We start from the raw sequence: 116,507 nt of genomic DNA, 5'->3' as shown, positions 1-116,507 counted from the left end.
ACTAGCGTTTTGATTAACATGAAGAACAGTTGACGTGGAAAGATTAGCCTAAAGAACAACAAACGTGGAAAGATTAGCATGAAGAACAGTAGACGTGGAAAGATTAGCATGAAGAAAAATAGACGTGGAAAGATTTGCATATTCCTTCACACTTTCTTCAGGTGAGTGGGTTATAGGAGCGTGAAGGTGAGGTGTGAAGGTGTATGGCAGGTAGGAGGATTGCTAGGTCTTAGGGAACGGGTTATCTAGTCTATGCCCAGAGATACACACACACACACACACACACACACACACACACACACAAGCATGCACACAATAATAATAATAATAGTTTTAGTAGTAGTGGTGGTGGTAGCAGGATCCACTGACCACATTCCCATCAAAGCCTCATTAGTCGGCTCCCCCAGACCTCCCCGTTCTGAACCTGTCAGGGTGACTCTATAGCACTTTGATAGGGCAGACTAGGATGGATTCAGAAATTGTATTGCTGACATTCCATGGCAGTCTTTCTTCTCTAGTGACATTAATTCTACCCAGTGCCATATTACCGACTTAATACAAACTGGTGTGAAATTGTTCATACCAAGTCAACCGTTCACTACAAGATCGGACTCCAGAAAATGTTTGATAGCAATTGTGCCAGAACAACGGCACGAAAATCATTAGCATATAACTCTTAAAATCAAAAACATCTGAATCCCTCATTCAATTTAAAATTGCTAGAAACCATGAAGCAGTAATTAATCTCGCTAAATTAAACTTTCTTCATAACCAAGCATCCAAACTACTAAACAGTCCAAATAACAATAGAATATTCTGGTCAATTCTCAATTCTTTCAATAATAACTTTAACAAGTCATCCCCCATTCCACTACTAAAAATCTTCAAACGGTAATATCAATTGCCCCGTGTGGTAAAGCGAATATCTTTGCCAGTACACTGGCCAGAATTCTACGTTATACGAAGTCAGCCAGAACGTCCCAGTACTAGAACTGACTCTCCCGAAATTGCTTCACTTAAAATGCAGACTATATACGTAAAATCCATCCTAGACAATTTACCTACCAACAAAGCTCCAGGCCTATATGGAATTCCTCCAATTGTTTAGAAAAGGTGCTCTTCGGAACTTGCTTCTTTTCTAGCTAAATTATTCAGGCTATGCAGACGTACTTCTTCATTCCCTAATTCTTAAAAAGAGGTCAATATCCATCCACTTCCGAAGAAAGGAAGTTCCTCTGACCCCTCTGATTACAGACCAATAGCTATCACGTCTTCTCTTGGTAAAGTATTTGAAATTGTAATGATGAATAAGCACATAGTTAAAGATCTTGAATCCAACAACTTAATTAATGACAGACAGTATGGTTTTTGTCACGAATGATCCACAATTGATGTACTCAGTATCCTGACTCACACCATCCATCAATCGATTGACCAATATGGAGAAACTCATGCAGTAGCCCTTGATATTTCTGAAGCTTCTGACAGAGTGTGGCACCGTTCCCTGCTATCCAGATTCCCTTGCTATGGACTAACGTCTTTTGTTCCTCTGATTTCCTCATATCTCAGCGATAGAAAGATAAAAGTAGATGACGTATATTCCATTTTCAACTCAATTAATGCCGGCGTGCCACAAGGATCAGTTCTGACTCCGACCCAATTCCAAAGTCATATTAATGATCTCTTATCTGTCACCCATAATCCCATCAATTCATATGCAGATGCTCAGCACTTCACAGTTCATTCACACTTAAACACCCATTCACAGAGTTTTATCATCTCCAACTCACAACTCATTACAGCCACCATCATAACTCAAGACTTATCCAGGATCACTGAATTGGGACAAAATCATTATTAACTTTGTCTCATTTAATGCTAGTAAAACTAAATATATAGGCCTACAATTTACTAATAGATATATACTGCCAGATTCCTATATTACCTTCAATGCTACTAATTCCCATCTCCAAAAGTACTGAAATTCTCGGTGTTTCACTTAACAATGCCCTCAGCTGGACCTCTCCTGTCAGATCACTTGCTAAAACCGTCCCAAAGAAACTTGTATTATTGTACTGAATTCGTAGCTTCTTCACTGATGAGCAGTTAGCTATGATTTGTAAGAGTCATGTGCGTTCTCAGCTGGAATATTGTTCATCCTTGTGGAATGGATGTGGAGAGGCTGCACTAAAACAACTAAACAAAATTCAGAACAAAGCTGTTAGAATTATCAATAACCCTGCTATTTCAAATATACTACCTCCCCTACAGGTATGTAGGAATGTTGCCTCCCCTGCATTATCGCACAGATACTTTTATGGCAAATAGCTCAGACGAAGTTGCATCCATTGCGCCACGTCTCCATGCCTTCCCCTGTGCTACATGGGCATCTGGTAGCGCTCATGACTGGACTGACACACTGCCATATTGCAGAACTTTCGCCTATCAGAAATCTTATTCCTCGAGCTGTATCTCTTTGGAACTCGCTTCCCCAGAGTTGTTTCCCCCCAAACTTCAACCTACAGTTGTTCAGGTCCAACTGTTACAGATTTTTATGAATGGAGGACACCAGTAATGTGGTGTATGGATTTTTTTATTCATTTGTTTTTCCTTCCTTTGTTCTGTTATTTGAAAAAAAAAAAAAAAAGTAGTAGCAGCAGCAGTACTAGTCGCAGTGGTAGTAGTAGTAGCAGCAGCAGCAGCAGTAAAATGCTAATGCTCCAAATTATGAGGTAACTTATAACAGGGTCTCAGATGTTTCCTTGATATATTATACTGTTATATTCAAAGAGGCAGCTCCATAAGACTCTGTGAACTCTCTCAGACTCCTATGACTCATAACTGGGACGCAATAATGATAAATAATGCTGTTGCAATCATGACGGTTATCTTCATGCATACAAATCTAACTCTTCAGATACTTTAGTCGGTAATCTTTTGAAATTTCGTCCAAGTTTTAAAAGAAGAATAAGCGAAGATTTAGTTTTACGAGAGTCACTTTAAAAATACTTATAGGCATAGGAAAAAGCCAGAGTACATTCGATTGTGCAGTTACCATTAGCACTACTCTACTGCTGCTGCTACTATTACAACTATAATTTTCACTATTATACGCTCTTTCTCTTCTGTCTGTTCTTTTCCCTCCTTCATTCCCCCTGCCTCTACTCCCTTAACCCTTCTTGAGCCTCCCTCCTCTATGCTCTCTCCTCGTCTTTGCTCCTCCTCCTCCTCCTCCTCCTTCTCCTCCTCCTCCTTTCATCCGTGCTCCCCAACCATAGAGGTAGGAGTAGGTAGAGGCGGCATATGGGATTAACCAAGGGTAGGTCAGAGTGAGGCCGACAGACCTACTCGACCAACATGGCGGCGACCTCTTTGACCGCTGTCTGACTTGGTTCCGCTGACCAGGCGGGAGTGTTTTCTTAGTTGCAAACAGAAAAAAAATGTTTTATCTGTATTTATTTATTCATCTATTTTTGCATACTAACCTACAAACTATAATTCACTCTAAAGATACTCACCAGTGAAATGTAATGGATGGGTCAGATTTCTCATCTCCTCTTTCATTACACCCAAATGCGGCACAGGTGGTGCGCATTTTTGGAGACTTCGGTTATTTGATGGTGAGATACAACTTAGGACAGAACGTCTCACACCCACAGCTGAACTACAACTAAAATCAGAGGTAGAATGAAGTCTACTTTGTTTCTGACATTCTCCCTGAGGAATACCAGGTGGATACACAGCTGAAGGTATTAAAGGCTTAATAATCTCATGGCCACACCCACGGAGATAGGATTAGGACTCTTACCTCTATGGGCACAGCCATAGAGGTAGGAGTGCACAGCAATCTTCTTCAAGTCAGGTAGGTGTTGCCGTGACCTATTGACTTGACCAATATGGCCGTTTGACAGTTCTCTGGCTTCACCGGAGCCTTCTCACGCCGACTCTACCCTATTCCTACCTCTATGTCCCCAACCCTTTCCCGTCTCTGACCTATCTCTTCATCCTGCTCCCCCCCCCTTTCATCTCCTTATCTTAAATCCCTTTCTCCCCGACACTCCCCTATCTTTCCTTCCCCTTCTTCTTTTACCTCTACTGGCTCCCTTCATTAATCTCCCATTCTTCCCTCCCCTTTCTCCTCCACGTCCCTCTCCCCTCTGTCTCCTTCCTCTTCTCTCTCCTTCTGCCTCCCTTCCCTCACCTCCCATTCTCCTGTCCCTCTCCTTCCTCCTCGATTATCAGTCCCCTGTTTTATAGTGCTAACAAAGAAATCAAACTCCTTTACATAAAATAAATATGGACGGGGTCTGTTTATATGTAACAGCTCCCATTCTTTCCACTACAGGATCAGACATAATGGAATTTTAAAAGGCAGCACATAGTAAAAAAAAAAGAAGAAGAAGAAAAAAAAAAGAAACTTTGTACCGTAGCCTACGTTATAGGCTACGACTGACAGCACGACTGACATTATGCTAGAGCATGAGGCAGTAAAAAAAAGTGTCAGTTTTAGCTCTGTTATTTATCGACTTCAATTCAATGAGTTGTTGACCAAGAGTAGTACAGTAGTAGTAGTAGTAGTAGTAGTAGTAGTAGCAGCAGCAGCAGCACTAGTAGTAGTAGTAGTAGTAGTAGCAGTAGCAGCAGCAGCAGTAGTAGTAGTAGTAGCAGAAGTAGCTACGTGATTAGATTAGAACTGTTTAGTATTGAAAAGTAACCCTAACAACTATGAAAGGATATATGTGTAGGTGATCAGACTTCTGTTTTATGAAAAATTGACCCAGACAATGATGCCAGACTCATGACTCGTCTTTTTGGCTGAGGAGGCTTGGTAATGTTAACACCTCATCCTCAGTGAGTTATTTCGACATTTTTCACTTCAGTATCCTCTTGTATGCTGTTCATGTAATTATATTATGGACATGTATAGCCATAATAACGGAGTATAATATGTATGCGCCTGATACAAATAAGCTATTAATAAAATCTCTCTCTCTCTCTCTCTCTCTCTCTCTCTCTCTCCTGACACTGGAATAATTCATGGCCTAATGAACTAATCTCAATCACTTTTTCACTAGGACACCACCAGTGGAGTGGCAATATCCAATTTGAAATTCGCGGTTTTCCGTGAAAGCCTAAAAAAAAATAATAATAATAATAATTCGCCGCTATTTACAGTGAATGAATAATATAAATCATTTACAGAAAACAGATATTATTAAACTCTGACAAAAACGACACCATCTTTGAATCTCCGAGTTTGAAAGTTTTTAAAAGCCCAAAACATGCGAGCATTGTTTGGGTCACGGCTAGCAGTGTTGTCAAGTTAGCGGTTTTCCTGCCAAATCTGGAGGTTTTGTTTGTAATCTAGCCTGTAAAATATTGATTCTGACGGTTTGCTAGAGGGATGGAAAGGATATATTTGTAATGCAATTTCACAGATTCAACCAATACAGTTAATAAACTTGTCATCAGCCTGCCTCCCACTCGTAACTGTGCTTGTTACACTAATGGTTACGTTCAGTTCACGTTCATTAGTTTGATGCTCACGTCTATTTCCTGTCAGTTCGTTCATACTGAGCGTCGGCGTGTAGGCTTACTGCCCCCCAGTGAGTCAGTTTACAGTTTTAATTATGACCGATGTACTGTTGCTTTCAATATTCCTAGCACACATCTTCATTTATCGAGGTCTGGAAATCACATGCATTCCTTTTTTAAATGCATTGATGACTAAGTACAGCACGAGATAATTAATAAAATTCCTATGTTTAATTTTTCCATCCATCCATCCGTCCATCCATCATCCAATCCTACATTGCCCCATGAGGAGCGAAGGAGCCCGGGGCTAGGCAGTTGTCCCGACATTTCAGATAAGAGACCAGCCTCACTCATCCCTGAGTGGCATTACATGAGCAATCAACCCCAACCATCCCTTGGATTTAATTTTTCCATTCAAATGAAATACCTGTTGTAGAGCCAGATCTTGATACAGCCCACAACGAAGGCATTATTACTTTTAATCCTTTTTTTTTGTCCTTGCTGTAATCAATTGTAATCGAATTGTGAAACATTTAACTTTTCATTAGTTTCTCAAACTGTGTGAATTATAGTCTTCTTGGTATTTTTTACAGAAGAAACATTTTAAAATCTAGCGGGCTTTTGCCCAAATCTAGCGGTTTGAGGGGTCCAGTCTAGCGCGTTTTGAAATTCGTATTTGGCAATGCTGACGGCGAGTCGGCGATGGGGGAGAGGCGACCAATGGTATTGGAACGTGGTACTGTTGAAAACGTGTTACTGGCGGAATTTCGGCATATTTTGCATCAGTAGACACCATATCTTGTTGCCAAGTACGTATATAGAGATAGAGGCAGTTACATAGTAAGTTGTGGCCAATTGTAAATAGCAGATCGAGAAATATTTAGATGACTAAAATCGCTGCTGTCGGCATGTCGGTGGGAGGGAAGGTTGGTGCTGAATAGGCAAGGTTTACTTTAGGTAGCGCCATTTCTCACCAGTTTTATTTTGCCATTTAATTACTACATGGTTGTAATCGGTCAGCTTGTCAGCAGTCATCTATAGCCAGGTTTATAAGTTGCAGGTACTGTAGATCGGTACCGGTATTGGTGTCCCGCCATTTAACCTTCGAGAAATTAATGTTCCCATTATTTGTTCTGACAGGTTTTCAGTGTTTTTTTTTTTTTTTTTTTCACGTCTTCCAGGGATGCTTCCAGTGTAACTTCCATTTATTTTGAAGTCTCAACAATTTACCCCTGATATTGTCCAAAGATAGGTATAAATTATGTGGCATCATTGGAGTGAACATGGTAGACAGGTAACCAGATTTTGTTTTTGTTATTGACGTATTTACCGTAACTTTTAAAGTTTATTCCTCCATGTTATGGTTGTGTATATTTCATTTCAGGATGCCAGGGTATTACGATAGACTGCCATACGACAGATCGGGACAGGAGAGCTACAGGTAACAATGAAAGCTTTAACATGCATTTACAGTTCAGTTAAAAGCATTAGTACACTATGATAGATAATAAGACAGTGAACATTGCCCTTCCACACCAAGTAGCATATGCAGTCATCATGCTTTCAGCTCCATCCAGTCCCAAAGTCTGTACTGTCCTAGCCTAAGTACTGCAGTCAGCGCTCGCATAACATAGGAATTGTCCCAGGAAGGTCCCATTTTATGAGAAATCCTCATTAGGTGTATAGGGTCATGTGTTTACATGTTAAAGGGTTTAATGGTACCTAAGCCAGTCTCAGGTTCAGCTTTTGGGGCTTTTTTTTTTTTTTTTTTTTTTTTTTTTTTTTTTAAGGACATTTACCAACCTAATAAAGACATCATTACATACTAACATTGGAGGATTCCTCCCCTTGAATGGAAGAGGTTGTGGGATTGCTGGGGGGAGGTGGAGTGGGGTTATGAGGCAAGGTTGGACTCCTCCTGGTCCCCAGCATGGTCCTCTTGCTGTGCTGATTCCATTGAGTCCTGATTCCTCTGTTGCCACTCTTCTGCCTCCTGCACAGACCTCAAAGTCAATACTAGAAACCTCAGACATTACGTAAATCTGTTCCTTAGTATAGCCTCCCTTGCTGATGATGCTCCTCAGGACAGACACGAACGTCTCTGCTGCTCTGGCATCAGCTGAAGCTCAGTCTCCAGTAGCTTTCACCTTCCTAAGTGCCTTCTTCTTAAATTTGGCAAACCAGCCACTCGATGCCTTAAATATTCCTTCGGGTCTTAAGAGCTTACAGCAGGCGAGAGCATAAAGATGGCAGGCCGTCCTCCTTATTATTTAATGAGTCAGTTGGCATTCCCTCCCTCTCCTTCCTGTTGCAGTAGCTACATCAGCAGAAACCTTTCCATCATTACGAGAGCAGGGTAAGACACTCGTATCCTTCTGTCCATCGGTGAGGCTTCATATTCCCAAGCTGTCTTCAGAATGGCTTCCTTCTTGCCGAGAATCGTACAAATTGTGGATTCGTTAACTTGGTAAAGCTTCGCGATGTCACAGTTATGCTGTCCTCTCTCCTTCCTCTTGCTGACATCCACCTTCTGCTCTTGAATCAGAGATTTCCAGTATTTGGCAGGATCACGGTGGAGCAGCATGGTCGGGCTGGCTTAGGTGGCACACACACACACACACACACACACACACACACACACACAAAAGCAAAGATCACACAGCACATGCACAGAGAGGTTAGCAGAACTGGGGCAGAAATGCTCAGTGGACTGTGACGCCATCCTGCGCAGATACGTGACAGCAACGTCGTAGGCTGATGCAATCCAAGCTCTTTGTATCACTTGGCACGTCCTTTGAATTTTCAAACTGAAATTTTATACCTCAAGCCACGTTCTGTCTATCATTGGCCACGTAGGATGACTTTGAAACTGAAATTGAGGCCTCCCACCACATTATGTCTATCATCTCCGTGGAGTTTAGTCCTGAAAAAAAATTATTAGCTTCCTGGCACTGCATTTTATTAATTTTTCCAGCGTTGACATTTTTTGGACACAAAATGGAACCTTCCATGTTATGAGGGGTTCGTGCATTATGCGAGCACTGACCCTGTAACCTAACTGCTACTACCGTATAGGTAATCGTCAAGGAAACATAGGGCCACCTCTTAAATATTAAAAAAGAATTTTACACACCTTGATTCATTGACATGGTGTACAGAAGTGAATTTTAGAGTATGGAAAAGATCCATCAAGAAACATGGAAAATATGATTTGTATGAGAGAGGGTTGGTTTGGATAAGTGTGAGGTACTGTACTTAACATAATGTAGGTTAGGTTGGGTTAAGTTTTGAAAATTTGGGTTAGGTTTGGATAAATCAACAATGGTAGGGTAATTTTGTGCCAAAAATGACATTCTGAGATGATTTGTGTGTGTTTTAAGCACATGTGAGATAACATCTGTCAGTCTTTTGCACCATGGGGGATTGTAAAATAATGCTTTTTTAAATGCTTTTCATGATATATGAAAAGCAATGAAACTTGAAGACATACTGAGAATCCTGTGAAATGCTTTGGTAAAGAAAAAACAAGAGAACTGCAAAATTAGGTGGTCCTATTCTCCTTGAAGATTGCACTACCCTAACCTAACTACTGTACTACTTAGCCAAACTACTTACCAACCCTAATCTAGCCAAACATAATCTAATGTTATCTGATATAACTGATATAACTTAGTGTAACTAACAACCTTACGTAACTTGAATGATGTTGAGAACAGATGGGTTTGGGGGGACCTGTTACCATCAGGATCCCAGCAGTATTGTGTAAAAGTACCCTAATTATTTAACTAAATATTTGAGGAACATGTACATACAGCCTGTGCTGGTATTATCACCTGCATTTTTTAGTTATACAGTACTTTTGATTGCCTGGTTAAGGTTGATGTCACAGTATAGTTAATCCGCATTTTTAAATTATTTCACTTAAGGTCGTGAATTAGCATGTGTTATTCACTTGGAGTTCCATGTTCATTTTAAAACCGTTTTAAAATAAGTAATGGAAGCATTTTTTGTGTGTTGAGTTTATTACAGTTCCAGTAAGAGTGTCTAATGTCATGATTGAGAATAACGAGGATAGTATTTTTTATTATAGACCACAAGAATGTTTTTGGTTTAAAAATTCCATCGTCCAAACCTACATTGCCCCAGGAGGAGCGTAAGAGCCCGGGGCTAGGCAGTTGGTCCTGACATTTAAGATCAGAGTGACCAGCCTTACTCATCCCTGAGTGGCATTATGTGAACAATAAACCTCAACCACCCGTTAGATATAAACCTTCACCGGCTCAATCCGATTGGAGCACAATAATTACCCACTAAACCACCAGGCGCCAAAATTTGGTTATATGGTTACCACCAAGCGTAGTAAATGGTTTCCTGGTGTACAGGAAACCATTTGGCTTGTCACTCAGTATAGGGTCACCCACAGGCAGAAGGAAGGGGAAAGACAGAAGAGGGATATATTAATGGAATGGCCTTGGTCCCAAACCATTTTGTAGAAGCAGTACTTTACTGTAGTTATATTTGTGTATTTATGTCTTGCAAAATTTTTAAGTGTGATAAGTACTATACTTTTCAGAACAAGTGGCAGTCTTGATAGGGATAGCCTTGGTTATAGCAGCAGTGCCAATGGAGGCAGGTTCAGGAGTACAGAAGGTTACACAAGCAACACTGGCAGTTATGGCATGGGCAGCAGCAGCAGCGGTTACCAGAGCAGGCCTTCATACTCGACTGGTTCTGGATACAGCACAGGTCAAGGATACAACAGCAGCCAAGGATACAGTACTAGTCAAGGATCGGCTGGCTACTTCTCGGGTTCTTCATCAATGGGTAGTTCATCCTCATACGGTGGTGTCGGATCAAGATATGACAGTGGATCTGGTGGCTATGGTAGTTCCTCATCCTATAATGCACCATCAAGTCATGGAGGTGCTGGATATCGTAGGTAAGTTGTTTACCTAATGCTCTGTGTATAGTGGAAGAAGTCCAACAAATGGTAGTGAAGTAAGAGCAGATGGAAAGTCTACAGTATTTTGAAAGGCTGATGGATGGAGCTGATAGAGCAGAGGGTAGTGGTGCTGTATAGTTTTGAAAGGTTTTATATACCAGAAAATTTAAGTAGTATTGAGAGGAAGCTTACAGCAGCAGGATTGTTGAAGCTGGAGAACCTATATATATACAGGTAACTCGCATGGAACACGTGGGTTTCGTTCCTACCGTGCCATGTTCCGTGCGAAATCGCGTATATTTAAACTACTCTGTATTTTGCTCCCTAGACCCCCCAAATGTGTTGTTTTGCTGTTATCTGTCACTGGTAATCACTAGAAAGCACTTTAAGTGGTTAGAAGGTTTATTTAATGTTATAACTCACAAATACAGTACTCCAGAGCAAAACTCCAACACACAAATACTGTACGTAAACACAAGGAAACATTCCGACACCGATCATAGGTAATCTTATAAATCAGGTTAACTGGTACCAGTGCTTTAACTTACAAGTACATACCAGAACAGTACATATTTAACTTAGAAGTGCAGTACTGTGATATCGAATGATTTCAGTACATAATCTGTTAGGAATGGCTGAAAAAAAAAAAAAATGTTATGAATACATTTTCACCTTTTAGATATATATTTATGGTAGTTTCGAGTTATTTTTTTACGTTATCGTTGTGCCCATGCTTGGAAAAGGGAGCGAAAGAGTTGAATTTTCAGTCCTAAATGAGAAAACTGCACGTCTTCCAAGGCTAGACTCTGCCACGGGAGAATAAAGTGGAGGGTCAGTCCGATTAGCAATAAGGAAGTTGTGTCACAACTTCCAGCTCCCACACCACGAGAATGGCTAAAAATAGAATCGTAATGCAGTTTCAGAACTAACAATAAGTCTAATTATTACGAATACAGATACAAAGCAGAAATAAATACATTTACAGACGGGGAAAACGTACTTCTTCCGTCATAACATGTTCATCTTTCTCTATCATTTTACTTTCATCTTTATCATTTTACCTTGTTATTTTCGCAATATATATTGCTGTCTCGTAAACAGGGTGGTTGTTTGTGTTTTGCAATGTGAGGAAAAAGATTGTATTTTCTGTCTGGGTCGAGATTATGGGTGTACCTATGTGTGGTTAGGCATGGCCATGAGCGAAAAAATCGTACATCCACTCATCACGATAGCAGGTGGTGAACTGACAGATGATACATGAGAGGATGAAGTCAAGGTCAGTCTCATGTCCCAGATTTTCGTTCACTTCCCGAAAGTTTATTCACAATTTTCTACAAGTTGCATTGCATCAAATGATCCAAACCATTACAGCAAACCTGAGCAAATAGTTAAAGATACCAAGACAAAAATTATTTTTCTTTTATTATAAGTCTTTAACGAACAAACAAAAAAGGCAGTATTCCGACCCCGATCATGGGTAATCATATAAATCAGGTTAACTGGCTACAAGGCTTTATTTAATGCTTTAATTGCTTACAAGTACATACCAGAACAGTAAATATTTAACTTACAAATACAGTACTGTAGAAAAGCAGTACAGTAAGAGTTTAACGAACAAACAAAAAAGGCAATATTCCGACGCCGATCATGGGTAATCATATAATTCGGGTTAACTGGTTACAAGGCTTTATTTAATGATTTAACTTTATTTAAGTGCTTCCAAGTACAGTACATACGAGAACAGTAAATATTTAACTTACAAATACTGTACAGTATTGTGGAAAAAACGAACAAATAAAAAAGGCAATATTCAGACCCCTATCAGGTAAACTGGTTATAAGACTTTATTTCTTGCTTTAACGTTATTTAATAGTACTTTAAGTTGCACATAAACTTACCAGAACAGTGCAGTACTGTAAATATTTAACTTACAAATACTGTGTTACTGTACTCGGGAATGTCTCACTCACTAATTTCCCGCCTAGATCGTCACGTAATCAAAACAAACCGCGCGCTGCGGTGACGTTCGAGGATTTGATCTTTCAAAGGCCTCTCCTGCGTTAATTTGTAGTTTTCATAATGGTTTTTTAATCTTACTTTGTCTTATATGTATCCCAGCCCTTACCGTGTATAATTGCGAGCGTGTTCCGTGAGATCGTGTTCCGTGCGAGTTACCTGTATATATATATACACAGTATACAGTCATTACTCGTTTTACAATGTTTCGGCTTACAGTATTTCGCTACAACGATAATAGAAAAGTTCCACCCCAAAATCCGATTTATGATAAATTTCCCGCTATACCGGTAATGATTTGTCATCGGGAAGCGCCAGGCACATGCAAGGTGACCGTCGCTCGTCTCAGGCAAGATGGCAACCCTGGTGTGCAGCGCATTGTTATGGTTCAGGTCCCGCCAACCCCTTCAAAACCCTGTTTTTTCAACTTGTTCATGTGTGCCCCCCTGTTATCGTCACCTCTCAGCCAAACATCATACTGCAGTAGACATCGTGTAGCACCAGGCCAACTTTACGCAAGTGTGATTACTGTACTGTATTGTGTTGTTGCAATGATTTACTGTACATGAGTAACTCTGCCTGTACTGGTGTGATAGTGTTTCTTTTGGTGAATTCCTGTACAGTACTGTGGATCTGTGTGCCCAGTGGTAAGGTCAGTGCCAGTGTAGGCCCCAGTGTCATGGTTGGTGCAGGTATGGGCCGGATTCCCCTCCCCTTAATGTGTTCCTGTCTAACTCAGAGGCTGACCACTATACTTAATTTTTATTATCGAGGCGAAGATGCACTTGACATGCTGGCAATGATTGGCTGATTGCACCATGTCCGAATAACATCTTTGTATTTGGGTTAGTAAATAACTTTCAATTCACATTACCGGGAGTTATTTGAAATACTGTACAACGATGTTATTCGGACATGTTGCATTCAGCCAATCATCACCGACCTGTCAAGTGCATCTTCGCCTCGATAAAAAAAACTGAGTATAGTGCCTGTAAGCACAGGCTGTCCCCCAGCCTCAGGGGGGACAAACTTGGAGACGACTGGGACCAGCACAGGAAGGAATGAAGGTGGGTTGTCATTTATGGTTCAGTGTTGGTTAGGTGACCTGGGGAAGTTGAGTTGACGTAACCCCCCTTTTATAATGGGTTTCAGTGTACCGATTTACAAGAAGGTATGACCTGACGTAACCCCATTGTAACACAAGTACAGTAATATATATATATATATATATATATATATATATATATATATTGGTTTTAAATGTATGTATACATTATATATATTATATATATATATATATATATATATATATATTTTGGACTGTACATCAGCTTACTGCAGTTTAAATCATAAAGGTGTTTTAGTTCAGTACAGTACAGGTACTAGTCCAAGGGCATCATTTCTGAGGTGATTCACATATAGCTGGTCTATACAGTACAGTATTTGTATGTATCAGTATTGTCCATTCATTTTATTGCCTCATACCACAGTGAAGTGCTTGAAAGGGTACAACAAGGAAGAAATGTTGCTGGTTCTTTGAAAGCATTGATAAGGAACAGGGAAGTGAGCATGGAGGTAAAAAAAAGTCACTGCATGACAGTATTGCGATAGCAGCTTTGACATGTGGAAGTGAAGCTTGGACCTTTTTGGAAGGACACAAGTCAACGGTGAGAGCAGTGGAAATGAGTTATTGGAGAGGAGTATGTGGAGTTACCTGTACATGGAGAGAGAGATTGACTAATGTGGAAGTGAAGGAGCACTGTGTTGTGGATGTGATAGAAAGCATTAGGAGAAATACATTGAGGTGGTTTGGCCATGCGGAGAGGATGGAGAGCGAGAAACTATCGAGGAGTCTATGTGAGTGAGGTGGACGGGGGGAGAGGGAGAGGGAGGCTGAGAATGAGGTGAAGGGATGGAGTGGAGAGTTATTTGAGAGTGGGGGGGGGGGTGAGCTGGGACCAGCAGTGAAGTGGCATTGGACAGGGCAGTCTGGAGGCAATTTGTTTGTGGCCACCCCGTACAGGATTGAGGCGTCTGGCAATAGATACATCACAATAATAGCAGCATACTGTATTGTCATGCAGTAGATATCAGTGGAAAGGTGCTGTAAATACAGATTTAATTCATTCAGAGAGTTTGAGGGAGAGAGTGAAAACCAGTATTGCAACATATGTATTTATTTACTCTTGTTTTCTTGATCCTGCCTCACCCCTTTCGTGTGTTGAAAATACCTTGATTATGATGTTAAGTTGACGGTCGCTCTACCTTCAGTAACTTCGAAGATTTCAGAAGTTAAGTGGCACCTACCTGACTCGATTCAACCGACTTTCTGGCGTTGGTGATAATTTTTATTAGTGCCAGGGATCTTATATTGATGTATTAAGCACATTTAGCCAGGGGAAAAAAAAGATCCAAAATTGATTGGCATTTAGGGGTATCTCCCTGCCCCCAGGGGGGGGGAGATACCCCTAAATGCCAGGGCAGAGGAGCTGTTAACAGTAGTTGCATCTGGTGGCAGGCAGCTTCACAAGTACCCCATTGGCAAGGAAGAGATTTTTCAAACTGTAGGGGTTGGTTTCAGCCTTTATCCCCTTGAATACATTAGAGACTTAACAAAGTTGAACAAAATTGTTCAGTAGTGGTCTCAGTAATATAATTTATACCTCATAATACTGAGGGGGTTAATGCAATTTCAGTGGAGTAAGCCCATGGCAGGGGGGCATGTCAGCCCCAGCATCAGGAGTCAGTGGTGGCCGAAACGTCCAGGAAGGCATGCTGCCCACCCCACGCAGTTCAAACATGGGCAGCTATATGCAAGGAAGTGGAGGGCGATCCGATAATGTAGACATCGCTGGAGCTGTCACTCAACTTCAGCAGATGGGCAACCCAGAGTCAAAGCTGGCACTCAATATTCTTAGTGCTGTGCTGGTATGTTTGAAGTTTTGTGCTTGTATGTGTAGTGTTTAGATTGTCTTAGCTAAAATCTGTAGTTGCTCAGAATAAAAGCTGCCACTTAGTATTCGTAGTGCTGTGTTTGTAAGTTTTATGCTAGTGTTTTAAATGCTTAGTTAAGCCGTCAGTCAAGTTTAAATTCTTCAGTAAATTTTTTTTTCAGATCTCTTGATACCAGTAGGTAGAGTATTTAGTACAAGAATACTGGTCCTTAGCTTGTCTTCAAGGAGTACTTGGTACCGTAATGCCAAAGACATACATGACACAGGATTGAATTAGTGTGGTTGTTGAATCTCGTATGTATGGTACTGCTTATGTTTTACTTTCTATATTTTTAATGCTGACGATTTCTCAGGATCTACCCCTTAATGGATCTCTCATTTACACCTTGAAGGTGGTTAATTGAGTAGGGCTTGTATGTTTAATAATCAGTTTTTTTTTTTTTTTTCCCATCCATCCATCCATCATCCAATCCTATGTCGCCCCATGAGGACCATAGGAGCCGAGGACTAGGTAAGGTGTTCCTGACATTTAAGATGAGAGTGACCAACCTCACCCATCCCTGAGTGGCATTACATGTGCAGTAAACCCCAACCACCCCATGGATATAAACCTACGCAGGCTCAAGCTGATTGGAGTGCACATTAATAAATTTTAGTACGGGGCTAGGCAAGTTAGTCTTGACATTTAAGATGAGAGTGACCAGCCTCACTCATCCCTCAGTGGCATTAAATAAGCAGTAAACCCTAACCATCCCTTGGATATAAACCTTCACAGGCTCAGTCCAATAGGAGCACACATTAATAAATATTAGTACACGAATGCAGGACCTTGGTATGTTTTCAAACAATTGATTCCCAAAGACATGTGTGGCACATACCAGGTAGTTATTTATGTGCGTAATATTGATTACATTACTCACAATGCTAATACTGATGATTTCACAGGGAAAGGCTGATGAAAGCACTGGAGGAGACTGGAGTGGTGCACCACCTAGCAAGATGAGGCGCATGGATTGGGTAAGATTTGTTACTGCGCAGAGTAGACTTTTGTCATGTTGGTTAGTGTATCCAAATTGATAGCTGGTGTTTATTGGTTAGAGGTGTCAGTTTATCACTGTGTTTTGTGTTGAAGAGAACATACTATGGTCTTGTGGAGAGAATAGATAACAAGAGTGGTGTTAAAAGTATATCTGAGCGAATTTGTAGGAGGGAGGAGGCGAGGTAGATCAAGGAGAAGGTGTAGGGATATGGCGGATGATTGTGGGGAGGAGAAGTATGGAAATCGCTGAGGCTAGAGGACTGACAAGAGATCGAGCTGGCTGGATGAATGTTGTGAGAAATGCATGATCAAGGATTTGGCATCCCTTTTTAATGTGACAGCGTCCAGATTGACCCTGTCGGATACATTTATATGAAGCTACAGAATGTGGTGAATGTTTTTTGGCGTATCAGATAGAGCCAGGATTCTGGAGGCTTGGATGATGAGTGAATGGAAGCATGGCCCGTTGGATTGGGCAGACTTGGGCTGTCTCGACGTTGCTACTTCTCATCCTGCCCTAGGATGGGAAAGGAGGTCTGGATGATGAAGATGAATGATGTCATATATATATATATATATATATATATATATATATATATGTATGTATATTTCTTAAAGTTTTCACAGGTCGAGGGTGCTTAGGTATTGACTGTCATCATCATCATCTGGCCCTCCTTTCCTACCCTAGGGTAGGGTGAGGAGTAGCAATGTCCAGACAACCCAAATTTGCATGATCCAATGGGCCACACTTCCATTCAATCATCATTCAAGCCCCCTGAATCCTGGCTCCACCAGATACGCCAAAAACGTTCACCACATTCTGTAACTTCACATAAATGTATCCGATAGAGTCAATCCGAACACTGGCACTATTTGGAGAAAAGAATTTTTCAGATTTTTTCTGAATATTGCAGATTATTTTATTTGTTGTGAAAAGTGTTTTGTAAAAGGTGATGACAGGAAAAGAAAAAAATTGCAATTTGTCTTTTTGGTGCTAAATAATGATGCATTTTCTCATATCACACAACCTGACAAGACTATTAAGCTATTGTAGCATACCTGGATATTTCTGGGTGTACTGTTTTATACTGTATTCTGCATTCATTATTACTCCTAGTTTTTTACTTACAGTAAGCAACATGGGAATAGCCAGATATGGAAACCCCAAATGAAAACTTATATGCATTGTGTGTGTGTGTGTGTGTGTGTGTGTGTGTGTGTGTGTGTGTGTGTGTGTGTGTACACACTTGCACACTTTTTTCACATTTTCCATTTCAGTTGTCACTAATATTTAATGAAAATCAAGTCTGCAGTGAAGATGTTTATGAATGGAAACAGAGCTATGCAGTATTAAAATAAGTAAAGGAACATATTTTATTAAACAGGCTGTCTCATCATGACTTGATGAATTCCACTACTTTTCTTTTTTTTCCTATTCTTTTTCAGTTATTACCATGGTCTTTTTGTAATTGGTAGTGTGAATGGTTTCTGAAACATAGAGGAGCTAACATTTTTTTTTTTTTAATTTATAAATGTTAAATTCAGAAATTTTACCGCCAGTCAGTGTTCAGTTTCTGCAGGTCTGAATAATGTTGTGTGACTACTTTAAAAGCACTGAAAATGAGAAATAGCCAAAGTTAGCTTCCATGTGTATCACAAGCCATTTTACTAACCATGTTGAATGCTATTCATCAGTCACTCAAAACAGTGTCCTTCAAGGAAATTCCGACCTATGGTTAGGTGCATGGATATATAACAGTTGGTCATGGGGATTATCATAGGTCTGCTATATTCCCGAACTGCCGAAAGGATAGGGAATAGTGTAAAATACAATTTAGTGATATGTGGAGATGATAAGACCTGTGAGGTCGAGCTACGATGTCTGAGGCTTGAATGACTGAATGCATGTCATTGCATTCTTGGTAGTGCTCCCATTTTCCTACTCCCTCTCAACCTATTTTCTGAATCGTACCTCACTTAGTCCATAGGTAGAAAAAAAGATCTTGATGATGAGAGTTAGGTCATAAAAAGTGCTGTAAAAATATCAGATGAATACTGTATAGGATGGAGAAGAAATGAAAAGTTAACATAAATTACAGTCCTTGTTTAGTATTTATTGAAAGGTGGGGTAATATTTCATATTTGGTATGTGTATTAGATAATACTCTGCTGCGGCAGTATGGTGACAGGTAAGTCTTTCAGTAATTTGTCGCTTAGTAGTCAAGGGTATGGTTAGGTATAGGTCTGATTTTAATGTTATTGTTCCTTTTAATATTGTATTTAAAACCAGAGCTTGGTTTCTCAGAACAATTCATTTGTTATATAAGTTAAGAATTCCTAGGATGGTTTGTATCGGGATTTTAATTGTTAAATGGTATTAAGATTATGGAACAGGATTTTTGGAAGTGTTTTTTCATGTACTTGTCTACAGGAAGTCAACTTATTTTTATTGCAGTAGCATAAGGTGACCTGTTCAGTGGCATCTAGCAGCTGGTGTGTCTTTAGGCTGCATCCACACTAAATGTTGGCAGTGGTGTGTGGGAATTCTCCATCACTGAAACCCATGGAAGTTCCCATCCACACCAACCTGTCACCAGTAGGGCCACATGTATGGGTTACTTTTATGCAAATCTCTTGGCCGTACCAGCAAACATTTGATGTTGATGCTGCCTTATTTGTTTCTACATGAAGGGCTGCCAACTACAACAAATTTACTGATTTTTTTGTAAAGCAGGTGGTACAGAACATCTGACTGATGAGCTGTTTCAACAGTGTTGCACCTTACTCGTCTCGCAAGGGATTTTAGGGAAGCATGATAGCTGCACCTAACTTGACTTGCCTTTGCCTGATGTATGAATTTGCTGTGAAACTGAATGATATGCAGTATTCAGTTTTTGTGTCTAATAAATCCTTGGATTTCTCAAGTTGCAAGTTATTGGCTTGCAGGTCCTTGGCAGCAGTGGGTATCTGTGACCCAGGAGGAGGATTTTCAGTTAATTTCTCCTCCGTAAGGGTAACAGTGATGGGTTGTGATGAATTCTTGGTTGCTAATTCTTTGCTTGTCGTTCTTGTCTAGCCCTGTAATGGCCAAAATTGCCATTTGGGGGAAGTGAGGTTACCTGGCAGTGGTGCCAGTGAGGCCAAGCTGGGGGCTGAGAGTGTGCCATTGAGCGGCAAGTGTCTCCTACAGGATGAGGGTCATGGTATGAGGCGTGGGCAGGCACTTTCTTCTGCGATGCAAGCACCGCCCATGCGCAAGTATCCTCAGCGTGATGAGTACCAGGCTCACCGGGTTTGGGACTCGGAGCCACCTCAGCTGGCCATGGCGAGCCGCCCACTTTCCTCAGCTGGACCACCAAAGATGGGGAATGATCTGAATAGGAGAATGGCAAGGGGCAGGCGGGGGGGTAGAAATATTAATGAGCCTAAGTCCCCTGCCAAGGACCAGTCAAGGGGGAGGAGAGAGGCAACAGGAGCAGACAGGACATCAGATGGCCAGAGGGGCAAAGTATCTGAGGGTGGTCCCTCAGCTACAGCTGGCCCAAAACAGAGGTAAGCCTTCATCTCAGTGTGATACAGACCTTGCTTGTCATGTCATGCTTGACAAGACGAGGTTGGATTTTCTATCTGGAGTGTTCTCAGCAGGTGGCTGAGTGTAATGGACATACTGTAGAGCATGAGGAGTGATTGGAATGTGTGTGGGGTGGGTGTGGTCCTGTTGCACACCCGTAGCCTCACTTCCAGCTCCACACCCTCTCATACAACCTAGCCATTAGTCTTACCCAGCAGTATGTTCTGAAGCTGTGTATTATTGATAGTATCACCCATTGTCATTGACTGACCTGGGTCACCCTACAACCTCTTAGCATGCTGAAGCACAGATAGCTCAAGCAGAAATTATTTAAAGGCATAAAACCTTGAAATAAATTTAAGGTTCATGCCTTTAAAAAATAACCATGAAAAGGTGGTGGCAGTAATGCAGGGACTACCTTTAGTTTTAATGATTGTCGGGGCAGTATGTCCCTGGACATTAATCGAGAGCAGTAACCATCAGCTTACATTATACTGCAGGAGTTTGTTTTTAATGGTCATTTGTATACTGTGCTAACATTTTACCAAACTGGAAAATGTTACAGTATAATGTTCCATAAATTATTGGGATTCTGCAACTGCAAAGACTGCAGGACCTGTATTGCCTCCCCTCCTCTCACAAATTTACTTTCCCTTCCTTGGATGGAAGTTGTCACGTTCTTTGTAGCCTTGTGGCATGGCAAGTAAAATGCTTAGGCGGATTTTGTGTGTAACCCTTTACTTCAGTATATTTTCTGAAATTTGAACCATGCTGAATGTTAGGTGAGAACCATTTGTGTGTCAGATGTGATCTTTTGGGGGGGATTTGTTAGAAATTGAGCATAACCATTATGAGATGGTGGAAATGAATAGAATGCTAATATATTTGAACCAAAGGAATTTGAGCATGAAAAGTGATCAGCTGCACAGTAGATTCAAGTATATGCTAAAGATGATGAATCGGTGGACCCTAGTTATAAATTCTAAAGTTTTGGTTGTGAATATGATTGTTTTTGTTTATTGTACATTTGTCTTCACTTATGCAGCTACCAGATGTTTCATGATCAGATTGAGAGTGAATATTTAAATGACAAAACAGCTATGAAGCCTAAAATGATGTGATAATACCTGTCATAGAAACATATGTATTGTAAAAATTGGATAGGAACTATGACCCAGGCAAATTTGAGTGAATATTAAAGTGACCGAATACAAAGAGCAGAAAGATTTAATAATAGTTAACCTCTATGGAGATTTAGCAAAAGAATTGGTAGTTAACCGTTATAGAGACTTAGTATGAAAATTGGTTAGAATCTTTACTACCAGTGAACTTCAGTGGTGCATGCATGATGAAGTCACCTCTTTGAACTGGGCTAATGTCAGTGTGTGTTTGCAACAGTGGCCCAGGAGCAGACAAACCCAAGACAGTTGGGAGTGGACCTGCTGCTGGTAGTGCTCCCAGAACCCCACATCAGGTGAGTTCATTCATCTTATTATGGTAATAGTAGTAGTAGCTAGTAGTGCAACCCTCATTTCATCAGAAAGTAAACCTAAAGGATTGCATGCAGAAGTCACCCTCCTCTTGCAGTCCGCCATCACCTTGCCAGGGGATAGGGAGGGATGTTTGTATAGCCAGGCGGTGGAACTAACCATTTATTGAGTGCCACCATATGAAGGTGCCCCACTCCACTACTATGACCCACCATCAGTCCAGTAACATAATTTTAAAATTACTGTTGACACTTTCAAGCAGTTTCATGCGACTATGGAGAGACTTTATAAATTGAAGGCTTTAGATATAGTCTTCATTAGCCCTATCACTACAAGAGGTTTCCCAAATTTTGGGTAAAATTGTGTGGACGTACCCAAATTAATCAGTAAGCCACATTTCTGGATCGAGAGGATTAACATGGCATGGGATGGTGGTAGGTGGTGGTGACCTTCATCCACTCACTTGATGCATTACTCTCTACCTCTTCCTTCAGCTTTATCATTCTGTTTCTGTGTCTGCCCTCATTTTCCTGTTTATTCCATCCTGTGTGTAACTTTTTATTACTCTTTATTCTTCTATTCCCCCTGTACAAACTCAGGTCCCTTCAGATATGAAATGTACTGTATAATTTTCTTTGGTTGACTTTATGGCATGGTGTTATGAAGAGGTTAAGAGAGCAGTGGAGGAAAAGAGGGAGAAGTGGCTAGAGTGGTTACAGAACATGGCTTCTGTGGAAATAAGAACCAATGATACTGAGAGCAAGAAGCACGTAAAGAGACTAGTAAAGAGGAAAAAGACGGAGGTAAATGGTGTTCTTGGAAGAAAAATGAATGCATACTACTCTGAAAATAGGAAATTATTCTGGAAAGAGGTGCGGAAATGTAGAAGTGACGGTGGAAGGAAATGTGAAAGTGTGAAGGATGTAGGTGATATATTATTAACCCATGGGGATAAAGTAAGGACCAGATGGAAAGAATATTTTGAAAGCCTGATGAATGGGAAGAGAGAGAGCAGAGCAGCTGTATAACATGAATGGTTTTGGTGGTGTGCAGAGAAGGAATGCAGTGCCAGGAAACATGACACTCGCACAGGTGAAGAGCGCTGTGAAGCGGCTGAAATATGGGAATGCAGCTGGTGTTGATGATGTATATGCTGAGATGATTGAGTGTAGTGGAGAGAGTGGAATGAAGTGCTTGTTGGAGATACGTTAGAAGGCATGGATGAGTAAAACTGTGCCAGCAGAGTGGAAAAAGACTGTGATTGTACCCCTGTACAAAAATAAAGGTGAGCGAAGTGAATGCAAGAAATATCGTGGCATAAGTTTATGGAGTGTGGTAGGGAAGTTATATTGAAGAATTATTATAAAGTAAGAGAGAGATTGGAAGTTCTAGTGAATGATGAACAGGGTGGCCTTAGGAGTGGCAGAGGATATGTGGATTAAATATTTCCAGTAAGAGAGATAGTGGAGAAGGTTTGTGAGAAGGACTGTAAGGTGATTATGGCCTTCATGGATATGGAAAAAGCATACGACAAAGTAGACAGAGAGGGATTGTGGAAGTTTTTGCGCCTGTACGGTGTAGATGGTTAGGTACTGGGTGCTGACGAGAGTTTTTATGATACTTTCCTCTTGTCTTTCCTTCATTCTTTCCTCTTTCTTCTGCCTATGGGTAACCTTACACTGAGTGGCAAGCCAAATGGTTTCCTGTACACCAGCATTTACTATGCTGGATGGTAACCATGTAACCCAATTAAGGCATCTGATGGTTTAGTGAGTAATTAAGGCGCTCCAGTTGGATTGAGTCGGAGCGGGTTTATATCCAAGGGGTGGCTGGGACTTATTGCTCATGTAATGCCACTCAGGAATGAGTGAGGCTGGTCACTCTCATCTTAAATGTCAGGACCAACTTTCCTAGCCCCGGGCCTCTATACTCCTTATGGGGCAACATAGGATTGGATGATGGATGGATGAATGAACAGTCATCACCACTTATGGTATTACAATTAAATATTTGGATCTTTTGTGTATATATATATATACTGTATATATATATATATATATATGAGGCGTCTAGAACCAAAGGGGCATCGGCGCCAAAATGTACTTTTGAGTTATGACGCTTTAAAGTTGTGTTTATGGTAACGTCATAGCCAGAAGGCAATAAACAAACCTTTTATGCATCAAAATGATCATCAGCGACTATGCTCTACATGTAAAGCCAAAAAAACAAAACAATAATAACCGTAACCACAAAATAGGCAGTAAACCAAACCCCCAATTTATAAGTGGGCATAATAACATATTGTAGGGACTTAAAAACATAGCAGAAAAAACATCAACGAATGTATTAATGTACAAAACTTTATTAACTGAAGATTCCAGTTCACTTAATATTAATAAACGAATAAATATTACTGTAATTTCACGTTTTTGACAACTAAAACTGAAATCAATGCAGTTATTATTTTTCCTCTACCATAATATATTGAAATAATAACACTAAAAGAAAAAAAGTAGTGTAGTGCTTAAGTAAATTGAGAAGGGATAGTGGGGGGTTAAATGGTGGGGTCGTCATCTAGGAGATCGACATCCAACTCTGCCTCCTCGGTGCCACGCCCCCTCCCGCTGTCTCCCCTCACCATTCTCTTTTCCTCTTCCTTTCTACCTTTTTCCACTTCTCCACACACTTCTGACACTTACGAGAGGTTATTGGCACCACCTCCTCACCGTAACTATGTGATTAACTCATTTTGTCACCCCTCCTTCAACCCCAATAACAACAACTCATCTTGTCACCAATAATCCACGATAAATGGGGTAAAAATCCAATACGTAATAATTAGACACCTCAGTGAACACGATAAGGAAGCCTCATCGTCACACCGGGCGGGCCACAAGCTTGCTGATTGGCTGCTCTGGGGGAGTGGCACAGAGTGATAATGCTGATTGGTTTGGGCTGTGTGGCTTAGATGCCTGCCTGCTCTGATTTGTTCGCCCGGCAGCATGGACAAACCCACGTGACTTTGAGCACCTCTACCACTGTCCAGAAGGCCGAATCTTGTATGGCAACCAGTGCTGTCACTGAGAAGAGGATTAAGCCTGTTGTCTCCCCTACCTAACTCAAAACCAGTATATTGGTGGGGATGCCCCTTTGGCTCTAGACGCCTCATATATATATATATATATATATATATATCTATCTATCTATCTATTGCCAGATGCCTCAATCCCGTTTGGGGTGGCCACAAACAAATCGCCTCCAAGTCGCCCTGTCCCCCGCCATTTCACTGCCCTGCTCCCAATTCACACCCCCCTCTCTCATATACCTCTCCACCCCATCCCTCCATCTCATCCTCGGCCTCCCCCTCCCTCTTCCCCCCTCCACCTCACTCACATACACTCTCTTCGTCAGTCTTTCACCCTCCATCCTCTCCACATGGCCAAACCACCTCAGTGTGTTCCTCATAACGCTTCCTATCACATCCACATCCACACCACAACGCTCCTTTATATCCTCATTCGTCAGCCTGTCTCTCCACGTGACTCCACAGGCTCCTCTTAAATAACTCGTCTCCACTGCTCTCACTCTTGACTTGTGTCCTTCCAACAATGTCCAAGCTTCACTTCCGTACGTTAGAGTTGGTATCACAATACTGTCATGTAGTAACTTTTTCACTTCCATGCTCACTTCCCTGTTTCTTATCACTACTTTCAAAGAACCAGCAACCTTTCTTCCCTGCTGCACCCTTTCAAGCACTTCACCCTCCAAACCTCCATCCTTACTCATCACACTACCCAAGTACTTAAATGTACTCACATTTTCCAATTCCTCACCATCCAACCTCGCTGTACATTCACTAACTTCACCTCTCTCAAAGACCATCACTTTACTCTTCCCTACATTCACCTTTAGATTCCGTTTCTTACACACTCTCTCAAACTCATCCACCAAGCCCTGCAGCTCCCCTTCGTCTTCACTCAACAACACAGTATCATCTGCAAACAACAGTACAGGGAGTTTCCAAACACTGTCCTCTCTCACCAGGGCCACTCCAACATCCACTACCTTACCTTGTACCTCTTTTATTACCCCATCCATGTACAGATTGAACAACCATGGAGACATGACACATCCCTGTTTCAAACCAACTTTCAAAGAGAAAAATTCACTTAGTTCACCATCCACACGCACTGCAGCCTTCGCACCATCGTACATACTCTTCACAGCATTCAACAACTTCCCATCTACTCCATATATTCTTAACACTTTCCACAGTCCTTGTCTATCCACCCTGTCATATGCTTTCTCCAAATCCATGAAAGCCGCATACAACTTCTTTCGCTTCTCTAGAAACTTTTCCACTAAAGATCTAAGAACGAATATCTGATCTACACAACCTCTTCCCTTCCTAAAGCCTCCCTGTTCTTCTCCAACTAATTTCTCTGTTCTTTCTCTAACTCTGTCTATAAGTATCTTACCATACACTTTTCCTATTATACTAAGAAGACAAATGCCCCTATGATTACCACACACTTCTTTTTCCCCTTTTCCTTTGTACAAGGGAATAATTATACCTGACTTCCAATCCTCCGGGACTCTGCCTTCCTCCCAGGCCAACCTGCACATCTTCCACATCCATTCTACTACTATCTCTCCCCCATGCTTCAGCATTTCACCACACACTCCATCAATTCCTGGGGCTTTCCCCGATTTAACTTTCTTCATTGCTTCCACAACTTCTATCCTACTGATTTCTTTCTGTCTTCTCACCTCCCTCCTTCTCCCAGCCATTCCCCAGCCTCTTATACTCGCATTACTTCCATCCTCTACGTTCAACAATTCCTTAAAGTGTTCTCTCCATCTGCTCACTTTTTCTCCCTTCTCCACTAGTAATCTACCATTTTTATCTTTCACTCCCCTGCTAACTTCACTTCCACCCTGTCTTACTCTTTTCACTTCTCTCCAGAACATTTTCTTACAGTCCCTCCACTTTACACTCAAATTCCTTCCAAATTCCTCATCCACTCTCTTCTTACTCTCTCTTACTAATCTTTTCACCTCTCTCTTTCTTTCCACATATAACTCTCTCTTCCGCCTCTCAACTTCTTCCACGCCCCTATTTCTCATCCATTCATTGTATGCTTTCTTCTTTTGTGCCACAGCCTGCTTCACCTCTTCAGTCCACCACGCTGTTCCTTGCACCCCCCTCCGTCTTCTCTTCCTTCCACACACCACATCACATGCTGCACATATTTCTTCTGTAAATATCTTACACACACCTTCCACGTCTCCCATCTGCTCCAATTCATATTTGCCCAATCGTTCCTCCATTTCTCTCTTATATTCTGCCTTTTTCTCATCCTCTTGTAACCTTTCCACTCTCCTTGCAACTACTCCTTCCTCTCGTCTTTCCCTTCTTCTATTCCTCCATCTTACTTGCATTCTAATTCTGGCCACCACCAAGTAGTGGTCAGAAAGTCCACTCCCCCAACCTCTATACACTCTTGCATCCTTTACACATCTTCGCATCCTTTCATCCACACACACATAATCAATCATTGCCTTCCTTTCATTCAGTTCACCACCCACCCTTCTCATCACTCGCCATGTATACCTGTGGATCATTTTATGCCCGATGAGGGCATTGGCTATCACCAACCCCCTCCCAGCACAAATGTCCACTAACGCACTCCCATTCTCATCTATCTCAGCAGGCACACCCCACTCACCAACTATTCCATCCACCTTCACATTCCCAACTTTACCATTCATATCACCAATCAAAAACACTCTCTCATTCCTTCCAAACTTTTCCATGCACACTTCCACATTTGTCCAGAACTCTTCTCTCACTCTTCTAGCACGATCTTGCGTTGGTGCATACACACACAGAATCGCCCACATTTGTATTTCAACTTTCAACTTTACCCACACAATCCTTGACCCAACTGATCCATACTGTCTTATGCTCTTCTTCCATCTTTTACTCACAGCTATACATACTCCTTCCTTTGCCCTCTCATTCTCACCTACTCCTGCACATATACCCCATCCATACTTCCATTCTCTCTCTCTCTCTCTCTCTCTCTCTATATATATAATACAGTCATACCCTGGTTTAACGATGCTGTTGGTTAGGTATAAACCTATCATTAGATGGAGTATCGTATATCGGGGTAGATTTAACAAAGTAATGGGATGCGTTTTTCAGCCTTGGGTTTCCCCCCCTGCCAAGTCCAAAACCTACCCAAATGAGCCCAAAAACAAGTTTCAAGCCAATCTAAATGGCGTAATAGCTGTAAAAGAAGGTAACCTAAGCGTAATGCCTGTAAATAACTTACTAAAACCAACAAATAAAATTATAAATCTTCAAATATCAGTCTGGAGAAAATCAAGCTTGGTAAACTGTACCCCAAAATGACAGTGTTCACCCCACCTTTGGCTAAAACATTAATCTATGTCTAAAAACAGTTTATAAAGCAACCTAAACACAATTTTAGCATAAAATATCATCAAAATTGGTAAAAAAATAAAAACCCATCGTTAAACCAGGGTTTGGCAATCCTTAAGCGAGGTATGATGGCATTTCTACCCCCATCATTAAGCTGGGAATATCGCATCTAGGGGTATCGTATATCGAGGTATACCTGTATACAGGTATGCCTCGATACCTGTATACAGGTATGCCTCGATACACGATCAGAGAAAGGTGACTGGTGAGTGGCTCCAGGCTGGTCTAGATGCAAGGCATCATCTTCACTACATAACATCACAATTCAGCAAGGTACTTCGGTTCACCAAACTTAAGAACCTTGAATGTAATAAGACAGCTTAAATTCAGTTCAAGCTTTTACTGGTAACAAATGCAACTCAGTTAGGAATCGGGTAGTTGAGGTTCTTGGGGGAGAGGCCAAAGATAAGCCTAGCTGCCCTGTTCAACACAGACTGAACTTTTGTTTGTATATTATTTGAAGGACCAATCCACAGTGAATTACAATATTCGACACGAGACAAGACCGCTGCATGAACCAGTGTTATGAGGCATCATCTATATAGGAATTTTCTCACAGAGTACAGATTTCTTATATGAAAGTTACACCCTCTAACAGTATGATTAATATGTTCTTTGTAACTTAAATTTGAATTCAAATTAACACCCAGATTTCGAACAGAACTGACTGGATGAAGCTGACATGCACCAATGTTCAAAGTCAGGGCATTATCAGCGTCATCTCTTCTCTTTCCGCAGATGATAATGATATCAGTTTTATCATCATTCAGCTAAAATTTCCTCCTTGCCATCTAGATATTAATATCAGACATCACAGAGTCAAGCATAGTCTTGGTATCATTAATATCTAACATCTTAACATAGAGCTGAGCATCATCAGCAGAAAAATGATAGGACACATTGTGAGCATCAGATAAAGACAATAAACTACTGGTATAGATTGTAAATAGAATTGGACCCAGAACTTATCCTTGAGGGATTCCGAACTGGAGGGGAGCATGCATTGAATGTTTGCAGACACGATGTCAACACCCTGTATTGCATGAAAAATATTTTGAGAAGTGGAGGCTTTTGGAAATTGGATGTTCAGATTTGGGAAGTTTTAGTAGAAAGTATAACTTTCTGAATTTTAGAGTGCATGTTTTATAATCTGTGTCTATATATATCTGTTGCCAGATGCCTTAATCCAGGGGTGACCACAGGCAAATTACCTTCCTGTTGCCCTGTTCCCTGCCATTTCACTGCTCTCTCCTCAGCTCACACCCCTCTCTCAGATAAACCTCTCCACTCCATCCCTCTTTCTCATCCTCAGCCTCCTTCTCCCTCTCCCCTCCCTCCATTTCAGCACACACTCTCGTCATTAGTCTCACGTTCCATCCTTTCCACATGGTAATATGTATATTTTTTTTTCTTTCCCCAGGATATTCCAAAAGAAGCTTTGGTTTGTCACATGTGCAAGTTGAGTGAATTCAACTCTGTTGGTGTAAGTATAAGGTTACGGCATCTCTTGATTAAGGTACAGTTAGGGACAAAAACTTTCTCCAGATTTTGTCGCTTTTACTGTTACTTTTCTCAGGTGGCTGATATTCCCAAGCTGGGAGAGATTTGCTTTGTTTCTCTGCCTGCAGATAATTCTCTGATAGGATGTCAGGAAGGAAAGTGGTAGACATTTCTTAATTGTGAAGTAGAAGCAGTGCAGTATAAGAACTGATATCCCTTACTGTTCATTTGACAAGGCAACTAACTTCCTTGTTCAGTGTGAATAAATAAGGTTACAGACCTGAGGAAGCATAAAGAAACCCTAAGTCCTACAACTTATTCATATTAACTCTTATACAAAAAAATTATAGCTCCTTATCATCCTGTACTTTTTGATAGTACAATCTATAGTGTGTTAACCAGTCTTTGTTGTAGTGAATAATGTCTGACTGGTTTCCCACTTGACAGTCATAGGGGATGTGATGTATATGAGAGTACTGCTGTATTTAATAATAGCACTGATAATATAATTGGAAGGGAAGAAAGAGCAGATGTCTTTACTCATCAGGTTTTATATTTTTGGTACTTAATTTTATACCTTGGGATCAAACTCAGAATGTCTGCTATTGGACCCCCAATGGTTGCATGTGTAGTTTTGTTTAAAATATATGTCAGAGTTTGTAGTTTTGTTACATACATGCATTCATACAAACAGACCCAATGTCATTAATTTACTAGATTGTCCCATTGCTGATCAACTGATACTCATTCATGAGTTGCTATACAGCATTTTTTCTAATCTCACAAATATCTTAATACTTCTTCATTTCACTTGATTGTCATATGTAGTCAGCCTGGAGGGTTTGTTTTGACAAGTAGGCAGGGAGCTTCATTCCTGCCCCATAACTAAAGGCCCATCAAATTTCATGCAATCATGTCATAGTATTCAGGTTGTAGGGGTTGGCCAATGCCATCAGTTGAAAGCAGATTGACTTTAAGTGATTGAACAATTTTGCAGGGGTACATCCGCCACTTGCAGACACGGGAGCACATCGATAGTGCCACAGCTTACCATAACCAGAGTGCTGCCATCCTGCAACTCCTTAGAAGTGAAGCCAAGGTGAGTGTTCATGAGTTGACTAGGACCAATGCAAGCATTGTAATGATGAGCTCAGAAAATTGCAATACAGCGCTATGCTTTCAGATGCTACAAATGGAAAGTTTGATAGGCATAGAGACCCATCTTTATTGTCTTTGTCTTATTTTATGGTCCTTTCGCAGCAAGAAGTCCGTTCAGAGTGTGGCAGAAGTTGGAATTCCCCCGAGTGCGACGTTGCCAATTTGACCACCAATTATCGGATTATCACTCTGTCTCCTTACCTACCCCCATCACACCTCTCTCTCTCTCTCTCTCTCTCTCTATCATGTATGTATATATATATATATACATATATATGAGTACATGGAATGTAAGAGGAGCGAATGATGAGGTGAAAGAGAGAGATTGTCCAGGTGCTTGAGGGTGCAAAAGTGGATGTATGTGGAATAACTGAAACAAAATGGAGAGGAGAAAGTGTGAGAGAATGGGAGTATGGATGGGGTATATGTGCAGGAGTAGATGAGAATGAGAGGGCAAAGGAAGGAGTATCTATAGTTGTGAGTAAAAGATGGAAGAAGAGCATAAGACAGTATGGATCAGTTGGGTCAAGGATTGTGTGGGTAAAGTTGAAAGTTGGAATACAAATGTGGGCGATTGTGTGTGTGTATGCGCCAACGCAAGATCGTGCTAGAAGAGTGAGAGAAGAGTTCTGGACAAATGTGGAAGTGTGCATGGAAAAGTTTGGAAGGAATGAGAGTGTGTTTTTGATTGGTGATATGAATAGTAAAGTTGGTAATGTGAAGGTGGATGGAATAGTTGGTGAGTGGGGTGTGCCTGCTGAGATAGATGAGAATGGGAGTGCGTTAGTGGACATTTGTGCTGGGAGGGGGTTGGTGATAGCCAATACCCTCTTCAGGCATAAAATGATCCACAGGTATACATGGCGAGTGATGAGAAGAGTGGGTGGTGAACTGAATGAAAGGAAGGCAATGATTGATTATGTGTGTGTGGATGAAAGGATGCGAAGATGTGTAAAGGATGCAAGAGTGTATAGAGGTTGGGGGAGTGGACTTTCTGACCACTACTTGGTGGTGGCCAGAATTAGAATGCAAGTAAGATGGAGGAATAGAAGAAGGGAAAGACGAGAGGAAGGAGTAGTTGCAAGGAGAGTGGAGAGGTTACAAGAGGATGAGAAAAAGGCAGAGTATAAGAGAGAAGTGGAGGAACGATTGGGCAAATATGAATTGGAGCAGATGGGAGACGTGGAAGGTGTGTGTGTGTAAGATATTTACAGAAGAAATATGTGCAGCATGTGATGTGGTGTGTGGAAGGAAGAGAAGACGGAGGGGGGTGCAAGGAACAGCGTGGTGGACTGAAGAGGTGAAACAGGCTGTGGCACAAAAGAAGAAAGCATACAATGAATGGATGAGAAATAGGGGCGTGGAAGAAGTTGAGAGGCGGAAGAGAGAGTTATATGTGGAAAGAAAGAGAGAGGTGAAAAGGTTAGTAAGAGAGAGTAAGAAGAGAGTGGATGAGGAATTTGGAAGGAATTTGAGTGTAAAGTGGAGGGACTGTAAGAAAATGTTCTGGAAAGAAGTGAAAAGAGTAAGACAGGGTGGAAGTGAAGTTAGCAGGGGAGTGAAAGATAAAAATGGTAGATTACTAGTGGAGAAGGGAGAAAAAGTGAGCAGATGGAGAGAACACTTTAAGGAATTGTTGAACGTAGAGGATGGAAGTAATGCGAGTATAAGAGGCTGGGGAATGGCTGGGAGAAGGAGGGAGGTGAGAAGACAGGAAGAAATCAGTAAGATAGAAGTTGTTGAAGCAATGAAGAAAGTTAAATCGGGGAAAGCCCCAGGAATTGATGGAGTGTGTGGTGAAATGCTGAAGCATGGGAGAGAGATAGTAGTAGAGTGGATGTGGAAGATGTGCAGATTGGCCTGGGAGGAAGGTAGAGTCCCGGAGGATTGGAAGTCGGGTATAATTATTCCCTTGTACAAAGGAAAAGGGGAAAAAGAAGTGTGTGGTAATCATAGGGGCATTTGTCTTCTTAGTATAATAGGAAGAGTGAATGGTAGGATTCTTATAGACAGAGTTAGAGAAAGAACAGAGAAATTAGTTGGAGAAGAACAGGGAGGCTTTAGGAAGGGAAGAGGTTGTGTAGATCAGATATTCATTCTTAGATCTTTAGTGGAAAAGTTTCTAGAGAAGGGAAAGAAGTTGTATGCAGCTTTCATGGATTTGGAGAGAGCATATGACAGGGTGGATAAACAAGGATTGTGGAAAGTGTTAAGAATATATGGAGTAGATGGGAAGTTGTTGAATGTTGTGAATAGTATGTACGATGGTGCGAAGGCTGCAGTGCGTGTGGATGGTGAACTAAGTGAATTTTTCTCTTTGAAAGTTGGTTTGAAACAGGGATGTGTCATGTCTCCATGGTTGTTCAATCTGTACATGGATGGGGTAATAAAAGAGGTACAAGGTAGGGTAGTGGATGTTGGAGTGGCCCTGGTGAGAGAGGATAATGTTTGGAAACTCCCTGTACTGTTGTTTGCAGATGATACTGTGTTGTTGAGTGAAGACGAAGGGGAGCTGCAAGGCTTGGTAGATGAGTTTGAGAGTGTGTGTAAGAAACGGAACCTAAAGGTGAATGTAGGGAAGAGTAAAGTGATGGTCTTTGAGAGAGGTGAAGTTAGTGAATGTACAGCGAGGTTGGATGGTGAGGAATTGGAAAATGTGAGTACGTTTAAGTATTTGGGTACCAGTGTGATGAGTAAGGATGGAGGTTTGGAGGGTGAAGTGCTTGAAAGGGTACAGCAGGGAAGAAAGGTTGCTGGTTCCTTGAAAGCATTGATAAGAAACAGGGAAGTGAGCATGGAAGTGAAAAAGTTACTACATGACAGTATTGTGATACCAACTCTAACGTACGGAAGTGAAGCTTGGACATTGTTGGAAGGACACAAGTCAAGAGTGAGAGCAGTGGAAATGAGTTATTTAAGAGGAGCCTGTTGAGTCACGTGGAGAGACAGGCTGACGAATGAGGATATAAAGGAGCGTTGTGGTGTGGATGTGGATGTGATAGGAAGCGTTATGAGGAACACACTGAGGTGGTTTGGCCATGTGGGGAGGATGGAGGGTGAAAGACTGACGAAGAGAGTGTATGTGAGTGAGGTGGAGGGGGGAAGAGGGAGGGGGAGGCCGAGGATGAGATGGAGGGATTGGGTGGAGAGGTATATGAGAGAGAGGGGTGTGAGCTGGGAGCAGGGCAGTGAAATGGCGGGGGACAGGGCGACTTGGAGGCGATTTGTTTGTGGCCACCCCAAACGGGATAGAGGCGTCTGGCAATAGATAGATAGATAGAATTTTTTTTCCACACACTTATGAGGTAAAAGTCTAGACGCGTTTTATTTTTAAGAGGTTTCCCCTGTAGGCCTAATCCTCTCTCTGATCTTTAATCATAATCTTCTTCGTCATCAGAACTTTCTGTTAGAGAGAGAGAGAAACAGGTGGGATGGGGATAAGTAGGGAGAGAGTGATAATCCGATAATTGGTGGTCAAATTGGCAACTCTACGGCGTGGCAACATGGGAAAAAAGCTCTGCCACGTGTCATAGAATTCATTCAAATCGTTGTTATAATTCTAAAAAGTGATACTCAGTGTACTATATAGCTTCCTTTACTATATACAGAATATAAAAAACAATTTCAAATAGCACATAAATGGGAAATAAGAGAGAGAGAGGCATGTACTACGGTTGATTTGGCAGCATCGCTAGAGGTGATTCACCAGGTGGGCCCCACCCTGAACGGACTTCTTGCGGTGAAAGGACCATAGTAACCCTGTAATCTAATCACTCGCCTACAAGAACCAGCTTGTAATTTGGCCATGTACAGGGATGGTAGGTGGGGGTGCCCATCATTCACTTACTTGATGTATTGCTGCCCACTTCTTCATTTGTCTTATTCTTTTTTTGTTTCTCCTTTCTTCCTCTTCCTTCCATTGTTCAAGTCGCATGGTTTACTCTTCTTTCCTCCTCAGGCAGCTCTCTGCAGAGTGACAAGCCAAATGATTTCCTGCAATGCCAAAAAAAACATTCACAAGTATGCTGGGTGGTAACCAAATAACAGGGTGACATGGAGCTTACTATGGTGCCCCTGTTAACTGGATAAACACAAATGCAGTACGGTATACACATAGGAACCAAACTTTCCCACAGATGCACATGCCTGTTGCCTGGATAAACACACAATTTCAGTATCCATTGAGGAACGAAACCTTCCCATTAATCCCCACACTTTGCTGTTACAAGGTGCTATCAGCTTGATCAGCCACAACAGTAATAAATAGTCATTATTGACTTGGTGTCACGCAGTATTCACAGTGACACAAAATATAGGTTTAGAAGTGAATTGTATCATTGTTTTGTGTCATGATTTCTTTTTAAGGATATTCAATTTGGTCCTCCTTTTAGTAGCAATTTAAAAATATTCGTTTTGCTGTTATGTCCTTGGTAAATTAAAGAAAAATGGCTATTAAAGCTATTGATATGCCAGTTTTTTCTAGTTTACATTGGCAGTTAAATGTGAAAAATTGTGATAGAACTCATCCCTTAACTACAACAAGGTTTGCCTGTAGTTTGGATTGAGATGAAGCTATGTGCAGAATGTTTTTTGACTTATCAAGTGGAGCCAGGTTTCCAGGGGCTTGAATGGTAGGTGAATGGGAGTGTGGTTCATTCAGAACAAACATTGGTTAGTATCTCATTTCTGTCAGGTTACATCTGACTTTCTGGACCGTACCTCTCCCCATCTTGGGATGGAAAAGGTTGTGGTGTTGATGGTGATGATAAAGCTGTGCAGTGAAGACAAACATGGCCAGATATATGTTGCATTGTTGTCCAAGTGTGTGTGTGTGTGTGTGTGTGTCCATGTGTGTGTTTTTTAATGAAGATCCTTCCATGCTTTATAACAGCTGGCAGTGCGACGCGCAATCGTAAAGACCAAGAAAGGAGGAAAAGATCAAAAGCTGTTTTACTGTGCAAAGTGTCAATGCCGAGTGCCGGGTAAACTGGATGAGCACTATAAATCCATTGAGCACATTCTTGTCAACCAGTATCTGAAGGTCAGGTGCTGTGGGAAACTGTTCAACGTTCGTGGAGAGCTGGAGATGCATCGTCTTGGTCTGGATCATCTCAAGGTATTTGTTTATCTTTTGAAACTACATGTAGAATGTTTTTTTTTTTTTTTACTTATGGGGTGGAGCTAGGATTGCAGGAGCTATAACCCTGCTGAGCTGCTTCTTTGTAAGGTACTGTACCTCCTTTGAGTCATAGTTTTATGACCAGTGTAGGACATTTGTGCTGGGAGGGGGTTGGTGATAGCCAATACCCTCTTCAGGCATAAAATGATCCACAGGTATACATGGTGAGTGATGAGAAGGGTGGGTGGTGAACTGAATGAAAGGAAGGCAATGATTGATTATGTGTGTGTGAATGAAAGGATGCGAAGATGTGTAAAGGATGCAAGAGTATGTAGAGGTTGGGGGAGTGGACTTTCTGACCACTACTTGGTGGTGGCCAGAATTAGGATGCAAGTGAGATGGAGGAATAGAAGAGGGGAAAGACGAGAGGAAGGAGTAGTTGCAAGGAGAGTGGAAAGGTTACAAGAGGATGAGAAAAAGGCAGAGTATAAGAGAGAAGTGGAGGAACGATTGGGCAAATATGAATTGGAGCAGATGGAAGACTTGGAAGGTGTGTGTAAGATATTTACAGAAGAAATATGTGCAGCATGTGATGTGGTGTGTGGAAGGAAGAGAAGGCGGAGGGGGGTGCAAGGAACAGCGTGGTGGACTGAAGAGGTGAAACAGGCTGTGGCACAAAAGAAGAAAGCATACAATGAATGGGTGAGAAATAGGGGCGTGGAAGAAGTTGAGAGGCGGAAGAGAGAGTTATATGTGGAAAGGAAGAGAGAGGTGAAAAGATTAGTAAGAGAGAGTAAGAAGAGTGGAAGAGGAATTTGGAAGGAATTTGAGTGTAAAGTGGAGGGACTGTAAGAAAATGTTCTGGAGAGAAGTGAAAAGAGTAAGACAGGGTGGAAGTGAAGTTAGCAGGGGAGTGAAAGATAAAAATGGTAGATTACTAGTGGAGAAGGGAGAAAAAGTGAGCAGATGGAGAGAACACTTTAAGGAATTGTTGAACGTAGAGGATGGAAGTAATGCGAGTATAAGTGGCTGGGGAATGGCTGGGAGAAGGAGGGAGGTGAGAAGACAGGAAGAAATCAGTAGGATAGAAGTTGTGGAAGCAATGAAGAAAGTTAAATCGGGGAAAGCCCCAGGAATTGATGGAGTGTGTGGTGAAATGCTGAAGCATGGGGGAGAGATAGTAGTAGAATGGATGTGGAAGATGTGCAGATTGGCCTGGGAGGAAGGTAGAGTACCGAAGGATTGGAAGTCAGGTATACTTATTCCCTTGTACAAAGGAAAAGGGGAAAAAGAAGTGTGTGGTAATCATAGGGGCATTTGTCTTCTTAGTATAATAGGAAAAGTGTATGGTAGGATACTTATAGACAGAGTTAGAGAAAGAACAGAGAAATTAGTTGGAGAAGAACAGGGAGGCTGTAGGAAGGGAAGAGGTTGTGTAGATCAGATATTCATTCTTAGATCTTTAGTGGAAAAGTTTCTAGAGAAGGGAAAGAAGTTGTATGCGGCTTTCATGGATTTGGAGAAAGCATATGACAGGGTGGATAGACAAGGATTTTGGAAAGTGTTAAGAATATATGGAGTAGATGGGAAGTTGTTGAATGCTGTGAAGAGTATGTACGATGGTGCGAAGGCTGCAGTGCGTGTGGATGGTGAACTAAGTGAATTTTTCTCTTTGAAAGTTGGTTTGAAACAGGGATGTGTCATGTCTCCATGGTTGTTCAATCTGTACATGGATGGGGTAATAAAAGAGGTACAAGGTAGGGTAGTGGATGTTGGAGTGGCTCTGGTGAGAGAGGACAGTGTTTGGAAACTCCCTGTACTGTTGTTTGCAGATGATACTGTGTTGCTGAGTGAAGACAAAGGGGAGCTGCAAGGCTTGGTGGATGAGTTTGAGAGAGTGTGTATGAAACGGAACCTAAAGGTGAATGTAGGGAAGAGTAAAGTGATGGTCTTTGAGAGAGGTGAAGTTAGTGAATGTACAGTGAGGTTAGATGGTGAGGAATTGGAAAATGTGAGTACGTTTAAGTATTTGGGTAGTGTGATGAGTAAGGATGGAGGTTTAGAGGGTGAAGTGCTTGAAAGGGTACAGCAGGGAAGAAGGGTTGCTGGTTCCTTAAAAGCAGTGATAAGAAACAGGGAAGTGAGCATGGAAGTGAAAAATTTACTACACGACAGTATTGTGATACCAACTCTAACGTACGGAAGTGAAGCTTGGACATTGTTGGAAGGACACAAGTCAAGAGTGAGAGCAGTGGAAATGAGTTATTTAAGAGGAGCCTGTGGAGTCACGTGGAGAGACAGGCTGACGAATGAGGATATAAAGGAGCGTTGTGGTGTGGATGTGATAGGAAGCGTTATGAGGAACACACTGAGATGGTTTGGCCATGTGGGGAGGATGGAGGGTGAAAGACTGACGAAGAGAGTGTACAGTGCTCGTCAGAAGTATGGGGCGCCCTGCGTCCCTCCTGAGAAACAAACCTTTCAACATTGAAAAAACATATAAATAATGCATTTTATTTACCTTTAGTGCTTTGTAGGGTAGCCTTTACGTTTCTTCACGGACCTGAGACGTCTTGGAAGTGAAAGGGCGAGGCTCCTGAGGTGCTGGAGGGGTATTTTGTCCCAGGAGTCACGAATGGCGGCTTCCAGCTTAGGCAGAGAGCTCACGTCCTTCCCTTGGAGACTCTTCTTTACGAGGTACCAGAGGTTTTCAATCGGGTTGAGGTCTGGGCTATTTCCTGGCCAGTCTGTCATGAATGATACCTCGCAGTCACGAAGCCAATTGGTGACCGATTTGGCCTTGTGAGCAGGTGCACCATCCTGCTGAAACACTCGTGCACCTGTTAGCTCGAAGGAGTCTGGTAAATGATCACACAGAAGCTCCAGGTAAACATCCTGATTCACTCTGAGGTTCTTGGGAAGTACAACAAGCTTCCCCAAACCCTTCCCTGAAAAACAACCCCATACCATGAGTGAATCAGGATGTTTAACTGTGCTTTCTACATACCGTGGGTCAAGTGGGTCACTACCTTTGCATGCTCCTCTGTTACAGGTAACACTAAACGTTGCCTCATCAGACCACAACACTGAAAACCATTGCTCCTCACCCCAATTTAGATATTTATTAGCAAAGGCAAGCCTACGAATTCTCTGGCTGCTAGAGAGAAGAGGCTTTTTCACAGGCCTGTGACTTGTGTAACCAAGCTCATGCACCCTACGAGACACTGTTCTCACTGACACCTCACCAAACACTTCTGGGTTGCTCTCCTTAATTTTCCTTGCACTCACACAAGGATTAAACTCCACTGCACGTTTTAAAACATTAACAGACCTTGGGGAAGTTTTCCTAGGCCTACCAGACCTCGGTTTCTTTGTGGGAACTTCACCACTGTTTTCCTCCCGAAACCGCGCACACCAACGACGCACTGTCGATCGTCCCACACCAACCAATTCACTAATTTCCTTTGTCTGGTGGCCTGCCTCCTTTAGAGCAATGATCTGGGATATGATTTCACTCGATAGTTCACGGATAGGTGCCATAACAAAGTTTTGAAGGCCAAAACACTGCGGGACACTCGGTAAAAAATGGCGCAATTTGAGAGGGACACTCGGCGGAGTTCCTCTCTCTCAGGCAGCCCGTGGGCAACTGAGGCGGGAACCAACCAGCGCGTCAGAAGGCCTCAGGCTACCGTGACGTCATGCTCGGAGCTCAAACTTGTGGCTCAATTCTTACCCCCAAAAATGGGGTGATTCTTTTTGGGCCATAAGTATTGCGCGCCCGGCGGACATCGCTGAATACTTCTGACGAGCACTGTATGTGAGTGAGGTGGAGGGGGGAAGAGGGAGGGGGAGGCCGAGGATGAGATGGAGGGATGGGGTGGAGAGGTATATGAGAGAGGGGGGTGTGAGTTGGGAGCAGGGCAGTGAAATGGCGGGGGATAGGGCGACTTGGAGGCGATTTGTTTGTGGCCACCCCAAACGGGATTGAGGCGTCTGGCAATAGATAGATAGATAGATAGTGAATTGGATCTCAGGCATACAGCTTTGCCCATGGAGACCTTCATTGTGCCTCATAATTATGATGTCTAGCTTGGTGAGGGTTAATGGTGAGTGAATGGGAGTGTGGCATATTCATTTGGGCAAATTTTGGTGTGTGTATGTGTATGTATATATATATATATATATATATGTGTGTGTGTGTGTGTGTGTGTGTGTTTATATACACATTCATATACAGTACAATGTTAAGATATGTAGCACAAGCCTCCCCCGATATTCGGGGGGGGATTGGGGGACACAGACCCCCGCAAATGAAGGGGATCTGCAAATTTTGGATGCTTCCCCCAGAAAATGCCCATAGAGTATCGAATTACCTCTTTAATCCCCTAAAAACCATTTTAGGGACCTGAAACCAGCATAAAACATCACAATCATATACTGTACTAATGCATACAATACTTTAATAATAAAGGAGTACTCCAGGAAACCATTTACTATGCTAGGTGGTACCCATAGAACCAAATTTTGGTGCCTGGTGGTTTAGTGGGTAATTACAGCGCTCCAGTCAGATTTAGCCAGTGAAGGTTTATATGCAAGGGGTGGTTGGGGCTTATTGCTCATATAAGGCCACTCAGGGATGAGTGAGGCTGGTCACTCTCATCTTAAATGTCAGGACCAGTTTGCCTAGCCCTGGGCTCCTACACTTCTCATGGGGCAATGTAAGATTGGATGATGGATGGATGATCACTGATTACAAGTACTGGTATTATTGGGTTCAAAACTACCGGTACATGTATTTATAAAAATTGAATGTGGAACAACCATTTTTTTATTTCCCCCATTATGACCACTAATTACAGTGCCTTGCATACTAGGTTCAGTATGAGTTGAAAAAGGCAAGGGAGGAAGAGCCAAAGAAGATTGAGGAAGCAGAAGTTGGGACAGAGGGGGTGACTGAGGAGGAGGCCTTGGAGATGTTCAAAACTGCAGCAGAGGAGCACAAGGGCCGAAATGGGAAGGAAGTGTTCACTCCAGACACCCTCCTACCATATGACCCCAGTCAGCCTGTTGGTAAGTGACCTGTAAATTATAGGTAGCGGCTGTTATTAACCCTTCCGCGCATGGTAAGTTCCGGTAAGGTTTCTGGATCGCAATTTTATGCCACCCACCATCTCCACCTGCCCCCCCGCACACCTATGAGAACATGTATGCTTGCCTTATTTTGGCCACCAACACACACACACACACACACACACACACACACATATATATATATATATATATATATATATATAGTGCCGTGTTGTGGTAGGTGGGGGCGCTTACCATCCACTCACTCGATGTAGTGCTGCTCTCGGGTGTCTGCCCTTTCCTCTCCTCCATCCCTCGTTCCTTCCATCCTCTTCTGTCTTCCTTTTGTTCATTCTTTCCTTGTCCTCCTGCCTGTGGGCAACTTTACACTCCCTCTTCTGTCTTTCTTTCCTTCATTCTTTTCTCTTCCTTCTGCCTGTGGGTGACTCTACACTGAGTGACAAGCCAAATGGTTTCCTGTACACTAGGAAACCATTTACTATGCAGGGTGGTAACCATATAACCAAATTTTGGTACCTGGTGGTTTAGTGGGTAATTATTGTGCTCCAGTTGGATTGAGCCGGTGAAGGTTTATATCCAGTGGATGGTTGGGGTTTATTGCTCATGTAATGCCACTCAGGGATGAGTGAGGCTGGTCACTCTCATCTTAAATGTTGGGACCAACTGCCTAGCCCCGGGCTCCTACGCTCCTTATGGAGCAATGTAGGATTGGATGATAGATATATATATATATATTTGTGGTAGGCGGGGACGCTCACCATCCACTCGCTCGATGTAGTGCTGCTTTCGGGTGTCTGCCCTTTCCTCTCTTCCATCCTTCTTTCCTTCCATCCTCTTGTCTTTCCTTCATTCTTTCCTTGTCCCTCTGCCTACGGGTGACTTTACGCTCCCTCTTCTGTCTTTATTTCCTTCATTCTTTCCTTGTCCTTCTGCCTGTGGGTGACTCTACACTGAGTGACAAGCGAAATGGTTTCTTGTACACCAGGAAACCATTTACTATGCTGGGTGGTAACCATATAGCCAAATTTTGGCACTTGGTGGTTTAGTGGGTAATTATTGCGCTCCAGTTGGATTGAGCCGGTGAAGGTTTATATCCAAGGGGTGATTGGAGTTGATTGCTCATGTAATGCCACTCAGGGATGGGTGGCATTACATGAGCAACTGCCTAGCCCTGGGCTCCTACGCTCTTCATGGGGCAATGTAGGATTGGATGATGGATGATATATATATATATATATATATATATATATATATATATATATATAATCATCATCATCATCCAATCCTATGTCGCCCCACAGAGGAGCATAGGAACCTGGGGCTAGGTTAGTTGGTCCTGACATTTAAGATGAGAGTGACCAGCCTCACTCATCCCTGAGTGGCATTACATGAGCAATCAACCCCAACCATCCCTTGGATATAAACCTTCACCGGCTCAATCCAATTGGAGTGCAATAATTACCCACTAAACCACCAGGTGCCAAAATTTGGTTATATGGTTACCACCCAGCGTAGTAAATGGTTTCCTGCCGTGCTATATATATATATATATATATATACCGGTATATATATTTTGCCATAAAAACTACATCATCTTATTTGCCGATGTTTGTTCTAGCTGATAGGCAAAAAAAAAAAAAAAAAGTACGAATAGAAGAACATTAGGCCAGTGTGAATAAACATTCTGGAACGTCAATCTCATTTCCAAACATCATAGTTTGAATGTTTTCCCTCATACCTTTAAATTATTATATGTTAAGAAAGAGAATTTCATCAGCTTTCTAAAAGTCCTGATGGCTTCTTGATACGGTTTTTAGTTTCTGAGAAAATAGCCAAAAATTAAAGTACTTACCTACAGGTAAGTGTTTTTTTGTTCATGGCGCTCTAGCAAAGAAGCTTTCTTGCAGATGTTATATTTTTATTTCAGCAGTTTATGTAGAATTTCATGGGCTTTCTCATGGTGTTTTCAGATTTTTCATGCGCCTCATAGTTTCCGAGTAAATAGCATAAAACATTCGCTCACGCAACACCTTTTATCAAGACTTGCTCTGTACAAATGATTCAGTATATATCTCTACAAACATTCACTACACTATATACGTACATTTCACACAAAACCATACGTAATCTATCACTGAGAAGGGTGCAATACATTTCATTCAGGATATGTGGCTGTGTGGCATATTGACACTCTCATCCTTCCGCATGGTAGCGCTGACTCAGGCAGTGCACACAATATATTTGTCTACGAACACTTGCAGCACTGTGTACGCATATTTCACACAAAATCATACATAATCTATCACTGGGTGAGAACAGTGCAATACATTTCATTCAAGTATGTGCCTGTGTGGTGTATTTGACGCCTCTCATTCATCCACTATGTTTAGGTAACTCAGGCAATGCACACAATATACAGAGATAGCCCGATTATCCGGGCTATATGGTGTTAAGGGGTGCCCGCTTAGTCCGAAAGCACGATTAATCCGGCGGAAACACAAGTACTGTACTGTTAGACTGATTTATTTACCGGTAAATGTACACTTTAAGTACCAGAAAGACCTTTCCAGTTCAATGTATATTCCTCCAGCTTGTTTCAGTATTTTTCAGACTATATTCAGTTCGGTAAATCACGTTTTCTTACTGAAGGATTTCCTCCCTGTTAGTATCGTCTCGTTCTAAAGCTGTACCTACGATTGTTTCCAGCACAATGGACGAAACTCATTGTACTCAAATGTGGACTTCGTTTCCCAACTTCCCAACTGAAGATTAGGTTAGGTTACATTATTAGGGGCAGTTAAGCTAGGTTAGGCCAGGTTTAAACACTTAGATTAAAACAGTGTCTTCTGCCATTACGTTAACGAATCAAAGAGTCGTCACACCAGAACAGCTAAAAACAGCGGGGAAAGATTTAACAAGAAATGTTTATTTACCAACCCAGAAATAATCAGAAAAATATAACAGACTATCAGGATGAACTGATTTGGTAAGGTGCTTTTACTGCTTACAGCAAAGCGTATGTTTACCCCCCTCAAATCCTCAATGTTCGTGAGTTCAGAAATTTGTGTGCTCCCGTGGCAGACCTTGAAACCATTTTTTCAAAGTTACAAAGTCAGTTTCTTTTTCTTACAGATTTGAAAAGACTCGTCTGGTACACCTGGCTTTTTCCCCTCCTCCCTAAACCCATCTTGTGATTTGCTATGATTCATGAAAGAAAATTATGGGGCATGTTACATTAGAATTTAAACATAAAGTTAGGGTGCATGTTACTTAGCATTTAAACATTGGCGAAAACATCTGGGATGAAAGGACCGCCGAGCTGTTTGGGATGGTAGAGTATGTTCGTGTACACATACCAGTGACCGTTCCCTTCCCATAGTTGTTCGCAGTTTTTATGGCTCTCCCTAACTTAACGTTACTGACACCGGTACAGTAAAGCATTGTTCAAGGCTAGCAGCCATAAGGGGTTAATGGAATACATTATTGTTTGTATCAATACTCTTTCTTTCACACATACACGAACGAACAAAAGCATGTGCAATAAGTGTGCACTTAACTGTAAGGAGCAGAAATAACTGTATGCTCTGTCGGTCCGAAATGTGTTGGGAAATGATATCGAACAAAGAATGTGGAACTGAATGCCACCTTACGAGAACACTTGAGATGAAAGTATGTTTTCTTATTAGTAAACATAATTGTTCCATTTCGTCCCCTATAATTGTGAAACTCGTAAATTTTCGTCGAAGCATACACCCTAATAACCTTACCAATTCAATTCATATTCTCTAGTTTGTTTTCTGTATTTTTCTAGTTTGTTTTCTTATAATCATAACGTTCCTTAAGCCTTACCTACGATTGTTTCTGGCATAATGGAAGAAACTTACTCATAATTAGGGTGCATGTTACATTAGCATTTAAACATATCGGCGAAAACATCTAAGATGAAGTGGCAGGCCGCCTGACTGAGATGGTAGAGGAGGGTCGTGAAAACATACCAGTGACCTTCGTTCCCTTCTCATAATTGTTTGCATTTTTTTATAGCTCTCCCTAACCCAACATCCCTGACACCGGTACAGTAAATCATTGTTCGAGGCTGACAGCTATGATGGGGTTAATGGAATGCATTATTGTTTGTATTAATACTCTCTTTCATACATACAGTACAGTAATCCCGCATATTTCGCGGTAGTTACGTTCTTGTAACCCCCGCGAAAAGTCAATTCCGCGAATACTCTATTAACAATTGAAAACTTGCACTTGTGTCCACCATGCTGCCCATAACACAGTCCATGTCCATACTGATTGCGAGACAATTCGCCGTCAAACAATTCCCCGTCAAAACATGGACGATTCCCCTTCAGAACAATTCGCACCCTGGACGATTCCCCGCCATTCTATAAATATACTAATCAATACTTTCATCAATATACTTATTATTAATTAATCAATACTTTGATAACTATATTTCAGGGGGATCCAGCAGTCTATGTTCAGTAGCGTAGGTTCTGGATATTATTTATTAGTTGCACCTTTAGTCAATAATTAACTTGTTTCTTCCTCGCTGTAGTCGCCTTTGAATTATATTCTAGCGTCACCCATAGCTATCTTCATTAATGAAGGCGAATTGTTTTGTGTTTGTTGTGACTGCGAATTGTCCCGAAACCTCCATACTCATCCCGAAATACCTTCTTACAAGATTGAAAGCACATACTCCATTATGAAGGAAAAACGTAAACACCGTACTGTAATACACAATTATCTACACATTTATTAACAAAACAGTACAAAATAAAAAGATGCATTAACTGGTGATAGCAAACACTCCCACGGTCGTTTCTTAGCTTGTCCAGTAACACAATTTTCTCTGCTAAGGTCATAACTTGATCGTTTTGTTACTTTGGAGTTCTTACTAATTGTATTATTAGCCCTTGGTGAGGCTGGCTTACGTCCTGGGGCCATGTGGAAAGCAAGTGGGAGGCAAGAGGCTCATATCATAGTGTGGTTACAACCACAACAGCCACCTAAGGCAGTCAGGCGTGGACTGAAGAATGCGGGACAGAGAGCAGTGTTGCCATATCCAAACAACGAAATTATGCTAGGGCAATGAAAAAATTATGCTAGATTGAGCATATTTGTTCCAAGTAAAAAATGAATTATACTAACTTGAAGCTAAATGATAAAATTCTATACATATTCGTGCAACATATTAATTATGTGTTGTTTACTATGAAAATATTAAAATGAACCTACATACAGTAAGAGGATAAATATCGGTATCTACCCATACTGCTTTTTCCCACGAAACTTACGTTTTTCTGATGGATTTTGATGTGATTCGTTCGATTTTGAGCATCGTTTCCGTCGGAAATAACGAGATTTTGAGTTATGACCCCCCCCCATCCCCCTGAAATAATGAGGGATCTTTGGGGAATCGGGGGTTATAGGGAGGGGGGAAAACACAGAAAATGGTCATTTCCGACTGAAATGAAGCTGAAAATCGAATGAATCATACCAAAATCCATCGGAAAAACCTAGGTTTCATGGGTAAAGTACAAAGCTCAAACTTATCCTAACCTAACCTAACCGAACCTAACCTAAAACCTAACCTAACCTAACCTAATCCAACCTAACCTAACCTAACCTAACCTAATCCAACCCAACCAAGCCCAAACTGAAAGTAACCAATTATTCAAACATCTTCTTACCTTGGTCCTCTCTCTCTCTCTCTCTGTCTCTCTCTCTCTGATTTGTAGCTTTTATAAAATTATTCTAAAAATATTCCATTCCATTCAAAATTATGCTAGAATGATTCTAAAACTTCTAATATGTTAAAAAATATTCCAGACTCGAAAATTTGATCAAAATTATGCTAAAAGAATAAAATTATGCTAGATATGGTAACACTGGCAGAGGGGCCACGGGAAAGGGACAGAGGGTGGCGTGAGTTTACCGCGCTACAATTGGAAACTGCGGGAATTTCTTTTTTTTTTTTTTTTTTCTGTATATTCAAGGATATTTTTGTTGAACTTATTAATGCTAAGAAAATCCGCGAGAGGGCAAAACCGTAGACAAAAAATCCGCAAAAAATGCGGGATTACTGTACACTTAAGAACGAACAAAAGAGTGAACAGTAAATGTAAGAGGAAGAAATAACAATGCTCTGTCGGTCCGAAATGTGTTGGGAGGCGCAATACCTAACGAAGAATGCAGAACTGAATGCTAACTTACGAGAACACATGAGATGAGTATTTTTTTTTTTTTTTTCCTGATTAGCAGACATTCTTGTTTCATTTCGTTCCCTAAAACTAGGAAACCCATTACTTTTCGTCTAAGCATACAGCCTAAAGACTTCACCAATTCACTTCATATTCCTCCAGTTTGTTTTCTGTGTTTTTCTGTTTTGAGGGTAGTAAATTACCTTCTCTTGCTGAAAGATTTTCTCTTTATCACGTTCTTTAAGCCGTACCTACGATTGCTTCGGGCATAAAGGAAGAAACTCATCGTACACAAAAGTGGATTTAGTTTCCCAGTTTCCCAACTGGAGCCCAGGTAAGGTCAGGTTAGGTTAAATTAAGTTAAATTATTAAGTAGTTAAGCAAGGTTAGGCTACGTCAGGAGTATCAATTGCCTCACCAAACTTCACCCTACCACCCTTGTGATAGAGTTGTGAGCAGGAGGTGTGGGTGGGGGCAGGGTGAGCAAGACCCTCTCTGGTTTATCCATGCCCCTCTCCCTGGCAACTGGATGCTTCCTGTTTAAACCGGAGCATTCGTACGGATAATTCTATGAATTACTGTACCACTGAACCATTGGGTCATGGCCCGGATATACCGAAAGCTGGATAATCCGAGCCTGGATAATCGAGCTTCCACTGTACTGTATTTCTCTGTGAATGTATATTTCACACTAAACCATAAGCTATATATTACTACCACAGTGATTCCAGGCAGTATATCTATCACACAATATAAAAACTTGCTTCACCATATAGGTAAAATACTCTCATCATTTGGGGCAGGGTGGTGCATTGTAGCAAACCCAGATGTTGCAAACACGACTCCTGCCAAGGCCTGACGGCTGATAACGGGTCCCAATGCTTTACAAACAATATAAATATGTTCCATAGGTTCAGTCACTTCACAATAGATTTACAAGCACCATACAATAACGATATTTCAATTGTGGTTTCTGCTTTGGGTGGGACGGGGAAAATGGAGGAAGTTTAAAGGGATGAGGGACGGAGCGCAACCCTTCCACCCAGTTGGTGGTGAAAGACTGTGGAATACCGATTCATTCTGCCCCATGCCAGGACCACCAGGGTTCCTAAGTGCTTACTTTGGAAGCTAGACTAGCCCGTTAGGGCGCACTAAAATTTGATGTGAATCGGCTGAAAGTTTTTTTTTTTTTTTTTTTTTTTTTTTTTTTTTTTTAAGAACACGATTCTTGTCTTTGTGTTTTGACCAGGATAAACCCAAAGACCGCTAATCGTGTCTTCGTGTGCTGAAGGGTTAAAACACCTGGTGGCTTGTTGGTAGATGTTTCTTGGGTCAGAAAGCACTGTGGTTTGAGTCCCACCGGTGACCTGATATCCTGTCAACATATTGTGCTACCAGGGACATAAGTCAATCTCCTTTCCTTACTTTTTCTGGACTACAGTAACCTAGCCTTGTTCACATATGCTCTCAGAAGGGCTATATGGGATTAGCAGGCGTTACTTGCTTCAGTTTCATATGCCTTTGTAATGTAAAGAAAAATTGTCTGTTAAAGTTGCATAGATGCCTGTGAATTTGGGTTGCTGGTTTCTCCCAATTTACAGTAGGAGTTGCATATAAAAAGTTACAGTAGTTTATAACTCATCCCTTACAACGAGGTTTACCTGTGTGTACAGTTCTCGGTGAAAGTCCTATTGCCTCATCTGTTTTCTTACCCTCCTTGTGGGGCAGCATAGGAAAGGATATGGATAGATGGATGGATTATAATTATGTAGTGCATTTTTTTCATAAGTTGTTGTATATATTGTTAATAAGGTTCTCCATAATGTTATGAAGATGACCTTATATGTTTAGTCATAGAAAAAAGTTTGCCTTCAGTTGCACATTGTCTTCTGCACACAGGTTTATAGCCACCACTTTGCTGGCTGACACACAGTATCAGAGAGGATCATCTGTGGGCAGAGAAACGTATCAGGCATCTCTCATCTTGGTACAGAGCAGTATTGATGATATAAAGTTAGGTTCCTTCAACTTTGCTCATGAACTGAACACTCATACAACAAAGTATGTACTGGTAACATGTGGGAAAAATAGGGTTCTCTTCCTATTTAACACAGTTGACACCAGTTGTAAAGAAGAGAAAAGGTTATTTACACAAAAAACATCCTGCCTATACAGTGAAAATCTACTGCAAAATTGGTAAACATACGCTGTACTTGAGGCAGTAGAAGCACCTTACCAAATCAGCTCCTCTTCCTGATACTATAGTTTGTTATATTTTTCTGATTATTTCTGGGGTGGTAAATAAACGTTTTTTTTGTTATATCTGCTTCTACGTTGTTTTTAACTATGTTCCACTGTCAGCTCATTCGATTTGTCAGGGTAATAGCAGAAGGGACTGTTGTAAGCTAAGTGTTTAACTAAACCTAACCTAACCTTGCTTAACTGTACCTAATGATTTAACCAAACCTAACCTAACTTACCTTCCAGCTGGGAAATTGGGTAATAAAATCCATCTTTGAGTACATAGATAGTGGAGGAATGTGAATTGAATTGATAAGGTCTTTCTGCTGCCTCAAGTAAAACGTACATTTACCGTAGAATCTTTCTGTTGCCTCAAGTGAAACATATTTACCGCACAGTTAAAGAGAAAATTGCATATGAATATGTACAGTACACTTACTTGGTCCAGCCATTGTCTCGTAAGTTCACCACCATCTAGGCTGGCATGTTTTCTCTCTCCAAGTCATGATAGACAATGGTGGTGGTGCAGAGGCGACTAAAGTGGAGCCGCCTCCACCTCTTCACTTGCCTAAAAGGCAAGATCCTCGAAGATCGGAGATGTAGGGAAGTCCTCCAAGGCTAGAGAGGCAGGGAGAGGATCATCAGGGTCGTCACTCTTGGAGACTGAAGGAGAATGGGTGACTGTGACTGGAAGAGACTGATTGCCCTTAGAGATGGGAAGGACCTCCCCTTGGAGACAGGAAAACAGAAACAAACCACCTCTGCTTGTGGACGGCCGTGATTTTGAAGGTGTAATGGAAGGCATGGGTGTGAAAGAACGATGGAGTGTTGTCTGTATAGCCTTTGCTATCCTTTGCCAGTTCAGTATATCTTAGATAAAGTAGCGACCAATGTAAAGTACAATATGACATTCTATGCTGATATGCCTAATATTCAGTCACGAGTATGAACGTTGCCTCCTCTTGGCTTATACCCACTGTTACAGAGCTCAGTTCGTACACCCCTTTTCGTTCATTTCCTGAGATCTTGGTACAAAACCAGTGAATATCAAATAGATGAACTTGATCTTCTGTCAGTCTGTCTGTCTGTCTCTCTCTCTCTCGTGGAGAAATAGTAAAATTATCGTACAAAATATACAATACTGTAATGAGATCTATCATACATTGCACCGAACATGAAATTACAGTAATCCCCCATATATCTGGATGTCCATTATCTGTACAATCCATAACCTGAACACTGTGATCGGGCTGTATTAAACCATTATAAGTACATTTTTCCATTTTATCCGGAGAAAATGCTTGCGTCTAGGTGGAAATTATTGCCATGCGTACGTTTTCGCCCGCCCAGGTGGGAATATCCCAGTGGTACTGCACTGTCTGGCTCGGTAGTTCACACACAGCGTCTGCCAGAGACCCCCTCGGCCATTCCCAGTTCCTGCGTATCAATTATGTAGTGAGCACCTCCTCTCGTATAGTTGTTGTGGTGGCGCACGTGGTGGCTTTTGTGGTTGTTCCCTACTCGCTTCAGGCCTTGCTATTCTTTGCATGCCCCTTTCTAGGGTGTGTGATGATGGCCCTTCCACCACAGAATAGGAAGAGGGTAGTGATGACTCTGGAGAAGCGAGAGATCCTTGGTAAGATTGATGTGGGATGATCAGTTTCCCGCATCTTACAGGGGTATGACCTGGCCCGGTCAACCCTTAATGATATTGTAATTGCCTGGCTGTGGTTTATAGGTCTGCTTGTCCAGATAGAGTGGTGTAAAATGACAGGAACAAGTGTTGTACTATGTAGTGTAGTGGCCTGTTACAATGGCTTTCAAAGTTAAGTTATGTACGAAGAGGGGCCAGGGGAGAAGTCCATTATCCTGGCAGATTCACTTTCCGGACATGCCTTTGCTCTGTTACATGAGAGAAAAGGGGGATTACTGTATTGTATATATATGATAATTACTGCACACATGACAACACCGTGAGAGCGTGGGATGGAAGAGAGGGGTATCGAGAGGAGATGGAGGGTTGTGTGGGATCCCAGGATGGCTCACAAACTCATCTCTGCACACCTACGTTATGCCACATGACAGCTGCCACGCAGCTAGTGGCACTTTTTGAATTTCCTCATGCTGTCCTGTATTGATTCTTGTAACATTTAACTTTTGTAGCAGGAAACTTCCTGTAAATGCTAAGCTTGTAACCGATTCCTCATGTTGCGAATGCCCATATAATGTGACCTGCCTGTAATCTCAGAGAGCAGAGGTGATGTTTTGTCCCTAACATAACTTATATTATCTCTAAATTCAGGTCTACACTTGCTGGGTATCCGGTCTCACTACCGATGCAAAGTGTGTCCAAATAAGGTGAGACTGGAGACAGAACATCAGGTACTGAAGCACTTCCGCAGCATTGACCACTACCACAGCTTGTTCGATTTCATCGTTAACCAGCAGGTCAGTTTTGCAGGTTATTAGTAGCTGTGTATGGTAACTAGGTCATTCCTTAACTCCTTAAATCCATATAACATCCATTTTAGTTTATTCTTAGTGATACCAGATGATTTTATTTAATTTAGGAAAGGCATCTCCCTCCTTTTCTTCCTTCCTCTTCTCTCTTTCTTTACTTCATTCTTTCCTCGTCCTTCTGCCTGCGGATGACTTTACATTCCCTCTTTTGTCTTTCGTTCCTTCATTCTTTTCTCTTCTGCCAGTGGGTCACTTTACACTGAGTGACAAGTCAAATGGTTTCCCGTACACCAGGAAACCATTTACTATGCTGGGTGGTAACCATATAGCCAAATTATGGCACCTGGTGGTTTAGTGGGTAATTGCAGAACTCCAGTTGGATTGAGCTGGTGAAGGTTTATATCCAAGGGGTGGTTGGGGTTATTGCTCAGGGATGAGTGAAGGCTGGTCACTTTCATCTTAAATGTCAGGATCAACGTGCCTAGTCCTGGGCTCTTACGCTTCCCATGGGGCAAGGTAAGATTGAATGATAGCTGGATGGATATTTCATTTTAGGAATTTATTAAGGCTGTGCAGTATCTAACACCTGTTCAAAGAGTCTACCCTCAGGTGAGTAAAATTGTTAGAAGGAGATGCCAAGAATGAAATCAAGTTGATATCCCTTGACTCAGTGGATTAAACATTGGTAGTAGAGGTGTTGGTGAGCCCCCAGTTTTTTACAGCCATTTGTTTTGTTTCATTTCATTTTGAAGGCACCAGCATGCTTGAATGCGTTGGCCTTGGTCACCTAATAGTGGCTCTCCATGCTGCACAATCTCTGGCAGCTTCCCTATCCAGTCTCTAACACTTCTCACTTTCAGGACCCAGTTATCATCCTCCATCCTCTCCACATGCCCAAACCATCTCAGTGTACCTCCTTATCACAACACCAATACACTCCAGTCCCATCCTTCCCCTCAACTCTTCTATCGTAAACCTAGTCATCCTGGGCTTCACACTCAGGGATGCACTTCACATCCACCTAATCATTGACATTTCTGTATGTTCAAGCCAGCAAATTCTTCTTTACTCCCCAGGCCTCACTGCCATACAGCATTACACTTCTATCACATGCAGCATACAAAGATCCCTTAGCATGGAGGAAGAGCCGTCTCAGTGTCAGGAGAGGCAACAGTTCCCTGAACTTCCAGCCACAGAGCACATAACATGTCTCCCAGATAACAAAACTTTCACACACTTGAGAGACTCACCAGCAAGTTCAGCCAATCTCCACCTGCTCTCCCTGACACACTGAACACTGGAAATCAGCATTACCTCAGTCTACCTCTAATATCATTATATCTCTTAGGCACCCACTTATCACAGACACCGCACAAGATGGAGTTACTTCCCACGCCCTTGTGGCAAATTGCACATGGCCACTCTCCCTCTTCTTTGACACCAGCCCTGGATACCATCACTTTTGTTCTGTCTGCATTTACTCCTAAGCCCTTGTGCCCCATACCATATCTTCATTTCCTAAATCACTCCTCCCTTCCATTCTCTTCAATCAACACCAAATCATCAGAATACATTTCCCACAGAAGTCCATTTCTGAAGTCACGTGAGAAGGCTTCAAGTACCATGATAAACAACAAGGGACTCAAAACTTACCTCTGATACACACCAACATTCACAGAAAACTCATCACTCAAATCTCCATTTACCCTTAATGGGGTGTGAGTACCCACATACATGGCCATAACCACCCTAATCAGCCACTCCTCAGTCCCAAGCATTCTCATTGCCCATTTCACCACCTCTCTAGGGACTCTGTCAAAGGCCTTTTCCAGATCAACAAAAACAAAGTACAGTCCTCTTTTCTTTCCTATATATTTTTACTGAAGCTGTGGAACAATGAATGTGGCATCAGTGGTCCTTTGCCTGGCATAAACCCAAACTGCATCTCATTAATATTCACTCTTTCTCTAATAATACCATTTAGAACTCTCTCCATTACTTTCATTATCTGGTCTAAAAGTTTGATGCCTCAGTAATTTCCTCCTTCCAGGGCATCACCCTTGTACACATTTACAGTTACACTCTTCAGCCAATCATCTGGGACATCTCTCTCATATATAATCGTATTTATCAGGTCAGTGACTAACCTGTTATCTCCTGAGACTTTCAGCATTTCAGCAGTTAACCCAGACACACCTGCTGTCTTCCCCACTTACATCCTACCTATTTCACCATTCACAATAGCGGGTCAATCAAAGGCCAAGGGCCAAACACTGGCTTCAAACTTTGCCTGTCCTAGTTAAACTCCTCATTCAGCTGCTGGCTGTAATGCTTTCTCCATGCATCTTTGATATCACCAAGATGTTTTTGTGTAACTGTTCTTTGGACACTTGGTCTCATCCAAGCAAAAGATAATAATAAGGGAGGGGGAGGCCAAGCATGAGATGGAGGGATGGAGTGGAGAGGTATATGAGAGAGGGGGGTGTGGTGGGGGACAGGGTGACATGGAGGCAGTTTGTTTGTGGCCATCCCTTACAGGACTAAGGTGTATAGATAGATAAACTTTGTATCTCAGTTGCTGTAAAGACTTGTATGATGGCATTTGGCAACCAAAGCCACTTGTCAGCTGTCACATGAATTACCCTGCCAGCTGTCACGAGAACAGGAAGTTGTACATACAATGTGCAAGGCAACTATGTTTATCTTAGCAGTTTTTCAGTAGTGACAAACAAAAATTTGGGAATTGCATGCACCATTCCTTTTTTGGGTTTTAGCATATGGCTAAAGGCATTAGGGTCTTTGCATTCGGGAGCAGAACCTGAGTTGAGAAGTTTGTCTATGAAGTGCATGACAGGGAAGGTGTAGCTAGTATAACATGTATTAAATAGGATGTGACTGAAGAGAATACACCGTAGTGAGAATGAACTTTTCATTCTTGTATTTTCTTTTCCACAGATAGAGAAGAGGAAGAAAAAGATGGAAAGGACTCTGGAGAAAGCCACAGAATTAATAAACAAAAGCAAAGATGAAACTGAACCAAAGGAGGAGGAGGAGGAGGGGGAGGAGAAAAAAGCTGCTGACACCACTGACAAGAGTGAGGAAGATGTAGGTACCAGGTGTTCTTGTTGTAGTTGTTGTCTCATCATGTGCTTCAGATATAGTGAACTTTATTTCCTGTTCACATTGTCAGTGTTAATGATATGACCCATAATGTTCCAGTGAGAACTACTGCATGGTATTATATTTATATTACAGGCTGACAAACCAAAAGAGGAAGCTGATGCATCAAAAGAAGGGGCAGAAACATCAAAAGAGAGGACTGATACATCAAAAGAGGAAGCTGATACATCAAAAGAGGAGGCTGATATATCAAAAGAGGAGGCTGATATATCAAAAGAGGATGCCGATAAGTCAAAAGATGAGGAGGAGGAGGAAGACGAGGAGGAGGAGGAGGAGGAGGCTGATCTTGAAGCCATAGGAGAGGATATTGCTGTGGACATCGGGGAAGATATAGAGTTACTAGAGGATCCAACTCTAGAGCAGGAGGAAGAACATGCTAGTGATGCAGAAGCAAATGAGGGTGCTGCAAAGGAAGAGGAAGAGGACAAGGAGGAAGCTGATGATGATGATGAAGTAGATGCAGAGGACAAGGAGGCAGTAGGTGCAGATGAGGAGGAGGAAGAGGAGGAGGAGGAGGAAGAGGAGGAGGCCATGGAGACAGAGGAGCATGGTGATGATGAAAAAGAAGCTGGCGATGCAGATAATAAGGATGAGACCAGGGATCCAGATGAGGAATTGGATTATGAGGGTTTTGAGGAAGAACCCACCTTAGATGAAGCTGGAGAGGATGATGATGAAGAGGAGGAGCAGGAGCAGGAACAAGAGGGGCAGGAGGAGGAGGACTATCAGGAGGAGGAGGAGGAGGAGGAGCAGGAAGAAGAATATGGTGATGGGGAGGAGGAAGAAGAGGAGGAGGATTGTTAATATCAGAGTAAGTTAACATTTTCTACATAAGCTGTTTGATTTGTTGATTGCTTTCAGGCCTGATTAGTGGGTTACCCAATAGCACGGAAGAGGATCGCTGTATGATGGTTGCCAGCAGCCAATTTTAATTATTTTAGTACCCATTGCATTTATAATTCTCATGAATTTGGAACCTTCAGTAGCTAAATGGTACTGCCAAAGTTGTCTAGGAAAATGTTACTGGACCCCTTTTTTTGTTATTGGTGTAAAGAAAAGGTTAAATGTGATATAAGGTAGGGTCACTAGGTTCCAAGGTGCAGATAATTTTTTTTCAGGAAGTTAAAGCATTGGTTTTATATCATGGGTTAATGCATAGATTTATTTATTTTATTTAATTATTTATTTATTTGTATGTTGGTGAGAATGCTACATACAATAACATCCACCAGAGTACTTCCGCACCTACATATCAGCACTTCTTCCATCCCTGTATCTCAGTTCCTCCCCACTGTCCAAGTAAATGGTCACTTAACACCTGCACTATGCTGTGATATTGGATTCAACAAAAATGACAGAGCCTTATAAATTTTTGTTATTTGTTGTTTTTTTGTATCAGGGTATTTTTTGAGTGCTTAAAACTTCTGTTAGAGGGCTGGAAATGGATTGAGGGTGGATGGTATTAGAGCTTGCTTACCTGTAGTATTTTTGCCATAAGTTTTTAACACCCATATCTTCAGTTTAGGATATTTGCACTCTCTTGCTCATTGTACCTTCATGTCCACAAATCCAATCTACCCTCACAGTAATGCCTCCTTCATACCAGAACACACTTGCCTCATACACCCCATTGACATAACTCATGTTCATCATAACCACAACAAAAAATCTCAGAGAGTGCCCAGCTAGATTCCTGCATTCCGTTGGGTTCACATTCAGATGAGCTTGGGGTTACTGTACTTTTATATATATATGTATATAGATGTATATACAGTCGGCGCAATGGAAGTCTGGACCCTCTAATTCGCACCATATATTTGGTATGGTCCTAGAAATATTGTAGGAAAATTCCTGTAGTTGGTGGATTTTTTTCTGGTGGTTTCTAGCGACCTTACAGGCTTACCAGCACGTGCTGTGAGTATATGAGCTCAGTGCCTGCCTGACTGTGGGTGGGAAAGCACGTCAGATTTTCTTGTCCTGCCTGGCCTTTGTTAATTTCAAAGCTCTCGTTTTCACACCCTCCTCTGCCTTAGTGAATCATTGGATATAGGTCCCAAGACACTAACTGATGTAGAAAAAGCCTGAACTTTAACTATGATAGAGAAAAATGTAAAAATTAAGGAGAGGCTTCAGTGCAGCAGTATGGCCGGGGATCTTGAAGTCTGTATGAAGTCGATGTTGTATGGTTCTTTCAGACACATCTTTCAGCAATTGTGGGTACATATCTTTCAGTTGTCTAGCAGTCAATCGTGGGTTTTTTATCACAGCTTGCTTCAGTAACCTGTCTGTAGTTGGTGATGTCTTCCTTTTAGGTCCTAGCCTGTCTTTATGGTGGGGGATTGTGTTTTTTAGCAGGTGGCGGGCAGCAGCAAGGAGTGACATAACGGTAGATTTTCCTCACTCAATTCGAATACAATTATCCTTAATTTTTACATTTTCCTCTCTCATAGTTAAAATTTGGGCTTTTTCTACATCAGTTAGTGGCTTGGGACCTATCTCCAATGATTCACTAAGGCAGAGGAGGGTGTGAAAACGAGAGCCTTGAAATTAACAAAGGCCAGGCAGGACAAGAAAATCTGACATGCTTTCCCATCCAAAGTCAGGCAGGCACTGAGCCCATAAACTCACAGCACGTGCTGGTAAGCCTGTAAAGTCGCTAGAAACCACCAGAAAAAAATCCACCAACTACAGGAAGTTTCCTACAATATTTCTTGGACCGTACCAAATATATGGTGCGAATTAGAGGGTCCAGACTTCCATTGTGCCGACTGTGTATATATATATATATATATATATATATATATATATATATATAAGTGGGGGCACTCACCAGCCACTCACTCGATGTAGTGCTGCTCTCGGGTGTCTGCCCTTTCCTCTCCATCCTTCTTTCCTTCCATTCTCTTCTGTCTTTCTTTCCTTCATTCTTTCCCAGTCCTCCGGCCTATGGGTGACTTTACATTCCCACTTCTGTCTTTCTTTTCTTCATTCTTTCCGTTTCCTTCAGCCTGTGGGTGTCTGTACACTGAGTGACAAGCCAAATGGTTTCCTGTGCACCAGGAAGCCATTTACTATGTTGGGTGGTAACCATATAACCAAATATTGGCACCTGGTGGTTTAGTGGGTAATTTTTGCACTCCAGTCGGATTGAGCCGGTGAAGGTTTATATCCAAGGGATGGTCGGGGTTGATTGCTCATGTAATGCCACTCAGGGATGAGTGAGGCTGGTCACTCTCATCTTAAATGTTGGGACCAACTGCCTAGCCCCGGGCTCCTATGTTCCTCATGGGGCAGTGTAGGATTGGATGACGGATGGATGGATATATATATATATATATATATATATATATATATATATGCTTCTCATGGGACAATGTAGGATTGGATGATGGATGGATGGATATATATATATATATATATATATATATATATGTAATAGTAATGGTCAGATAGAGCCAGGATTCCGGGCGCTTGAATGATGAGTGAATGGAAGCGTGGCCCATTGGATTGGGCAAACTTGGGCTGTCTGGGCGTTGCTACACCTCACCCTGTCCTAGGGTGGGAAAGGAGGTCTGGATGATGATGATGAATAATGATCACTACACACGTACTTAAAATTTTTGCATTATGTTATTCTCAGCAAACGCTTGTATCCTCAGCCCAGCCTAATGGAGAGGAGGAAGGAGGTTGTTATGAAGACAGACACACAATCAAGAAATTGGCATTGCTACAGTGTGGTAGAAGATGGTCTGCTCCTTGCACAGCACTTGTGTACACTGCAGTCAGGATCTGCATGAACATGTGTATAGTATAACTTGTCCTTTTTTTCCTGTCAAGATTATACCTTTTTTTCTGTTGAGGTTGTACCTCTTTTTCTGTCTCCGTATCATTGATTATGATTGTAAAATGCAGAAACTGTGTATTTTAGGATACTAAAAGTTAGGGAACCAAAGCTCAGTGATATTGTAAGTCAGGAGAGGCTGGATAAGCAGATAATGCGTATATTACATGTGAAGAAATTGTTGGTACATCAAGACTGAAGGAATAATTTGGGAAGAAAGGTTAGTTTGGGCGGATAGACTTCCAGTAATTAAGGAAGTAAAGATTTTGTTTGAGAGAGTTTCAGGAATTAAGAAGTAAAGATTTAGTTTCAGAGTGTTGCAGGAATTAAGTAAAAAAAAAATTTTTGTTTTAGGTCATTAATATTGGCACAATATTATTTCCAGATGAAATGTAATACCGTATGATCCCTTTACAGTAAGACCTCACTATAACGGACTAATTGGGGCCCACACCATTCCGAAAAATGTGAAATTCTGATAAAAGCAACATCCAGACTTTCCCCTGCTAATACGGACTTTTTCCGAAATATCAGACATTAATCCGGATTGCATGAACTGTTTTTAAACTGTTTTGGCTACCATTGCGGTACTTTACTGTGTAATAACTTCACTACATTAATCAAACGGTATAATAATACTGTACTGTACACTGATAAACGTGTCTTTTATTTACCTTATTGTGGTGAACATAGCTGAAGTGGTCAGGCAGTCTGGACTGCTTCTGGCTTTATCAGACTTTTTCTGATATACTGCATAGGAATTTAGTCTGATAGCTCCAAGAGTCCGATAAAAGTGAATTCCAGACTATTGAAGTCCGTTATATCGAGGTTTTACTGTACTTGTATGTGTGTGTTGTTTTATCGTAAAGTATGAATATTGACTTAAATAGTTATCAGTTCCATGAGTTGTTTTCCTCTTTCTGGACATAGTTTTCTGAAAATCATGCAAATTGAGCATAGTTTGTCTTATTTTTGCAGACGTAGTAAGCATTTACATTATTTAGATAAATCAGATGATACAGTAAGTTTAGTATCATTAATAGGATTGAAACCTGGAACATCTAAGTGTTCCATATAAATGTCATTCCTGTAAAGAGAACCTTATACTCTTAAGATATATAGCTGTCATTCTTGTAAAAGAAAACAATGTTACTTTGTTCTGAAATATTCTTCCTTATAGTTCTTTGATGTATGGCCTTGCTGACTGAGAGAATATGATAATGAATCTTATGCATGTATGTTGCCGTTATATGTAGCCTGACATATATCTGGTATCAAACCAATGTAAAAGAATATACCTGTAGCTAAGTGTCCTTTACTGAGCAGAGGATAACAATACCAAATATACATATTCCTTATATTTTATGCTGTAGCACTTTTATCACAAAAAGCTATTGTAGTTATAATATGGAGCAAATAATTACCAGGTATGTTACTAAGGAATTCAGTTTTTACTGTTTGTATTTATCATTGCACAAGCAATCTGCTGAGATGGCTTAACCAAGCTGTAAGCTGAGGAAATGTAGCTACGTGTAATGGAAACAGATTATGAGTACAGTACCTAGTTTTGCTGTCATTAGCCCTATTGTATGTAGAGAATGGATCATAATGTTTATGTTAAAACTTATAATGCAGTTCATATGAACTATTTTCAACACAGAGTAAATTGATTTTTTTAGTTCCTTTACAATCCAAGGTATTTTTATTACTTGACCCTTTTTTTCCATGTACAAGTACTGTAACAGAAAATAACTGCTCAGAAATGATTATGTAGTAATATTGTGTTCTCTATGGGCATTGGGTGTTTATTTGTAATCCAGCATGCATGTGTTTTTGCCTTGGTAACAATTCTGTAACATCAGATGTAACATAAGGAAATTGTTAGTACAGTATCTTTTTTAACTTTGAAAGCATCAGTTTTTCCCCTACATTAAAAGCAGTGACTAAATCCTCATTTATTTCCCATTTTACATTGATATGCAGGTATGGAATGTATAGATGATGAGCAGAAAAGAGTAGGTTAGTAGTTGCATATAGATGAATGGCTGAAGATAGATGTTTTAGTTAAAAAGAACAGTTTGTCATGAATGTTGTTAATGAGTGATTAGGTTAATTGTTACATATAGATGAATGGCTGCAGGTAAACACTTTAGTTAAAAAAAACAGTTCGTCATGAATACTAGTAATGAGTGATTAGCTTAGTATTATTGCCAAATGAAGTGGATAAGAATGCATTAATCATCGTCATCAAATCCCATACTGCACCTTATAAACAGGAGCCTAGGGGCCCCGGAGTAGATCTAAAGTTTCAAAAATAAAGCTGTAGATTGTTGTTATGTAAAAGTATGTTTGAGGAAGTTTATGTAATTTTCTAGAGGGTTTAGTACTCTTGCCAAAGGAAAATGCAATGGGAAAGGGTGAAAGTAATGTTTCAAAAGTTACGGTTGCTGAATACTGTACTTACATGGGTAATGATAATGTTTGAGCAAATGCTGGGAATTTTCAGAGTATGTGAAGCATATGAATTGGCATTTGATGAGAGAAGACAGGCAGGCAAGGGATGTTTTAGGCTAATGATAACAGTTAATCTGATAGGCTTTTTTAGGCATAGGAGGCTCAGAGGTTAGTCTACCAAGGTTTGAATTTTTGCAGTCATGTACTCTGTAGTATGCTATGTCCATCTGTCCATGCCTTTAAGCCCCGTCCACACGAGCGGGCAATGCCGGCGGGCACAAGCGAGCAGTTTGCCTGTTGACGGGCTCACCGCTTGTGCCCGCGGGCAAATGCGTAAATGCCCGTGGCAATTTACGCATTTGCCCGCGGGCACAAGCGGTGAGCCTGTCAACAGGCAAACTGCTCGCTTGTGCCCGCGGGCATTGCTCGATCGTCTGGACGGGCCTTTAGTACCCTGGAGTGTGAGGCTCAGTGATTATTTTTTTAATTTAATTTAGTTTTATTTTTATCTTTTTCCTCCAAATATTTATGGTGAGTGACCAGTTGCTAATCTCTGAGTGGTATAATGTGAGGTGTGAACCCCAAACCTCCCAGATGTAAACCCTCATGGGCCACCTGTGGTTGGAGCATGTAACTCACTAAACCACCTTGCCTATATATGGTTGTATGGTTACCAATCTGCATAGTACTGTAGTTGGTTTCCTGTTGTGCAAAAAAACAGTTGTGCTGTCGCCGAGTTTAGGGCCATGTGACAGTAGCACTACATGAAGTGGACAGGGGTGCCCCCATCTACCACTTGGAGTTCCATAATGTACATAACAGAAGCCTCCTGTCATCTTTTGCATTTAAACCCTAGTGCAGTCATGACTTGAAGAGAAGCCAGTGTGAAAAAGGGGGTAGGAGGGGGCTTAAGTAACGTTACCTTTCGTGGGGGTAACTTGTGCATCAGGAATAAAAAATGCACGATTTGCTAATAAAGGCTTGGGCAATGTAAAAGAAAAAAGTGAAATGAATATTGGAGATTATGAATGGGCAGTGTGACTGGATTATCATCACTGTGACCACTTTCTCACCAAAGAATAGGGTGAAGTAGGGTCCAGGAAGGTGAACGATGATCAACTTCCTAAGTGAAAGGGAAAAACTCACTCATAAAGCCTCCCTGAAAACTTGGTTTAATTTTTTTTTTTTTTTTTTTTTTTTTTTTTTCTGCAGATCCTACTACTATACTTGATAGTCAGTCCATCAACTGTGTGTCAGTCTATTGCCAGCCTTATCTTAAGAAGTGGCCACAAACAAATCACCTCCATGTCACCCGGTCCCTTGCCATTTCACTCCCCTGCTTCCAGCTCGCACACCCCTCTCACGTACCTCAGCTTTCCATCCCTCAATCTCATCCTGGCCTCCCCCTCCCTCTCCCCCCCTCAACCCCACTCACACTTCTCACTAGTTTCCTGCTCTCCATCCTCTCCACATGGCCAAACCACCTCAGTGTATTTCTCCTAATGCTTTATATCACATCCATATCCACACCACAACGCTCCTTCACTTCCTCATTTGTCTGTCTCCATGTAACTCCACATGCTCCCCTGTGCTCTCACTCTTGAATTGTGTCCTTCCAACGAGGTCGAAGCTTCACATATTTTACGTTAGAGTTGGTATCGGCGACTTTTTTTACTTCCATGCTCATTTCCCTGTTTCTTATCACTGCTTTAAAAAAACCAACAACCTTTCTTCCTTGTACCCCTTCAAGCATTTCACCCTCCAAACTTCCATCCTTACTCATCACACTACCGAAGTACTTAAATGCACCTACATTTTTCATTTCCTCAGGAAAAAAAAAAAAAAAACTTGCCATGTGCTTCTTTTACTTATTCATCATCTCCATCCCCTGTCATGTTAATGGCCTCGTAAGTATTTTACTAATGGAAATGTATTGGTCGTGTAATGAGAAAGGGTAGATGAAGTGGGCATATAGAGAGGGTGGGGATGTAAACGTTGTGGGTTGAGTTGTGAGAGGCTGAAATGTGACCGTAAGAATGAGGGTCTTACAGCGTGGAGAGCTGCCATTGAGTGATTGAGGCTAATGCATGCAAGCATGTTGGAGCGTTTGTAAATGAATGAATGAATGAACGAACAGTATTACAGTACAGCAACTTTTGGTACGGAGGGTTGAGTACATGCGAGTATCTGTTCGAGTAATGGGCTGGTCATGGTATTAGTAGTCGTATTAACCATGATTCAGAGTGTGTTACTTATTCGTGTGGTATGAAATTTGAGACATACCATAAGTTAAAAAAATGCACTTCCATATTGAGATGACCCTGCAATTCCGGACGGATTTTAGTAAGACAAAGACGAAACGAAATCCTCGTGTGAAGTTAGATGCCAAATACTCTTCCTTACCCAAGTGACAGCCAACTGAAGTGTTAACGTTTGTGTTCTTTCCTGGCTAAGGTAATTTGTAGCATAACGTCAGCAGAATGTTTTGACAGATTTTTTTGACGCAATATCATAATTGTCTAGGATCATCGGTAAGGTGGTAGCTGTGTCCTAGCCCTGCCTTATCCAAAGTTACATGGTAATTCACAGGCAAAATGCTCAGAATTTTGCTTGGTAGCTCCTCAGAATGTAACCTCTGATTCTTTAGTAACAAGCGAGTTTGGTAAAATTTGGAAGCCCTAAACAACTGCAATCGGGGGAAAGAATGACGTAGATCTACTGAAGCCCCCATGCAAGCAATTACAAGGTCTAGCTTGGGGAATTCATTTCACCATTTTCCACCTTCTGCTATGGTGTTTTCACTCGTCAGCTAATTGGGGTTTTTGTTTACATTGGTCAGTCTAAGGCTAGAGAGAGTTTATGCAGGCCATTTTGTCTTACGCCAAAGAACGAAGCCAGGCTTGAGTCTCAGGTCTCACAAAAATGCGCCTTTACTTTTGAAATGAGTCAAAGACTTCATAAAGGTGTAGTGTTACAGAAGCTTGTTAAAAAAAAAAAAAAAAAAAAAAAAAAAATCAGTCAAAAACAGAATCCTGAGATTTTGATCCAATTTTTCAGTACTGTATTTCAAGCATTCTAAGACATGTCTTTTATGGCATTTTTGCTGCAAATTATTTTTACTTTACTCTTGAAGATAACCAAACCTATCCTTTAAGAATATAATAAAAATAATGTGTTACAAAAATGCCATAGAAGAAAAGTGTCTTAGAATTGTCTAAAATACCAAAGAAATAGATCAAAATCTCATAATTCTGTTTTTGGCTGAAACTTTAATAATAAAAAAAATTATACAAGGGTTAGGTTAGGTGAGGTTATGATCAGTTTGGTTAGGTTAGCAGTTACTGTACTTTGGTTCGGTAGGTTAGATAAGTTTAGATAAATTTGGTTGTTATGAAAATTTAGGTTAGGTTTGGATAAATCAGCACTAATAAGGGTAATTTTGTGCCAAAAATGGCATTGTAAGAACCATCAGTCTTAAGCACACAAGATGATGTCCGTAAGTCTTCAGAGCACAGTATGGCATCCATCCGTGTTTGGTGCCATTGGGGACTGTAAACAGAAACCGCTTTTGGGACACTATGAATCACTCATAAAAAGAAATAAAGCATCAAAAGTTGCAAACACAATCAGAAATACTGAAAGAACCATGCCATATGAAAGGCTTTGTTAAAAAAAAGAAAAGAAAAAAAAAGCAAACAGCAAAATAAGATGGTCCCATATCTCTCTGAAGATTATCACAGTGCAGTAAATCCATGCATAATCAGTTTAGTAAGCTAGCTGCTTGGTAAATTGTTCATAATTTTCAGATTATTATAGGCCATGAATCTGGAAATGTTGATTCTGGATGTTGCTACTCCTCACCCTGCCCTAGGGTGGAAAAAGTCTGGATGATGATGATGATGTGCTGTACTGTAGTGGCCTTGTACGGTAAAGTAACACTAGGTGAGATATTTTGCTAAGATTATTCTTTATAGGCATCTCCAGAAAGAACTTTCTGATTGTATGTATTTTACTTCCAGATTGCTTCTATTTTCCTCATTCTCCAGTCTTCTGTAATGATTGTTTGTGTTGATAACATATTCCTGTCATACCATATATATTTTCACAAATCATGCATCTGATGAAGGAACTTGCTGAAACATGTCCAGGAAGCTGTACCAGTACCATATTTACCAATTAAGCTAGGCTAGGTTAGGTTGGGTTTCTGCTTGGTTAGTCTTATATACTGTACTGTACAATAACACTCAAAAACAATCCTTGAGAGATGGGAGAGATTAGATGAATGTTTTTGGTGATGTGTGTAAGTTATTGCTTTACCAATATTTCAACAGATGCAGGGTAAAACAAAAGGCTTGAAGAAGGAAAGGAAAGGACAGGTTGGAATGAAGAAAGGGAATAAGGGACAAGATGGAATAAAGGAGGAGAGATGGGATCGTATGAAGAAGGGCAAGAAGAGACGTGATGGTGCAGACATGAAGAAAGACATGGACTTAATTCTCTCTGACCCACGCTTTGCACATGTGACGTCAGACCTTCGGCTGCGACACATACCCAAGGAAGAGCGCAGAGTCAAGCTTGACAGTCGATTTCACTCTGTCCTCACAGTAAGTGTAATCCATCCATCCATCATCCAGTCCTACATTGCCCCACAAGGAGCATAGGAGCCCTGGGCTAGGTAGTTGATCTCAACATTTAAGATGAGAGTGACCAGCCTCACTTATCCCTGAGTGGCATTACATGAGCAGTCAACCCCAACCATCCCTTGGATATAAACCTTCACCAGCTCAATCCGACTGGAGCGCAATAATTACCCACTAAACCACCAGGTGCCAAAATTTGGTTATATGGTTACCACCCAGCGTAGTAAATGGTTTCCTGGTGTACAGGAAACCATTTGGCTTGTCACTCAGTGTAGAGTCACCCACAGGCAGAAGGAAAAGGAAAGAAAGACAGAAGAGGGAGTGTAAGTATAATAGTGTACATAAGTCTTGTGCCTGTTTATGTCTCCTACCTTGTTAAACTGACTACCATATTATTATGTCCTTTTTCAGGACCAGTTTATTCAAGAGTGGGGGAAGTCATTACGTCAGAGGGTTCTATGAAGATTATAATCAGGTTCAACGAAAATTAGATAATTAAAATGTTCTCTCTCCGAGTCTAGGACTGAACTTGCATCTTTTCAGACAGCAAACTACTTCTGTAGGCTCAACTATTTGATTTTACAGAATCCTGTAGGCTCAAATATTTGATTTTACAGAATCCTGTAGGCTCAGCTATTTGATTTTACAGAATCAATTACAGCCTGTACTTTAGGTGTGGTTAGTACTTGGATGGGTGACCGCCTGGGAACACCAGATGCTGTTGGCATAACGTTCTCCCTACGTGTCAAGTGGGGTTGGTGGAGGATTAGTGCCCCTCCCTGTAAAACAATTAACTCTAAGCCTTGGCCACCCCGTTTGGGATACATGGCGTCTGGCAATGAATGAATGAAACTTTAAGAAATAGCTTAGTTTTACGAGAATAGTATTGCATGCTCCATATCTCATGTCTGACAATTTTAGCTTCATAGCACAGTATTGTATTCACCTAAAGTATTTATTTGTTTGTGATATGTTGTGCTTGTAGAAGTGAAAATTTTGTATATTTTTTATTTTTCATTATGTTTTGCTGATGATTATACATTATTTGCTTCTGTTGCTAGATCCTAACAATTTAATTTGGTACTAGGAAACATGAAATGTTTATGATTATACAGTTGTCTCTCATTATATTTCAGGGATATATTCCAAAGTCAAATATATATCACAAATTGTTCCTTACATTTTGTGCTGTAAATTGAGAGATCTTGCAGATTATCTTTGTATGTATCAGTGAATTTTAAGTGACAATCATCATCATCATCATCATCATCCAAACCTCCCTTCCCACTCCAAGGTGGGGTGAGACAGCATTCAGAGAGAGAGAGAGAATATGAAATACTAACCAGAGTTTACCCAGTTGTATGAACTACACTCCCATTCACCCACCATTCATGTGGCAGTAATTCTGTTATTTAACCTGCCGCGTGCCAGCTATTTTTAGCCCTCTGGGTCACCCCTGTGCCGTTTTTTTTTTCTAAAATGATAAATTTTGATGTGGAAACATTGAATTTTGTCATTAAAATGCTCACCGAGGCCTGGAAATCAGTTTTATTGAGTCTTGCGTTCTTGTGTACAGGTATATTATGCTGGGAAAGTATAGCAATGTTCAGTACCGGTACACTTTTCTGATCACTTATTACTTCAGCATCTATCACAATTTGCATGGTTTTCTCACAGTGAATGGATTATCTTACACTTACTTGAAGATAGGTACAACCTGACTTCATTACGTACACTCCTGGCACTTACAAGAAGGTATTTACAACTTGACTTCACTATATAGTCCTTACACTTACAAGAAAATATTTACAACTTACACTTACATGAAAATATTTACAAAATGCCTTCACTATTTACAGTACAGCACTGGGTGAGGCACACAGGCAGAGTGAGGCAAAGCGAGCGTGAGGGGGGGAGCGAGTGAGTGTATGGCCTTGACAGCCTGGGGGATGGTAGAGGAACAGTTACCTTACATGCCTCCCAATTTTTACCTGTGAATCTTTAAAAATGCGGTCACAGTGAAATTTTTTATTTTAGACCGTTTTATAACGGCATTGGCACTTGCCGCAGCATTATGTCAGACCAATTTAAAATGGCACTGGCACGTGGCGGGTTAATTAGGTAACATTAAAAAGAAACAAAAAAATAAATAAATAAATGGGAATGTTTAATGAGTACTTGTAGTAACTATATTCTTGGCTGCCAACAGGATGACAAGTTTTATGAGAAATCTACCATGGACCCTCGAGGCAGGAAGGGAAATTACTCCACCAAAGAAGATCTGCTGAAGTTTTATCAGTTATCATCTGAAGAAGACTCTGATGAGGAGGAAGATGAGGATAAGGAGGAAGATAGGGAAGAAGAGGAGGAGGATAGAGAGGAAGGGGAAGATGGGGAAGAGGGAGACGCCAAGAGTGTCAGTGATGAAGATGGAGAGGATGGAGATCACTTGGAAAAAGCAGTTGAGGGAGGGATTGATGAGGTTAAAAGTAACCAGAATGAAGCTAATACAACAAGACATGAAAAGCTAAAGCCAGTACATAGTGAAGTGAAAGGTAAGGCACGTATAACAAAGATGTTCTTCTTTCTTTTAGCAGCATTTAGTCATTTATCACACAGGTAAACAAACAAAACTTTAGTAAAGCAAATATACTGTATTGATATTCAGAATGTTTTATAGTAAAATATGATCTTACTTTACTACCATATTTGCATGGTATGTATTTATAGATAAAGTTTCATTAATCATGTAAAATATTACCATAATATACTGGTAATTTTTATCAGCTACCACATTACTTTTCAGGTAGAGTGGATGTAAGTGAGGAAGTATTGAGGCGAGTGGAGGACATGAACCAGGATTATGCACGTGGGGAGGTTCTCTTCTCAGATGACTCGTCAGATGATGACTCTTCCACTGATGATGAAAGTGAAGAGAATTTACCTGAGTTTGAGTGGGGAGAGCTGGACCAAGATGCTGTTTGGGACACTGAACAGGATGTGGAGGTAAAGTAATTCTCCATTACTAGATCTTTCCCTCTTGTGTGTATAACTTTGCCTTTTTTTCTTTTTTTCTCTACTTGTTTATATTGGCTATGGTAGGTGAGGGTGCCCACTACTATATCTTCTTACGTGATGAAATTCTGCCTTCAGGTGACTTCTCACTGAGTGAAACACCAAATAGTTTCCTGTAACTTAGGAAACCATTTGCAACCCTGAAAGGTGACCTTATAACTAAATGAATGCCTGGTGGGCTTCTTGTTAAAAGGACTAGATTTGGCCCATAAGGTTTTACATCCAGGAGGTGGTTAGGGTTTGTTGCTTGTAATGCCAGTCAGGGTAAAGCTATGTAGCCATGCTCCAGGTTACAAAAAGCATTTTAACTACAGTGCTATTATATGTTTGGATAAAAACAGGAAAAGGTTCATTCTGGAATTCATTCTTCAGGAGACGTCTCGCTTTGCTGTGTGCAACTTGGACTGGGATCGTATCAATGCAGCTGATATAATGATCCTGTTTACCTCATTCTGCCCTCGTGGTGGGAGTGTGACGCAAGTGACCATCTACCTCTCGGAGTATGGGAAGCAGCGCATGGCTGAGGAGGAAGTGAATGGGCCACAGGAGCTGAGGAGAACAGGCAAAAATGACGCTGATCTTGCCTTGGTGGACTTGGAAAAGCTTGAAAAAGGTGAGTTTTGTTATTGTTGTTGTTATGCCCCGAGGATCATCCAAACATCTATCTATCTATCTATCTATTGCCAGACGCCTCAATCCCGTTTGGGGTGGCCACAAACAAATCGCCTCCAAGTCGCCCTGTCCCCCGCCATTTCACTGCCCTGCTCCCAACTCACACCCCCCTCTCTCATATACCTCTCCACCCCATCTCTCCATCTCATCCTCGGCCTCCCCCTCCCTCTTTCCCCCTCCACCTCACTCACATACACTCTCTTCGTCAGTCTTTCACCCTCCATCCTCTCCACATGGCCAAACCACCTCAGTGTGTTCCTCATAACACTTCCTATCACATCCACATCAACACCACAACGCTCCTTTATATCCTCATTCGTCAGCCTGTCTCTCCATGTGACTCCACAGGCTCCTCTTAAATAACTCATTTCCACGGCTCTCACTCTTGACTTGTGTCCTTCCAACAACGTCCAAGCTTCACTTCCGTACGTTAGAGTTGGTATCACAATACTGTCATGTAGTAACTTTTTTCACTTCCATGCTCACTTCCCTGTTTCTTATCACTGCTTTCAAGGAACCAGCAACCTTTCTTCCCTGCTGTACCCTTTCAAGCACTTCACCCTCCAAACCTCCATCCTTACTCATCACACTACCCAAGTACTTAAACGTACTCACATTTTCCAATTCCTCACCATCCAACCTCGCTGTACATTCACTGACTTCACCTCTCTCAAAGACCATCACTTTACTCTTCCCTACATTCACCTTTAGATTCCGTTTCTTACATACTCTCTCAAACTCATCCACCAAGCCTTGCAGCTCCCCTTCGTCTTCACTCAACAACACGGTATCATCTGCAAACAACAGTACAGGGAGTTTCCAAACACTATCCTCTCTCACCAGGGCCACTCCAACATCCACTACCCTACCTTGTACCTCTTTTATTACCCCATCCATGTACAGATTGAACAACCATGGAGACATGACACATCCCTGTTTCAACCCAACTTTCAAAGAGAAAAATTCACTTAGTTCACCATCCACACGCACTGCAGCCTTCGCACCATCGTACATACTCTTCACAGCATTCAACAACTTCCCATCTATTCCATATATTCTTAACACTTTCCACAATCCTAGTCTATCCACCCTGTCATATGCTTTCTCCAAATCCATGAAAGCCGCATACAACTTCTTTCCCTTCTCTAGAAACTTTTCCACTAAAGATCTGAGAATGAATATCTGATCTACACAACCTCTTCCCTTCCTAAAACCTCCCTGTTCTTCTCCAACTAATTTCTCTGTTCTTTCTCTAACTCTGTCAATAAGTATCCTACCATATACTTTTCCTATTATACTAAGAAGACAAATGCCCCTATGATTACCACACACTTCTTTTTCCCCCTTTTCCTTTGTACAAGGGAATAATTATACCTGACTTCCAATCCTCCGGGACTTTACCTTCCTCCCAGGCCAATCTGCACATCTTCCACATCCATTCTACTACTATCTCTCCCCCATGCTTCAGCATTTCACCACACACTCCATCAATTCCTGGGGCTTTCCCTGATTTAACTTTCTTCATTGCTTCCACAACTTCTATCCTACTGATTTCTTCCTGTCTTCTCACCTCCCTCCTTCTTCCAGCCATTCCCCAGCCACTTATACTCGCATTACTTCCATCCTCCACGTTCAACAATTCCTTAAAGTGTTCTCTCCATCTGCTCACTTTTTCTCCCTTCTCCACTAGTAATCTACCATTTTTATCTTTCACTCCCCTGCTAACTCCACTTCCACCCTGTCTTACTCTTTTCACCTCTTTCCAGAACATTTTCTTACAGTCCCTCCACTTTACACTCAAATTCCTTCCAAATTCCTCATCCACTCTCTTCTTACTCTCTCTTACTAATCTTTTCACCTCTCTCTTTCTTTCTACATATAACTCTCTCTTCCGCCTCTCAACTTCTTCCACGCCCCTATTTCTCATCCATTCATTGTATGCTTTCTTCTTTTGTGCCACAGCCCGTTTCACCTCTTCAGTCCACCACGCTGTTCCTTGCACCCCCCTCCGTCTTCTCTTCCTTCCACACACCACATCACATGCTGCACATATTTCTTCTGTAAATATTCTACACACACCTTCCACGTCCCCATCTGCTCCAACTCATATTTGCCCAATCGTTCCTCCACTTCTCTCTTATACTCTGCCTTTTTCTCATCCTCTTGTAACCTTTCCACTCTCCTTGCAACTACTCCTTCCTCTCGTCTTTCCCTTCTTCTATTCCTCCATCTTACTTGAACTTTAACTCTGGCCACCACCAAGTAGTGGTCAGAAAGTCCACTCCCCCAACCTCTATAAACTCTTGCATCCAATATACATCTTCGCATCCTTTCATCCACACACACATAATCAATCATTGCCTTCCTTTCACTCAATTCACCACCCACCCTTCTCATCACTCGCCATGTATACCTGTGGATCATTTTATGCCTGAAGAGGGTATTGGCTATCACCAACCCCCTCCCAGCACAAATGTCCACTAACGCACTCCCATTCTCATCTATCTCAGCAGGCACACCCCACTCACCAACTATTCCATCCACCTTCACATTCCCAACTTCACCATTCATATCACCAATCAAAAACACTCTATCATTCCTTCCAAACTTTTCCATGCACACTTCTACATTTGTCCAGAACTCTTCTCTCACTCTTCTAGCACGATCTTGCGTTGGCGCATACACACACACAATCGCCCACATTTGTATTCCAACTTTCAACTTTACCCACACAATCCTTGATCCAACTGATCCATACTGTCTTATGCTCCTCTTCCATCTTTTACTCACAACTATACATACTCCTTCCTTTGCCCTCTCATTCTCACCTACTCCTGCACATATACCCCATCCATACTCCCATTCTCTCACACTTTCTCCTCTCCATTTTGTTTCAGTTATTCCACATACATCCACTTTCGCATCCTCAAGCACCTGGACAATCTCTCTCTCTTTCACCTCATCATTTGCTCCCCTTACATTCCACGTTCCAATTGCAATATCCTTTGTCCGGTCCTTGGTCGTCAACGTTTGGTCAGTCCTTGTCCGAGGCTTATTGTTTGTTTTTTTAGTTAGTTGTTTTCCGGGGAGGGGCACTAACCCTCCGCCAACCCTTTTAGTCGCCTTTTACGACAAGCAGGGATACTGGGGGAGTATTCTTGACAAACCCCCCTACCCCCAGGGGTAGGGGATCATCCAAACATGAACTTGGTTAATTGCAAGCTGAAGTTGCCCTTCGACCTCAGTCCACCATCTGCCTTTTGGGGAATAAAGAGGGACTCAAGAAATGAATGTATAACCAGGTGGAGGAGCCCCCGGGTTATATTGGTGCCACCACATAAAGGCATCCCTTTTCAGCACCAAGGTAAATGATGCAGTTATATATCAACGAGTGAGTATTTGATGAGCCTTAAATCTCTCCACAGTTGTTGTTGCCTTTCACATACATCCACAGTACTCTAGACCAGTTTGCAAATAATGTACTTAGTTTTCATCTCATTGTGTCTTCATTAAATCATCACAACTTACAAATTACGATCTCCATATCCTTTTTTATGGCTACCATATGTTGTATATATTGACATTCCTGTATTTATTGATTTATTTATATTTATTATTTTTTTTATTTTCATTATTATTTTTTTTAATGTGCAACTCAGCCTGTATCCTGGTACCCAGCAGTCCACCTACATACTGCACACTTTCATATGTTACCACTTTATCAGTGCTGTTAGTACCCACCATCCAAATTGAAAATAATCTGGGGTTGTTTCATCCCAGACTGGTGTAATGCTATGGTATTAGCAGGGTTGTTTTTATAACCTGTCAGTGGGTCTTGTTGAAGATCAGGAAAGTCTGTTTTAACAAAATTCAGATTATCAAACTTCCATTCCCTGTCGTATGATTGAGCATGTTTCTAAAAAACAGTTTGCTACTAATTACTTAACCATCCCCTTCCCAGTGCAGCATACATATCTTCCTCAGTCATCCAGCTGTCTTCAGGTTAATTGGACCAGAGTGTAGGTGCAGATGATTCCTCTAACCATGTGACCACTACCTTTCGTATAATAACATTTCCCTCTGCCATTTGGTTGTCATTAGGTAAACTGGATCAGAGTGCCGGTGCCACAAAGGGGGACTATGAAGCCTTGAGACGTTACCAGCGGAACCGACTGCGCTACTATTATGCCGTGGTGGAATGTGACTCTGTGGACACTGCACGTGCTATCTACAACGAGTGTGACCGCAAGCCATATGAGGGAGCAGGTTTTCTCTTGGACCTCAGATACATACCGTCAGACATGACTTTTGATGAGGTTTGTTTGAGCAACTGGCATCTTGATAATGTTGTTTGTCATTGTCTGTTTGTTTTTAACTCCTTCAAGGCAAGGACATATTTTAAATTTTCTTCTTAACACTGCTGTACTAGATAATGTACCAGTAGTATTCATTTACAGGAGCCCCCTGTTAATGATGACATATTTACTATTACTTTACCTACCATAATAGCACATTTTTCATGGACTTCTTAGTTTACCTTTTATATCCAGACACCCCACGACATCTGCCAGAAGATTCCTGAATCATACGAGGTTAAAAGTTTCACCACGACGGCCCTGCATGACACTCGACCTGTGCTGACCTGGGATGAGACTGACCCAGAGAGGCAGAAGGCCCTTTCCTCTGCCATGACCCAGGCTATGAAAGGCAGCCAGATAGAGGATGATTGCCTCAGGGTAAGCTGAAGTAAACAAAGGCTGTAAGTGGAATTGTAACCCCTTCAGTCAAATTTCCTACAACTTCAACAATCTGGAAAAGTATTTATAAAGATTTTTAAAATCATGCATAATGAATTGTGGGTAACGTTAACTGTAAGTGGTTGGTGGAGGTGCTCGCCATCCACTCACTTGATGGAGTGCTGCTTTTGGGTGCCTGCCCTTGCTTTTCTTCCTTCCTTTCATCCTTCCTCTGTCTTTCTTTCCTTCATTTTTTTTTTTCCTTCTGTCTATGGGTGACTTTGCAGTGAATGACAAGCCAAATGGTTTCCTGTACACCAGGAAACCATGTACTATGCTGGATGGTAACCATATAACCAAATAATGGCACCTTCTGGTTTAGTGGGTAATTAAGGTGCTCCAGTTGGATTGGGCCGGTGCAAGTTTATATCAAAGGGGTGGTTGGGGTTTATTGCACACGTAATGCCACTCATGGCTGAGTATGGCTGGTCACTCTCGTCTTAAAAATCAGGACCAACTTGCCTAGCCCCAGGCTCCTACGCTTCTCATGGGGCAACGTAGGATTGGATAATGGTTGGATGGAATAACCCCTAAGCTACACAGTTTTCACTCAGCATATATTGCACCAGTATATACTAGGATGCAAACAGATATAATGTCCATCAGTATAATGTAAATTAAAACTTACTGTAGGTAATACAGCTGCACCATTAGCTGTTTCCATTTCAGAAAGATATCTCATCCTTACTAAACTATGTTATTCCAGAACTTCATTGCATCCTCAAGTGAAGAAGAAGGTGAAGATAGCTCTGTAAATGGTGAAGGGAATGAGAGTGAGAGTGATGACGACGTAACCAAGGCATCACGCATTGCCAAGTTTCGTGCATTGATCAGTGAAATTGATGAGAAGGAGAAGAGGAAGCAGGAAAGAGAGAAGGACCTAGAGGCAGCATTTGATTTAGGAGAAGAGGAGAGTGAAATGGAAAGTGATGAGGAAGAGGAAGAAGAGGACATGGGGAAAACAGTTGAACCAAAAGATGATAAAACTCCCTTTGAGAAGTACCTAGATAAGAGGAAGGCCAAGAGGAAAGCAAGAATAGAAAGAAAAAAAATGGAAAAGAAAAAAGCACAAGATGGTAGTAGTGAGGATAGTGATAACAATAGTGATGATCAGTTAATATCAGATGATGAACTACCAGAGGATGCTGGTGAAATCTATAATGATCCATTCTTTGCTGAGGAGCTGAAGAAAGTGAAGGATGGTACAAGAAAGGAGAACAAGAAGTCTAAAACTAAATCAAGTGTACAGAAGGATGGTAATGATGATGATGATGCCAAAGACCAGGTGAGTTTTTTTTTTTTTTTTTTTTTTTTTTTTTTTTTTTTTTTGTGGTAGGTGGGGGCACCCATCATCCACTCACTCAGTGTAAAGGTGCCATATGATCTCTACACTGAGTGACAAGCCAAGTGGTTTCCTGTACCCAGGAAACCATTTACTATGCTGGGTGGTAACCATATAACCTGGGTTTCTGGCAGGGTTAAGTGTCCCCCGGATTCCCCTATCCAAAATCACTTAATCATGGCAGTCTTTTCAGAGAGCCTCAGAGGGCCCAATACCTGACCAGGGCCCCAACCAAATGGGCAGACTCACGTGGCCATGTGGAATGTGAGAGGTGTGAATGAGGAGAGCAAGAGGGTGGAAGTGATGAATGTGTTCAAGAGTGCAAGATATGCCGTGATGGCATTGTGTGAAACGAAGATGAAAGGATGCGAAGCAGAGGAGTGGGAGGGTGTGAAATGTGTAAGATCGGGAATGAATGGGCAAGGAAGATGCAAGGAAGGAGTTGCTTTGTTAATGAATGAGGTGTGGCGGAGTGGAATGAGAGACTACAAATGTGTCAGCTCGAGGTGTATGTATGTCAGGTTCAATTTTGAGAAGGTGAAAGTGGCAGTGATTGTAGCATATGCACCGTGTGAGGACAGGAGTTAGAGAGAGAAAGACAGGTTTTGGGATGAAATGGGTGAAGTAGTGGGAGAAATACCTAGGAGCTATAAAGTGATTGTGATGGGGGATATGAATGGAAGAATTGGCACTGGTCCTGAGGATGATATAATGGGTTGTTATGGAGTACCAGGAGAAAATGATAATGGGAAGAAACTAAAGGATATGTGTCAGGAGAGGAGTTTGTGCATTTGTAACTCGTATTTCAAACACAGAGATGCACATAAATATACATGGTATAGAGGGAACAGGGATCGTGTTGAAAGAAGCCTGATTGATTACGTGCTCGTAGAGAGGTCGATGATGGAAATGGTTGCTGACACGAGGGCTGTGAGAGGACGATGTGGAGGTCTGTCAGATCATATGATCGTGGTATGCAAGATGAAGTTGAGAGGAGTGAGGTGGATCAAGAGAGAGAGGAGCAGTCAGGGAGAAAGACTGAAAGTTAAAAGCTGAGGATCAAAGAAATGGCAGATGAATACAGGACCAAAGTAAAAGACATGTTAGAATTACTGAATTGGAATGAAATGGATCTGGGCAGACTGTGGAATGCATTATAGGGATTGCTTAATTTAAGAATGCTAAAGTGGTGTGTGGTGTGGCAAGACTAACAACAAAGAAGAGAGGTACGGCATGGTGGGATGAGAAGGTAAAGAGAGTGGTGGAGGAAAAGAGGAAGTAGTGGCTAAAGTGGTTACAGGATAGGGGTTCAGTTGAAATAAGAACTGAATATGTGGAGAGCAAGAAGCATGTAAAGAGACTAGTGAAGAGGGAAAAGGAGGTAAATGAGGATCTGGGAAGATAAATGAATGCAAACTACTCTGAAAACAGAAAGTTATTCTGGAAAGAGGTGCGGAAATGTAGAAATGAAAGCGGAAAGAAATGGGATGGTGTGAAGGATGCAGGTGGTAGATTATTAACCCATGGAGATGAAGTAAGGACCAGATGGAAAGAATATTTTGAGATCCTGATGAATGGGAATAAAGAGAGCAGAGCAGCTGTAAACATGATTGGTTTTAGAGGTGTGCAGAGAAGGAATGCAGTGCCAGGAGACGTGGCATTCGCACAGGTGAAGAGTGCTGTGAAGCGGCTGAAAAATGGGAAAGCAGCTTGGGTTGATGTGGTGTATGCAGAGATGCTTAAGTGTAGTGGAGGAAATGGAATGAAGTGCTTGTTGGAGATCTGTAAGAAGGCATGGATGAGTGAAACTGTGCCTGCAGAGTGGAAAAAGGCTGTGATTGTACCCCTGTACAAAAATAAAGGTGAGCGAAGTGAATCCAAGAATTATCGTGGCATAAGCTTACTGAGTGTGGTAGGGAAGGTATATGGAAGAATTAGTATAGAGAAAGTAAGAGAGATATCAGAAGTCCTAGTGAGTGATGAACAGGGTGGCCTTAGGAGTGGCAGAGGATGTGTGGACCAAATATTTGCAGTGAGACAGATAGTAGAAAAGGCTTGTGAGAAGGACCATAAGGTGTTTATGGCATTCATGGATCTGGAAAAAGCATATTACAAAGTGGACAGAGAAAGATCGTGGAAAGTTTTGCGCATGTACAGTGTAGAGGGTAAGCTGCTAGGTGCCGTCAAGAGTTTTTATGATGGTAATGAAGCATGTGTAAGGGTTAATGGGCATCTAAGTGAATGGTTCACGATCAGTGTGGGCATGCGACAAGGTTGTGTGATGTCCCCATGGTTGTTGAATATATACCATATATGGATGGGGTGATGAGAAAAGTAAAAACACGAGTAATGGAGAGAGGGATGGCATTGGTAATGAATGGTGATGGATGGAATATCTCAAATTTGTTGTATGCTGATGATGCATTACTGCTTGCAAATACCGGACAAGAACTTGGTAGGCTAGTGCAGAGTTTTGCTGATGTCAGTAAGCGTCGTTCCCTGAAAGTAAATGTAGAAAAGAGTAAAGTGATGGTTATTGAGAGAGAAGGTGACTCCCTGTGCAATGTAACAGTGAATGGAGAGAGACTGGAATTGGTGATAGAGTTCAAATACCTGAGTACAGTGAAAGAAAAGAGAGGTAAATGTGCAAAAGAAGTTGAAAGTAGAGTGACACAAGGAAGAAAAGTAGCTGGTGCAATGAAGGCCTTGATAAGAAACAGAGGCTTGAGTGTTGCACCTGCACGAGGCTTACATGAAGGAGTGTTAGTGCCAGCTTTAACATATGGTTGTGAGACTGTGGTGTGGCATGAAAATGAAAAGTTAAGAGTAAAAGCAGTGGAGATGGGACTGCTGAGGAATGTATGTGGAGTACACAAAGTAGATAGGATATGAAATAATGTGATTTGTGAAAGATGCACAGTGAGGAAGTCGGTGGACACCAGAATTGAAGAGAGTGTGCTGAGATGGTAAGGTCATGTGGAGAGAATGGATAACAATAGAGTGGTGAAAAAGGTATATCTGAGCTAATTCAAAGGAGGGAGGAGGTGAGGTAGGCCAAAGAGAAGGTGGAGAGATATGGTGGATGAATGTGTGAGGAAGAGAGGTTTGGAAGACGGTGAGGCTAGGGAACTGACAGGAGATCGACCTGGCTGGATGAATTTTGTGAGAAGTGCATGATCAGGGATTTTTGGCACCTCTTTTTAACATGGCAGTGTCTGGATTGACTCCATTAGATATGATTATGTGAAGCTACAGAACGTGGTGAATGTTTTTGGCATATCCGATAGAGCCAGGATTCCAGGGGCTTTGAATGATGAGTAAATGGAAGCGTGGCCCATTGGATTGGGCAATTTTGGGTTGTCTGGACATTGCTATTCCTCACTCTGCCCTAGGGTGGGAAAGCAGGTCTGGATGATGATGATGATGATTTTTTTTTTTTTTTTTTTAATGGTATGACCAGATCCTATGCAGAATACGAAGATCCTTGTTTTCTGAAAGGGTTAATAGAGGCTGTATTTAACTCCTTGAGTTTGATCTGTCTTTAAGTATTAAACATCATGTGAAGGAAATGTGAATTAACTAAAAACAAGTCACTGGGTTCACAGGTGTAAAGTTCATAGTATTGTACTGTAAATTATAGAAAATTACCCATTAAAATTTCCACTGATTCACTTCCCTTAGTTTACAGAACCAGTTGTATGAAGAAAGTTGTCATTTTTTGAACATTCAGAACTGATGAGAACTGACTGTACAGTTTAGAACAAATGTTTTCCTAATATTTCGCCTCATCACCTTACTTCCTCCTGTTGGCTAATATTACGACTTATGGATGATTCCCTTTGATGTGAAGACCAGAGAGGAAAGTGATATTTTTCCCTAATTTAAGATGAAAGTTTTCCTGATATTTCGCTTCTGCTTCTCACCTCTTTCTGTTGGCAGATACGGGTACCCTATTACTAAGGTGAAGGGCTTGGTATGTTTTGCTACTCAGAACTCTTTGATGTATTGGGTCAGAGAGGAAAGGGATGTTTTATATTTGCTTATTCATCCATGTTTCAGAGGAACCTGGAGCTACTGCTCATGGATGAAGATGCTGAGGACAAGAAGCACTTTAGTATGAGGGAAATCATTGAGACAAACAAGGAAAAGAAGAAGAAGAGTAGAAAAAAGAAGCTAAAGAAGAAGGAACAAAAACTGCCACAAAAACAAGAGAGCAAGACTGATGACTTTAGGGTAAGGAGATCTTAGGATGATGGTGTTCTGAGGATCCCTGTTAGAATGATGTTATTTAAGTTTTTTTTATTTTTTTTAAGGAAGCTGTTTATGTGATAATTTTAAGGTCAGAAGGATGCTAGAATGATAATTTGAAGGTATGAGAAATATAATACAATGAGCTATGCAGTATTGAAATGATTCTATTGTAAGACTGTTTGATAGAATTTCTGGTATGTTGGTTTATGTACCGTACAAGAAATCACAAGATAATACATGCTTATGAGTAAAAGTATGAATATCAACATAATAATGCTAGGTTTATTTATTTTTATTTATAACCCGCATTTACTCAGTATGTCTGGTTCAAATGAGTTTTCATATTCGCTAAAAGGGATCAAGTTAACATAAGTAATAACTGTATGGGCTGTGGTACCAGTGTATGCCATTTTCTAGCATGATGTTATTGTTTCATCAGTGTATTCGGATAATTTGTAGTAGAACATGAAAGATTTGTCCAAGGAACTTCACGTGTAAGAAAAAAATTGTTTATTGTGCTTCTGTGCATTTAGTCAACACTCATTACTTCGCACTTTCTTTCTGATTGAGAAGATTTGCCGACTATTTCAGTTTAATCTCTCAGTTAAGAAGAGGGTTTAAGGCAATGATTTCTTTAATGTTACAGGAGAAGTATTTATGTTTTGAACATTGTCCCTGATCATGCTGTTGTTTAGTTCTCATTCTCTTTTCCTTACCTCAACTTTGGGTGGAAAAAAAGGTCATGACGATGATGATGTTAATGTTCATTCATCATCATCGTCATCCAGACCTCCATGCCCAACCTAGGGCAGGTGTTAATGATATAATTTTTTATCTGATGCAGGTAAGTATCAGTGACCCAAGATTCTCGGCACTGCTGACCTCTGGAGACTACAACATCGACCCTTCGCATCCCCAGTTTAAGCACACCCAGGCCATGGACTCACTTATTAATGAGATGCAAAAGAAGAGGGTGGCAGAATCCTCTGAGGAAGTGGTCAGTATTTATGTTCTGTGTATATGTTTATTTATAAGCTGAGTTATTGGTTTAGGTTTCAGTCTATAGATAACATTGGCAGTACCATGACCAACCTCGATATGAGGATTCTTTTGTAGAAAGCAAGGCATCATTTGTTTTTATTTGATTGCGTTGAATTTTTTTAGGTTATGTTGGAATAATATTTCCTGTGGTTGAAGGCTAATATCCTTGAATAATATAAATTACATGAAAAACCCTACTTTGTTAGTATATATTTTTGTTTTATCATAAAGGACAATATCTCTTTGGTTTATAGTTGCATCGGTATTTAATGACTGTAAAGGACAATCCCACATAATCTGACTGGTGTTTAATATTGGGTGGATTTCTCTCTCTCTCACCCAAATCAGTGACTTTCCAAAGTAATGGGGTTTCAGGACCCTCCTTTCTCTCAGCTATTTAAGTAACATAATATTTTAGAGTGTGGTTGGTGGGGGCACTTACCGTCCACTCTTTCAATGAAGTGCTGCTTTCAGGTGCCTGCCCTTTCCTCTCTTCATTCCTTCTTTCCATCCTTCCTCTTCTGTCTTTTTTTCCTTCATTTTTTCCCCTTCCTTCTGTGTGCAGGTGACTCTACACTGAGTGACAAGCCAAATGGTTTCCTGTGCACCAGGAAACCATTTACTGTGCTGGGTGGTAACCATATAACCAAATTATGGCACCTGGTGGTTAGTGGGCGATTAATGTGCTCCAATCGGATTGAACCTGTCCAGGTTTATATCCAAGGGGTGGTTGGGGTTTATTGCTCACATAATACCACTCATGGCTGAGTGAGGCTGGTCACTCTCATCTTAAATGTCAGGACCAACTTGCCTAGCCCCGGACTCCTACGTTTCTCATGGAGCAACACTGGATTAGATGATGGATGGATGGATGAATTATACTACTGAACAGAAAATGAGAAACAGTAAGCATGAACATGAAACCAATTGTGTCAAACAAGGACAGGTTGTAACATATTTATGCAGGAGAATAAACATTACAGCCAGGAAAAGGTGCAGTCTATCTAAGTAGAAAATGATGCTACTACTCGTACAGTAGGTGCTAGCAAGGGATGCCTTTGCATGGTGGCACCAGTATAACTCTGTGGATCCATTGCCTGGTTATATAAATGTCCTTCAACTACTTCCCTGTATCCTGAACAGCAAGGGAAGGACAGCTTAAGCCTGCCGTCCCCTGGGTTCACATTTCAGATGAGTCTGGGATCACAACAGCAACAGTAGAAGCATAGTACCTTCTGTGATGATCCAGGGTGTTCCTTGGGCAGCTTTGGCAACACCCCTGAATCCACCCATGATCATTTACAAATATATGATTCCTTCTTTCCAGCCTGACAGTAAGAGGAGCCGGCAAGAGGGAAGGAGCAGCTTTGAATTATCAGCACTGGTTAAAAAGGTGAAGAATAAAACCAAGAAGCCCAGTGTAAGGCAGTGATGTGCATAGATTAAATGAAAATGCATCATCAAAAATAAATATTGTTGTTGACATTTTATTATGATATTTTTCTCTCTAATACGGAGACATGATTTTAGCAGTCATAAGAAGCTGTGCATATGCAATACTGTGCTGAATTGGACAGGAAAGGGATTAGAGCACCAAACATGGGTTGTCCTGTGGAATGTGCACCAATCTCCATGAGGTTAATCTTCAACTGATTGAGTATAAAATGCTCTGCAAACATGGATCCAGGCCTCAACCATTACAGAGCTACAATTATAGGAGACCTCATGAGCAAATATCATGTCCCTCATAATTCATCCATAAGATCATCAATTATTGTAGCTCTGTAATGATTGGGAATTTAGCCTGTGCATTATTCATTACACAAAATCAGTCCATTCATCATCCTCGTCATCATCATCATCATCACCATCATCATTGTTAGCATCATCATAATCATCACAGCCATCATCATTGTCACTGTAAGCATCACCATCATCATCATCATCATCATCATCATCATCATTTTACATTAGTACTGCACAGTAAGTCCATCTGCTTCTAACAGCTCTTATGTGGTATGAAAGAACCGGATGGAGCAGTACAGTGGTGAGGGAACAGGATGAAGAGGACGAAGAGTATTAGAGATAGCGAGAGATTTATGCACAAGAATAGAGTACCCTGGAGGCAGTTTTTTTTTAAGGCCATAGTTAGTCAGGGGTTCCTAGGAAGAAGCAAGGCATTGGATAGGATGATGATGGTGTTGAGAAGTAAGTCCTTGTATGTTATTTTTTATGGTCTAAATGCTGTCATTAACACAGTAAGCTACAGAATAATTACCTGTTAAAACTCCATTGCTAACAGTAAGGCTTAATTTCATCTTCCCATGATTCACAGTATAGGATGTTCAAAAGCAGGTGTGATATTATATAACACTGTCCTTGACTTGTAATGTGGACTGACTGTACATGGGAAGGTTACAAATATGTAGGATTGTAATAGAAGCAGTTGATAATGGCTATGTAAGAGACTGAAGAGAAAAAAAAAAATTGTTGAGTATGTGAGTCTTGTAATGCTGACACCACATCTCCTTTATAGCGCCATCGGGAGCATCATGGTCTGGGACTAGACTACCTAACCCCAGCATGTAAGGCAAGGGTCACTGTTGTTTATTCACCTCAACATTGTGCAGATTTTTGTTTGTTTGTAGCTTTTTACCCACACCTTAATGGCAGAATACGACTGCTACAGCATTACATTCTTTCTGTAATACTTCTTGCTGATTGGCACCATAGTCTAGTGTTAATCTCTTGTTACAGGTCAGCATTCAAGATGAAGAGATGGCAAATGTAAGGTTTTCTTTGTTAATTCAGTGTGCTGTAGTTGCTTGGTCCGAAAGTGGCATTTTGTGAGGAATAAACTCCAACTATCTTTCCAACATGACCCAGTAAGGGCTACATACAGTTGAAGCACCTTGATCCTCTTGATCACCAGGTATCCATACGTTAGTTATATGGTTATCACCCAGCATACTCTTCTACAGTACAGTAAATGGTTTCCTGGGTTACAAGAAACCATCCATTCATCCATCATCCAAACCTACGTTGCCCCATGAGGAGCGCAGGAGCCCAGGGCTAGGCAGCTGGTCCCGACATTTAAGATGTGAGTGACCAGCCTCACTCATCTTTGAGTGGCATTATGTGAGCAATAAACCCCAACCACCCCTTGGATATAAACCTTCACCGGCTCAATCCGATTGGAGCCAATAATTACCCACTAAACCACCAGGCGCCAAAATTTGGTTATATGGTTACCACCCAGCATAGTAAATGGTTTCCTGGTGTACAGGAAACCATTTGACTTGTCACTCAGTGTAGAGTCACCCACGGGCAGAAGGAAGAGGAAAGAATGAAGGACAGAAGAGGGAGTGTAAAGTCACCCGCAGGCAGAAAGACGAGGAAAGAATGAAGGAAAGACAGAAGAAGATGGAAGGAAAGAAGGATGGAGGAGAGGACAGGGCAGACACGCGAAAGCAGCACTACATTGAGTGAGTGGATGGTGGGTGCCCCCACCTACCACAAAGCCCATTTGGCTTATTGCCGCGTGTAGTCACCTGAAAGTAGCATTACAGTGTTTATAAAGCCAAGGCAAAATGAGGAAGTAATAAGGGCTGGGAAATACTTTTATTTTTGGATGGTCGATTGTGACGATGCATTAAGATTTGGTGACAAAAATTTAGGGAGACCAACTAGTTAACTTATCAACCCTGGGAGTCTCCAGTTGTTAGGTTGGGGGGGAGTCTACATTTGTTAGCTTTTGGTTGCAGTATAGACTGTTGTTATCTAGGCTCTTTTAACCCATTCATCTTGAGCATTTCTTGCTTATTTTATCTCACCATAGACACTGCTAAATTGTTGATCTTCAGGGACTGTGTTGGTTTATACAGTATTTAAGCCTTTTTTTTATTTTTTTAACCCACTCGGCCCAAGTATGTCTTGTTTATTTTATTCTTTCTTTAGACTCCACCCAGCTGTTGATCATGAGAGTTGGCATTTGTTAGATACTGTATATTTTTTTAATGCACTAGACTCCTCTGACCCACTAATCTTGATCAGCATTAGTTAGCTCCAGGTTCATGGCATGGTATCTAAGTGCCACCATTTTGGAAGAACCTAGCATAGACCAGGAGCGCCTCAAATGTCTCCTCACCGGTGGGGATGATCTGTTCTGGTGGGAGGAGGAACCCATATGAACCAGTGTCACGGAGTTCAACGGTGTAGGAGTACTTGACACCACCCACTCCCTTAGCCCAGTCATCAGAGCCTCCTGCTGCCACATCTGTTAGGTTGAGAGGAAACAGAATTATAGTTTGTTTAACTTGACCGGAATCCCTAACTTCTTTCAGCTTGGTTGTAGGTCAGTTGTTGTCAGACTGGAGAGCTGATTAAACAGTTTACTAAGGGGACTTATTTGTGACTCAAATAAGGTTGTCGAATTTCTTGCTGTCAAAGGCTTAGTATTTTACATTAGAGAATGGGACAGAAAAGGGATGCGTGCAACTAGACAAGTGCAGTGTGAGGTTCATCATGATGGAGGATGCAAGCAAAAATGTCAAAAGAGCAGTAACCAGAACAGTTAGGTGAGAGCAGAGGAAGGCAATTTTGTGCCAAAGAGAAAGCTTAAAAGGATTTGGTGAAAGGAGGAGAACTGATGAGATGAAAAATGTTTAACTCCATCCAGTTTTACAAAGCTGTATGTTTTGAGCCCCCCACACATAAGAGAGGAACCACACATAGGTGGGTTAAGGCACTACAAAGTCAGCATTTGTGTATGGCTGAAAATGTATGGAGTTGATTCATTTCGCATAACCTTTATGATGCTGCTTTTGCATGGGAAGTAATGTGATCTTTCCATGGCAGACAAGGGAAGGAAATACCAATAGTACTGTATTAAAAAGAGATGGACTTAATTTTTTGTTGGTGAAGGGACGATGTAAGGAAACACCAAAGACAGAATTGTGTATTGGCGAAGGTCCAACTTACAAATGGTGTTAGCAGAGGATCCAATCTCATAAATCGTGCCATGGACAGCAGTCAGAGCAGTCACAGCATCCTGAGCAAGAGCATCCTGAGGGACACAATGACCAGATTAGGTTGATGTTTAGTTATGTTAGGTTGGGTTGGATTAGATTAGGTTAGGTTGGGTTTAAACGAGTTATGTTGCATTAGGGTTGGTTTGGGTAAATTAGGTTTTGTTGTTAGGTTGGATTAGATTAGGTTAGGTAAGATTTGGTTCGGTTAGTTAGGGGCAAAGGGTTCAGTTAAGTAGCTAAAATAGACATGACTGTCAGATGCACAAGGGCCTTCAAGGCAGATAACCAGTATGAATTTGTAATTTGAAAAGGGGAAGTTATGGAGCTTAGGCCTCTCCCCTGGGGTTGGGAGAAGTGGTGGGGGGGGATGAGGGAGGGATCAAGGTGAGAGGAAAGGATCAAGCATGGAGGAGAGGTGATGGACATGAGGGAAGAGTGATGGGGGAGGTAAGGCTGGGGTCAAGAAGGGCGAAGTGGTGATGGAGGGATCAAGGACGGAGTGGTGGGGGAAGTGGAGGAGTGGTTGGGGTAGTAAGGGACAGGTCAAGGAAACAGAAATGAGGGGAAGGAAGTTAGTTGCATGGACACAGACCACACAAATCTTAGTCCTTTCTAGGTGATCAAGCCTTAAAGAAAAATGCAGCAGAAGTTTAAGGACTATCGAAGAGTAACCCCTGTACCCCAAGGAAGTCTCCTGATACGAATAAATTCATGTGGCATTGACTAGAGGAAAATTAAACACAATACATAATATGCTGTAGGGTTCTCATAGAAGTTGAATATCCTTAAATATATTGCGAAGTATGCCCTTAGGTGGAAGGTGTTAAGAAAGGAATAGGTGAACAGAAGGAAGAGGACAAGGGAATGGTGAGAAGAGGAATTGTTAGTGAGGAGGGATGGTATGGGAGGTGAGGTGAGCGTGGTGAGGATGTATACACGATTTGGGTTATGGTGGATTCTGTCTATTAAGCCATCCATTTTTCTATTTAGTCAGCAAGCCACATGTATGTGTGTGTGATTTTTTTTTTTTTTTTTCCATAAGCATGTTTACCAGTATATGCTTGTAAAAATCCTTTTGGCCATCAGTCCACGCACATCAACCAATCCACCTTTGCACTAAGTTCTGTACTCTCAGGATCAGGCCAGTCCATCCATCCGTCCATCCATGTAATTATCCATCTATCCATCCATCAACCAGCGCACCAATCCACGTATCCCTGTAATCACCAGGTCCCTCCCTCCCTCTATCCATATAATTATCAGTCTCATTCATCCACATATACGCCAATCCACCTATCACAGTACTTATCAGGTCCGCCCCTCCCTCCTTCAGTCAATCCATTCATCCATGTAATTTTATGTTATTTCATCCATCCATATATTCACCAATTCATCTGTGACCTTACTCACCAAGTCCCTTCCTCCCACCATCCATCCATCCATCCATGTAATTACCTATCTATTTATCCACCCATCTATGCACCAATCCACCTATCACCGTACGCACTAGGTCCCTCCCTCCCTCCATCCATCCATGTAATTATCTGTATTTTCATCCACTCAACTATCCACCAGTCCACATATCCCTTTACTCAGGTCTCTCGAGTTCATCCATGTGATTATCTATCTTAACATCCATCCACCTATATCCCTCTACTCACCAGGTCCTCCCAGTCGTCAGGAAGGTCATAACCATAGCCCCAGGGATACATCCAAAGCTGGGAGTAGGAATGGAAAGTGAGATAGGCACTGACGGCGCTACCTAGACGAGTTATCTGATCCCTCACTACCCTCATCTCCACCTCTGAGAATGGCTCGGGGCCGCAGTAGATGTCGGAGCATGGGCTGTCGGACGTACCACCTTCTGCAGGAGGGAAGGGGAGAAACAGTGTCGGTAAGTGATGATTTTTTGGGGTTCTAACGTCTGTAGGAGGGAAAGGGGGGAAATTTAAGTCCCAGCTTTATAGAACAATGTTGGTTAAGGTGTGCCTCTCTAGTAACTTAAGAAGGGAAGAGGAGAGGCAGCCTTGGTAAGTGATGAAGTTTGAGGTTCTGATTTCTGTCGGGGGGGAAATTTAACTCCTTGTATTATGCAATGGGGAGGAGATATTAAGAGATGGAGGAATGAAAAACGTATAAGGAACGACACAATTCTCAGTAAGTTTTTGCTTTCTTGGTGAACTTTTGCGTGGGATAAAGTAGGTATGTTTTCACCTGGCAAAGATCTCTGACCTCGTTCAGGTCAGTTGATTGCCAACTGTGTATAGATTGGAGGCTTGATTTTGATTAGTAACCAAGGAGACGTCATAACTATGGGTTACCGAATTTCATGCAACCACAACTCAATATTCAAGTATAAGATTAATCCAGTTCTGTCAGATGAAAACAAACCGACTCCTATCACCACCACCACGACTATGCCTTACCTCCCCAGTGGAAGCCCCAGTTCCTGTTGGGGTCCACACCAACGCAGATAACACCATCCTGGTGGGAGCGGGTTTTGCGCCACAGACGCTCCTACGAGGGGGTGAGGGGAGAGAGATTAGTTAGTTCGTTAGACAGATAGATGATTAGTTAGTTAGACAGATAGATAGCTTGTTTGTTAGAGACAGATAGACAAGTAGGTAGGTAGGTAGATAATTTTTGCTAGGTAAATAGGTAGTTCGTGGGTTAGATCGATAGATGGATAAATAGATAGATAGGTGGACAGACATGGTTAGATAGTTTAATAGATAGATAACCCTTTCAGTGTAATATATTTATTTTACATCTTCTCTACTCTTTGTACTCTTGGCCTAAAAGTGCCATCTCCATCTTGAATTCTGAGTTGTAACAAAAGGTAAAGAGTATGATGCTAGTCACGAAGAAGCGCAATTAAAAAAGGATGTAGTTTTTTTTTTTTTTTTTTTTTTGAGCTACTTGAAGCAAGCGGCGAAACGGCCAAAATCTGGGCCTAAATTTAAGATTCGAAGTGTTTGACAGTGGAATATGATGCAAGTCACGAAGAAATGCTAATGAAAAAAGCTGTAGAGCTGTATTACTTTTTTTTTTTTTTTTTTTTTTTTTTCCCCTGGGATTGCTACAGCACATGAAAATAAGCTGCAGAAGGACCAGCATCTGACCAGGTTAAGATGAGAACACTTTATACACGGGATTTATTCGCCCATGTATCGAGTACAACTCATGTGTGGGGAGGCTTCCCACACACAGCTCTTCTCAACAGGGTGGAGTCAAAGGCTTTTCGTCTCATTAACTCTCCTCCCCTTACTGGCTTCCTTCACCCTCTGTCTTTTCACCGCATTGTTGCATCTTTATCTCTTTTCTGTCGCCACTTCAATGGTCACTGCTGCTCTGAACTGTCAGCTTGCATCCTTCCACCATTACGGTGGGTACGTAGCACCCGTCGAGCAACAAACTCTCGTTCCTTTTATGTCCATCTCACGAATGCGGGAATTAACCGCTACTCCCAGTCCTTCATATAATCAACAGGTCAACTCTGGAACTGTCTCCCTCTGTCAGTTTTTCCTACTGCCTACGATCTCCAGTCTTTTAAACTCAGTGTGTTCAGGTATCTCGAAATGAATGGATCTTGAATTTGGCACTCTGTTATCTTGTTTTTGTTTTTTTTCTAGGAGGGAGCAATTTGCAGTCCCTTGGCGTTTGGTTCCTTCTTCCTTGCATAAAAGTATTCTCGTTGCTGAAGATGTAAACAAAGAAGTGCTATGGAAAAAATGTAGTTTTGTAGAAGTACGAGTAGACTAGAACCTTGAGCACTGTCTTTTCCTACCACTGAACTACGTGAAATAAGCTGCAAGAGGACGACAATTTGGCCAAGGTGAAAATACTGTACTGTATACTGACGTCGGTGAAGGTGTAGGCGTATCCGTCAGGGTTGATGGCGGGCATGACGTAGAAGTTGACGGCGGCGAGGATGTCAGCGTAGGTGTCGCTCTTCGTCACCAGCTCGTTCACCATGTACGTCACGGTGGCGGGGGCGATCCACTCACGGGCGTGGATACCTGTGGGCGTGGGCGTGGGTAGGAATAGATACTAGGTCCTGGGGAGGGGTTTTAGAGCTGTGGGTATGGGCATTGTCGAGCGTGGGAACCTGTGGGCGTGGGTTTGGGTAGAGACATTCATTAAATCTTTTGGAAAGGTTTAAGAGCTGTGAGTATTGGTGGTTACGGGTGGGTATTGTCACTTTTAGGAATTTGTGGTGTTGATCTCTGCATTGATGAGTAAGGATGTTAATTATATCTTAGGGAGGGGTATTAGGGTTGTAGGTTGGGGTGGGTATTGTCCCTGTGGACGTTTGTGGTGTGGATATCTGTGGCTGTGACCGTGGGTAAGGATAGTATTTAGATTATTGTTATAGATTATTATTATTTTAGAGCTGTGGGGAAGGTGGATATTATCTCTATGGGCATTTGTGGTGTGGGGCAGCGTCTCTCACCTCCGTCGATGAAGATGCCAGGGTTGGATGCATCTCCTGTGCCAATGGTGAGGAGCTTCATGGTGCGGCCCTCGTAGCTGGTGCCCACGTCCTCCACAGAACACAAGCTGGGGTATGTGGCGGCCAACTCATCCAGCCAGTCGTTGATCTGACAGGGGAATGTTTGACTGTTATCCCCTTTGTCAACGTATCCCACTTACTTCCCCTCTTCCCCATCCCCATCTTCACTCCTCTCGTTTCACCTCCTCTCTGTTCGTTTCACATTCCGTCTTGCTTCCCTCGCTTCACATTCCGTCCCTCCCCCGTCTCACTTTCCCTCCTGCCTTCACCTCACTTTCCTCCTTCCCGCATCTCACTCTCCTGGTCCCCCTGCCTCACCTTCACTCATTTAATTCCCCCCCCCCCTTTTTTCCTTTCCACTCATTTCATTCTTTTCCCCTCCCACCCATCTCATTTTTTTCTCTCCTCTTCTCCCCATCCACTCACTGCATTTCCTTTCCCTTCCCCCTCTCCCCGCCACATCTCCCAGTCCCATTATTTTTCCTTCTCCCCTTACCCATCCCTTTCCCCTCATTTCCCTGCTATCCACCTCTCTCCTTTCCCTCTCTCCAACCCCTTTCTCCTCTCCCCTTCCTCTTTCCCACCCTTTCCCGTCTTCCCTTACTCTTTCCAGTCATTCCCCTCTCCCTCCTCTCAGTCCCCTGCCACCCATCTCTCCCACCCCTTTCCCCTTATTTCCCCTCTCTCTCTCTCTCTCTCTCTCTCTCTCTCTCTCTCTCTCTCTCTCTCTCTCTCTCTCTCTCTCTCTCTCATCCCTTTCCACTAATTCACCGCTCATTTCCCCATCTTCCTGTTTACCCTCATTATCATGCCACTTGTCTTCAGCTCCTTTCCCCCTGAGGCCACTCCCTCCCCTCCCAGCCCCCTCACCCACCTCATCGTAGTCATGGTAACTGGTCCAGTCCATGGCCCTGGGTCCATCGTGCCTGGGTACGGTCTCCCTCACCAGCTGGGCCACGTTGGAGATCATCACGCTGTACTTGAGGTGCAAACCGTCCAGCGTCGCCTTCAGGACCGGCAGCTGCCACGCCTTGGCCATGATGTCGACGGGCTGACCTGAGGGGCGTGAGGTTGGGTTAGGTTAAATTAGGTAAGGTTAAGTTAGGTTAGTTTATATTAGGTTCAGTTAGGTGAGGTTAGGTTGGGTTAGATTAGATTAGGGTAAGTTTTGTTAGGCTAGGTTGGATTAGGTTAGGTTACGTTAGGTTAGGTTATTGATAGTCAGAGGGCCGTATTCGAAATGTCTGGAGATTTCGTAACCCCCTTTTTTTTAGTGATATAGGCAGTGTATTATATCTCAGTATCCTCTTGTATATTATTGATACAAACTGTGTCAATAGTAAAAGGATATAAATAGCATACAACGAAATGTTGAAGTTTAGCATCCAAAATATATCACTAAAGAACAGTTGACACGAAGCCTCCTACAGTACAGCTCTGAGGCAGAAACAGATGAACGACAGTAAGAGACAAGAGAACGAAGCATACAAAAGAGGGAACTAAAGGCGCCGGGCTCAGTACAAAAGTGTTTTTATTGTCTAGGCTGTTGTGGTTGAAGAACAGACAAGAATATGGGGTCAGAACTACACTATGAAAAAATGACAGTGGGTAAGAGCGTCATAAGTTCAGAAGCCACGAAGGCATGCATAAGAGGGAACCAGCACAGGGCGCCGGGGCTCAGTACGGAAATGTTTTCAATGCCACCTAGGCTGTTGTGGATGAAGAAAAGACAAGAATATGGGGTCAGAATTACACCTTGACGTAATGACAGTGGATAAGAGCGTCACAAGCAAGAGTTCAGTGGCTATGGAGGTTTACAAAAAGGAAAACTAGCAAAAGAACGCTTGACTTCCTCCAAAATCAAGTGTTCCTGTTTTAATAGCTTGTAAAAATTAAGACAATGAAAGACAGTGATATATGAAGCTAAGACAAAGACGGACGAGAAAGACAAAACCAATTGAATGAAAGCCACACTGATGGGGTAAAGACAAGAGTGTAGTGGTAAAGACAAGGAACCCTTGATGAACGAAAACGGGCACAGAGAAGCGTAGAAGAAGGGTAGCTAACCCAGAGCGCGAGGCTCCCTCCAGAAGTCATAGTGTCCCTGTCTGAGGAGGCCGTGTAGATAGTGAACTTGGGAGGGCGAGTGTGGCACCGTCCTCAGCACCTGTGCACTGCAGAAAAAATAAGTATAAATAAATAAAATAAAAGCAGATGAAAGTAAAAGAGGAAGGATTATGTCAGTCGGCTTTACGAGGTTCGATTTTTGTTAAGTCAGGCTAACCCTTTCACTACGATGACGTTTTTCACTATGTTTCCGAGACGTCTTTGGAAATGGAGGAATTAAGCCTTCATGAACCCTTTCAGGAGCTTCCCCTTAGCTTAATACAGTGATCTGAGAGTAACCATTCAGTCTTTCCTCCAATTCTTTAACGCCCCATTTATGGACTGGAGTATTTAGACGAGCCTTCCAGGCACTGAAGGTGAGAGTGGCCAGTTGCTTCCCACTTACTGACTTTATGGGAGCAGTAAACCCCAGCCACCCCTCCAAAGTAATCCCTAATAGGCAATATTTGGAAATCATTAACCTACTAGACCACCGAGTGCGCATTTTGTTATAGGGATAATTCCCGGGGTAGGCAGTTGTTCCCTGAGCTGTAAGAAGCATTCTGACTTGTCACTTAGCGCAAAGTCACTTGGTATATCACTGCATCACATGAGCTGATCTGATGATGAGCGCCCCACCGACCGTAGAGCTGCCATGACCCTACCGAGTGTAGCTTTATTTTATTCTTTTCGACGCAGGCATTGTTGATACTCACTGGAATACTGATATGATTTTCCTATTGTAACTAAGATTTGTTTTTGCATGAAAAACAAGGGACACGGAGAATTATGTGCGTCTCTTTTCATCTCCTTCCTGATGGAATAATTTTGTGCCTTTTCTTGGTCCTTCACACAAGTTACTCTTGGTTCTGGAAGGAGACAAGAGACACGAAAGGGTCGTTTATTCCCCTTCTTTATCCAGCAAAGACAGATGCCTAATTACGACACCCAGTTGATCGTAAGTTTTATTCTGACAGCATTATTTTTAAAACGGTGTTTTCCTTTCCTTGTCCTTGCAAAGGCAGTCCCTAGTTACGACAGCCGGTTGATGGTAAGTGTGTTTGAGAAGGTAAGTCTTAATGTTTGGCTCACCCGTGCAGGTTGGGCCGCTCGCTGGGCCGGGCCGCCACGAGGGCCAAGAGACACGCTAGGAGCACCGCAGACCTCATGGTCGAAGGTGCCTGGCCCCCCCCTCCACGCCCCATATATACCCTCACTGCACCAAATTCCTGCTTTCTCATTGGTCCACCTAGGCACTAACTCCTCTCCCAATTGGCCGAAACACCTGCACCCTGTACAGTGAAAGCACGCGTGTGTGGGATATGACCATGTGTCCTCAAGGTTGTCTTCGGGAAAGTCCGGTAAGTGTGGAAAATTTCGTGTTTTTCTGTGCATGCTGTTCTTAATTAACACTCGTTTGTATCCAGAAGGAAAATATTTTTACACTTCATGACAACGACGAAAGGAAAAGTGGGTGCACAGGAATATCATTAAGACGTAAAGTTTTTGGGTTTTTGATGCATGTTCTTCAGAATTATCACTTACATGTATCCAGGAGAAGACCACTGTAATCTTTTATTACCGAAAAGTGAAAGGGAAACAGAGTACACGGAAAAGACAGTAAAACTTGAATTTCCGTATTTTTCTATGCATATTCTTCAGAATTTCTGCTTGCTTGTATCCAGGAGGGAAGTGTGCTAATATTTTTTTACTCAAAGACGAAAGAAAAGGGACATAGGAAGACAGGTACGATTAGAATGGGATGAGGTGGATAGGGGAGGCTGGGAGTCAGGGTACAGCAGCTGGCAAGGGTGCGTTGAGAGAAGCATGAGAGGAAGCCTTAGATATCCCCCTTCCCCCCCCCTCTCTCTCTCTCTCTGGATATATATATATATATATATATATATATATATATATATATATATATCCAGAAAGAGAGAGAGAGAGAGGGGGAAGGGGGATATCTAAGGCTTCCTCTCATGCTTCTCATATATATATATATATATATATATATATATATATATATATATATATCCAGAGAGAGAGAGAGAGGGGGAACGGGGATATCTAAGGCTTCCTCTCATGCTTCTCTCATATAATATATATATATATATATATATATATATATATATATATATATATATATATATATATATATATATATATATAAAATCTTCCAAACTTTCTTTTTGTATTCGACTCTGGGTATACACTTAGCACTCCTTTCCGTGACCTCCAAGAGTCCTACGTGTCACACACACGCACACACACACACACACACATATATATCTATATCTGTATCTATCTATCTATATATATATCTATATCTATATCTATCTATCTATCTATATATATATATATAGTATATTTATCAATCTATCTATCTATCTATCTATCTGTATATATATATATAGATAGATAGATGGATAGTATATTTATCAATCTATCTATCTATCTGTCTGTATATATATATATATATATATATAGTATATTTATCAATCTATCTATCTATCTATCTATCTATCTATCTATCTATATATATATATATATATATATATATATATATATATATACCCAGGGTGTTCCGGGAGGAACGGACATAACTTTGGGAATTGATAGGTGAGGGAATTCGTGGTAAACAAACAAAAAAGAAAAAAAAACTACCTGTATATCAACAGCTGTGCTGATCTGAGCCGTTACTGATCTCTAGTTACTGCTGACCTCATGGGTCGTCAGTAAGTGTAGCTCCGTAATGATGGCGATGTGGACGCATGTTGATATAATATTCTTTGCTTACAATCTCCTCACCTGTCTTTTGCCAAAGCTGTACTTGTTCCTCCATGTACACACTTTGTACATGTGACAGTATTTCCCGCTAATTTTCTCTCTTTTTCTTTCCTTAAAAGTAATAATCTCACCTTATCTTTTAGCTGGGAACCGGGGTTAAAAAAGACGATGATGGTGATGACGATGATGATGAAATAGTTGATTTGAAGTGTGTTTGGGCTAAAACTGTTATATCTGATTTGTGAACAAAATTTACAGATTTGAGTATAACTCATCTTTTTGAACAATACACGCCACCTTAACGTGGAGCCACGATGCTGATGATAATGTTAATGCCGCTGATGATGACGATGTTGATTTTTTTTTCCACTCCCCAAAAATACCTAAAAGCCATAAATAGAAAGTCCTGACGATAACTAACACAGGGTCGAAGGCTGTGCTGATAACTAGTCAGATCTTAACAATACTGTCTGTCCTCCCTCACTGGGAATTCTTTGACTGTGGTGCAGGTGGTGCTTATGATATGGAGGTGGTGGTGATGTGGTGGTGGTGGTAGGGAGATGGTGGTGTGGTGGTGGTGATGGGGAGGTGGTGTTGTAGTGGTGATAGGGAGGTGGTGTGGTGGTGGTGGTGATAGGGAGGTGGTATGGTGGTGATGATAAAGAGGTGAGATGGTGGAGGGAGGTGATATGGTGGTGAGGTGGTGGTGGTGATAGGGAGGTAGTGTGGTGGTGTGGTGGTGGTGGTGGTGATAGGGAAGTGATATGGTGATGGTGGTGGTGTTAACATACAGGTGTGAGGGATATACAAATGTGTTCATAAGAAATTGATGAATATTCAGAGTATAACATTTTTTTTTCTAGTATTGGTTATGACGTGGTTGATTTTGGTTCCTTGTAGGCGGTTGTGGTGAGAGTGCGATGTGGTGTGGTGATGTGGTGGTGACATGGAGGTGTGTGGGAGATTCTGGTGTGTTGGTGGTGAGAATAGATGGATATGTAGCGAATAGTAATAGTTTTCTTACGAGTGTGCGTGCTGGGTTGTTGATTTTAGTTGTTGGTGCTGGTTGTGGGTACCCAAGAGTGTGTGTGTGTGGGTGTGTGTGTGTGTAAGATGAATAAGTGGTGTACGTATCAGTTTTATGTTAGCAGTATTAATTACCATCCTCATCATCATCATCATCTTAAAACATTCTCACTAACTCCACTTCTACCATTTTTTACTTAGGTTTCTCTGCGCTCTAAGGAACTTCAAGGTAAATAAAACACACCTAATACGACAATCTTTATTAACGTCTGTATATATATTTGTACTTAATGATACCTTTGAGCATGAAGGAAAATAAAGCAAAATATTTCTGTTTGATAGGAAAGTATGTTAATTTTTGATGTGCATTTGCTAGGTCATTTCATCAGCTTACCCTTCGACTAAGAATTTTTTTTTTTTTTTTTTTTAATGTAGCCTGCTTGGTCCAGATTAAAACAACTAATCCTAAACTAATCTAACCTGATCTAACCCAATCTAATCATCTCTAACCTTCCCTTTCCTCTTCTAGCCAACTCTGGGCGATGCTTAGTTTTGCTCCTTTCACCTTAACTTGGCCTAAAATTTCCATCTCTCCGCCTTGAATGCTGTGCTGTAACAATAGATCAACACAAGAATAGGATGCTAGTCATGAAGAACTAGGTCATCACAGGGAAGGGATAAATGACCTCCAGACCAACGTGAGGAGGGGTTACGAGGTCAGGTCAGTTTAGGTCAGGTAAAATTAGGTCTGGTCGGGTGAGGTCAGGCTAAGTTGGGTTAGGCTCAATCAGGTCGGGTCAGGTCGCCTTCTGGGATGAACTGGGCTGGGTTTGGAGGGCACCGTAACCGACTTGGATCTGGGACGGTTACTGCTCTGAAATAAAAGTCATCATTTATCATCATCATTAACATCATCGTCATCATCATAATTATCATTGTTATCATCATCATCATCGTTATCATTGTTATCATCATTATCGTTATCATCATCATCATCATTATCATCGTATTATCATTACCATCATCGTCATCATCATCATTGTTATCATCATCATCATCATCGTCATCATCATCATGCTAGCGCTAATCCATAATAATAATAATCATCATCATCATCATTATAATAATTCCGTACTCGTTTTTTTTATAATTATTGGAAAACCTGATGTTGAAAGTGGAATTCCTAATCTCATCAGTAATTTCAGTGATAAGGTATTTGTCTCTCTCTCTCTCTCTCTCTCTCTCTCTCTCTCTCTTTTAAAAGCTCGAGAAACATACTGTTTTCAAAGCAACATCAAAGCATTCTCAAAGCAGTTCTTATACTGAAAGCGATTATACTGTATATATGAAGCAGTAATATTCAAAGCAGCTCTCACATTCAAAGCAATTATTTTCAAAGTAATTCTCACATAGGAAGTGCTTATATTCAAAGTCGATATCGTATGCAAAGCAATCATACAGCAATGCAAGTCTTGTATTCAGATGCACGTCGGATATTCAAAGCAGTTTTGAGAGTAAGTCCTATGATAGACTGATAAATAGATTGATTGATAGATATAGATAGATAGATTAATAGATGCATGTAGATATATAGATAGTTACAGATAGATAAATCAATAAATGAAATACATTCTTAACCCTGCACTCTACTCCGTTCACTTTTAGGCGAAAAAAATTGCCATCTCTCCATCTTGAATGCAGAGTCGTAACAGAATCTTAGAATATGGCGCTAGTCACGAAGAAGTGCTATGGAAAGAGTGAGAAATCAGATGCAAAAGGGCTAAAAACATCTCCACCAAGTTAAAGTGAGGGAAGTATAGGCATCTCTAGACTTACCTCACAGTATCATGCACACAGTACCATGCAGGCGTGATGAGGAACTGTTAACGCCGTCCATCCAGCGACTTATTCTTTTTGTTTATGTATGTTATTTCCATACTGGTTTCTTCAGCTTAGGGGAGACTTTTTCAAACTGAAGGGGTTGTATGGTGACTTTAATATTTCTCTCTGTCTCTGTCTCTCTCTCTCTCTCTCTCTCTCTCTCTCTCTCACACACACACACACACACACACACACACACACACACACACACACACACACACACACACACACACACCAGAGGATGCACAAGCCAGTTAAAACGCACGAAGAATCCATTTAATCTCTTCTTTTCGTACTCGACCCAAATTAATACATATCAGAGACACTGTATTTGGATGTATTTTTGTGTATTATACATTTGATACAGTATTTTTGTAATATATTAAGCAAGGATACAGCGATTTATTTTTTATTTACTGTGTTTATCATCATCATCATCTCCGTTGTCGTCATCATCGTCAACACCATCATCATCATGATCATCATCATCATCATCTCCGTCGTCGTCATCATCATCATCATCATCATCATCATCATCATCATCATCACCATCATCATCATCATCATCATCGTGTTTATTATTGTTATGACACGGCTTAGAGAGGGTGTAAAGGAACTATTGATCATCACCATACATGCACTACAATCCCATACAATAACCCACAATATCCTATGTTACAGTGCCTACCATACCCGGCAACCACATGCGATTCCATACACCTGTAGTCTGTCATGTAAGGTAGTTGTGGTGGTAGTAACAAAAGATAGGGATGTGGTGGTAGTTGTGGTGGTAGGGACAAGAGTGGTAGTTGGGGTGATAGTGAACATAGTGGTAGTTGTGGTGGTAGTGACAGTAGTGGTAGTTGTGGTGATAGTGAAAGTAGTGTAGTTGTGGTGGTAGTGACAGTAGTGGTAGTTGCAGCAGTAGGGATAGACTGGTAGGAGAAACAGATGTAAGGATATGGTAGTAGTAGTAGTAGTAGTTATATAGAGACATGGCCAACTTACCCTGCTTGCGGCCACACTGGGATCTGCAGGCAGTTCTTGGGGATGTGGCCACACGTACATCTCTGAAGGACAAGTGCACATGAGACGCACATACATACGTACATACATATACATCATACATACATACATACATATATCATACGTACATACATATATAAATCACACGTACATATATACATACACATAAAAAAAAGGTACATCTTTGGCTTATCACATCTAAGATACACACACACACACACACACACACACACACACACACACACACACACACACACACACACACACACACACACACACACACACACACACACACCACTAACCACATCTACCACATTACATACCACGCTCGCACCACAGCAACCACACACACACCACCACACCACTACCCATACCTTCACCACACCTACCGCAAAACACACCACACCCTCACCACACCATTAACCACACCTTCACCACACATACCACAAAACATACCAAACCCTAACCACACCTGCCCCCCCTCCTCTCCCACACACACCACCACCACATCATTCACCACATTTTCACCACACCACACCACAAATACCACAGCACCAACCACCACACCCTCACCACACCTACCACAAAACACACCCCTTCAGAAAGAGTACAAAATAAATACATGAAGCGAATCAGAATAAGCTAAAGTTGACAGATGTTAGGCAGTTTAGGTTAGAATTTATGTTAAAGAAGAGCATACATACATATCTACATACACGTACATATTATACACACATACATTCATTCATACATAGATACATACATACATTCATTCATTCATCCATCCATCCATCCATCCATCCATACATACATACATACATACATACATACGCCATGCACATACATACATGCATATATACATACATACAAACATACATGGCGTTAGAAATTAAAGTTCAGACATATTAACAGGATACATGACCAAGAAATATAGATGAAACTTAGATATAATGATAGGTAAATGGCACTTGAAAATATAATAAGAATTTTTAGTAGATATTTTTGTTAGGAATTAAGTTGATAATTTGAGATACTGTTAGGAATTTGAAGTTAGAAATGTGGATGGAAATATAAGTACTAGATTTTTCATGTTAGGAATTCAGACGAAGGTGAGGGAAACTGATTTAATGTTAGGAAGTTAGAGATGTTGGGTGGATGTTAGATTTGTTTAGATATTTGAATGTTTAAATTTGCTGCGTATGTTAACTTGATGAAGAAACGTAGCTCTGAATAATGTAAAGTTTTTCAGGACGTATGAATGAGTAAAGAGTCTGATATTTGAACTAAGTATAATTAAGGACATTATATATCACTGTCATCATTATTATTATTATCATCATCAGCGGCATCATTATCATCATTATTATCAACATCATATTCATCATAATCAGAATCCTAACCCGATTTTCCCTCTAATAAAAGAGATGGGTAGAAAGAAAATCGTCATCATCAGCATCATCATCATCACTGTCATTGTGTGTGTGTGTGTGTGTGTGTGTGTGTGTGTGTGTGTGTGTGTGTGTCTTTTTGTTGTTGTTGCTTGTTTTTTTTTCTGGGCCAAACAGGAACATATTAATCACATGTCAGTTTCCATCATAAACGAGGGATTTTCCATACCCATAAATGTGATGCGGGTCAGGCACAGGTTGTCGCTGGAGGTGGACGCTGCTGGTGAGGTCGAGGAGGCTGCTGGAGAGGTGGAAGAGGCTGGTGGAGGCGTGGAGACATCTGGTGGGGAGGTGGAGTAGGGTGGCGGAGGGGTGGGGAAGGCTGGTGGTGAGGTGGAGGCTTGTGAAGTGGAAGAGGAGCTTTGTGAGGCGGTGGAGAAGGCCGGTGGAGGGGTGGAGAAGGGTGGAGGAGGAGTGAAGACGGGTGGAGTGGTGGAGACATCTGGTGGAGGAAAAACCTTCTTCCCTCTGTTGGTGGGTTTGGCTGAGGCTGGTGGAGGTGGAGGAGGTGTGGCTGTGATGAAGGAGGTGATGGCATCGTCCGTGGTGGAGAAGAGGGTGGAAGTGGAGACGCTGATGGTGGAGAAGGAGTTGGAGTGTTGCTGGATCTCGGGGTTGCTGCTGGAGAGAGTGGTGAAAATCATATCGTCCATCCTCTCCAAGACGCCCTTCGGGATGGCGGGAGATGAGGGACAGGTGGAGGAGAGGGGATAGTGGTACTCCTCGGTGACTATGTTCATCCCTGTCACTCCTCTCCCCTTGTTATTCACGCCTCTCCCTTCACCATTCATCCCTCTCACCCCCATCCCTTCATTATTTACCCCTATCCTTCCGTTGTTCGTTCTTGTCACTCCCCTTCCTTCGTTATTTATCCCTCTCCTTCCTCTCCCCTCGCCATTCATTCCTTTCACTCCCATCCCTTCGTTATTCATCCATTTCCTTCCTCTTCCCTCGCCATTCATTCCTTTCACTCCCATCCCTTTGTTATTCATCCCGATCATTCCTATCCCTTCGTTATTCATCTCTTTCAGTCCCCTGCCTTCGCCATTCATCCCTCTCTCTTCGTCAGCATCCACGACCGTCCCGTTTCCAGGATCTTGTGGTTTGTTTACGTTTGCTCGTCCGTTCACAAGGAGGGGGTACGAGCTTAAAGGATCCTCCGAACGAAACGAGGTGGTCTTGTTGTTAGCGTTCCTGATGGTTGTGAATTCGTGACGGGTGATGCTTTCCTCCCACAGCTCTTCATGTCCGTGTCTGTCTCCTGGTTCAACAAAGAGTGTGTTCCCTTGCTTCTTTTTCCTCTTATTTTGGTGTTCTTTTGGGGTCTTGTTTTTTTGCGTCGTGGTCACTGTCGCCGGTCCAGAATTTCGTCCCGTCCCATACAGATCCTGGGAGCTCAAGTCGCTGTAGCTCTTGTACATGTTGACGGTGTAGCTGTGTGTCCCTGTGTACCGAACTCCTTGGTCCATCTCCATTCTGGGACGGAGGCTTCGCGGGGAGTCGGGGTGGAACTTGTTGGTTCCATCGGCGAAGACCACCTTGTTCTTCCTGAGCGAGCATTGTTGGTAGATGGCAAACACCACCCCGGCAAAGAATATACACACCATCGACACCCCAACGCCACTCAGAGTCATGAAAAGGATCTCGGCCTTGTCAACCTCGACGTCTGGTTTGGTCTCGAAGATGGCGGAGCGCTGGGACTCGTAGGACTCGATGTAGAAGGAGGTGTTGTGGATGTGGACTCGGAGATTTCGATGTGAGAGGAGGGTTTTGAGGTCCGACTCGCACTGGGGATACTGCACGGAATCCACGGACATATTTACCGTGAGCTGATCTCCAGAGCACGTGATGTCTCCCACCATCACGTGTTCGGTGTTATAGAGCAGCAGGGAGGAGAAGGCAGTGGCGAAGTCTGAGAACAGGGCGCTCGTGTTCATATCAACGTCCAGGCAGTTCCCCCCTCTTAGCAGGATGAAGAACCAAAACCATCTATTTTGCGGCAGTCCCACGTAGGACGCAGTCACAGGGGCGGGAGGGAGAGGAGTGGAGGGACTTTCACTCACCGGGTTCCCCTTCGTAGTCGTCCCTTTGCCCTTGCTTCCATCCTGACGCAGACTGAGGCTGGAGAGAGTCGTGTCTTCAGGTCTGCTAGGAGTACTGGCTGAGATGCTAACCTCCTCAGACGACGCAAGCTTTCCCATGATGGTCGAGTTCCTGATTATATTTGTGGATGTTTCTTCGTTTTGCTGTTTCTGCGTTGACCTCTCCACATCAGCAGTGACCTCCGGAGCTGTAGCTGGACTCTGGGAGGTCGCAGCGGAGGTCACGAGGTCAGAGGATGGAAAAAAGAAGAAATCAGTGGCTTCCTCTACGATTTCCTCTGAGTCCAGCCTGGGAGCCGAGTCATCTGTGTTGTCGAAGTCTCCTCTCGGTGTTGACAGTTCCCGGGTGTTCCTTGAAGATGACAGCCACTGGTTTTGCAGGGTTTGGGTGTGAGGAGATGAGGATGGGTGGAGGGATGAGGAGGGGTAGGTTGAAGGAGATGAGGGAGGGATGGGTGAAGAAGAATGAGTGGTAGGTGAGGGGGTGGGTAATGGAGCGGTGGTGTTAGGTAAAGGAAAATGTATAGTGTAGGAGGATGTGCTTGTAGCGGGCGGAGAAGTGTATGTAGAGGATGAGGTGATAGGTGAGAGAGTAGTGGTGGTTGTGGGTGTAGTGGTGGTGGTGGTTGTGAGTGTAATGGTGGCGGTGGTGCTAGTGGTGGTAGGTGAAGGAGTGGTGATTAGTAGGGAAGTGAGGGGAGGGGGATGATATGTAGTGGGTGAGGGAGTAGTCATGAGTTTGGAAGAGCGTGTAGTGAGGGAGGGCGTGGTGGAGGGAGTGGTGATAGATGAGGACGTATGAGGAATGGGTGAATAAACATCAATGAGAGATAGGGAAATGCGAGTAACGGGAGAAGGAACGTGAAAAATGGGTAGGGGGGTGTCGGTAGTGGGTGAGGGAGTGTGGGTGGGGGTAGTGGGTGAGGCGATGTGGGGAGTGGGAGACTGAATTAAGGTGTTAGATGATAGGGTTTGAAATGTGGGTGAGGAAGTATGGGAGGTCTTGCGTGAGGGAGTGTGGGCATTGGGTGAGGGAGTGGTGGTGGTTAAGCGGGAATGTGGAATAGGAGAATAAGACTCATTAAGAGATATGGAAATGAGAGTGACCGGAGCAGGCACGTGGAAAATAGGCGAGGAGGTGTGGGAGGTGGATGGGAGAGTGTGGAGAATGAGTGGAGCAGTGTGGACGGCGGGTGTAACATTATCAGGAGTGGAGTAATGACTGTGGATGGCGGATGTGGAACTTGAAACCTCCATGCCAGAAGTTTGTATCTGGAAGTAGAAAAAAATTAATCTGTCATTATTATTATTATTATTATTATTATCATCATCATCATCATCCACCGCATTTCCCACTGATGAGTTGCGTAGATTTGATTAGGCGTAGTGAAGGTACAGTGCTTTTACCAGCCACTTCATTAGACTTAGTTACGGTCATTACATATTTTCTTACGCTAACTTGACCAGATATTCGTCATTTTGTGGTTAATTTCTCATAGCTCGATAGTAGAACAGGACAATATGAGTACTACAGTTCTACATCCTCTCCATAACACTTCTTCGTGACTAGCATCGTGTTCTGGTGCTAAGCCACTGTTACAATTAAGCATTCAATATGTAGATATGTCAATTTTAGGCCAAGTTAGAGTAAAAGGAGTATAGTGGCTCATCCTGCTGGTCACGTCACCTACCTCCCGATCCCTGGTCACTTGTCCTCCCTCCTCATTCCTAGTGGGCTGATTCTCCCCTCCTTCGCCTCCCCCCTCCTCCAGCTGCCCAAGGACGCGACCCCCTGAAGAACGGGAGGAAATTAGTACACATTGAGAGAGAGAGAGAGAGAGAGAGAGAGTTAGATAAATAGAGGAAGTAAAGGAGCGTTGTGGTGCTGACGAGGATGTGTTTGAAAGTGTTAAGAAAAATTGTTTGAGATGGTTTGACTATGTGGAGAGGATAGAGAACGTGAGACTGACTAGAAGAGAGTATGTGAGTGAAGTGGAAGGAGAGAGGAGGAGGGGGAGGGCAAGGATGAGATGGAGGGATGGAATGGAGAGATATATGAGACAGGGGGTGAGTTGGAGCGAGGGCAGGCAAATAGTAGAGGACAGGGCGGCGTGGAGGCAAGTTGTTTGTGGCCACCCTTTATGGGATTAAGGCGTCTGGCAATAGACTGATAGATAAATCAGTGTTAGACTTTGCAACACTTCATCCTTAGCGATTTATTTTGCCCATTACACTCTAGTATCCGCCTTAAATGTCCGCCAGGCTTGATATTCGAACCCAAGTCACAGGAGATATATTAAACACGAGTCCAGCACGATACCACCGCACACCTTGGCTCTGAATTAATTATGGGCAGCGCTGCACTAGAAACTCACCTGGCGGTATTTTACGTGTTGTGGGGACGGCTCAGTGTGCTGGTGTGGGCGTGGGTGTGACAGAGGGAGTAGGATATGAATAAATGATGCAGGGTAGACATTAATAACCCTGACAGCCGCCCTCACTACGCACAAGAAATCACCTGGTGGTGTAAAAGAGCAGAGCAGCGTTATATATGCACCACCCTGTATTCTGACCCACCTGTAGCCAGTAGGAGCAGCAGAAGCAGGTGTAGTGACGTCATGGTGTATCTGTGACGTCATCAGAGGCCATACACACGCTGGGTCACACACGGGAGGTCAAGGGTCAATCCACAGGTCACTTCACTAGGCATCCCTGCTCACTGGCACTCATCATAGGTCACACAAACACTTCTCGGCCACTTATAACCGTTCCTATATTGTCTCAAAACTCCTTATAACATCTTTTTCATAAATACAAACTTCACACACAAGATAAACATATCTTATGTATATTTTCAGTTGTTATATTTATTTTCCGATGACCAAAACTTATCGTGAAAATTATTATAGCCTTTTCTTTCACATCTGGAACTCATATAACTTTTTTCTTTTTATAATACCCCAGAATAAAGCACAGTTCTCACACACAAGTCTAGCAGAACATTATATTTTTATTTATTCTTTCATTTCATAATACCATCGTTCATTAAAAGTTATACATTGTTTTGTTTGTGTGTTTTTATTTTTATTTTCTTCACTGCTCGAATGTTTGGCTAAATCGGTAACTAACGATGCGCAGAAATTTTTTTATCCTGAAAGAAAAAATTCCATATATAAATCCCGTAAGATGGCGCAGTTTCTTTCTTTCTTTCTTTCTTTTTTTTTTTTTTTTTTTTGAGCATTACAGTATATGGAGTCCCGTAAAAAAAATGAGAGGCGTGGCAAGTCACATACGATGGCTAAGAAAAATCAATGTGAGTGAGTGAAGAGAGAATGAATGTGAGTGAATGAGGGGAGAATGAATGTGAGTGAGGAGAGAATGAATGTGAGTGAATGAGGGGAGAATGAATGTGAGTGAGGAGAGAATGAATGTGAGTGAATGAGGGGAGAATGAATGTGAGTGAATGAGGGGAGAATGAATGTGAGTGAATGAAGGGAGAATAAACGTGAGTGAATGAAGGGAGAATGAATGTGAGTGAGGAGAGAATGAATGTGAGTGAGGAAAGAATGAATGTGAGTGAATGAGGAGAGAATGAATGTGGGTGAGGAGAGAATGAATGTGAGTGAATGAAGGGAGAATGAATGTGAGTGAATGAGGGGAGAATGAATGTGAATGAGGAGAGAATGAACGTGAGTAAATTAGGGGAGAATGAATATGAGTGAATGAGGGTGTTTTCTCCCCCTTTTGGGCGCCACTCTCCTCAAGCGAATAATTATCCGGCTCACTGGGTTGCACTAGGTCACACTGGGTCGCACTAGGTCACACTGGGTCACACTAGGTCATACTGGGTCGCACCGGGTCATGAAGGGCGAGGAGGGAGTGTGGTAGTGTGAGGGTGAGGGCAGTAGGTGAGACACTAAGCAAGGCAGGGCAGGGCAGGGGTGGGCAGGGTGAAGCCTGGGTAACACTATACCATCACACTACCCTACACCACCACCACCACCACCACCACCCCTCTTTTGGTACCCCCCTTCCCCTTACCCCACTTTCTCTCTCTCTCTCTCTCTCTCGTACGTCAGTCTGTAAAGCAAACCGTACAAGGAGTGTTAAAAAAATCGCATATATATTTCCACCTCCTCCTCCTCCTCCTCCTCCTCCTCCTCCTCCTCCTCCTTCTCTTCTTCTGCCTAATCTTCCATCTTCCCCACCTCCCCTTTCCTCTCCCCTTACCACTCCCACTTATCCTCCCCCTCATATCTCTCTCTCTCTCTCTCTCTCAGGTAATAATTCATCAGGTAATTGCCTTATGAGATAGATAGATAAGATAGATTGATAGATAGAGAATTGCAAGAACAAGTAGTACTTAAAAATGTCTTAAGACCCGTATCGAGAAGGTCCCGTGAATGAAGGTATCAGTTACATGTTGATAATATAATAATGAGAAAAATAGATAGATAGATAGGTAGATATGGATAGAAAGATAAGACGAAGGCCTTCCCCATCCACCTCCCCCAGCGCAGCAGGAGGGAAAAGGAAGTGCACCTAACCTGGGGGAAAAGGCCAGGCAAAGAAATTATACAGGAAGGGTGGAAAGAAAACCCATGCACATATCAGGGCCGCCACTCCGACCGGGGCATGCTAACCACTAAACCACCAGGCGTAGGAGCATCAGTGGAGGTGGCAGGGATCCCTCTAGGCCCAAGGGGACGCCAGGGCAGGACCAGGATGTTGGAAGTGAAGCAGTATACGGTACGCACCCCTAGTGGAGCGCTCCGGTGCGTTACCTAATACCACCGCTGAACACCCTACCCCACGCTACCCCCCCTGCCCCCCTCCTGCCCCCTACCCCCTCCTGCCCCCCTCCCCCCACCGAACAGACGGGAAAAGTGAGGTGGGGTAGTGAAGGTATGATGTAAGGGGTTAGTTGAGGAATTTGAGGGGTATTATTATTATTATTATTACTATTAATATTATTATTATTATTATTATTATTATTATTATTATTATTGGTATGATTAATATTATTCCTGATGTGAAGGTTGTGTTTACGTTCTTTTACAGTTTCTCTTTAGTTACTGAGCATTATAATTACTGTCGTTGTTGTTCTTACCATCATCATCATCATCATCATCATTTGCTAAGTTGATAAGGTACTTTTAACATTCTCTATACCTGTATTTCCTGTTCTTTTCTTTTATTATTATTATTATTATTAGCAATAGTTGACTTTTACCACTTCCCTCCATCTATTGTTTTCTACCCATCCCTTGTCCCCCCCCTCTCCATTCCATCATCCAAGTCCTCCCCTATCCTTCCTTACACCCTATTCCTCTCTTCTCCCTTCCTCCCCTCCCCTCCCTTCCCTTCCCTTCCCCTCCATCCATCCTCCCCCTCACCCCTCGCCCCTTTCCTCCCCCTTTCGCTGTCTTTCTCCTCCCATTCACCTCTTCTTCCCTCCTCCCCCTCCCTTTCCCTATCCTTCCCGTCCCTTAACTTTCCCTCCCTTCTCTCATTTCTTTCCCCTTCCTTCCCCTCCCCCTCCTCTTCCTCCCCCTTTCCTACCTCTCCTTTCCTCCCTCTCCTCTGCCCTCCTCTCCCCCTCACCTTTTCCTTTTCTCCTTTCCTCCCCTCCCCTCCCTCTTCCCCTCCCCCTACACCTCCCCCGTAGAATGGTCCGGCTTAACGAGTAGGTCACTTGATACTGAGAACTTTGATATCCCCTCCCCTCCCCCCACTCTCTCTCTCTCTCTCTCTCTCAGGCGATTTGTTCAGGCCTGTCAACCCCTTCTCCACCATGACGGTTTTCTTACTTTTTCCTACCGGCAGTAGAGGATTTTATTTAGCTTATGGGGGATTTCTAGTACCCAGAGGGATTGGGGGATTGTGTATGTGTGTGTGAATGTCGAGCAGTAGCAGTAAATTAACACTAGAATATGGTGCTTGTCACAAAGAAGTGCTATGAAAAGGTTGTAGAGCTGTAGCATTGTCTTTTCTTACCACCGAATTATGTGAAATAGAAGAACGAATATCTGAGCCAAGTTAAGGCGAAAGAAGTAAAGGAAGGAGAAACGGAAAATGTAAAGATTGGCAATGTATTTAAAGAGAATGCCAGATGGTCTCCACGCGCGATATTTCCGTGTAAATTTTCGTGATAATGAATATATTTGAACACACACACACACACACACACACACACACACACACACACACACACACACACACACACACACACACACACACACACACACACACACACACACACACACACACACACACACACACACACACACACACAACACAAATTGTGTTTGACCTTTGACCCCAAACTATTTAAAAGATCGAAAAAAAAAGAAAATGTTTGTTTTTTATTGTCTAAGGAAGAGATGTGTCTGGTGTGAATGAACTGATGAAGAAATGAAGGAATAGTGACACGTTGAAAAGTGTTTGGGAGAAAGGAAGAAAAGGAGAAGAAGAAAATGAAGAAGAAGAAGGAGAAGAAGAAAAAGAACAATAACAAGAACAACAACAACAACAAAGAGGCAGAAGCAAGGAAAGAGGAAGCAGAAAAAGAAAAAGAAGAAGGAAAAGAAAATTGAAGAAAGAAAAAAGAAAGAATAGAGTCAATAAAGGCATGGTAGAGAAGGGGAGAGGGAGAGAGACAGGAATGGTGGGAAAGGGGGCAGGTAGGAAGGAGGTGTGTGATGAGGGGGGGGAAGTGGGGGTGAGGGGAGAGTTTGGGTGGAGGCGAAGAATTGGGGATGGGGGAGTAAGGGTGGGGGAGAATTGGGGGTGGGAGGAGGGGAATTGGGGGTGGGAGGGGGAGAATTGGCGTGTGGGGAGGGGAGAATTGGGGGTGGGGGGAGTTTATGTGGTTGAAAGGTTAGATGTGGTATTCTCTATCTATTGCAGGGTACAGCGTCTATCTACCTTCCTGTCTATTTTTTATGTCTGTCAGTCTTTCTACACCCAGATTCTAATTCCGGAAGGGGTGGCTACAATCAAGTCGCCTCCTTGTCTTCCACCATCAGGCCGCCCTTTCCCCAGCTCACGGCCCCCTCACTCGTACACCTCTCCATCTCATCCACAGTCTATTCCTCCTTCTTCTCCCTCCACCTCACTCACGTATACTCTCCTAGTCAGTCTCTCACTCCCCATGCACTCCACAAGGGGGTGAATTGGGATATGTAGGAAGGTGTTAGGAAAGTGAGTTTTAAAGAATCTCTAACAACTGAGGAAAAAATCGTATATATAATTCCAAGCGGCTGTGTATAACCGGTTTATTCTAAGCTGACGAAAAAAAAAAAATCCGTTCAACCAAATGTAGTCAGATTGAAGAGTAAATCTGACTAGTAACCAAGGAGACTCATTCCTGCCATATAACTGAGAGCCATCGAATTTCATGCAACCACGCCAAATCATTGAAGGGAAAATCTGAGTAGTAACCAAGGAGACTCATTCCTGCCTCTTAAAACTGTGGCCAGGGTCTGTTTCTGCTGGATTCTTCTCTTAACTTCCTTCTTCCCTAACCTGGCCCACCTGTGATTCAGTTCTTGTTCTTTCTCGTCTGGGTGGCCTCCATGTCAGCTGGGTCTTCGCTACATCAAGTCTTCTTTATATTTATGTTACATTTTGATTGATTGATTGATTGTATGTGTGTGTGTGTGTGTGTGTGTGTGTGTGTGTGTGTGTGTGTGTGTTTATATTGGCCTCCCTTCTCGGCTGGATCTTCTCTGCGTCATGCCCTACGTTACATCTATTTCCATTTTGAACTTTTTTTCGTGAACTGTGGTGCTCATTAATAAGGAAAAATCACCTGTTCAGTTTCCAGTGCTACCTATAAAGCAGATTTGCCAGAGTCTTGCAGTTTACAGCGTCGTGTGGAAAAAGTTGTAATATTTTGGAACATAATCATCTTCAACTTGGATCCTAAGTCAGTGTTGTTTTCTTTAAGACGTGCCTCTTTAAATGGTGTTTTATTAAAGACGTCTTGATTGTTGTGATTGCTTTTCAGATAATGTGTGTGTGTGTGTGTGTGTGTGTGTGTGTGTGTGTGTGTGTGTGTGGAGGGGGAGGGGGAAGGAGCATAACGTAATGGACAACGACAATGACAGTCAAGATTCATATTCTGTTGAAAGATGGTTTGAAGATAGGGAGATAAACAGATATATAGATAAATTGATAGATAGGTAGATAGATAGATCAATTGATAGATAGGTAGATAAATAAATAGATACTACTTCATGCCTGTTGTATACCCACCTCTATACAACACACACAAATTCCGAGCCTAATGGGCCAGAGATCTTCATTATGAGGTCCCAGGGGTTCTCCAGTGACCAACACCCTAACTGATCATGAACCATACATGTGCACAAACTCCCACGTGGAGGAGGAGGATGTCTTGGTTGGTTTGCTTTACTTACTCCTTCATGACTCCTTAGATGAATACATGATCTTGAGGAGGCTAGATAAGAAGCCTGCCATTTAACAGTGCAAGATTTCAACTGCATGTAAGATTTGCAAGAGAGACAGTTCAAGACACTTCTGTTCTGTGGTCTTCTGTTACCTTTTCTTTTTCATCCACAGAAATATTCCAAAGGTCCTTATTCTCGTAGGCTAAGGTGGCTCCCTAGCATCTCTTCCTTGGCGATTTATTTTTGGATACGGTTGGTTAATATAAATATGCACGTTAATTATGCTGAGTATGGTGATATTTCAATGATCTGCATGACACAGAAGAGGACAGCATGGAGTAATAAGCAAAATAAATCGCTTAGGAAGAGGTGTTAGGGACCTTTCTTAAACGATGTGTGTGTATCATTGGTGTTTGAATGACCTAAATGACACACAGGAGGGTAAAGTATATATAATACGCAAAGTAAATCGCTTGGGAAGAGGTGTTAGGGAGCATTCTTGACCGACGAGGGTGTATCATTGGTATTTGAATGACCAAGATGACACATTAAGATGAGGGTAAAGTGTATGTGATAAGCAAAATAAATCGCTTAGGAAATGGTGTTAGGGAGCTTCCTTCACCAACCCGGGTATATCATAAGAGGTTAGAGATCTGGTCACACGAAATTCCCTGCGTCCATCAGCATCTTAAGTAATGCTAAGGAATTTCGTAAGATTGTTAGTAAGAAAGTGCGGCCTCCTTGTGCGAAACCAGGCTACTTAAGTGAGCATGTAAGTAAAAGAGTGCCATAAGTGAATAGAGTACCACAGTTGATGATGAGTGAGTTTGTAAGTAAAAAGTAAATCAAGATAACACGACCTCATAGTTGTGATATCAAAACAACTTCAGTCCGTAAGAGAAACAAGTAAAAACAATACGACCAGTAGTTGAAAAATAAAAACAATACGACTCCGTAAGAAACACAAATAAAAGCAATACGACCCGAGTGTGCAAGTAAAAAGTATATTAAGATAAAACGACCTCATCGTTGTGCTATAAAAACAACTTAAGTCCGTAAGTGGAACAGCAAAGAAACAATACGACCCATAGTACTGTTGTGATAAGACAACATGAGTACGTAATAAGTCAAAAAGAAATCGAACTGCGCCTGACTATGACCCCGCCAGCCTCACAGGGCAGCCAGCGCCTCAGTCACCTGCGCCATATTGGGTCTCGTTTCAGCCGCGAAGCTCATCATGCGACGAGACAGGTCAAACAAATCCATAGAAAGCTGACCCGACTGCTGGGACATCTGCATCGCCATAGTAGCCACTAAGTGTCCCAGGGAGTAGACGTCCCCGCGGTCCGAGGTGGGACCCCCATAGAACACTTCAGGTGCAATCCACGGGAAACCCCTGATGGCGTCACGATCGGTGAAGCTGTAAAGCTTCCCTCCAATGGAGGTGGCATTACCAAAGTCTATTATGGCCACACGCAGGTCAGAGCTGGTAGAGTCAATCATAATGTTGTCGGTTTTCAAATCATTATGTATTATTCCTTGAGCGTGAATTTCACTGATCTTTGCTGCAATTTTACTGATTATCTCGACAATTATTTTCTTTGTGAGAATATTGTGGTATAACCAGCTGTGCAGGGTAATGCCGTTGCACAGCGTGGTAATCATCAAAGGAAAATCATTAGCTATGGCCATGAGTTTAGGCGCACCCCCGGCACCGCCTAGCTGCCACAGCATCCGAGCTTCATCATAAAACTACAAAAGCTTATGTGAGCCCCTGCCCACTTTCATAACCGCTACTTTACCATTATAACTCACTTTGGATGCCTCCCCGTGAGCACCACTTCCCAAAGGTTCTAATTTTACAGTTCGGTACATGACATTCCAATAGGAATTCTCCTGAACGTACCCGTTCCACGATAGTTTCTTATCCTCACCCCCTTGCCACCCCAGAGCTCTCCACAACCAGCCAATAAGAGTACTCATTTTTCAAAGAAATACTCTACTTGAGTTTCAGATCACACTTGTGGACCAAGTGTGGGATAGGAGATCACCTGACTCACTTGAATAGAAGAATATTAATAATGTTTTGTCACGCGTCCACCTACGACAATGTGTGTGACGAAAGTGAGGGAAATGGAAGCAGAGCCCCTTTTTATAGTCCCCGAACGATATTTTCACTAACCAGTGAGAATAACTACGGTTATTAGCACCGTTCGGTGTGAACCCGTTATTTGCACCAATCGGTGTAAACACGTTATTTGCACCAATCGGTGTAAACACCCTGTGTGCCGTGGGTGTGAATAACGCTTCATCGACGTAGAGTGCAGGTCAGTGTTTACAAACGGGACACAAGTGTGGGACAATGGCACTGTAAGTAAATCATGATAATCATCTACGGAAATATTTAAAACTAAAATAACAGACGGGTGGACTGCTAATTCAGAAGGAATCACGATAATTTCAAGTGGCAGTTGCGGTAAGTCTTTCATAATCTTCACTGTTCATCTTATACACTTTTTCCATTCCATAGATACAGTGACATTAATCCCATACAGTTCTTACGAAATTCTTCTCTGATTTGTCTAACCCTTGCAGTTTAAAAATATGAAACCAATCATGGCCCGCCTAATATTCAAAATTACCTGATCTGTTTCGTAGGCCCATGGAAAATTCAAAGTAAGATCGGTTAAAATACCTCGTCAGCAGCCTTACTGTTTGTGATACATGTGATACATTGGTTAGCTCGTCTACCTTAAGACTGAAAAATCGATTCTGGGACCGGTCTGTCTCCTGCTCTTCAACAGAAGTACATTAGAAGAAAGTAAATCAGTATTAAATAAATTTTGGCAGATAAGAACTAAGAAACTGAAAGAGCTAGACACGTTTAAATAAGACCCAGACTGTAAGAAGATACATCAGGGAGTGCCGTTGTACAGGCATTACCCCCGACATTCAACTGAACTGAACTGATATTTTTTCTAGGTAAATAATGAAGCAAAGTAGCTATGCATTTTGGTAATCGTGGTGCCTTGTGAGAAATTGTTCATGTTGGTGCCAAAAAACTGTAATTTCCCTCCCAAGGGACGTGGAGTTATTTCGAAGTGAGAATAACTGTTGTCACCTGCGGGGATGCTGACAGTACACCTGGGGGATTTTTTTTTCTCTCTCTCGCCTTCAAGGAAAGTTCGAATATCGGCTCTAGGAGAGCGGATTTCTTTGAACATATAATTTGCTCAGCTTGAAATTTTGAGCTGATTAAACACGTCAGATGTTGGGTCAGCTGACACATGAGCTGACTGTAAGGCTATTTTCAATTTCGGTTTAATATGAGGAGGCGTCGTAGCGACTTTCTTCTGAAATACAAAGTGGCTCAGCGTGAAATTTTGAATTGATTTGACATGTCAGCTGTTGCATCAGTTTTTGCATCAACTGATTATTTAGCAGTTTTCAGATTTGGTCATAAGGAGGCATTTTAGAGAGAAACATTTTCAAATTGGCAGCAGTAGTTTGGCCGCAGGTCTGTAAACATTGTCACTTCTTGTCTTCGCTACACATGTTTTGGCAACTGTCTAAGGTATGTCAGAATTTTCGATGGTGTTTAGCGTCGGAAAATATAAGAGGAGTATTTGTGGAGATGGAAGAACGTATGATAAGTGAGGGAATGTAGAGAAATTGTCTTAAAAATGGGCTTCTGTATTCGTGTGGTTGGCATTGCGTCGGAAAATGTAAGAGGAGTATGTGTGGAGATGGAAGAACGTATGATAAGTGAGGGAATGAAAGCAAATTGTCTTGAAAATGGGCTTGTGTACTCTTATGGTTGGCATGGCTTGGCGCCTGAAGAAGAGGACTCCCTTCTTCCTGAATATTTAACCTTGTAGTCATAGTTGGGATATGTGAGTTGCATATGGAAGGAAAGGAAGTGTTGAATCGTTGGTGAGCATCCTGAAAAGCAGGAAGTGGATGCGGCCGTAACCCTTCAGTACGATGACATCATGTTGCTTTATTATTTTTTTTTTTACTAGGCGGAGATTTTTTTTTTTTTTTTTTTTTTTTTTTTGTAGTTTAGTTGCAGAAAGACACTACTGCAACTCTGTTTCTTTCCATGGCACTCCTTCGTGACTAGCAAAAAAGTAAAGTGTTATTTTTTGTAATAGTGTACCTGATAGTGAAGATATCGAGATGCCAGTTTTATGTTCAATTATCAGAAAGAGGTTAGAGACCTGGCCACACCAAATTACCTGCGTCCATCAGCGTCTTAAGTAATCCTAGGAAAATTCATAAGATTTCTAGTAAGATAAAGGCGGCCTTGTTGTGAGAAACAAGGCATCTTAAGTGTGTTTGTAAGTAAAGAAGTACCTTAAGTTAAGAAAGTACGGCTACAGAGTTAAAAAATCAGACAACATGAGTGTGTGCGTATATAAAAGGTAAAATAACATTTTGTATGTAAGTACATATAGTCTCTCCTTCAGTCTTCCCACCCTCCAGATCTGACTAATAACCAAGGAGGCTCATTCGTCCCTCTTAAGTGAATGTCATCGAATTTCATGTAACCAAGCCAAATGAATGAAGTAAAAATCTGACTAGGAACCAAGGAGACTTGTTCTTGCCTCTTAAGTAAGGACTGTGGCCAGGATCTGTTTCTGGTTCATTTGGTTCGTGAGTTCCTTCTTCCTTTACCTGGGCCACCTGTGAGTCAGTTTGGGTTCTTTCTCGTGTGGGTGACCTCCATGTCAGCTGGATCTTCGCCACAGCAGCTCCTCTGTATATTTACGTTGAATTATTATTGTGTGTGTGTGTGTGTGTGTGTGTGTGTGTGTGTGTGTGTGTGTGTGTGTGTGTGTGTGTGATATTACGGGGTGTTGTTTAATCGCGGAGAAATTACCTGTTCAAGTTCCATTGCTACCTATAAGGTCGATTTGCCAGATTCTCTCAGTTTACAGCGTCTTGTGAGAAAAGTTGCTACATCCTGAAAGACCAGCTTCTTTCAATTGTGTTTTCTTAAAGACGTCTTGATTGTTGTAATTGCCTGTCAGATAAATT

At 42.0% G+C, this 116,507-nt stretch overlaps 4 protein-coding genes across 4 annotated transcripts; 2 read left to right on the top strand and 2 right to left on the bottom strand.

The window, feature by feature from the left end:
* Positions 1 to 6,238: 6,238 nt before the first annotated feature.
* Positions 6,239 to 59,229, top strand: LOC145399049 (uncharacterized). The gene is made up of 15 exons (XM_080271784.1): positions 6,239 to 6,344; positions 6,920 to 6,976; positions 10,109 to 10,474; positions 15,190 to 15,421; positions 16,393 to 16,464; positions 19,677 to 20,038; positions 21,456 to 21,531; positions 29,479 to 29,541; positions 30,556 to 30,657; positions 35,608 to 35,832; positions 40,710 to 40,905; positions 51,685 to 51,830; positions 54,798 to 54,947; positions 55,098 to 55,833; positions 58,682 to 59,229. Exons 2-14 carry the CDS (start codon positions 6,921 to 6,923, stop codon positions 55,824 to 55,826), a joined length of 2,775 nt encoding a protein of 924 aa, XP_080127910.1. The 5' UTR covers positions 6,239 to 6,344; position 6,920; the 3' UTR covers positions 55,827 to 55,833; positions 58,682 to 59,229.
* Positions 59,230 to 63,709: 4,480 nt separating this feature from the next.
* On the top strand, positions 63,710 to 82,622 carry LOC145399050 (uncharacterized). The gene is made up of 11 exons (XM_080271785.1): positions 63,710 to 63,771; positions 65,649 to 65,921; positions 68,167 to 68,512; positions 68,764 to 68,963; positions 69,405 to 69,645; positions 73,806 to 74,020; positions 74,255 to 74,440; positions 75,207 to 75,785; positions 79,902 to 80,075; positions 80,938 to 81,090; positions 82,462 to 82,622. Exons 2-11 carry the CDS (start codon positions 65,649 to 65,651, stop codon positions 82,564 to 82,566), a joined length of 2,472 nt encoding a protein of 823 aa, XP_080127911.1. The 5' UTR covers positions 63,710 to 63,771; the 3' UTR covers positions 82,567 to 82,622.
* Positions 82,623 to 85,219: 2,597 nt separating this feature from the next.
* On the bottom strand, positions 85,220 to 93,952 carry LOC145399024 (carboxypeptidase B-like). The gene is made up of 9 exons (XM_080271753.1): positions 93,876 to 93,952; positions 92,745 to 92,851; positions 91,552 to 91,733; positions 90,618 to 90,765; positions 90,026 to 90,183; positions 88,591 to 88,681; positions 87,826 to 88,028; positions 86,115 to 86,199; positions 85,220 to 85,410 (listed from the first exon to the last, which is right to left on the bottom strand). The coding sequence occupies exons 1-9, from the start codon at positions 93,950 to 93,952 to the stop codon at positions 85,220 to 85,222; spliced, it is 1,242 nt and encodes a 413-aa protein (XP_080127879.1).
* Positions 93,953 to 97,379: 3,427 nt separating this feature from the next.
* Positions 97,380 to 105,673, bottom strand: LOC145399023 (uncharacterized). The gene is made up of 6 exons (XM_080271752.1): positions 105,631 to 105,673; positions 104,745 to 104,845; positions 102,064 to 103,422; positions 101,410 to 101,670; positions 99,486 to 99,547; positions 97,380 to 97,470 (listed from the first exon to the last, which is right to left on the bottom strand). The coding sequence occupies exons 1-6, from the start codon at positions 105,671 to 105,673 to the stop codon at positions 97,380 to 97,382; spliced, it is 1,917 nt and encodes a 638-aa protein (XP_080127878.1).
* Positions 105,674 to 116,507: the final 10,834 nt, after the last annotated feature.

Source organism: Coenobita brevimanus, chromosome 47 (genome assembly GCF_032717465.1).
Source record: "Coenobita brevimanus isolate Jiangsu-jjx chromosome 47, ASM3271746v2, whole genome shotgun sequence".
Taxonomy (NCBI): domain Eukaryota; kingdom Metazoa; phylum Arthropoda; class Malacostraca; order Decapoda; family Coenobitidae; genus Coenobita; species Coenobita brevimanus.
The sequence above is the reverse complement of the archived record's forward strand: the minus strand, read 5'-3'. Positions and strand labels throughout refer to the sequence as shown.

Excerpts from the sequence above, each read along its gene's own strand:
- LOC145399049 (XM_080271784.1), top strand. The coding sequence starts at position 6,921 with ATGCCAGGGTATTACGATAGACTGCCATACGACAGATCGGGACAGGAG. Across the intron at positions 16,465-19,676 it reads AGATGAGGCGCATGGATTGG|GATGAGGGTCATGGTATGAG; the intron begins GTAAGATTTGTT and ends TGTCTCCTACAG. Across the intron at positions 20,039-21,455 it reads ACAGCTGGCCCAAAACAGAG|TGGCCCAGGAGCAGACAAAC; the intron begins GTAAGCCTTCAT and ends TGTTTGCAACAG.
- LOC145399023 (XM_080271752.1), bottom strand. The coding sequence starts at position 105,673 with ATGACGTCACTACACCTGCTTCTGCTGCTCCTACTGGCTACAG. Across the intron at positions 103,423-104,744 it reads AAGTGACCAGGGATCGGGAG|TGGCTGTCATCTTCAAGGAA; the intron begins GTAGGTGACGTG and ends CTGCAAAACCAG. Across the intron at positions 97,471-99,485 it reads CCAGTGTGGCCGCAAGCAGG|AGCAGTAACCGTCCCAGATC; the intron begins GTAAGTTGGCCA and ends CTTTTATTTCAG.
- LOC145399024 (XM_080271753.1), bottom strand. The coding sequence starts at position 93,952 with ATGAGGTCTGCGGTGCTCCTAGCGTGTCTCTTGGCCCTCGTGGCGGCC. Across the intron at positions 90,184-90,617 it reads TGGCATCTTCATCGACGGAG|GTATCCACGCCCGTGAGTGG; the intron begins GTGAGAGACGCT and ends CCACGCCCACAG. Across the intron at positions 88,029-88,590 it reads CTGGGGCTTCCACTGGGGAG|AAGGTGGTACGTCCGACAGC; the intron begins GTAAGGCATAGT and ends TCCCTCCTGCAG.
- LOC145399050 (XM_080271785.1), top strand. The coding sequence starts at position 65,649 with ATGCAGGGTAAAACAAAAGGCTTGAAGAAGGAAAGGAAAGGACAGGTT. Across the intron at positions 68,964-69,404 it reads ACACTGAACAGGATGTGGAG|GAGACGTCTCGCTTTGCTGT; the intron begins GTAAAGTAATTC and ends TTCATTCTTCAG. Across the intron at positions 75,786-79,901 it reads ATGATGATGCCAAAGACCAG|AGGAACCTGGAGCTACTGCT; the intron begins GTGAGTTTTTTT and ends TCCATGTTTCAG.